The 144,179-nt window shown below is 40.6% G+C and overlaps 7 protein-coding genes across 13 annotated transcripts; 5 read left to right on the top strand and 2 right to left on the bottom strand.

Moving 5' to 3' along the window:
* Nucleotides 1–11,450: 11,450 nt before the first annotated feature.
* paqr7b (progestin and adipoQ receptor family member VII, b) lies at nt 11,451–19,756 on the bottom strand. The gene is made up of 2 exons (XM_068323491.1): nt 19,593–19,756; nt 11,451–14,870 (listed from the first exon to the last, which is right to left on the bottom strand). The coding sequence occupies exon 2, from the start codon at nt 14,862–14,864 to the stop codon at nt 13,806–13,808; it is 1,059 nt and encodes a 352-aa protein (XP_068179592.1). The 5' UTR covers nt 14,865–14,870; nt 19,593–19,756; the 3' UTR covers nt 11,451–13,805.
* Nucleotides 19,757–24,774: 5,018 nt separating this feature from the next.
* On the bottom strand, nt 24,775–28,135 carry stmn1b (stathmin 1b). The gene is made up of 5 exons (XM_068323972.1): nt 28,063–28,135; nt 27,010–27,052; nt 26,202–26,374; nt 25,238–25,429; nt 24,775–25,148 (listed from the first exon to the last, which is right to left on the bottom strand). Exons 2-5 carry the CDS (start codon nt 27,023–27,025, stop codon nt 25,098–25,100), a joined length of 432 nt encoding a protein of 143 aa, XP_068180073.1. The 5' UTR covers nt 27,026–27,052; nt 28,063–28,135; the 3' UTR covers nt 24,775–25,097.
* Nucleotides 28,136–31,150: 3,015 nt separating this feature from the next.
* serinc2l (serine incorporator 2, like) lies at nt 31,151–38,142 on the top strand. Its single transcript, XM_068323368.1, has 10 exons — nt 31,151–31,267; nt 31,880–32,041; nt 32,979–33,166; nt 33,638–33,717; nt 33,876–34,013; nt 34,104–34,273; nt 34,769–34,859; nt 35,581–35,731; nt 35,811–36,020; nt 36,370–38,142. Exons 1-10 carry the CDS (start codon nt 31,229–31,231, stop codon nt 36,506–36,508), a joined length of 1,368 nt encoding a protein of 455 aa, XP_068179469.1. The 5' UTR covers nt 31,151–31,228; the 3' UTR covers nt 36,509–38,142.
* A 3,230-nt stretch (nt 38,143–41,372) lies between these two features.
* Nucleotides 41,373–84,570, top strand: LOC137600982 (transcription factor HIVEP3). Its single transcript, XM_068322927.1, has 9 exons — nt 41,373–42,412; nt 71,884–74,227; nt 74,512–74,804; nt 75,079–77,049; nt 77,703–77,848; nt 81,506–81,681; nt 81,820–81,921; nt 82,915–83,576; nt 83,734–84,570. The coding sequence occupies exons 2-9, from the start codon at nt 72,235–72,237 to the stop codon at nt 84,385–84,387; spliced, it is 5,997 nt and encodes a 1,998-aa protein (XP_068179028.1). The 5' UTR covers nt 41,373–42,412; nt 71,884–72,234; the 3' UTR covers nt 84,388–84,570.
* A 5,303-nt stretch (nt 84,571–89,873) lies between these two features.
* Nucleotides 89,874–92,405, top strand: LOC137602010 (endothelin-2). Its single transcript, XM_068324530.1, has 5 exons — nt 89,874–90,144; nt 90,616–90,772; nt 90,976–91,086; nt 91,750–91,815; nt 91,898–92,405. The coding sequence occupies exons 1-5, from the start codon at nt 90,045–90,047 to the stop codon at nt 91,971–91,973; spliced, it is 510 nt and encodes a 169-aa protein (XP_068180631.1). The 5' UTR covers nt 89,874–90,044; the 3' UTR covers nt 91,974–92,405.
* A 12,963-nt stretch (nt 92,406–105,368) lies between these two features.
* Nucleotides 105,369–130,486, top strand: phactr4b (phosphatase and actin regulator 4b). Of its 7 annotated transcripts, none has more exons than XM_068323885.1 (16): nt 105,369–105,384; nt 110,500–110,609; nt 110,977–111,021; nt 116,821–116,985; nt 117,237–117,317; nt 117,739–118,251; nt 120,628–120,957; nt 122,523–122,654; nt 124,200–124,725; nt 125,698–125,996; nt 126,122–126,320; nt 126,507–126,562; nt 126,932–126,993; nt 127,076–127,213; nt 127,911–127,987; nt 128,437–130,485. In XM_068323885.1, the coding sequence occupies exons 3-16, from the start codon at nt 111,009–111,011 to the stop codon at nt 128,450–128,452; spliced, it is 2,607 nt and encodes an 868-aa protein (XP_068179986.1). In that variant the 5' UTR covers nt 105,369–105,384; nt 110,500–110,609; nt 110,977–111,008; the 3' UTR covers nt 128,453–130,485. The 7 variants fall into 7 exon arrangements, with proteins under 7 accessions (XP_068179986.1, XP_068179985.1, XP_068179984.1 ...); XM_068323884.1 differs by lacking the exon at nt 105,369–105,384 and adding an exon at nt 106,310–106,437; XM_068323883.1 differs by lacking the exon at nt 105,369–105,384 and having other exon boundaries at nt 109,419–110,609.
* Nucleotides 130,487–131,498: 1,012 nt separating this feature from the next.
* Nucleotides 131,499–142,540, top strand: rcc1 (regulator of chromosome condensation 1). The gene is made up of 10 exons (XM_068323888.1): nt 131,499–131,611; nt 132,383–132,478; nt 132,926–133,113; nt 133,220–133,396; nt 139,710–139,806; nt 139,872–139,994; nt 140,100–140,240; nt 140,629–140,748; nt 141,010–141,162; nt 141,813–142,540. Exons 2-10 carry the CDS (start codon nt 132,400–132,402, stop codon nt 141,986–141,988), a joined length of 1,254 nt encoding a protein of 417 aa, XP_068179989.1. The 5' UTR covers nt 131,499–131,611; nt 132,383–132,399; the 3' UTR covers nt 141,989–142,540.
* Nucleotides 142,541–144,179: the final 1,639 nt, after the last annotated feature.

Below are 144,179 nucleotides of genomic sequence, written 5' to 3'. Positions count from 1 at the left end.
GTGTTGATTCACAGAGCCAGGAGATCCACACCAAAGCGATTGCCTCCACCTATTCCTTGTTTTCTGAGACACTTCTATTTAGATTTTGTCAAGATACACTCATCACATTAAAAGCATTGTTTCAGAATGATGGGCATGGAAGTTCTCTTTTTATACATCTTCACAGCCCTTTTAGTATACTCCTTACTCACCTCAACAGATAAGAAAACTGATGTGTTTCATGTACGAAGTGACTGAAGGTTTTGATTAATGTACTCCAGTTTATAAAGTCAGATTTTTCCCATCTATTATTATACGGGTTTGAATTGAGAAACAAATATGGATCATGCACAACACCACCTTTGGCTCCAAGATTCCCCATTACTGACTGATTGTTTACTTCAGGGAGATGATGCTTTACACTGATGCTCATTAAGGTCTTTATACAAATAGCGTCTTCTTGTCACAGTGATTCAGAGCATTCAGGAAAAACAAGCACATCTAAACAATAAATTACTGTAATTTAACTAGAAACATGGACTGAAATATCTATATAGTAAAATATAGATTTTCATCTTTTACATTTACATTTGACATCTCTTTAATATCACTAAGTATTTATTATCACTTTATAAACAAATAACTTCATAAAAATATCCCTGGTACAATGTACAGTTGGTTTATTGTACATTCTAAAGCCATTTAAACCACATGTGAACAAATTAATGACAGATAAAGAAGATAAAGTTTTTGTTTATCCCGTGATGAACAAAGAGTTGCCTTTGAATGCATTCATAATACATACCATGGCATCGTCTTTCATTCTCTACCTACCTTACAAATGTAGGTGCAGTGTTCTTTCTTCTGTTTGCTTCCTATATTATCAGCAGCAGGTAGCCTCAAAGGGTTGATCAGAGATGCAGTGAAAAAAAGCTGATAAAAATACAGTACATTATTTTATTATTTTTATAGGTTTGTTTAGGGTTGTTTATCTGTCTGTTTGTGTTTTGCAAGACCACAAAAAAACAACAACATACATTTGAAGTGATTTGAATGAAGTGGACGGTTCATTGTTTCCACTTTTCAGAACTACAAAATTTTCATCCGGAGAGACATTAGCTTTCAAATGAGCGTGATGCATTTTTTATTTGGAGCCATGGTGACAGACAGGATTAGGATTGATCATATTAGAGGGAGAGAATAGGGAGGACCTTTCGGGAACCATTTCAGTTTCATGAAATGGCTTGTGCATGTGTAGAGAGGGGGATGAGGAGGATGGCATTGCCAGTGAAGATGAGATGAAGTGGATCAAAAGAGAAGGCTTACAGGTGAACTGAAGGAAGACAGGGTGACATAGAAATGGACGACCTGTCGGGGGACCCCTATCAGAAAAATCTGGATTTGAAAGAACATCCAGCTAAAGAGTTCTTACCACTCTCTACATCATTGCGAGAACCTTGAGGGCAGCCATGGGCCATGGCAAAGGAATGGACTCTGCTGAGTTTCTGGTGTTGAAGGTATGCAGAGTAAAAGCTTCACAAGAGTGCACATGACAGCAACATGCTCTCTTTTAATTGAAGTAGATCTTCTTTTTTTTCTTTAGCATTGAGGTCTTGTTTGTGTAGCTGCAAGTGAGGATAAGACCAGTGCAACTGAACCAGATTTTCTCCAGTGGATGCACAACTTCTCTCAAAAACCAAACTCCCACCAGATCCTCAACTGTTGCTGAATGAGCCGATTTATCGTGCAGAATGGATATGGGAGAGGGTTGCCAGTTTCAAGAAGCTCTCAGGCCTCCTGCTTATTGAAGAGTGTGTATTCAGCAACACTGAGTAAATATACCATCCAACACCAGTTTGCTTTCTCATCTCTGTACCTCCACAAAATTCAATTTAATCATGTCTGTACTAATCCTTGGTGGGGATGTAATCCCTGAAAAAGTGGCAACAATAATGGCTCCATCCAATTGCTTAATCCAAGAATTACATTCTGAGTTACAACGGAAAATAGACAACCCTGAGTATCTAATGTACATCCTTCCATCAGCCTTTTCTAAGATTCACTCTGAGAAGGAAGGTATTTTCCCATCCCCATCATAAAACAGCTTTTCATTACAGATTATTTAAAGGTAATTTAACTAGTGATAATACAGAACTTCAAAATGGGTTTTCATTTTCCTTAATAAGCATATTTGTGTTTGAAATCTGTATCCGGCACTGCAGGTGTATAGATAATTGAAGATTGTGTATAAAGGAACAGAGATCAGCAGAAACAGCATATAGATATGCCTCAACAAAAGAATCCAGAGCCATCTGGAGTCTTTTGAGAAAACTCTGTGGGAGAGAGGAGAAGGAGGAGGAAGAGGAGGAGGGGACTCTTTGTCAGGTGATCCTCAGAACTGGAACATAAAGATTCTTCTGTAGGCACAATGAAAATAGGGGGAAAGACATACTGTAATCATCAGTTTCATATTACTTTAAATCAGCCATATAGGTGATGCTGATTGTGTTCCCTATATCAGACATTCTAACTGTATATAGTTGGTATGATAATAGGGTGGACGGTTAGAATGAAAGATATAAAAACTCTTCACTAGGTAGAGGAAATAATGAAATACTTGTTCCATATTGTCAATAATATCAACAAAAAATTGTTTAATTTGGTATTTGATAAGTTTCTGTTAAATATGAAACTACTGGCAGCATGTTCACAGACTCCATCAGTCCCCTTCTCATGAGCAAGTTATCTAAGGAATGCCTCAAGGGTTTTTTCAATAAACATTCACTTGGACTCAAGTATGAAATGATTTTTAAAAAACTTTGAAATTACAAATATATGATACACATTTATATCCAAAGTGTCTGCGGGATTTTTCTGTGATTTCAGTTTTCTGCACCTTCATATCTGGTCAGTATTCAGCACCATAACTCAGAAAAGGACAGATTGTGACCATATATCCTATTTGATTGGATAATGGCTTTGCTCTAACCTCAGGTACCTACAGTGAAACTAGTAACAGCATACAAGTGGAGCTGTGCTGTTGGGTTGAAGATGTGCATGATGCACGTATGATTTGACTTTTCATGCTTCTTGGCATTCAGTTCAGTTCACTTCATTGGCTAGAAACATGAGCACATACACAAAAATTCATTCTGCTTTTTGTTCAACTCAAAGTCAAACACTATACACACAGCAGAACAAGCCAAACATATTTATCCTGTGTCTCCTCAAGCTGAGCGATGTGCTCTGTCCTTTCCTGAAGAGGGTTTCAGTGTGAGTCAAGTCAATTCTGTTGCTGTGATTTGGAGGAATGGTACTTGTACGTGATTGTATTCACTTCCTGTACTTAGGTGACCTTTTGGTCCTCAAGTTGGTTGGTCCTGCTATGTAGCATGTTTGTCAATAGATATCATTCTAATGGTTGTAACTCACTAAAAGTTATTTTTATTACCCCTTATAAAATTCTCAAAATAAATCTGCATAGACATGGGTGACAGCTGCAGCCATTCAACACCACTTACATGGCAACTGTTAGTTTCACTCACATCTCTTCCCTGTTTTGTTGGCCTTCCATTGAATTTTAATTTTCTCCATTAAAGTCTCTGCAAGAAAGCAAATACGTGAATAAGAAGTAATCTGTTAATTATCCAATTACAGTCCTCTATTTTGAATTGCAATGTGGAATTTTAAGTTTAAAAACTAAAAAAATCATTGCAGCCTCTTCTGTTTTGTCATGAACTGTCTCCAAATATCTTTTGATTTAGTTTACATAGTATGAACTTAGGCCACAGATAAAATACTGCACTGTTAGTGCTATAGCCAAATCAGATTATGTAGAAAGAGTAAGAGCAAAGAAACCACTGAAGAAGCACAAAGCACTGGCTGTCACCCAGCAAATAAAGGTTATTCAAACAATACATGCACAAAACAAAATGTATCTGTCTCCAATATGCACTAGAACATGCATGCTGTGAGGAAAGGACATCATCCAGACTTCTTTCCCACTCTCTGGTTATCATAGTGTAGTGTTTGGAGTCTGTAACCTGTCTGTGAACATGGAGGTTAAGGGGCAGGGGAGGGAATTCATTATCCTTGAACAGCTATGGGATTTGGCAAGTGAGGAAGACCTAGAGCATATGTGTTTTCTGCTCACCTCCCCCAGCCTCGAGTATCTCCTCGAGCAGCTCATGATGAATAGGCCCGATCAGCGAGTGAGCTGATTGGTGAGGCAAGTAGCAACGAGGCCCCCACAGAGATGAAGAGGAGGTAAGAAGCATCTTTTTTAGAGCCAGCTAAATCTATTAATCTGTCTGTTGTGAATTCTGACAGTGCTCTGGAACAAGTGCTACCACATATATTCATGCCAGGCAGAAGAATGTTAGTGAGAATATGAACGTTCAGGTTGATTCTTTTATTTTACTTGATGGGGAGTTTTACATTAGACAATATAATGAGTAAGAATAATCTAACCTTTACCAAAGACAGTGACACACCCACAGAGTAACATGGCAATACATTCATTCATATTCATTTGAAGTCAACCATTGATTTCTCTGCAGCCCTCTTCATCTACCATATTATCTATATTTCATGATTATATTTCTTTTAGCTCTCATCGCTCTACCACAGTGGATTCTGCTCAACAATGCAGTGGGAACATTGTTACATTAGCATTTGTGAGAGAAGTACAATAAAATTTTGAGTCGCTGAATGTGATTCCAGGACACAATGCCATTCAATACAGTACAGAGAGCAACATAGAAGAGGAGGGCTGAGTGGCACATATAGTACAACAAAGTCTCTGACTACGTTGAAAAAAGTCATTTGAAATTAATTTTCTGACTTGAATCTGAGTACAGAGAAAATTCAGCATTATCACAAACTTTATTTTATTTGTTAGACGTTCCCTGAGGACGTTGTGAAGCCGGAACCATTAGGGCTTTGAAAACTCTTTCAAGATCGAAAAGATTAGTTAGCTAAATTGGAAAATACACTCTTCATTCGCTGCCTTGGTGAGAGTGAAATGAGAAGGTTGATAACACTCATGTTAAATGAAGTTGGAGTTAGGTGATTGTTATCTTAGGTAGGCTTAACTTAGCTCAGCTTGTTTGAACTTACATAAGTTCAGCACACTTTTTTTAAAGCAGTAAACTACCGTGTCTTTAACACAGGGCAAGAAGACGTCTTCGCATGCACTTGAGGTCGTATATTGTTTCTTCAATGTCACAATCATATGGATTCAGGCTGACTGATGTCAGACTGATGGCCCCTTTATGATAGAATGTGACACCATGTCAAGTCTGTCGCTATGGTGATGTATCATTTGCATGGATGAACTGAATAAAACAATTTTAATTATCTAATTTCAAGTATTTTATGTCATTATTCTAGTAACACGTAGCTATATATAAAAAAGAATCTTATTGTTAATATTCTACTCCAATTGTGAATTTTTTGTCCTTCACACCATTGGATCACTCATTTGTTTCCATCGGCATGTTAAATGGAACCCCAAAAACAAAATTATCAGGGTTGTGTTGTCCTGATAGCTCTGTTTTGTCCTTGTGAGGGAGTGTTGGAAAGTCTGAATCTGTGGTGAAGGACAGAAAAAGATCAGACATTTTAATTTTTGACATGGATGCTAGGTTTTGTTTTTTGCTAGCTTTACACAGTTTTACGTTCTGCTCCTCTAACATGAATCATAAATCCTCTAACATAAATCTATGTTAATGTAGCTTAACCCAACTCAAACTATAAAAATCTATTTGCTGTTTTTCATTTGATGCACTCTTTCCCTGCTGCGAACAAAACTAGAACATGCTATTTTTATAGTTCAGCCGTGTGTGGGTTTAAGTTGAGATTAAATAATAAGTCCCTTTTTAAGCATCACACCCCTGGTACCCCAGTTCACCTGTTTTGCAATACATGTCTGTTTTTTGTTGTTCTGTATCTGTCAATGGGGTTTAAAAACTAAATACGACATGCACTTATGGAGGAGAAAACCATCACAACTCACTCAGTGATATCACGACCTCCACTCATCAATCTACATTCAGCATTAACAGAACAGAGGTAAGATTCATTAGTTAACAACATAATGCAGTTTCAGGCCTACTGGACAGAAATTAGTTCCACAAAGGAAAGAGGTACCCATGACGTTTTCCAGATTAATATGTGCAATAGCGGAATATTTCACCAGCACCAGCATCAAACCTCTCTCACAGTCTTTACGGTTTCTTTGAACTTATTTTCAACTCACACAAAAAGAAGTAGGTTATCCAACCTGTATGTATACTGGTGGAGTTTAAACATTGCTAAATGTTACCTGACTTTATTTTTCTTTTGGAGCCACTGAGCAATTTAGAGCTTCTGCACAACATAGAGACAAAACACATATTTTCAATAGACTACAAAATGAGATCCTAGTGGCAAAGCATTTGACTGTCCTGCTGGTTAATATGTACTAACTGAGTATTATGAATACACTACAGGAGGACAAGAATTACCTTTTCCATTTTGGTTTATTTCTAATAACACATTATACTGCATGTGATTACACTGCTCATAAAAAAGTGATTTTCCCAACGTTTCTCACCACATAATAACAAAAGCCAGATACAAGACCTTATGAACATACCACAATAACAAAGGATGAAGGAGCAAAAATAACTGGTAGTACATAAGCAGATAATAAAAAAACAAGGGAAGGTGAAAAAAGTTGGCTGTCTGTCACCCTGCAAAAAGAGAAGGTAGTTTAATAAAGATGAACAAAGCCATTCCATCTAGCACGACAGACCTGTAATTACAAAACATGATAGGAGACCAGGGCAACCAATATTACTTCAGCAATCTTGATACAAATCATACAAAGCATTTGAAAAGGACTAAGGAGGAGTGTTGGTTTTGCAGCACTGCTCACTGCTCAGAAAGAGAAAGCAAGGCAGAGGGAGGAGGGGTAATGGAACAGCTCTGGACAAACATTTATACTGGAAGCAACTAATAAATAGAGTATAGCAAGCAGTCTATAGAAGCAGTTATCTTTTCCATTTGATTTAAGACTGTCCTATCTTATTTGGAATTATATCCCAGGTAGAGCCTCCCACACACAGCCTGCTTCTTCCTTAAATTCAGCATAGCCTTTGAACTTCCACCCAGGTAGGGTGTAAATGTTATGCATGTGTTTGTGTGCAAGAGACAGTTCGCTTGTCTTGACGTGACAGTTATCTTATATGGAAGTCACCCCTAGTCATCGCAAGCAAAGCAACATTATGTAAACTCACAAGGCATATATAGGACCAAACCCCCATGTACACACATAGAGCTAATATAAATGTGCATGCATAAACCATATGTGCCACCCACAAGGCCACAGCATGAGCAATATGCTGTTGCAAATATTGTTCCCAAAGGAATGTCAGTGCATTCAACTTGATCTTGTAATATTATTTGTTGTCTGTAAAGCAAGTGTTTGCATGAATTATTAACTTTTGTGTATTTTCAATGGTTGTCTGATTCAACAAAGAAAAAATGACACACAGTATGTTGATTAGTAGTTTATGTTATAATGAATATTCTGATTAGTTACAGCAGCAGATCATTACTCTGAATAAAATGCATTCATATTTGTGTAAAAAAATCTCTTTATTTTAATTGGATGTGTGTTTGTGAAACAGTGCCGTGATAGATTGATCGAAGGGAAAAAAAATAATGTATATATATAGTGTGTGTGTGTGTGTATATATGTATGTATATATATATGTGTGTATATATGTGTATATGTGTATGTATATATATATATATATATATATATATATATATATATATATATATACACACACTAACACGTTTAAGAGGAGGTACGGATCATTTGTGCCCCCTAATGGAAAAACTCATTCTTAAAAAGATCCATTTTCATGACTCATGTACGTATTTCTTCTCACTTACTGAAGTGTTTGTCCCAAAGAACTCCAGGATGGTTCAAGTTTCCCCCGGCTAAAGACTGTTCACAGCTTGTTGTGAAAGGAAAATAACTGCCTTCTTATCAGTATATAACTACTTTATTGTACAGAACAGAGGGGACATAATGGTTTACATTAGCTAACAGCACTAAAGAAATGCTGTGATTTTTAGTCATATTTGTTCAACCATTAAAAATCACAGTATGACATTTTCAATTTAACATTAATAATTGATTATCCAGTGACAAGATAACAATTAATCGGCTATTTAATGACTATTTGATGGTGATTGCAGTGAACAAGTGATGAACTGGAGCCTTGGATATAGCTTCTTGTGATGCTCTTCCATTCCTGCTATGGCAGCCTCTCATCAGCAGCAACGCCCTTATTACTTGCTGTTGTTTTGAAGAGTCTTTTACACCGTTTGCCTTCAGAAAACACTCGCCTCATTCTCTAGGCAGGTCTTCAGACAGTTTCCTTACAAATGAGTCAATCCTGTCAACATGTTGAAGCTTTACATCTGCGGTCCAACTGGAACTGTCAAGCCAAACCAAGGCTGCCCTCTCGTGGCCAAGACAAATAATTGCAACTACAATTGTACAACTAACCAATCAAATGTCAGTGTTGAGGTGTTAAAATAATCTGTATACATTTTTTTATAAATAGGGTTGACACCCTGAATTTTAAATGAATTTTATTGGAAAGATTTCAGTAGAAACCCAAAAATTGGGGTGTATTGCGGTTTGTGATGTCTGAGCAATTTCAGAGTATTTTTCTGTGTACTATATCTTATTCCCTGTAGAGAAATTATTTTTCCAGGCTTTTATAAATCCACACATATAGGTACAGGCTCAAGCACACACACATACACACATAGGGGCATGTACTGTAAGCAAGTACAGTGGTACCTCTACTTTCGAAATTAATTGGTTCCGGAAGAAATTAAGTAAGTAGAAAATTACGTAAGTAGAGACGCGTTTTCCATGTAAATGCTGTAATCCATTCCAAGCCCACAAAAATTCCGACATAAATGTTTTATAAAGCATAAAAATGCGTCAGAACATGTGACAAATACATGTTACGATTAAATTATTACACAATAAATGAGAGTTGTGCATAACATAAAAAACTAAGAATAAAGAATAATAATGACGGTCGTTTACCTTTTAACAGACGTCCTCATTGTTATTTGCCCTCTTTGGTTCATGCGTTCCTATCTCACAATGCCGAACAACAGAGTGAATTCCAGTCCTCCTTTTGAACTTCTCCAACCACCCACGCAATGCCTTAAACTCCTTAAACTTCCTTTTGTTTTAATAACATGGCGATTGTAGATTTTTGGCCATATTCTTTGGCGAGATCAACCAAACGCATCCGTTTCTCATGCTCTTCTATTATCTTTTGCTTTGTTTGTACGGACAAGAAAACTCTTTTCTTCATCTTTTCTTTTCCTCTTTTCTCCGTCACTTTCTTGGGGTCCATAGCGAATAACTACTCAAAGAGTTATTATATTTGCGCAAGAGTATCAGACTACCTCACGGGTCGAGTGCCGAATGCCGAGACACTCCATAAGCACCTTAGCCAATGGGATGCCAGGAAGATACGTAATAGGTAATAGCCAACGGCAGAGCAGCTATGAGAAAGTTGTGTTCAGGAACCTGTGGGAGATTCGAGTATCAGCCGATACTGTGTTTTTATTCGAGTATCAGGCGATACTGTGTTTTTACATTACGTAAGTCGAAATTTCTTTCGTAAGTAGAGGTAATATTTTCCTGGTGAGAAATTTCGTAAGTAGAAAATTTCGAAAGTAGAGACATTCGTAAGTAGAGTTATCACTGTACTGTAAATTAGGAGTGTATGATGAGTGACAGCCAGCCACATGGCTGCCCAATGAGCAAATTGTGGAGCTCGGTGAACTAGCACCTCTCCAACTATCAGTTCACACTCCATGTTGTTGGTCTTGAACTTACAACCCTCTGGTCCCCAAGCCAAGACCTAGTGCTACTGCTAAGCTACTAAGCTACTGCTTCCCCCTTCATTTTATCAGTTTAACATTAGAGGAATTGTGTGTGTGTGTGTGTGTGTGTGTGTGTGTGTGTGTGTGTGTGTGTGTGTGTGTGTGTGTGTGTGTGTGTGTGTGTGTGTGTGTGTGTGTGTGTGTGTTCATGCGTGTGCGCGTGTGCGCATGCATGCGTGAGTGTGAGTGTGTGTGACTGTCCAATGTATTTTTTATAATGTTTTTTTTTCTGTGCGTTTGGATATTTTCCAAACTCGGACTCCTACCCAGCTCCCAGACTGGCCCGCCTCTTGCCTTTCACCTCATCACCTGTACCTTCTGCCTACTTTTTTAACTTCAGACCTGTGTTTTTTCTCCCTCAGTCTGTCCAGACATCAAACTATCCAGAAACTGTCTCCTCCACCAATGCTAAAGAGGACAATGATCTTGTCCTCTTTCGTCCATGGCTATTCTTGGCTGAATCCTCATTTGTGCTGCAGTTACATAAGGGGAAATTGCAGTGAATACCAGTGTCCTGCACAGTACATTCAGGAAATTGCAGATGTCATCAATTTGAAGTTAACTTGGGGGTAAATTATAAACTGAATTCAGAGAACCTGCTTTCTTTTATTTAACTCCATCTTTTATTGAATGAACACTGTCAAAATTGTTTGAAGATTGTAAATTTTGGGATGTAAAAATTATTATAATAAAGCCCCTGTAGGCATCTCCAGTTAAAAATGAGCCAACCTTGTATCTTCTCACACAACTCTTACAGCATCTACAAATAAAGCAAATATTTACAAGTTCATAAAAAGTCATAGTTCTAAATTTAAAAAAGTCATAGTTCTAAATTAAAACCATATACAGTATTTAAAAGCATCAACGTAAGGAAGCAAAGAGGGACTGTAATTATTAGAATCTGGGAAACTGAAAACCTAAATTGTGAAGAAAAAAACCCCCACTATTGAATAAATAAGCAATCATAACACTTTTTGTGTACATTCCTTTTTTGATATTGCATTCCACATTCTACATTTAGAATTTTTTATTCAATTTACCTTCTCATTCACAAAGATTGTATGACTGAAAGATGCTCAATGGGAAGAGTGCTGATTGAATACACTCAAAATTCACTTTGATGTCTGGCTGACGACCATCAAATTTGATAAAGCAGTTTTCAGATAAGGAATTAGACTTCTTGATTAATGAAATTACCAAATGAGATTGAGAATTTTTCTTTTTTTTTATAGGAAACATTTTAGTCTAATATTCTTCTGGTTAAGTTCATCTAAAGTCCAGTCTTTGAAAATGAATGAAAAAGGTTCACTTCAAACTACATAAATCCACCATTTCCAATACGATATACAGTTCAGTGATGTAAATTCCGGTTCAGCGTCCACAGGTGGTTTAATTTCAGTTTTCAGCAGTTCACAACTCTTACATTATTATGGTCTTCCATCACTTTCCTATGGTCTTTATGTGGAAAAAAACAAAACAGGAGAAGTTTAGGTTACTGTAAGATTTTATTTTCATAAATACCACAGATATTAGAACAGTAAATCACAACTATTTTTTAGAGGCAGAAAACATTCTGGTCCCCTCACCCTGCTTTCATTGGAGCAGCACTGGGTGGCAACATTTTACAGAGAAATTCATCTGTACTCCAGTTTAGTTCAGGAGAAACTTAAGGTTTAACTGTTATGCAATATGAGCAATCTGTGACAGAGGATCTATGGTGCAAATTTAGCAAAAAATATTTTTGACTTAAAGGAGCTTCATCCCTGAACAAAGCAGGATTCCTCCATCACAGATTATTGTTAGATTTCATGTGCAAAGATCAGTCTTGTGCCTCAGTCTCTTAATATCTTACCATGCACAAATAAAGGGGGCGACTTCTTCCTCTTTCAACATCAAACTAGAATTACCACATTTTCAGCTGACACTTCCATGCATGTAAATACAGCCGGCGTTGTCTGCTACAGTATTTACAGGAACAACTGTCTGTAATGTTGAAGTAGGCTGTTAAAAGGTTCGTTTTTAGGGATTAACCAACAGTAAAATATCTGCAGTCAGGTCAAGACATCATTTAAAGTCAACTTGTCATTTCTGCCATTCTGTCTGTAAGTTCATCTATCAGTAGTACCATCACTGAGGCAATAACTGATTCATTGGCACATTAAACACCATAATGAACACAGAGCACTATAATGAATACAGATCATTTCTGACATTAAAGATTTTGTGAGACCACGATTTGAGCAACATTAGCAGTGAGCCATGTCAGCGTGATATTTCTTATACCACAAGTCATCAGACAACACTGAAAAAAAACAAAGACGCCTCAGTTTAACAATGAAGCTGTGTGAAATGAAGTATTCATAGTCATTAAGTCTGACAAGCAAGAGGATGCTGAACACAATACAGACCCTACGAGGGTGCAAAAAAAGGAATGTGCAGTAGTCCATCAGTGAAAAGAAGGATTCAACTCTAAATACTACAAGAGGGTGGAAAATGGGCTGCAAATGAATTTCTAAAATACAGCTTATTTACAAGGTAAGATAAGAGTGCAAGGCTAAGCTTTCATAGACATTCACATACTTAACATCCACAGTATACCAAAAGACATGCGTAGAGGCACATACATATTCATCATACAAAAACATATCAAAAGCAGAACTGCAGTCAGACACGGCTTTTGTGAGTCAAATTCACAATTGAAACAATGTGTACAAAAGCACTGACATCATGGGAGGTGGAAAGGCAAAAGCTAATGTTTCAGCCCTTTGAATAAAAACAGTTTAACATTATAACAACAGAGACATCAGTAATCTTTCATTCATCTCTGAACCAATATTGAGTGCCAGCCTCATTTCTAATATAATTGAACAGAATTTTTTCACCCAAAGAAAATAATTTCTTTTTAAAGGAGGCATTTGGTTTTCAAATTAAAGATCTCAACCTCCTCATAAGCTGTGAGTGTTACCGCCTTGATGAATGATAATAATAATAATAATAATAATAATATCACTGAAGATAGTGACAGAAGTAAAATAACAGTGAAGGAATATCAAGGCCTCAAATTCAAATTGGATTGGCATTGGTATCTAACAGCAATATACAAATATTATGTGAATTAATGTTTAAAAAAGCAGTGCTTACAAGGTTTGAAACTTTTGAATTTGGCATAAAGAAAGAAGCTGTATTTTTCATTATACAACGGTACAACGAAATTACAAGGTTAGATGGAGAGTTGGTCCTGAGCCGCTGCACCCTGGGTGCGCTTGCTACAACAGGCCAACATAACCTAGGGTTCCTTAGATGCATGTTTCTGTGATGATGGAGGAAACCCGGAGAGAACATGCAAACTCTACATAGAAAGGCAGGGTTGAGAATGCTGGGGTTTGACCCCATCACCTTCTTGCTGTCAGGCAACAGTTATGACAGCTGTGAGGCAACGTTTACATGTCAGATTGTTTTCTATATAATCAGGTAAAGGGCATCTTCAAAACTTGTTTCTTAAGGTCTTTGTAGACTTTGAATGTTATTCTTGTATAAGGTCAAAACACAATATTTCTCAAGATTTATTTACGAGAGACTATCAAATGATATCTGAAAACAACCTTATAAACAAGGGGTCAAGCTATAAGGATTTGGTACAGTGTTTAAATACTAAGTATACATTTACAGAGCAATTATAAGGTTCTGTTTTCCTTATTTTTGTCATGAATACCCTTAAATGCACTAACCAGTGTAGTTTGGCAGATCACATAGGGAGGAAATAAACCTAATTCATTATCATCAAGGAATAATATTAAATGACAAAAAAACTGAAATGTCACTACACAGTGAAATTAATCAGTTTTCAAACGTTATTCGTTCTTCTCCTGAAGAGAGGCACGAACACGTTGGCGCACACAAAAAGCAGTGAGAGCGCTGCAGCAGGCAGTGAAGATGAAGAGTGCAACGGCATCGTGTGCGAGATCGCCGTGAAGACCCTCGTACATGGGACGGCGCTCCATGAAGTCAGTTCGCAGCGCTTCGATCTGTGTCAGGGTGCACACCACCAAGAACACGTGAAAGAACTGGTGGCCCTGCCCGATGAAGTCACACTTCCCGGGAAAAAAGCTCTCTGGGTGAGGGCAGCAGAAGAAGTAGGCGCCAATTAAGAAGAACAGCACATGGTAGAAATGGTACACCACGACCAGGTCGGAGCAGCCTTCCTGGTAGCAGCTGTAGATGCGGTGAACCACAGGGCTGATGTCTAAGCAATAAGCCAAGGCTGAGGGCACCACCTGGAAGAGCTTGTGGGCCACCTTGGGCAGCTCAGGACTGGCATACTTGCCATAGCAGCATCCAAAGCAAGTCAGCCAGGCTAAGAATGCTGCAGCCGGTAAAAAGAGGCCTTGGACTCTCGTGTGCCATGTTTTCTCTATGGCATAGTAGTAATGTGCCAGGGCACTGGCATACTGATAGACAGCAACTCCCACATAGTCAAGGAAGTAGAAGGTGTAGTAAGAGATCTCCGACTTGGCAGACAGGAGATGAGCCAGAGCACTGAAGGAGAGGTAGGTGAAGGCAGCAAGGAGAACGATGAAGAGGGGCTGAGAATGAGGGTCTCGCAAAAAATCCACTGTCTCTGAGATCTCCTGCCACTTCACCAAAATGATGAAAGCGGCCAGCAGATGGGTCCACACATTGAGGGTCTCATTGTGCCTTTGGAAGAGGGTGAGAAAGTAGTAACGCCAGCTTTGGTCCGGCTGTCTGTACCCAGTGCGGATGTGGAGTTCGCGGAACACGGGGGGAACATCAGACACCTTTACAGTGCATGGTAGCGTGGGGAAGGCAGACTCCAGAAGCTGAGGGATCTGACGCAGCTGCTGCACATTGATGAACAGCCGACCGATCTGCTCCATGACCACCGTCGCCATGGCAAACTGTAGGCCAGAGGATGAAGAAAAAACATTAATAGCCTGTTGGTCAATTTTTTTGCATCACTGTCTCTGTGTGAAAACCTCTACCCTTTAATTGGACAGGCTGTCCACCAAGAACAAAAGCATAAAAATGCCCAAAAAGATTTCTGCTCTGGTATTCCTACAGAAGGCATGGCTGGTCCACACTTCACACACTTCCCCCAGAAGCAAAAAGCTACTTTTGTCCTAAATGACCATAATAATCCACAATAAACATAGAACTTTAAGGTAACTCAGTTAGTTAGAACTAACGAAGACTCTTGGATGAGCAGTGGAATGTCTTCGGTCTCTAAAGGGAACTCAAACAACTCATGTATTCACTGGTCTCCACACACACTCAGGCGCTGAACGATCCATGTCCACCAGTTACTTTGAACTCTATTCATCTGCTATTTGGTTGTAATCAGTGAGTGTACATTGGGTTTCTGTGCAACATAATTTATAGTTTCACAGCAAACATAGCAGTGGACATAGTCGAGTGAAATAGTCGAGCTGCAGGAGAACAATATCAAATAAGGAAAACTGTCTCCAAACATATCAGCCTATAACATCTTCCTGCTGAATACTAAGGAAACTGGAAAGGATTTAACTTTTCTTGACTCTTGTCTCCTCATTGTCCAGCCAGTGTCAGTGGCGAAGTGAACTCAATGTGATAGAAGTATGACAGGAGATTTCAAATTATTGGAAGAGGATTAACTAAGAACACATTTCTACAGACATAACCCACTGTATCCTGTATTTTTTTACTACAATATAAATCATTTTTATAAAGATCCTACAGTCAGTTTTCTTCCCCAATACCTAGTTTTATTTCAGAAAAAAACCTACTCCTGTAGCTGGAAGAAGTGATGATGTTGGATTTATGGCTCACAAAACCAAAGCAATAAACCATAGAAAAAATGGCTTTGAGGGACTCATAGAGGTGAACTGTGGTGTTGTGTGGTTGTGTGAGTTTCCTACATTTGTCGTTTGATCCATTTCAATCACAAAAATTGTGATTTTTCATTTAAAATAAAATATCCTGATATTTTGATACTCAACTCATCTTAAAGGGTTTTATTGTGTTTGTTGCTTTTTGTTGACCATGTGATCAGCATGAAGCTCCCAAGCTTTTAATTTACTCTACAATATTAAAAAAAACATTTTAAAGGGCTGAAGCGCTTGACTTCAAGTGCAATAAAGCTTGAACCTTTGCCTTACCCATAGTATCAAATTCCACTAATGAGGCGCTCCTCTCAAATCTCAGCACTAGTGATTGGGAAGGGAAGACTGCTTCCTGAGAACTGTCAAATACAACACTGAGTCGATAGTCGAGGAAGTGGAAGGTAGAAATTAGATACATTTTTATGTAAAACAAAATGAAAATTGTTTTTGCAACAAGTTGGTGTTAACATTTGGTCATGTAAATTCTACAATTGAGTTTGGACATGGCACTTGAAAAGGAAGAGGAAAATGGGTAGTAAAAATAGGAGGAGCCAGACACGTAAAATATAGTAGGCTCCATGGACAGAAATTCTGTTTTTAATTTCATGGTCTCCTCATCAATCCCCTGGTGACATTTCTCTAGCTACCAGTTTACACTCAGCACATCTGAATAGCATGCTCATCCTGCTTTAGCTAAGGCTACAAGTCCGAAATCTTGAAGCATCAAAAATTTGATAATGAAAAGAGAATTCTTAGGATTTCTGTAGTTCATCTAGCCAACATAAACTTGAGGAGGAGAAAAAACAAAAGACTCGAGAACAATGTTCCCTCTAGGCGCAATTGCTCGCATGCAATTGTGCACAAGAAAATTTGTGCCACGCACAAAATGAAATTCAATACAAACGTATTAAGTGATATCAAATATTAGACCTAATCCAATTAATTAGAACAATACTATTGTTTTCTGTTTTGCATGTAACTCAGCGAGTGACAGGTGTCCAGCCAATGATACGATAAGATTCACTGACGCTACGCAGCCAATAACAGCATTGACGGTCCTGCATGTATGCCCTGCTATACGCGCCACGCAGGTTAGTTGACGACTGCAAACGGGCAGCGACACATTCACTCACCAAGCCAAAGTAAAAAAGAAATGCTGTTCTTTTAAGATGGAATGGCTGTCGGACTAAATGCAAATAGAAGAAGAAGCTGTGAAACTGGGTGAGATTTTTTCTTTGTGAATAAGTTTAAAGCAAGAAGCAGACGAAGCCATAAACCTCAACAAAGTCTACAACCACGTGAAAAATAAGATAAAATATAAGTCAGATTTGTGCAACATTCTAGTAAAATTTATTAAGATTTAAGTATTTATGGATATTAATCATTAAATGCTGATACTACTAGATAAATTGTGGGTAGTAGAAATGCTAATAAAAAAAGAGTGAGTAGATATTTACAAAGAGTTACAGGCATTTACACTGTATCACAAGCAACACCACACGTCATTGAGCAAAATGTGAATGCTTTAATGTTAACAAAATGTATGTGTCATTTCTTCCAGAACAGGACCCTAAGCCACACCACGACTGGACCTCACCTATAGGCCAGAGAAGCTCTACTCCCATGGCCAAAGCATGATCTTCACATATAACGTACTACAGATCTACACACTACACAAGAACAAAATTTTTGTCTTTTTCTTTTCAAGTGGGCAAAATCACTTACATTAAAAATAAATGAAAATTGCTGATATAATTAGATTCTTTTAATAAGCCGTGTTACTTGTTCTGATACAAGGATTTGAACAAGTGTGATACTTTTGTGTGCACATCTGAAGTTGCTTAAAGTGGTCTACAGTGTGCTAAGGATGTTTTTGTGTTTGCCCAGACATACGAAAAACTACAGGGACCATTGCTTGAGAAAAACAGTGATGAGCTTCATAATTCCTGCAGCTCAAAGCATCTCAACATTTCTGCTCACTTGACCTACATTTCAGAAGAAGCTAAACTGTGGTTGCTGCTGCAGTTACTATATGAAGACATACTTGTGCCAATTGCAATTATCTTGTATAATACCTGGAATGAAATAGAAATAGCATATTTTCCTCCCTCTTTCCATGTCTTTCACTGCGCATTATGATGCTTCTATAACAGGTAAGTGGTGTTAATAAATTTGGGAGTTCATGTGATTCAAAAGCAAACATGATTCATTAGACCAGAACATTTTTTGTTGACACCAACCAATAGAGACCAGAAACACTCAACAAGTCCCACGGTTTTGGAGATGTGCCCAACTAGTTGTCTAGCTATCACAATTTAGCCCAAAGTATTTCAGACTTTCAGAGTTGTTGGATTAACATTTTTCCTGCTACCAACACAACAAATTCAAGTGTTTAATGTGCCTAACACACCCCACCCACACACTCCCCCCACTGACAGGTGCCACTATGACCAGAAAATTAACCCTCTTCACATGCCAGCAGTTAGAATGTTATGGCTGATCTGTTTAGGTATCAGGTACCAGAGCCCTATACAGTACATTCAGGAATACAATATCACAACCCTGGAAAATGAGGCACAGAGGACCAATGGTGGTATAGAGATGAGCTGATCCCTGATAGGAAATGGCAAATAATTGATATTTACGATACTTCAGCAGTAGCACTTCACAGAAATTAATAAATTTCCAATTTCAGATTATGGATATAGCAAAGAATTTCAGTTCATCCTGGCAACATTCAATGTCTGTCCAAGTGTGATGGCTACCTGACAGGCGTTATATATCACTCAATTAACTCGATTTTGAAAATAATAACTTCATTTCAACCACAGGCTCCTTAAAATGATTACACACACTGAAAAGTTCTTTGATATAATTTATATTTCCTATTCGTTTTTGCACATGAGAAAATTAGAAAAATCTTTAAAAGCAAGTATAATGCACTCAAATTGAATGAATGCGTTCCTGTGCTTTAATTGTTGTTCATTATTGTTTATAATAAACACGTTTTCCTGTTTTTCATCCTGGACTTTATTTTATTGGTTCTTCCTCTTCACATTTAATTAAAAATTTTGTGATATTTAATAATCAGTGATTTTCACTAAAAGACTAGATTACAGACAACATAGATGACATTCTCTAACGGATGTTTTGTCATACTCGTTCGGACTTAAAAATAAACAGGAAGTTGTTGACCACACCCCTTACGTGAGCCGATTAATGACGTTTAACAGGTCTCAATAGGTTTGATCAGGAATGATCGATGGACAGAAATCAGCGGGTCGAGATGCTGAGCAGTCAGAGCCATAAATGAGAGCGGATGCGCGTTACGTAACACAACACCATCCGATGTCCACACCCTCAATCCCCAGCGAAGGGTCGCAATCCTTAAGAATATTTAGATTTAAAGACAAATACTCGACTATTCAGTTTTGGGGGAAAAAAATATTTTCAAACCGGATGAATTAGACACGATCATCCACGGCTATGCTGCAGCAAAGCTGCACCTCATCACTCTGAATTCGAGAACCGCTGTACGAAATCAATTTGCATTCACATTTCCCTTGAGCCTCTCGTAAATATTCAAGTTCCAGACAAACCTCTTCTGTTTTCCGGTTGGTGATAATTTGACAAAAAGACCTCTTCGCGTTAACGAACGATGACACTGGCTTCGCGAGGTGCATCCGGACATATTTCACGCAGAGAAAATTTTGAGAAAATATCCAGATCAGTTGAGAGGATATTAAAAAAAAATGGTCATACCTGTTGATGGTAGGATCACTGTTCAGTCTTTAGTTTGGCAGTCAATGAACGATTCAACATGTAAAAGAAAACAAACAGGCCTAACATTGTTTAATGGGGCGAACGGAGAACTGACGGGCAGACATAGAACAGCGCCCAGCGGATCTCTCAAGCGCCTCTGTGGGGAGGATGTGCAGCTTTGACAGGCAAGCTCTTCCAGCCTCTCAGCACACACGTTCTTCGGTCCTTTCTAGCCCGCCCACAATATTTTGACCAATAACAGCTACAGACTGTCTGATCGCCCCACCCACCCTCTACCGCTGTCAGACTCCGTTCTTTTGGTTTTTGACCCATTAACTGTCCCATAGTTGACCTTATTTATCAAACTATTAAACCTGTGTCGATATGCCCTGGCCTACATTAAAGTAATTTATAGAAGTCCTGTTTACTTTTAAATTATATTTTTAAATTAAATTATCTTCTTCTTTTCCTTTCGGCTTTTCCCTTCAGGGGTCGCCACAGCGGATCAATTTCCTCCATCTAGCCCTGTCCTTTGAATCCTCTTCTCTCACACCAACTACCTTCATGTCTTCCCTCATTACATCCATAAACCTCCTCTTTGGTCTTCCTCTAGGCCTCCTGCCTGACAGTTCAAAACTCAGCATCCTTCTACCAATATATTCACTATCTCTCCTCTGGACATGTCCAAACCATCTCAGTCTGGCCTCTCTGACTTTATCTCCAAAACCTCTAACATGTGCTGTCCCTCTGATGTACTCATTCCTGATCCTATCCTTCCTGGTCACTCCCAAAGAGAACCTCAGCATCTTCATCTCTGCTACCTCCAGCTCTGTCTCCTGTCTTTTCTTCAGTGACACTGTCTCTAGACCAAACAACATCGCTGGTCTCACCACAGTTTTGTACACCTGTCCTTTCATTTTAGCTGAAACTCTTCTATCACACATCACTCCTGACACTTTCCTCCACCCGTTCCATCCTGCCTGGACACGCTTCTTCACCTCTTTTCCACACTCTCCATTGCTCTGGACTGTTGAGCCTAAGTACTTAAAATCCTCCACCTTCTTGATCTCTTCTCCCTGTAACCTCACTCTTCCACTTGGGTTCCTCTCATTCACACACATGTACTCTGTCTTACTGCGGCTAACCTTCATTCCTCTCCTTTCCAGGACAAACCTCCACTTCTCTAGCTTCTCCTCCACCTGTTCCCTGCTCTCACTACAGATCACAATGTCATTTTTAAATTAAATTATACAGTAAAAATATAAATACTGTAGGTCTGTTGGAATAATGGTGGCAGCAGTTGTTCTGTCCACCAAACTCTCCCACCAGACTGGTGAATGGTCACTGCTCCCCAACAATGACTCAACACTAGTGGTATTTAGCCAGAAAAACAAAAGACTTGATCCTAGTGAAGGACCAAGAATAACATTCAATACCCAGAGGACTGCAGTGGAGACCACCGACAAACGATTAAAAACTTTTAATAACAATAAGTAATCATTCGAGGCAAGTTGACCTTACACTGGTTTTGTGCTGAACAGATTACATCAACTAATGTCTCTAGAAGAGAGTTCTGAATTGACCTGCTATGAGCCCTGAGCTAAACCCTGTTGAAAACTTGTTGGTCTGGATGAATGCCATAGTTTGATCATCCTCCATATACATTAACCCCAGGCAGCCCACAGGACAACATCTGGAGGTCCCATGAGGAACAGGTTTACAACTTGAATCAGTTCTGATGGTGGACACACTAATTACCAGTTATTCAAAATGTTATAAACTTGTCGAGAGTCACTTGAGAGATGCACACGTTCTGTATTAACAACTGAATATGACAGATTTGACTGCTTGGCGTCTCTGTGTCTTAGCACCTCCTCCAGTGCACAACAAACAATAAAGGTTATTTTCATGCATTACATACCGTACATTTTACATGTCAGTGTTCAAATAAGTGCTGTTAAATCTCTTGATTTATGGCTTATATTGAAATGATAATGCCATTGCCATAGTCACTCTATTAATCTGGGTTCACATGTTTTTGAATACCATAGTCCTACTCCCCAGTGGCACATAATGACACAGCTCAGAAAAATTTAAGAAAACTTCACCATTACAGTATAACTTCAAACCAGTTAGACATCAGGAATATTAACATGTAAATCTAGGAAGCACGAGTGATTGTGAATCAACTGCACCTGCTTTAATGCAAATGAAAGCGACATCAGGTGCAATGAAAAGACAGAAAAACAACCTCTAAACACAGAGTAGTTTTGCATGTGATGGTCACAGAAAGTTGGTCACTATTTGTAGCATGAGGTAATACATGCAGCCCAGTCAGTAGCCCAACTCCACCAGGATGCCAGATCCACATGCATGGTTTCAAGGTTTGATGTGTCTCCCAGCTTAGTTTCAAGAGTCTGGAGGAGATACCAGGACTCTGATTGTAAAATGAGGAGAACTGGACAGGGCCATAGAAGGGCATCAACCGTAGAACACTGCCATAGCTCTACAAAATGATGTTTTGAAGGCTACTGGTTAGTATTTGACTAACTAAACTGTCAGAAACAGCCTCCAGCCTCTAACAGGACCTGTTCTGTCTGCCACATAGACTTCCATGCCACAGCCAGCAGTACGCTGAGTGCTATTAAATACCGGGATGAAATCATGCGATTACCATCACCTCATGGGCCCTGAGTTCCTCCTGGTATTATTATGTATTAACATGATAGCATTCACACAGTGGTTCCACTTGTGGGTTGTTGTTTTTTTAATTTTTGTTGGATTTTTGAAACCAGCCTTCAATGGATTAAGGATTTTGGTTTCCACTGACCAATGTCGTGTGATTTTGTTCTCAACAAAATACGCAATATACAACAGAATAGAATTTTAGCTTGAAAAAAATGTTTAGCAAATGTCTGATGTGTGATTTAAATGATCCCTTCATTTTCTGAGTGGTGTATTCACCTCCATGCATGTTGGTGTGTGCAGATTGTTAGAAAAAAAAATTAAGTTGATGTTGAAGTGTATTTCCAGCTCTGCACCACCACTTTCAGCACACAGAATTTAGAAAAAAATAACTGAATGCAAAACCTGTCATTACAGATTAGTGGAACACACTGCCATCTTTTCATGCACATGGCTTTAAAGCTTCGAATTAAATAATAGCTTGTACATTCTTAACACAGGCAACACTCTTTTGTGAGTGTGTGGCTTCCAAAGAGTCAAAATCATACTGGATCTGACCAGGATAATCAACTTCCCATGAACTGTGGTCATATATTATGGTGTGTTCCTCTCGTTCAGTCACAAGTTCTTCTTTGTTAGATCCAGGGTCTCCAAAAGGTCTTCATTGTTTCCTGAAAACATTTTAATTAGATAATTCCAACAAAGATTTGCCTCTGGCAACACTGACAATATTGAACAATCTATATCTTAACTAAAATGTCATAGGGTAGTGTCAAACGAAGCTGAAATCATGATTTGTGGATTAGTGCCAACAGTCAAACAATGTTAAGGAGCTACACTGCACAAACCCCATACAGGAGCAGGACAAGGTCTTGGACTGGAGCAAGTCTTTGTGTCCTGTTTCGTCAAATATCGTTGCATTCTGGGACAAACAGCTTTCTGGCCCAATGAAACCAGCAGTCTTCTCCTAATGCGTAACAAAGAAGGGATTGTGAAGCTGTGTTTGTGTGTGTGTGTGTGTGTGTGTGTGTGTGTGTGTGTGTGTGTGTGTGTGTGTGTGTGTGTGTGTGTGTGTGTGTGTGTGTGTGTGTGTGTGTGTGTGTGTGTGTGTGTGTGTGTGTGTGTGTGGCGATACAGACTCCTCTAAAATAAACAATGTGTAAATTACATGTTATGCTTGGCACGCTTGCTATTTTGAGCAAAAAGTATTACATCAACAAGGAACAATGTAAGCATCAGTGGACAACAGGGACTGAGATAAGGGATCATTTGTTGGACAAGTTTGCTTTCTCTAAAGAAACTGTTTGGATTTTTACTGAAGCTAGGCAAAATGGTTGACTGACCGTGGGTGCAGCCACAAAGAAATAATTTGTTCTGCTTTGCACATCATGGGCCTTAGGTCACTCAGTAGTGTAAATGGCTGAATTCCAAATGTCTAAATTCTCATTCTTCTAGTGATACAAGATCTCAACTCATCAAATTAAATAAGACTATAGATTAAATGATCAGTTATCATAATTTAATAAGTGGATAGCCCATGAAATTACAGTGCACCCTCGTTCCTTGCGATTAATGTGTTCCAGGAACCACACGTGAATAAAAAATTCTGCAATACAGCAATGAACTATTTTTCTTATTATTTAGGGTCATTTAAACGTTTATGAACCCTCCTCATACTGATATTAAACCACCTTCTATATATATTACCGTTTCCCACACTCTTATTGACTGTTTAAAGCACTTTTGTCTCACAGAAGTGCGCTGCGTCTCAAGACTCATGGAATGTAGTGCTCTTCCGGATGCCAGCCAATAGAATGCGTGTACAGTATCATGTGACTGCCTACCGAAAATGCGCAATGAGCTGGAGTTTCAAGTGTTGATGCGCAAATGCGTGTACCGTTTTTACGAAACTCACAATTTACTCCAGTACTGATTCTAAACTTGTACTTACCTAAATATTTCCATTTTAAGTAACTTTATAAGTCTTGCCCACGACGTCTCTCAGGAATATGTTGCACTTTTTATATTAGTAAACTATTGTGACAGCTTTATTATCTCTTAACATTAATAATCAGTCAAAGCAGTTAATTCAAAAGTGTTACCACACCATTAATTTGATTTTGCTCACAGGAGAGCAGAAGCATGCCAAATATGTACAGGAGTGTACATCATAGAACTTTCCAAACAGCAGACTTGACCATTGTGTTTGCTAATGAACATTTTCTATACTTTTCTTTAGTCAGATCTGCTTTCAGGTGCATCCAGTAAACATTTTAGGTTGTCCTTCAGGGTTTGTTGGGAGGACCAGTCACCTCATTCGGCCCTAAGGTGTCAGCATTACAGGGTATTAGTGCCTAGCGTATCGTGTGTCACATGACCACACTATATTTATTTAAACATTAATTAAAATTATGTCGATCTTCAAAAATGATAAATTAATCTTCAACATTCATGAAATGGACTGAACACACATCACAACAAAACAATTTAAGTCTGGATATAGTTTAATGTCCAATGTTTTTAACTTGTTCCAGCATTATGTTATCAAACAACACGGAATAATACTTGCAAACAATATCATGTATAAAATGCATCTCAATGGAAAAAATAGGTACAGCAATACTAAACTAAGTAGAACTCATTCACAAGAAATCTACGAGGTATGATAAACTAAGTCCACACAGAAATTGTTGATATATAACAAGCAGTAATAGAACAGCAAAATCAGAGCAAACAAGAAGCAATCGCTGGAACCATGGAAATGTCAGTTGAAATTGTACATCTTATCTTTGGAGATGTAACCTGTTTTCTGAGTTAAATCTACCTTTCTTTCATTGACTCTCTCCTCTTTGCTTCTTCAATCTTCTTGTCCTGTTGGTGATTAATTAAAAACAATAATCAGCGTGTCGTAGTTTTCTTGATTCAACATTAAACATGAGGACATATCATTAGGAACTCACCCTTGCTCTGAATTTGTCAGTCAGAGCTTCCATCTGTGCAGAGTGCTTCTCCTTGTACGCCTCCATTTTCTGATTGAGTTTCTCTTCTGTCATCTTACTGAAGTTGTTGCTTTGGTCAGCTGCCTTCTGAATGACCTCTTTCGCATGCTCTCGTTTCTCAGCGAGCTGTTTCTGCACTTCTGCCCCCTGACTCTGACAAAATGACAAAAGTGAGCATTCACAGTAAGAACATGAATCCAAAGTTGACAGGCCAACTGAAAAAGTAAAAACATTATCCATCTGCCCTGATGCTTTAGATGTTTTACTGCTCCAACATACCAGAAATGAAGATCAAATCATTGTTATGATTCTAAGAAACTTAATATAAAGTTGGTAATTTGAATCAGGGAAATGTTTGAATCATGCAGGGCAGAGAAAGGATGAACAATATGTTTACGGTGTTGATCAGGGTTAAATATTCTGATGCAGTCTACCCCATCTTTGATCATCCAACACTCTGTATTGTCTGTTTTGAGACAATCTGAGGATACCCTGAAGTAAGGTTGGTGTTAAAGTAGCAGGATGAGGTTTGTTCAAATTTTGAATCTTGAAGTTAATTTCTCCCAGCTGAAAGCATCAGTTAAAACTTCTGCTCAACGATTCCTCTATTTGGTTTTAAGTTACAGCATGGATGGATATGTTATGAAGTTTTAAAGTTTAAACTAACTTTGTTGCCGTCGTGGGAATGTTAGACCACAATGCCAGCCGAGGAATTTTGTTTTATTTTCACAAATGGAAAAACAGATTTCAGGGGATAATGAAGAAAAAATAATAACACTGTAATCTCACGTTTGCTGTCAAATAATGAAGTTATTCAAGGTTCCATTCCATTTAGTGTAGTGGAGCCTTCAACATAAGGTGGCACACAAATCAACCTTGACTTTGTGTTTACTCTTCTAATTAGAGGATGGCAAAAGGTCTACACCTTGCGCTTCTCCTCTGCAGCATCCAGTTTCTTCTTGATGTCACTCAGTGATGTTGTCTTTCTCCTCATAGGGGATAATGGGATATCGCCTTTGGTATCACAGGCTGGGGGACTCAGGATGACCTCAAATGCTTGTCCCAACGGGCTTTTGTTCAACTCCCTCACTTGAATTTCTGTAAAAAAGGACATTATTGATGCTGGATATCACATGTGATGGTAGAAATAGGACAAATTCTGTGATCCTGTCAGGTCAAATTTTAAGATCACAACACCGAAATGTTTAGCCCAATTTAATCCAATATTTTCCATTTTACTTAATGACAATGTCAATCAAATAATTGGATTATTAGAAGCATGCTCTTAAATTCATTATCAAACCAGTTTCCTAACATCTTCTGATTAGTACCATGTTAGAGACCTGAGGAGATTAATAATAATAACCCCTATAATAATAATAATAATAATAATAATAATAATAATAATAACCCCTACTCCATGCTTCATTTCCGATTTTGAATGAAGAGAAGACTACTTCTGCAATAAAATACATATAAGACTTCTTTGGAGTCACAGTACATACTACTTCTGAGTCATACCGTTACCAGTCATACCAGTCATGCTGGACTTGAAGAGCAGTCTACTTTCACTAGACTGGAATTTAAAAGCTTAAAAAAAAAGTTTAAAAAACATTTCTAGCCTGATAGCAAACAACCAAGCACTGTAAATAAATAGACTTGCTTGTTTGCAATTTGAAGCTGATTAGTAGATTAGAATCAACAAACACAGGATATACATAATTTTCACTTACCATTGTAGTTTTCCATTTTAGCCAAATGATTGCCTCTTCAGTACTAAAAGAAAACATAAAAAGAGATTATCAAGTGTTTATTATTTGAAGTTATATATTTGTTTCAAAGAATGCTGGGATGGCTTCACATTGTGGGGCATGTAGGAGCTTATGTTTTGATAGATCATTGGTCAAGCATGCAAGCCTGCCTCAAAAAGAAACATTACTTCCCCTTCTGGTAAGATTAGCACACTGTAATCAAAAACAGGATGGGCATATTTATGCAGGAGGAAAGCCTGATTCCTTCATCAAATGTAAGCATGTGCTCATGAAGGTCATACATGTGGATGCAATTACCCACACTCACATCATGAAATAGACAATCAGTGTATATCGTATTGTTGATTATTATGCTTTTTTAATCTTACATAATCTGTTTCAAGTACAATGTAATGGTAGCAGTGGCAGCGTGTAAAAATCTCAGGAAAGCGACACGAGTTATTGACCAGTAATTTCATATCATATATATATATATATATATATATATATATATATATATATATATATATATATATATATATAAAAACTATGTATTATATAGTATATACAAAATATATATACATGCATACACACACACACAGTATATACTGTACATATACATATTTTTTCACAAGGTCGTGCAGAACGACAAAAGTTCCCTACTCAAAAAGGAATTTAGCTGCATTAGTGGAACACACTGCCATCTTTCCATGCACATGGTTATATAAACACGACAGAAAACAAAGCTTTAAAGCTTCAAAGCTTCAAAAATAACTTTGCCTTCACAATGAAACAACACCGTAATGCTGGACGCCTCTCATACAGTCCGAATGAATTTTAAAATGTTTCTCCCCTCATGTACATCGGAACGACCAAGGCAGCAACATCAACTGAGTCTCTGAAATATCTCCCACTGACTGGACCAGAGCAGGTGTATTGAACCTGTCGTGTCAATATCGACCTTTCTCTCCATTTCTACTTGGTAATTGGTCAGAAAGTCTTCTTATACATTTGCATAAAACCCATTGTTCTCACCGTCAAGTGCCTCCACTATGAAAACGACCCTCCGCTGAGCTCTTCTTCCCCGCTTTGTCTGGGTACCTCCGGCGCTTCGCGCCATAATCCAACACAGTTCAACGTCATCACCTTTCTTTACCTTCATTGGTCCAAATTCACCAATCATGACGGACTAAAACGAAAACACACGGTGTGCAGTGTTCAGGAGAAGGGGGGCGGGGCGGGGCGGGGTGTGTAGCGTTCGGCGGGGGGCTGGGGGCGGGGGACGGGGGCGGGGTCAAAATCTATCAGACCACTGAAGTGTCAACACTGACTGTTTTCTGATGAAATCCAGCCTTGAACTTCTGGCTGCTGGCAAACAACAGTTACACCTGTTGTGTTTTGGACGCATAACTTAAACTCTACAGGAAACTAAAGGGCCCGACCCGAGTCTGCACTGGGTCTTACCGTGAAAACAGTAGCCTCAATACGGCAAATGTGTACTCAGACTTGGGGATCATGGTGCAACAAGAATTTTTTTAATGTAGTACTACTGTATATTGACAATAGTTAAATATTACTATGTATTATATAGTATATACAAAATATATATACATGGTGCATATATATATGGTTGTGGTTGTGTCTGAGATGGCTTCCAAAACTTCCAAAACCAAAAAAAAAAAAGTTTTTGATAAAGCAGTGCATCCATCAATCCCCCTGTTGAAAAAAATGCTAGGTCTTTAAACCTCAGTTGTTTCTTTGTGCCAAAGCATTTGTTTCTTTGTTTTGGTTATTACTGCATCTTGCAACATAATTGGCTGTGGGAAACCTGTTACGGGTCTAAGGTAAATACTTTTGATTTTTGTGTGTGCGGGAACGGGGAGGGGGCACACAAGAACACTGGAAATGTTTTCAGACAGCTATTTCCATTCATTTGTTTAGCGTTCAACTACTTTCTCTTACAGAAATCCAAGAAACACAAACCCTAAGGTACATATTCAATTTTCAAAACAAAGGTGAAAGCCTCCTCCATCCAGAAAAGACAGAACAAGAACTATTAATACTGTAGACCACGTTGACACCTGTTGTGCAGGTGAATAGATGGTTTGACGAGACTTCAATCGACAAATAACGGCCCATGTAGTTTATAGCAGAGAAGCCAAAGATCCCATTTCTGGGACTGTAAGTGAGGGAAACGGTTGGCTTCAGAGTCTCCATTTAACATAAACAACAAAGTTTAACCAAATATTCACACAGTCGGGTCATTATTCTTTAAAGTTCATAAATGTATGTATAAAATCTATTTTGACCAAAACAAGTTTTATCCTTTTTGTCGCTATCCTTTGAGACAGAAAATTAGGATTTTATTGTGAAATGCTTGTGCAGCTGCTGCCAAGCTGAGGACTCAGAATAGAGTCGGAAAACATTCAATTGTGAGACTCGTGTAAGTTTACCAACAAGCCACGATTGAAAATTGACGCAAGTGACGGTCCGATAACGGTCAGAAAGAAAGATCTTCCCCCAAGACTAAAAACTTTATTAAAAGTGAATAAAACCAACAACACAAACACCAATGGACCCATCAGAGGCCTGTACCATAAAGCTGGATTACGGCTTAGCGAGATAAGTTCAGGCTTAACCCTGGCTTTTCGGTACCAAAAAGGTGGCTTACTTTCAGGCTACGTTGTCATGGTAACCTATGCTGAACACCTAACCTGCTCCGGAGCAGGATAGATGGATAGATGGATAGATAGATTAAATTTATTGATCCCAAACTGGGAAATTCCCCTGATGTTAATTGTTTAGTTTGCCTGAAAATAAATCACTGAATTACCTTCTTCTTGTGTTGTAATTTTTCCACCTCAAGTTTGAGTTTTCTCATTTTCAGTTCTTTATATTCAATATCCAGTTTCTTTGCGGCAATGTCTAGTTCAAGTTTTCTTTTGTACAGCATTCTCACACTGTCAGCTCCGACCTGAAACAAATTAAATGCATTTTACAGTTGCTTCATGATATAAGCATTCCTGCTTTTAATGGCTGGCTTTAAAATAATGCCAATGTCACACTGACTATCCCCATTACATTGAAGTTAATTACATCTAGCGACTGTCTCCTGCTGGACTGATTGGAGGTGGAGGCCACAGACTCGGGGTCTGGAGGATTTCCCTCTTCCTGTGACATATACAGTACATCATAGCAGCATAGCGAGCATTGAGGACACCAGTTAGTCCAATGTGCAGACCACCACCATTAGTGAGACATGAAAGATAGCATCAGCACACACTGGATCTATGTTAAAACAGGGTGAATGACATATAACTGTTAATTATAGACTACAGTGTACCAGCAATGGTTTTTCTGAGTCTGCAGACAATGTCTCCTCCTCATCCATGGCCTCCAGCTGAGTACAACTCCCCCAAATCTATGATCAGCAACCACAGATGACACATGTAAATGTATGTGACAGGTTGACTTCACTATTACCTCTGCATAGGACAGTGTTTGTGTAGGTGGGGGCAGCAGCGTGAGAGTATGAGTCTCACTATAAACTGTTGAGAAAATAAATGTTACACTCCCACAGTAAAAATATTGGATAATTGAGAACCCACGCAGACACGGGGGAGAGCATTCGAACTTCGCACAGAGCGGGACTCGAACCCACATCCGCCGTGTTGTGAGGCGAGCGCTAACCACTGCGCCACCGTGCCGCCCCCAATATACGGTACATATACATATACATATATATACTGTATAAACTGTGTGTGTGTGTGTGTGTGTGTGTGTGTGTGTGTGTGTGTGTGTGTGTGTGTATATATATATATATATATATATATATATATATATATATATATATATATATATATATATATATATATATATATATATATATATATATATATATATATATATATATATATATATATATATATATATATATATATATATATATATATATATATATATATATATATATATATTTTGACCGAAACAAGTTTTTTTTTTTGTCGTTATCCTTTTTTTGGGACAAAAAAAAAAAGGATTTTATTGTGAAATGCTTGTCATTTCAATCGGATGTAAAAAGTTTTATTTTGTAAAATAGACAAAACAACTTCCGTTCATTATAGTCGTTTGACAGTGCTACGAAAGTCCACAGTATTACTAGACGGTCCTCTAGGATTCATTTTAGCATTTCATCACCAACATGGGGGCTTGTTTGGCCTTGTGTTCTTTAGCTAGCTGTGTAAGTATCTATTCTTAATATGAATGTTTGTTAAGATACTAGAGAAAGCTGTTAACTACGTTATTGTTTTTGTCCTAACGATGCGGGCTAAACTACTGGATTGCTAACATCATTTAATCTAATCGATTTACTGTCAAAAACTAATCAGTTGTCTTAATAATGTTGTATGTGATACCAACTAACGTTACAATTTTAAAGGTACTGTAAATGGTTTTGTAATCTCCTAAAACAGCCAGTCTAGTAGTGAGGTGGAGGTGGAGTGTTTACTTTACTCGTAGTGAACATTTCGCCAACACCAGAGGCCCTGAACGTCTTGACTGGCCTGGATAACGACCCGGGGTAGATCCTGTTTGTGTAATTATCACTTAGAATTTGAGTCAGATTTGTTGCTGATGCTTGTCCACTTAGATTTGGCATTGGAAATTATCACGATAAAGAATTCTACCAGTCCAGCATGTCGTTTAGACTAGACCCAATCTACAATTCTCAGTCCACTAAAGCTTTTGGCCATGTTTATTCGACTGTTGTAGAATTTATAAAACTCCAAAACTGTCCTTAAGCATTTTTTTCCCCCTCACTGCATCACTTTGTTTTTCTAACCATCACTCACAGGCATCCTGTCTGTGTGGATCAGCACCTTGTCTTCTGTGTGGCTGCTGTCCTTCCTCCAACAACTCCACCGTCACACGGCTGGTTTTCTCCTTCTTTCTGCTGCTGGGGACATTGGTGTCTGTCATCATGATCCTCCCTGGAATGGAGATGGAGCTCCGTAAAGTGAGATTGCTCTCTGTAGCTCCTCAAACGTACTGCATGTTTATTGTTCCAGTTTCTGTATTTCATGTGCCTCTACGGCAACACATTGTGTCGGGTGTTTTTGCCAAACATACAGGAATCACTGTGTATGTTTGACACATCGTGTCAATTCGTGATGACACGCCCCCTTAGCCATCACTGGCTGCAGGTGATCAGGCTACATCGATTAGCCTACCTGTGTTACAGGGGATTTTGCGCACTCAGTAGTTGATTTATGCCTGTCATGATGTTACGTCATCTGATTGCTTTCTTAATAATTTAATTCATAGTAACTATGTTCAGCAAAAAAAGAAAGTGGTCGGACGAATATGTGCAACGTGAATTTTACACCAGTAAAACATATACAGTGTTTTCCGCACCTAAAAGCCTTTACTTTTCTCAATTTCTTATAATCCAATGTGCCTTATGAAAAAAGTTTTAAAATAGACCATTCATTAAAAATGAGTTCTCAGATGCGTTTTATAATCCAGTGCGCTTTATAATCCAGTGTGCCTTATGTATGAAATAATTTTTTTTTTAAAAAAGGCCATTCATTGAAGGTGCGCCTTATAATCCAGTGCGCCTTATAGTGCGGAAAATACTGTGCTTATGTCTTAAATTTGGGGGGGGGGGGGTTCTTTTACTAAAGAAAGGTTCGGTGAGTGAGCATATGAAACCGGCAGGGTTCTGTACCTCCAACAAGGTTAAGAACCACTGCTCTATTGGTTACTTGAACTTGAAGCAAAAAGTAGGTCTATTAAAAGATTCAAAGATTGTTCACTTGTTGAGTGCCGTCATCACTCACTATACGACTTGTGTTTTGCTGATATTAGTCATTCTTCCATAAAGTTTCATTTCTTGATCCCTTAAACATGATGTGTATATTTACTGCAGTTATGTGTTCTCTGACTTTCTGTAGATCCCAGGATTTTGCAAGGGAGGAGCCTCCGTGTTTGGTATCGACAACCAAGTTAACTGTGACGTCATTGTGGGCTTCAAGTCTGTGTATCGTATGTGCTTCGCCATGACCTGCTTCTTTTTTCTGTTCTTTGCCATCATGATTGGTGTTCGTAGCAGCAAAGACCCACGTGCAGCTATTCAAAATGGGTGCGTGTTATTTGGAATTGTATGTGAATGCATGTATTTAAGAAGGAACAGGTCAGTTTTCCTTGTTTTACTGTCTGTACTTTCTTTGCTAATGGAGCACTGAAAAATTCACGAGAGTTTAGTAAGAGAGAAACCTGTTTTACAAATAATTCCATTATATTTGAATTTCTTGAAAATATGCATAAAAATTTACAGAGGTTTATCCTGAATTTAGTTTTCAAATTAGAGATAAAGGAAGGCTATGTGAACTGTGATTGGGCATTAAATTGTTTTGTTTTTTCACATAATACCAGTATTAATACAATACTCACAATATTATTATAATGTTATTAATATGTATTTTTTTTATTTTTTACATAAAAGGAACAGTAAATTTCCAAACCACTGTTTCTATGTTGGGTTTTTTAATCTTTGAAAGCAGCTATACTGTAATTTCGCAGAAGGTGATTTTGGTAATTGTTTATTTTTCAGGTTCTGGTTCTTTAAGTTTCTGATCCTGGTTGGAATTACAGTTGGAGCTTTTTTCATCCCCGATGGAACATTTCACACTGGTACTAACACGGTGGAATTGCAAATAAATAATATCCTTTTCTTGAGCAGACACTGACTTTAACTTTGTGATTCAGAGACTCAAGAAATAAGGAATGACTTTACCTGACTGGTTTTAGGAAACTCTTCTCAGCTGTGTTTGTTTCCTTTCCTTTCATAGTGTGGTTTTACTTCGGAGCTGTGGGATCCTTTATCTTCATTCTAATCCAACTTATTCTTCTCATCGACTTTGCCTACTCTTGGAATAAGATATGGGTGGAAAATGCTGAAAATAGTGACAACAAGTGCTGGTTTGCAGGTATATGAATATGTTAAATAAGGCTGCTGTGGTATTGAGGTCACAATAATATATATGTTTCATGTTAAATGTATGTTCTTGTATTTTCAGGCCTTCTGACTTTCACCTTCCTCTATTATGCACTGGCCATTGCGGCTGTGGTTCTTTTCTACGTTTACTACACACAGCCTGATGACTGCACAGAACACAAGGTCTTCATCAGCCTCAACCTTATCTTCTGCATCATTGTCTCCATTGTCTCCATCCTGCCCAAGATTCAGGTAGAAACCCTCGTCCTTATTGATATGTAATCTTTGTTTTGTTTTGGCTTTCATACAATTTTTTTCAAAACAAACCCAACATTTTAAAAGGTTGTTCCAAGTTTGGTAAATAGGGCAACTGAACTAGAAAAATAAAACGGGGTGTTTTTTTAATTTTTAGATCATTGATGCTCACAGAAGAAATGATCAAAAGAAAAGATTCAGTGCTTTCTTGCCCAGTTGCAGCAGAAGGCCTTGCAATAAAAATGGATTGTTGTGTATTTATGTTAACACTGGGGCACGAGGCGTGAATTTGTTATGGCACAAAAACTTTTTCTTATGTGTTTGAGTTTTGAGGAAACCATACCAAACCAAACACATAAAACCAGTCAGATGGGACTGGTTTTACATCCAGTCCCATCTGAGTTTTTAATAGACATTTCATTTTCAGCTTCTTAGAATTTTTGGTTGCAACATTTGGACAGGTAATTTAATGTACGTATTTTTTTGTTGCAGAGAACACAGCCCTACTCTGGTTTGCTCCAGGCTTCACTCATCTCTCTCTACACCATGTATGTCACTTGGTCTGCCATGACCAACAATCCAAGTGAGTCCTTGCCATCCTTCTGGTCCGTAGATTAATTGATACTTCCTTGCTTACTTACTTTCTTATAAGTATAAAGATACAATTTTTTCCAATATATGTGTTTCCTGCAGTATTTTGATCACACTTGTGAGATTCTACGATATACTTTAAGATTCTTTTCCCCAAATGAAGGACAAAAGATGAGTGTGTGCCGCAACAGACATACATTTAGGACATACATTTAAGCACGCATTGGGGATTGTTCTTTTTCAGTTGCATCGTTAATTTATGAATTTATTTTATATATTTTACTGTATATTATTATATAGTTACTACTTTATTAATTCTCTGTCTTATTTTCATGTGTAACTAAAAACTATAATAAGCCGTGCCAGATAACGTCAGACCAACCAGATTCACTGAAAGGCTTCAAACTACAGAACACGTAGGAACAGAAAGATTGCACCATCATCAGTACATTTGCAGGAGGGAGGGAACACCACACAAAAGCTTGCCATCGCTGGTGGTTAAATGTGTCTGGAAGCACTCTTGAGTAAATTTTGCCTCTATGAAAACATGATATGTTTGCGAAACAGAGCAAATTGAAGCAGAGGCTTACAGTTTCAGAAAAGGAAAATTAATATTGTGGTAGGTCTCCACATAAAAATTAATTTATGGGCAACCCTGAATGTAGTTGCAAACAGAATAATTAAATGTCTCTGTGTGTGCTCTGATGTTTCAGATCGAAAGTGTAACCCCAGCCTGTTGAGTCTCGTGTCAAACGTCAGCACCACTCCTTCATCTATTGATGGCACCCTTGAAACAGTACAGTGGTGGGATGCTCAAGGCATTGTTGGTTTGATCATTTTTCTCTTCTGCACCCTTTATGCCAGGTAGATACAGCAGTGGAAAACAATCCATTTAATGTTCTGCTTTATTTTACGTCAGTAAAACTGTATTTCTCTTCTCTAGTATCCGTTCATCAAGTCATACTCAGGTAAACAAGCTCATGCAGACGGAGGAGGGCGGTGGAACAGTTGGAGAGAGTGTGGTGGGAGAGGATGGAGTACGCAGAGCCGTAGACAATGAGGAGGATGGAGTCACTTACAACTACTCCTTTTTCCACTTCCATCTCTGTCTGGCTTCTCTTTACATTATGATGACTCTGACCAACTGGTACCAGTAAGTAATATATATAGTTAAATATGAAATAGACATGTGGCGTGATCCAGGGTGTGAGCCCACTGGTTTAATGAAACTGGCAGGATTAAACACAATTCTTCAGATATGTCAATGATTTTGACGTTTTTGAAGTCAACGTGTAATGCTTTAAAGTACCACCAGAGGGCGTCTCACTTCAGCTGAACGCTATCAAATCTGTGAACACAAGTTTCTGTGAAATTTCCTCAAATCAGCTGACCTTTTTCTAATCATTCATTAACCATATGTGAAAAGTATCAGTTTAAACTCCAGCATATGACCTGTAATGAGTTACTTACATGAAATATCTCCCATGTCTGTCATTCCTCAGACCAGACACTGCCACCCAGGCCATGCTAAGCAGCATGCCAGCTGTGTGGGTGAAGATGACCTCCAGCTGGCTGGGCCTTGGGCTCTACCTTTGGACTCTTGTTGCCCCTGTCATCTTTCCAGAAAGGGATTTCAGCTGAGCACAACCTCTCTTTAAACTGGTTTTCTGCCTTGTGAACTAGGCCAAAAAAGGGTATAATGAAGGAAATACATTTAATAACTTTTTGTTTCTGACATTTGGTGACTGCAGTTATTGTGTTTATGGTGTTTTACTCCTCTCGCTGTGATAAATACTAGTTATTTTGACATGGATTATTTTTAGTCTGATAGTGGTTTTGTCTTCGGGGAGTTATTTTCTTTTATAGGGGACTACCTTCAGCCTGCTGTGGCTATGATATGATCTTAGGAACTCCAGTCACGTTTCGCTGGATTTTTCTTGCCGGACTATCGCAAAAAAAATTAACAACATGGCACTTTCCCAATACCTCAGATATTGCAGTTGCAGAATCCCCTTTGAAATGTCTGTGATGTCAGACTTCTCTGATTGGCTGGGTCTGGAATCCCCCTGATTAGCTGAACTGTTTTGGTGCTGGGGGCAAGGAGGAGATCCCTCCTCGTGAGCCCCAGAGTGAGGTTAGTGTGAGAGTTAGATAAGACAAACATGACGCACCCGAGAGATCATAACAAGGCTTGCATATGGCTGCTAGGCTGTATGCCAATCATTACATCTTTTATCCAGAGAGTCCTATTGGACGACCAGTCTGATCAGAGCTCTTTCTTATCTACTCTGACTGATGATAATGTATCTCTGATGCTGTGTCTCTCCATGTCTGACTGTGTTTGGCCTTGTACCAAACGATTTATACCTGTATAGTTATGTGTGTGTGCAACAGGGAGACATGCGTGGTTAACCATATGTGAAATAGAACATGAAAATCCACACTGCCTTTTCACTCACACATGCCATGATTCCCAGAATGTTTCAAAGTGTTGAGTTAACAAGATTTTATTGCTGCAGTTTACAAAACAGGACATTTCACAAATAATTTTTAATAAATGGTACTGATTTCCACAGTATTTTGATGGTTGTAATGGTGGTACAGTATGTTATGCCTTGTGCATTGTGATTTCAATATAAATATGAATGAGTATAAGCAGACAAAAATATTTTGGATCTGTGAGAAAGTTTGTGCAATCCTGAAAAAAAGTTATCCTTTGCATCTTTCCTCTGTCTCTGGCTGCAAAAAAGTATGTACATGAAGATTTCCAAGTCTCAATTTTTTATTATCTCTAGCCAAGATACGATGTTTTCAACTGCATTGTTTATGTTGTTTGTTAACTAGTTGGCAGGGTTACCAAAAATTTACTCATCAAATCTGGTGGGGGTTAGGTGTGTTCCAAACAAGAAGCAGATCCTAAATCCACCCTACCAGAGAGATGTGTAAGATTATTTGGGCTTTGTAGTCATGGTTCTACTGACTTATATTAGATTTCAATTAATTTTATTTAACAACTTTTCAAAAGAATTGTACATTATAACCAGAGGTCATTTTTTCAAATATTTCAACAGTTATTAAGTGCCTTTTTGTGGTATTGCATTTCAAAATGTCTTTAATTCTGACATAAAAGTCATTCTGCTTTTAATGGCGTGCATCCTGCTTATTGCATGCTGTATAGCATACGCCCAAGACTGGAATTAATATTGTATCTAATGTATAAACACTGCTTTTAATAAAGAAGGAAAACAGTTACTCACTCTGCCTGGATTGAGCCTCACTGATCCGTACGTTAAGATGTGTAAAAACAAAACGTTTGGTAAATTAAGTTTGTATTACAGCTTTGATTCCATTTTAGCCTTGATAGAGCTACAGCAATTTCTAATGAGCTAATTACGCTAACATTCCAGAATGTGGTTGAGTGGAGGTCTACATAACTTCATAACAACTTCGCTCTCTGGCACTCCAGTGTCTGTATATTAGATGAATTGCAGAGGTACCAGAGTTGGGGGAGATGAGTAGGAGCTATTGAAGCACTTCTGCATGTTCTGGTCTCATTATTTATAGATGACACTTCAAATCAAGCAAACCATGTGCTTGACAGTGTAACCCCTTCTCTGTGATACTCTGCCACGTCCCCGGCTGTTGTCCGTGTTTGCTTTTCAAACAGAACTGTTTCTTAACACTTGTGTGAGTAACGACACATTCACATTTCCCCTCTGTTAAATGTTTGCTCTGCTAGTTGTTTTTCCTGAAATTAAATTGCACTCACATAACTTTGTCCATCTAGTCATTAATAGTCATAACTGCAAATTGAAGCAATAAATATGAACCTTGCCCTTATGCTGCTGTAGAGACAGAACAGTGTGCCAGCGTCCCTCGACTCAGCTGTGTTATTTCCTTCTCGCCTGGTTGGCAGACGGAACTTGTTAGTTTTGGCTACCACAGCCACTCAGTCCAGTTGGCACTGTCTGGAACTGTTCAAGGCCTCCTGTCTGCTTCCACTCTCCATAAATGCCATCCTTCTCTCAGACGATCCAAGAGGACGCTGCACCGATCGATTATGTCACAGTTTAGCTGTGAGAGTGAATTCCCATTTCCATTACATGCAGCACAGGAAACAAGGACTTCCCCTGACCCTGCAGGGAGGATGTCACCACACAATTGTAAACATGAGGTGACAACTATAACACAATAAAGGGGAAAAACTTCTGGTTCTTAAAAAGAGTTCAGTCTGGGGGCAAAAACTTAAAATTCCATCAGATGTGAGGAGGTGCATGATGGTGTAGACATGGGAATGGAAACCTCACAGTGTGTGTAAGCAATTCCAATAGTATAATGAACAGACGTAAGTTGTAAAAAAGGTTACAGGAAGGAAAACATGAAAAATTTAGAATTAAAACCTGCAGCATCAGAGGACTGCTGCAGCTTATATTCATATTAGTGCTAAAAATGATAATTATGTAGTGAGTTGTGGTTTCTCAAGATTTCAATGAAAGACAAAACGGGGGCAAAATCTAAAAAAAAAAATGTAATGGAAACATGTTTGTTGTGTTTTCAGTGCAAAAAGCGGTAGGCCTTGTCATTACTGTACAAACTCACAGTGATCCTGCACTGGACATGTCCCAAAGCTCCTATCAGCGGGCCTCACACGTGCTTTCAGTTGTCTCACTTTAATTGCTCCAGTCAGTCTTAATCTAATCTCAATCATGACTTTAAAGTAGCACCTCCTTATTTTGAGTTTACCTTTATTTTGTTGTTTTTATTTTTACCTTCTGCATTTGGTATGAAAACACTAGACTGGGCTTCATGAAGCTGAGGAGCCCTAAGTACTCCTCTTTTACGCCCCTGTCTGAGTGCAGCCGGCCCCATCTGAGGACACTTTATAGAAAAGCATTCATTCCCCTGTTGTGATCAGGTGTGAAGGTGAACTTGGATTTTCTCTTGTGGCACTTCAAGACACTCCTATTTTGGCCAGTAGCTCAAGTCTCATAAATTCAAACCTTCTTTCCTCTGTAATCGACAGATGCAATTTGTCATAGTAATGAGAGATAAGAGGCTATACTGGGCTTATGATGAAGAACTTACTGTTACTCGGCAGCCATGCTAGTAAGGCATCCTGGGATTTAATTACAGGTTTAGTTGAGCAATGGTTATCACTTACAGTGACCTTAATCTCCCACTCTCTTTTCCAACATTAGTTTAGAGATGCCAGCTTTATTATAAAATATCTGTGAAAAGAAGGTTATAAGTGGTCCTACGCTGATATCAATGACCATATTCCTGTGAGAGGATGGTGCACCCTTGACCTCCTTTTTGACAGAAAGGTATGAAATGCCAGTCTGAGTCGTAACTGGGTTTTAAGAGTGGGATCCAGCCCTATTAAATTATGTGCAGCATGCAGGGGAAGCTAATTGAGTTAAGCCCTGCTGGCATACTGCATCTGCACTACAAACATTTACCCAACATTAAGCCCCAATTAGGCTTTTCAGGATGGGACACTTGTTGCAGGATGATGGGAAGTGAAGATTGTGATGCTTGTCTTGGCATTGTTTATTTGCAGAGAGCAAAATATGTGTTCACACTACACTGCTGTTCATACTGCACTAGTTTGTTCACACTGCAATTAAAAGAAAGACAATTTAGAGACTTTTTTATTTTTTATTTTATTATTGTCTTGACTGTTTTCATTTATCTTTGAATGTAAAGTGTATCTGAGAGAATAAAATCTGATTTGATTTTGGCATTTTTCCATATATCAAATTTGCAGCCTCATGTCTCCTACACGTGTCCTACATGTTGCTGCAACCCCTGCTGGATAATGAATTCACACTGATGCAAGTGTGCTCAGTGACAGAAAAGCCACATGAATTCTGATATGACCATCCACCACGTCAGTGGGAAGTAAGCATGTATCAGATTTCAGACCGCATTAGCAGATGGAAATTTATCAGGGTTGAAAATATCAGATTCAAATTTATTTGTGCCAATCACACTACCCTGGAAAAAACAAAAAAAAAAACCTGTGTTCAGAAATCCGGTATTGGACAGGTTTGCATTTAGAGTCAGCAAAGTAAAGTCTCATTGTTTGGTTCCTGTAATAAGAAAAGCCATATAAATTCCACCCTGACTGTGCTCATGCAGGTCACATGACCACAAATCTTGACTCTGGTCCTAAATACAAAAAACAATCCCAATGAAATTTTAAAAACATCAGATATGTAAAGCACTAAAACAAAAACAAAAATCAGAAATGCTTCACCTTACCCTGTGATCCAATGGTCCTGACAAGTAAAAACACATGTGTGTGAAGAAATATGATTTGGGCCCCTTTTAAACAATTTGACCTGCATGTTCCTAATAAACTTGATATTTTTCTCATTCACTTCCAACGTGTCTCCCTCTGATCACTATGTTGTAAATTTGAAGTCTGAAAGTGTGTGTGTGTGTGTGTGTGTGTGTGTGTGTGTGTGTGTGTGTGTGTGTGTGTGCGTGTGTGTGTGTGTGTGTCTGCGTGCGCGCGCGTGGTGGAGTGACTAGTGCGCATGCTCGGCTCAGAGAATCGTCTAATGCAGTTATATAACAGTCAGTACAGCCGTCTGCTGAGGGCCGAGTGTGAGCCCAGCTCGTTACATAAGCCTGTCAGTCATATTGCTGCCGTGCGGGGCGCTCACGCACGGATCCCCGCTCCTCTTCCTTTGTCTGTCACTTCCTCCCACTGTCTCCCACGGCTCTCTGCTGGCACACCTGTCCACACTTGACCTTCCCCCGGCTCCTTTACTGCGGAGTTGCTCTAAGACTCAGAGATGCGGATGTAAACGCAGACACAGAAGCCCTAGTCTGGCGTGGCTGTCATCGGCCGTCACGTTTATTTGTGATTGTTTTTTGCATAATGACTGAAAGCAGTGACGTCACCTATCCGTCCAGGTATTGATGTTATCTGTACGTATGAAGCGCTTGGGAGTCAAACATGGCCATCAGATCATCAGGACGCAGCGTCCAAAGTGTTGACAGAGCGGATCATTATCCAGATGTGTGCGTGGCGGAGGGAGACGCGTCTGTGATGAGACTGCAACAGATCCGTGGTTACCTAAATCGGCCTCCCTGAACTCTCGTTAAACTGCGGGAGGATGCCTCCCTAATTATCATTAATAGCATTAACCAGGAACTAGTCCTTCCAGCCAATGGCTGTCTGCAGCAGCTCCTGATTATTCAGGAGGCGGCGCGGACGCTCCAGCCCACTGGTGGATCCTGAGAGGGAGGCGGTGCCCAGCGGAGCCGCCGTGCGAGGTGGTGCGGAGCTGCGGAGTGCGTTTTTTTTTTTGCGTCGGGCGAGATGTTGTTTTGTTGTGGGGATCAGCTGAACGTGGCATTGGCGTCGAGTCTGACTCAACACCGGGAAGCACCCCGAGCCTCTCCGGCTCTCCTCACGCAGGAACGCGGCCACCGAGAGCAGCTCTACCCGACGCGTCGCAATCCAGGAAATGCGGACTTGTGCCCCCTTTACCGCTGGATAAATGGCTGCAACAAGCGCGCTGCGTCCAACTGGTAAATATTAACGCTGGTGCTGGTGTGTGACTTCGTGTCGGTGACGTCGCAGTGACTGTCACGTCGGAGCGGTGATGGGCTGTAAAGTTGAACGAAGGATCCGATCCGTGTCACATCGTCACGGATTTTCGTTTCCTCGTGTCTGATCGTGAAAGATTTGTGGGTGGAAAATGGGAGTTGTTCGCCTTCACGGAGAAGTCTGTTCAAAAGAATTGTGCTCCAAAACTACGGTGGCGCGCATCGGCGTTGGCTGGAGTGGTGTCGGGGGGCGCTGCACACCTCCAGCTGACACCATATGCTTCATCATGTGGGCTCTTACCCCCCCCAGTCACCCCCGTCTGTCCTCCGTAACGCACCGTCTGACAGCAGCGGCTGGGCGGGCGGACACAAGTTGGGTTTTCCCGGCCAGGCCTGTGACTTTAGCAGACGGTCACCGGGCTTCACCTCTCTGGGGAGATTGTTGGAGGATGACGTCATGCATTCACTCTGACGCGATCCGCTGTGACAGTAAACTAAAAATGAATTAAATTAAGACATTTCACAGTTTAGGCCACTTAATCAGTCACATCCAGCCTAGTCTTTACCAAATAAATGTGTTTTACGCGCACGCACACACGCACCTACTCTTGTCTCTCCCGCCGTCTCTCTCGATCCATGTCTGTGTCCCTTTGCTTGGGTAACATTTATAGGAGTAAGCAGTCCAAATGAGCTTAAATGGAATCTTAATGATTGCTTGAATAATTTTAATAATCACGCATTTGTCGGTGTGTCCTCCCGTCTTATTATTTAGTCAAGTTTTAGTTCTCAGAAAAGAAGTTTTGACATGAGTCATTGCTTTGTCACTTCGTGTCAGTTATACGAGGCTTCTTCCTCTCTGCAGATGACATCAGTAGCTGTGGGTGTCTTAAAGGTAGAACCAGCTTAGAATCACCTCTTTGTATCAGTAGTGTCTCCGTGCAAACACCCACAATCCAGAGAGATGTAGGGGGGGGGGGGACAATACCTGCAACAATGCTGCAGTGTCCTTCCCCTCCCTCTGGGTCCATACTCTAACTTACAGCACAGAAATACAGTAATGTGTCAGACCATAGTTGTGAAGGGACATGAGTGGAGAGAGGCCAATATCCGATTATTTCGTACTGAATCAGCACTAAGTGGTGGCCTTCCAGGGCTCCACTCTGGAATGGATCAAGACCACTTGTGTTGACTGAAGAAAGGCTGGAGCTCAGCAGGCACCCAAAGAGAGTGCTGCTGCATTTCATTACAAATATCTTACATTGTTAAGCATCTGATTGTCGTTAAAAAAAAATTAAAAAAAATCCAGGCTCAGTGGATTACTGCTCTTTATGGCTTGTACATTGGGTTACAACTTGTCAGTTAATTTGATATTTTTACACCATTGTACCTTGGCTGAAATGTTTGAAGGTGGCTTGTAAAGAATAATTTCTATGTTTTTAAAGTTGGAAGTGAATGAGCTATTATCAATAGGGCAATGGAACCTGTTTGCATGCCAGTCAACAGTATAGCAGTGCCTGTCCATCACAACAAAGCACTGGTGAGCTAAAATCATAGTAGGAGACTTACACGTTTTTTCTGAATAGATTTTAAAAAAATGTATCTATGTGTCAGCGTCGACTGGGTTCAGAGGAAGAAATGGAGACTAAGAGCAAATTTCACAAGGTTTAAACCAGGGATGGGAAAATTTCAGCCCGCGGTCTATCTACGACCCACTAGGCTTTGTAGTCTGGCCCATCAAAGTTGTTTAAATGATTTAATTAATTTTATGAAAAAATTGTAGTTGTAAAATAGTTTTTACAATAACAATAATTTCTACTTGTAATTTACATTAACAATACAACTAAACACTCCACCCATCTGCACCTCAGCTGCCCGCCTGTTAACTTATAGAACTCTGTGTGGCCCACCAGTCAAACAGTTTGACCACCTCTGGTTCAAACTGTCACGTTTAGAATGGTGAAATGTGGCTGAGCCTTCTTCTGCCAGTGCTTGGCTTCTCCTAGTGATGGGCTAGCTTTTTCCGACAGATGTTGGAACTGCCCTACATTTTCCTTCTTTTTTTTTTTAAAAGTAGTTCCACACCAGACATTTGAACATACGTAATATGTTTCCATTGTCGGCTTGGTGGCGGAAAGGCTGTGGTAGTAATAGAATCTTGTTCTTCTTTATTGGTAGTGGTTGCAAAGAGCCTATAGTCTTATCATTTCTGTATTAATGTTTTTTTTAAGAATCATGTAATAACCATTTAAATATTACAAAATCAATGCCCGTCTTTGCATCAGAGCTGGACGTGGAGAAATCACCTCTTCCCTGTAATCTTTATCTTTATTGGAGATGAGTGACAGATCCTGATTTCCATCAGCTACATATTTTCTAATATTTTGTTTCCTCAACAGACCTATTACTTTAGAAACACACTCTTCATAAAATTTGGAGATCAATCTCTACCCCAGCTACAAATTCATATAGGTTACAAACTTTACGTTTTTGTTCTGTTGTGCTAATTTTACATGAACAAGCTTAGAATACCCCTTGATTAGCTGTCAGTGAGCAATGCTAATTCAATTTTTAAAGGATTTGCTAAACATGGCCAGAGTGTGACCATACACAACTGACAATAGACCAACACCTAACAGAAGGCTGTGTTGTTTGACAACACTGAACCAAGGTGTTTTACCTCAGTTGGCTCTTGCATGCCTGGACTGAATCATGTAATCGGAGTGCAAGCGTTGCTCAGGGTTCGCTAAGATAGACAAAATGTACTAATAGCAGCTAAGGCAGCTGACATTAACATAGGCTATAAAAATGAGCAAAATAATTGCTCCTTCGAGTAGGAGCCAGTTTTACCAAAATGATTGACAAATTGATGAAGTTGTGGTGTCTGTCTTGTTGGTCCCCCATGCCTGTACACTTCAAATTGCTTTTATTATGCCTTCACAGTTCTAGGTTTGTTCACCTAGTCTTGCCCAAAGCAGATTTTTCAATTATTTTTCTGAAAAACATCTCTTACATGAGGCTTAAAATTGTATATGTATTAAGTCACAACTTGATTGTACAGATTGATGTTATATTTATAATCTGTATTGTATGGAGCTTGCCACCTTCCAGAAGAATGCTATGTGCTGGGCTGAATGTTTTCATGGGAACTGTGAGTGTACGGTGGTGTGTCTGGGCTTGCGCTAGCCATTTTTATTTTTAGCAAAAAAAGTCTAAAACTCACAACTTTTTTGGACTCGCGGAAATCCCCGAGCAATAACATAAGAAAACAATAGCATGCGTCTATTCCCACATGCCAACGGGAATAGCCGAAGTGACCCGAATGCTCCCGATCATTAAATATGCACTCGGGTCATGACCGCCTCTCGCCCAATAAAAAAAAACAGGATTCTTTTTTTACAAAGAATCCTGTACGACAAGGCAAGGACAATCGATCGAAAGAAAATGAGAATAGAGTGTTTTGTAGTAGATTTTGCGTTAAACTTCTAATTGAACAATAAATGGTGAATGCTGAGAGGGGTTAGGAGTGGTGACAGACCGATCAGAAGGTAAATGAAAGATATTATCAATACTTTTTTGTAGGGGTGTCACTTTAACGTGTTAATTATATCAATTAATTACGCTGCAAATTAACGTGCTATAAAAATTAACGCAATTAATCGTGAGTGGCAAGTCAATGCGCAAGCATTTTAAATTTGGTCCATTGAGGGACCCGTAGGCTGCAGCGGCACGTCACCTCGTACCTGCGCCACTAATCAAAAGCGGGGTGACTGACAACAGATGGACGCGACACAGGAGAGCGAGGCAAGCCCACTCAGACCTTTGGGCGGAAAGTTTATTTATAAAAAGAACAAAGACGGAACTATCAACAAAAACGCAGTGATTCTGCGCTGCCAATCTGCGCTTTGGACTGACTCCGTCAGTCTGCCCCAGGGCAGCTGTGGCTACACACGTAGCTCACCATCACCAAGTATGAATGAGGAGTGAATGAATAATGGATCCGATGTAAAGCATCTTTGATTTTCCAGAAAAGCGCTATATAAATCTAATCCATTATTATTATTATTATTGTTATTATTATTTATACTTTTTGTAAAAGAGAATTTTCATATCACCGAAGCAGCTCCAGCCTAACGTATCATTTAAATCATGTCTACCGGTTGAGAAATCACGGAGCGCTTATAAATTGTATAAAGGAGTCAAAATGGTGCCAGAAATTCCTCAACTGCACACAGACGTGGAGGTGTGCTGCAGGGAAACACTGATTCACATCCTGTTTTTGGTCCGTGCTAAATTCATATTTCAGTGAAACCACACCAAGTTTCATTTAGAAGTTAAACAAGACCAGTCTGTTCAAGAGGTCCCAGAGTGCATCAAGGTTCAGGTGGCCATGTCCACACTTGTTTAGATGAACTACACCAACAGAGTTTGTTTTATAGCGCCAAAATCACAAGGCATGAACAGCTTGGCAGACTCTAGCTAGTTCTCAATATCACAGGGACTCACAAATCCATACACTACAGTAATGTGACAGTTCACAATCAAAAAACAATTTAGGCCTGCACATCATTTGTAAGGATTCATCTACATAGAGCCACAAACCACTGACATTTCCCAACAGGAGATGACCCGCGCCACCTCCTGAGCTTTAGCAACCATTCAGTAACATCATTGTCAGAAATTGAGTGAGCTAAATATATTGTACAGACTTCCAATTATGTACATTATATTTAGCTCACTGAATTTTGTATTTCGTTTACTGCACATACCTAGAGATGCAAACATTTGTTCTTTAGGTTCTGTAGAGGAAGCATTTGTGTGAGTCCTTCTATGAAAATACAGATTCATTCTTACTGAATTTTATAACCGTTACAGTCGTGCTAATTTTGGTAACTCAAATAATAAACAGTCCCAGCAAAGATAGGGAGTCACCAATATGGGTTAAGTATGAAATATATTAAACACTGTAAGGGTTTTTTGTTCAAAGTGTGTTTAAAAAGGGTGTTTGTCATTGTGGTTGTCTGTGGAGTGAATGCAAAGCTGTGACACTGGTTTTTTTTCTCTATACCTAAAAGAAGTCTCTTGGATGAGAGACAAAACGTCTTCACGAACTTTCTTAACATCCAGTGGATTGACTTAAACAGCTTTTGGATAACCATGACCTGGATGACTGAGAACCTACACAGACATATACCTAAAAGACCACTATGAGAATAGTTTCCTCTAAAAGGTATCAGTTGACAACATTTGTTATCCTTGCTGAGGTACTGATGACATAATTGTTAGGCTCAGACATAAAAAGTAAACACACACACACACACACACACACACAGTAAACACACTCCATGCAGTAAAAATTTTGATGACTTGTGGTCACAACATTTTCGTGTCCCTGCTGCTGGTCATTAATCCTGTTCTGTGAAACACCCAGAGAGAATAGACCCACTGTAGTCCCAGAAGACCAGAGAGAACCAGGAACAAGACCCTTCGTACACACACACACACACACACACACACACACACACACACACACACACACACACACACACACACACACACACACACACACACACACACACACACACACACACACACAAGGGGTTTTTTCTACATAAATTAAGCACAACTGTGTGCTGCAGAGCTTTTCAAATTTTGATGTGAAATGGGGCTGTGTCTTGTTAAGGGGGTACAGGCTGAAAGTAAGAGGGCACAGATTTATAAGAAAAAAAAAACACAGACATTGACACACAGCCAAAGACATAATGGAGACCCACCTGCCAACTGGCAAATTCACAAATCATAATAATTCAACTAGCCTTATAGTTTTATAGCATACTTTCAGTCTCGTAGTAATGTATTTGGTAATAGATCTGTTGTTGTGTGTGTATGTGTGTGTGTGTGTGTGTGTGTGTGTGTGTGTATGTGTGTGTGTGTGTGTGTGTGTGTGTGTGTGTGTGTGTGTGTGTGTGTGTGTGTGTGTGTGTGTTGTCGATCAGCGTCTGGCCCCACCTCAGCTTCTTGCCTTGGCCAGTGTGTTGGCTGCCCCTTCAAGTAGAGATAGAATTTCATGTGTTTGCCAGGGAACAAGAGTCTGTCCTGTATATGTGTTGGTGTGACTGCCTGGCCCACTCCCATGTGTGCCAACCAGCCCAGGTTATGTAATGATATATGTGAATAGTGTACAACCGGGGCAGGCAGCACAGGTTTTACAGGGAGATGTGTGTTACTCATTCAAACACTCCCTTCACAATAGTTACTCATTAACGACTGGAGTTGGTAACCAAGTGGAATGCTGAGGAACTTCCTGTTTGTAGTGGCAGTCTTCCCTCAAAATATGACACGAGTGTCACATGGAAACCACTCCAACCTCGCCTTAATGTGTCACTAGGACCAGATTTACGCTTTCTATTGTTCTCTTGTTATGATGTGTTGGTTTTTTTTGTTTGTATCAGCAGCGAGGACATTTTTGTGCAGGTGCTCACTCTCCACTGTGGCCAGTGTTGTGTAACTGTGATTGTGTGCTGTTGTGCTGCCTACCACAGGCTTGCTCAGGATGTCGTTGGTTAGGTTTGTTTAACTACGTAATGCTTGGGAGAGGCTGGAAAGAAAAATGTAGCGTATCTGGTATCATTGACTAGATTTTTACATGTGGCAAAAGAATTTATAGCTTTTCTGCAGGAGGTCTAGATCTCTGGTGAGGATTCTGTGTTGCATTGAAAGATTAGCAACACATGAGCACTTTGTGTGAATATTGATCTGTGATGCAGACAAGGTTTTATGTTACACAACTAGATATCTTTACCTCATTGTCCCCCTAGACCCCTCCTAGACCACACCCCTAGCCCACACACAACATGGGCATGGATCACAGTCTCCAGATGTCTGTTCAGTACACCACCCTGTGAAGTATTATAAGACAATGAGTCCAACTTCCTCTGAAATGTATTTCTCACTTTGACTTTGGTGACACTGGCGCCTTTTTCTCCCGTTCTTCCAGTTTCCCCCCAACTCCTCTCCTCTCCTCTCCTCTCCTCTCCTCTCCTCTCCTCTCCTCTCCTCTCCTCTCCTCTCCTCTCCTCTCCTCTCCTCTCCTCTCCTCTCCTCTCCTCTCCTCTCCTCTCCTCTCCTCTCCTCTCAAGTCTTTTGTCTCAAAGCATAAGACATCCCAGCAGTGACTGCAAGTGAGGATTGGAGGGGATTTCTGCTCTGTGGGAGGGTAATACGGCTTTTGGGGAAAATCCTTCCAACCTTGCCGTGGATCTGCCGAGCAAATCAAGGCAATGCTCCAGCCAAATCCTCCCTAGCCATGCTGATGTCCCTGAAGTGGAGCACTTTAAATAATCTGTGGACAACCTCCTCTCTTTGCACTCTTTGAAAACCATGAGAGTCTTTGGTAGAATGCTGGGTGTTTTGTCTGTCTTTCTCTTGGTGCTGTCAGTCTGTGGGATGCCATGCTTGACCCTCGAGGAACTCTCTTTCACCTGATGTGACTTCATGACCTGTGTTTGCTTGTGGGTTGCTTAGAGGCATATTCCTTTCTCATCATTTTGCACATGCATTGCTCTACTTGTATAATCGACAACCTAGCATTTAAAAACTATCTGAAAGGAGACATAAAAAAGAAGTTGGTCTGTATGGGTGCTGTGGGTTGCTCATATGCACGTCATTTGTTATTTACCGCATAGTCCCACTTGGCAAGCTTTAACCTGACATTGTCAGGTAAGGCCTTTATAAAACACATCTTATTTTAGATTATGTTAATTATGCAAGAGTGTGGTTGAATGCATCAACTCTGGAAGGTCATTTGCTCCTCCAGATTTTGGAAGGTCATGTCAGGTCAGAGCAGTTTCGGACCCTATGGATGCTGTGCTGGCATCATGTTTTAATTTGAAACTACGCTTAGATTCCTTCAGCTTATTTTCATTTGTCTTCAATTTGATGTGGGTTCAGGCTGCAAATTGCAGTGTATTTACACAAGATGTGTTTGTGTAGTGTGAAGGTATGCCTCCACATGTTTATATATATTCTGCAAGTGTTTAGGTTTATAATGTTTTTGCTGATGCCACCATATTTCAGCCCTTAAGCGAGGGCATCTGTTTCACCTAATTGAAGGTCAATATTTGCATGAGCATTCCTACAAACAACTTTCCCAGCTTAGTCCAGACAGAACACAAGCTACCACTGTACTTCAATAAAATAAGAGTGCCTGTCAAATTCTAGTTTAGCATTGCCAAACTCATCTCTCCACACTACTGTTCGTAGCACACTATTATTCCATGAGAGAAACCCTTGTTTTTTGTAACTTTTTGTTAGATTAAAAGAAATAGGTGCATTTTCCAAAATACAACATCTCTTTCTCTACGATGATGAGGAATGATCCTGAGAAACACTTAATCCACAATTCATAAAAATGTTTAAACATTTTGACATTTAACTATTTGACTGCATTTTTGCTAAAAGAGAGAGTGACTTTGAAAACAGCAACAGTGCAGGAAGAGAGGAAAGACTGATGCCCATTGTTTTAGCCTACATTTTTCAAATTAATGTCAGTGCCTCCAAACGACTTTGTTCTGGGGTTGAACTGATTATTAATCAATTAATCAGTTTGTAGAGTCATAGGACAAACATTTTGCAGTATTACCTTTTTAAATATTTATTGAATGAAAATATATTTTTAAAAATGCAGGTTGGAAGTGGTTGAATGGGCCCTCACAGTTCTGATCACTTTGGGACATTCAGGGCCTTGTCACCAGATACCAACCACTCAGCTCTCACAGCTGAGGTGTTTTGAAGAAATCATGTATTTAGAAGACTATTCTCGGCATCCACCTTTTTCACCATCAATTATTACAAAGGTCGTCATTTTAAATATTAGGTCTCCACTGATTTTGTATCAGTTATTGTCAGTCAGATGTGATTGGAAAAGTAGGAGTAATTAAAAATATAGCATTGAAGTGGGAGAAAAATTATTTGCTGCTCTGTCTTAAAAACATTACATTTTGCAGACCATGTTCAATACATGGTCTGCTTTCAAGAGTTCTGTTATGGTTTCACTTTTCCTGTACTGAACTTAATCTTAGATGTTATTTTAATGATTCTGTGTTTTTCATTTAAGAACAACGTTTCATCTAAGTATTGCAATGAGACAGACCTTTCCTTCAGAGTTCATCTACCAACCTGTTATTCTAACAAACGACATGACAGTAAGTGAATCACCTCAGCCAGGATCAAGTTCCACAAAGAGTTGGAGCTTTAGTGAAGCAATCTCTTGTCACTTTGCTTTCGCTGTCATGGGGGATTAACAGTAATAGATGAATGATGAGATGATGGTGTTGCTTGTGATTTGCCAGTTAGAGTGGTTATGGATGACTGTAAAAAGTGTGACTGTAAAAGTGAACATAAAATGAGAAACATGCATGTTGAGGCCTGCTTGTTTTTCCCTTTGGTTTTCAGCCATGAAAAAAGGTGTGGGGGACTCACTATTGCAATGAGGAAAAAGGTAGAATTGTGGAAATTAATTAATGAACATTAAAAAGTACAATCATTATAATGAACAAAGCTTTGCCTTTTGAAAGCCATGGTTGTATCTGTTTTTGAAAAAAAGAGGACTGATAAGTTATAGGAAACTGAGTTTGACATGTTGCACTGATTTTTCCTAAAAGTTGATCCTGGAACAACCTCCAATAGTCAGCAGTTTGTACCATGTTTGCACTAAGGCAGTTCCCCACCTCCTCTATTTTTCCTAGTTTCCTGTCAACACACTGCTGGGTAACAGCCTTGGCTTAGTCACTGCAGGATTTGATTTTTCATTAACACTCTGCAAACCTAATAGGCTTAAGGGCACCAGGCTTGTCCTGTGAGGATGGTTCTTTGGCACCAAGTGGTTCGTAGGCCAAGACTAGCAGTAAAGACAAGGAGATTTTGTTAGGGTGGGTACATGATGCTCCCAATGCATCTGTGGTTCCAGTGTGAATATTCCTTTCTGACACCCACACCAGTGCAAGACTAGCAGCTACACGTGACCAGAAAGGAGAGTACAGTAATAGTTTGGCACTCTCAACTTGTCTCTTTTTTATTTTCCTGAACCGTCTGTTTTTGTTGGTCTTGCCACTGTAGTGGTACCGGTATGCCAGTAGCTATCTGAGAATCGGATTAGGAGTCTCAGAGTGCAGTAGCTGCAGCAGCAGGGCTGGGTTCCCACTCACTGCTAGTAAGTAGGGTGTCCATTACGGTGGGAGTGCCTAAATTACATAGCAGAGGGAGATTGAGAGAAACCCCAGTGAGAGTTTTTTTGAGAGAGATTTGGGGAGTGGAGGGTGTAGAGTTTAGAAATCAATTAATCTCTTAATGGAAAGTGGGTCAGGCACACAGACAATTTGTCGCATGGGTACAGAAAAAAGATGCCCTGCGTGCAGTTACAGGACTTTACAATGATCTATATGGAGAAATATTTATCAAGATTTCAAATGTTGTCTCAACTATTTGAGCCAAATGGAAAAAAATTTTGTTTTGTTTTTTTCAGTAAGAAAGAATAATGCTTCTTTGTCAGTCTGTGAGAGGATGATTTCTCTAGTCTTGTGAGAGCAAGTTGTCCCTGTTGCTAAGCCAGCAACAGTCTTTCTTTCATTGGTCGTATCCGTGTGTTTTGACATGAATGATTGGTCATGTTATTACCAGTACTACAGATGCACAAGTCATAGGTTGGATGGAAACTTGGTGGTTTTGTAGTGGCTGCAAGGATGGAAAGAGTGCATGCTTTTTCTGGGACTGTTTGTCCAGATATTTTCGTCTTCTGTTGCTCAAGCAAAGCTGCGAAACTCTGAAACCACAGTTTGCTTTGCAGAGAGTGTCTCTGTGTTGTCCCATAGATCTATGTAATTCAGTGGTTATTACCTGCCAGTGGAACTCCAGTGTTATCAGATTATCCCCAGTGCAGTTTTTCACCATGAACGTTGTGTTTTCATTGTGTTCTACCTTTCATTGACCCAGTATATAAACATATTTTCAAACCTGTTATTTTGCTGTATGCATATTCTGGATTCAACATGTCAGTCAGTTCTCTTCATGGTAGCAAGATGTCTCTAAAACAGGCAATGTAGTACTGTACTTTCAGTTCTGTGAGCCATACTGACTTATCTGTGTTGTTGTTAATCCCTGTAACTCAACATCCCTGACTTCCCATCTGGTGCCATCATAAAATTGACGTTTTTGATTTTGAGTGACTGTTCAACTAATCAACTGCAGCAGAATTTTTAAAAAAAAGATTAGTATTTTGGTGTGAGTTTTACTACAGAATTTCATGTAACATACCGACTTTGTCCTCTGGTTACTGTCACTTTTTTAATCAGCATGATCTGTCTGTGTGTGAAGCATGAATCACCACACAGAGGAAGGTTTACTCATTGATCAGCTGCAAAAGGTGTTTAAGACCATTGGTCTGCTGAAAATAAAAACTGCACATATATGTTATGCAGTTTCCATAAGTAATACATTTTGTGACTCGTTTTTTTGGGAGTCAGGATATCTTGGTGGGGGATCGGGCTGCCCGTCCAAATGGCTGGTAGTGGAACATTGACATAACTGTTAACTTAACGTTACTTCTTTAAATGTATTAATGATCTATTCACATACTTTTACAGCTACCTTTACAATGGTACATTTGTAGTACTTTTTTACCCTTTCAACTCAGAGTTAATTTATCTTGATAAATTAACCCTGGAGGTGAGAACTGTCAGTTGTCATTTATTCGACTTGTACAAATGTGTGAAATGATGTCTCTTTCAACAACTCGCCTGTTGAGTCTTGCCAGGCCACAGTGAGCAGAGTGAAACCTGTGGGCTAACAAGACCCAGTCTGCCAAGACCTGCCACTTGAGATTTTTTGCTTGTTTATGTGACAGTTTGTTTAGGGAGTTGTCAGTTTCTGCATGGGTTTTTATATGTGTGCGGCTACTATGCACACATATTTTCATGTGACCAAAAAATCCAAAGTGTTGTCATTGAATCTGAAACAGTTTTTCTTTTAATGGTAATGGCTTTTCTTAGGACATTGCATTATTGTTTGGACCTATCAAAAACACAAAAATAACCATTTTTATATTTTTAAGCAAAACAGAAAAAGTGGTCAAACATTGAAGCATCTACTCAAACACCAGCTGTGCATTTGTTCTTTACTATACCTTAATGATGTTGTCGCATCTGATCAGATGAGGGTTTACATTGATGGTATGCACAGTTTGAGTTTTCCTACATTTAAAGCCAAAATACATCAACACTGAAAGTTTTGCTGGCCAGTCACCGTTCGAGATTTCCATGGTGTCTAGAGACTAGATGTTGGAACCTTCAAATATTACCATGGCAATGGGCTTTCAGCTTAACTCATTTGGCTGGTCCATCTGTAAAGCAGGTAATAAGCACTGGTTTGAAACCTTCATTTTATTATTCTGAATGAAAATAGAGTCCAACAAGTGTCCTTACTATATCTGTGCAAATGCTCATCCACAAATAATAACAGAACATTTTACAGTTATATTAAACCATGAACTGATATTGCAATTTTTTTTCAAATCTTCCAAATTAGAGAGAGTTTTTAGAAAATATAGTTTATTATAAAGATTTTAATGGTGGGGAAGAGTTGACTTGGTCCTGTCCAACAGTAACAGTCATTTTAAACAACACCAAAAAATGACATTTAACAATGCATTTGTGAATGACTTTTATGATCATATGCAATTTTTGATTGGTCTGCCTTATTGCAAATGAATACATTTATCAAGTCCCATGATGAGCTGTCATCTTATTCGGGGTGTATTCTTCCTTTTACTCGTAGCTACTGGGGATAGGAATTTTCCCCACTGTGTGACTAATAAAGATATTCTTATTTTTTGAGTGTGCAATGGGAAAAAGTGCACTGCATCTTTTTCGAAATAACCAACATAAATAAATGCTACAAACCTGTTGCAGAAAGGTGGGTCAGGTTAAGCTTTGGAGAAAGGTAGCCTAAAGTCGCGATGGCCAATCACAGAGCACAGCAACCCAACCAGCTGGTCAGCCTAATACTTGTTGGGTAACAGCTTGCTCGGTTTTTGTTTTGTTGCTTGGTGTAATATGCCACCATTAGTCTACAGCAGCAGAGGAAGAGAGACGCTCTGCTGTGGATGAAGAAAGCCTGTCAGGAGGAGTGGTTTTAGTAGCCTTTTAGTATACAGAAATCACTATCCAGTCTTAGTTCTTGGACAAAACGATCACTCAGTTATGTCCTCCCACATGACCATGCATCATCATGTCAACTACTGCAATACGTGATTTTCTGAAGGTGGCCTGACTCTGTCATGTTGGTGTATTCAGCTTATATGCCTTACAGTGATGCAAGCTGTGACTGCCTTCACTTTAACAATCATATGCAGAAGCCTGGACTTGAGTCACATTGGGTGATATTGTTTTTTGACCGTCCTGCACTGTCTCTTTGGGTATTACCCAATTACAACCAACAATGCGACCCATCTCTCTTATAATAGCCAGTGTGTCTCATCATACTTCCACATTGTTTGATACAAAGCCTCAGTTGAGCTCAAGTCTACCTGAGGTTACTGTCCATGCTATCTGGTGAGCTGGCCTGATTGACAGCTCTCCTGGCTAACACCCCCAGTAGGTAACATTCTCTGAGGTAACATAATGAGCTAATATGTGTGTATCCACTCTGTAAAGAGAAGCCAGTCAAGCCTGGCTTAGAGTGTGTTCAGAGGAGGTTCTTCAACCTGCATCAGATGACAAATCAGCTCTACATAACTGGGCAAGAACTAACAGGAAATCAATGTATCCAGCCACCTATCCTACATCAATACAGCACCTCGCTTTCTCACCATAATCCTGCTCACCCTGTAGTCTCTCTCTCTCTTTCTCTCCTGTCTTGTCTCTGTTTTTCTCTGCAGTATGCTTCTTTGAAAGCCACAGCATCTCTATTTTAAGGACATCTTTGTTTCACTGCTTTGTATGCAAGTGATCAGGCGAACATGCGCCTCTGATGAAGAGTGGGCTGGTGGGAGAGGAGCACGGAGAGATGGCGAGCTGGTTTTAGGAGTTGGGTTTCTTCTGACCAGATCATCATGAGGTGATGACAGTTGGATGAATGCGCTGCTAATGCCAATGATGCAGGTCATGTGACCTTTGGGATCATTTGCCTTCTAGATAAATTTGAATGATCTGAGCAATCAAGAGAGAAAGATTTCTATCTATAATGTGTGACATGTGCACACAAGGAAATTACCTGATTGAGAAACAGTGTTTGTGTGTGCACGCGTGTGTGTGTGTGTATGTGTGTATGTGTGTGTGTGTGTGCGCGCACCAAAATATTTGATTGTCTGTGGAACTAGATGGTGTTGCTGTGTGTGGTCTCTCCTAGTGGCCAGACCATGTTGCACCTCCCAGTAACAATTAGTACAGTCGTTAACACATTTCTGTCTGTCTGCTAGCACCGTATGAGCCAGCTGGTTTGCACCACCGTGGGTAATGTTGGTCATTAAGAGACATAAATGTTCCCCATACGTTCAAGTTTTTCATAAAATGGCATTTTTGTGATAGCGAAGAAGTCCTTCTCAAGCGAACACAAAGAGAGTGTCAAGAAAACTGAACGCCAGTTCATGATTAATTGTCTGCAGCTTTGTTGCTAAGCAACATACAGACATTGTTGCTCATCAGTAAAGGCTCATTTCTGTAGTGACTTGTTGACTCAACTTTTACTGTAAAGATAAGAATAGCAAGAAAATGTCCAATGCAATCAAATCTCCAGTGGATCCATTTGTACAAATGCATCAACTGCACACAAATACCCCCACAATCTATGGGGGTGACTGGACTTTTGCTGCTTATCAGGGGCAGGGCATGTTGCACTTGGGCTGTTTTCTGTATGTGTGTGTGTGTGTGTGTGTCTGTGTGTGTGTGTGTGTGTGTGTGTGTGTGTGTGTGTGTGTGTGTGTGTGTGTGCGTACATGCGTGTATGTGCTCATTGTCAGTTGTATTTATACGAACTGTTTATTCTCCACAAAGTACTCCTTTCAGTTATTCAGAGGAAGCAGGACAATGCCGCTGTTGATGTTGTCAGAAATTATGGTATGATTTAGTCTTCAGTTTTTATGTCTGTAGTCTGTTTTCGGGAGAATACCTTAAACTGTAGAGACTTTTTATGTTTCAACTGAAGCACGATTTTTAAGGTGGTTGTCTTGCCCAGCACATATCCATTACAAGTTTGACGAAGTCTTCTCATATACAGTTTATTAACCACCGTATTTGTGCCTTAATATTTCATTTTTATAAAAGTGGTTCAAAGCACACATCCAAAACAATATGCACAACTATAAACTCATCTGAGGAAGGAAGACTATGTCATACACTAGTACTTTTGTCATTGTGTTATGTGTGATTGTAATGGAATATATTATCAGATGATATGGGTTTCTGTGTTTGCTGGTTTTCCACAAGCCTTCATTTTACCGTCATTGTTCAAGCAGTTGATGCAAAAATGGTATTTCGATGTCTAGACCACTTAAAGAAAAACTATTTGCAGGACCAGACAGAGATTAGATATGTTATGTGTGAACAAAGCCATATATTGTATGTTCATGAGAAACAAATCAGCTCTAGTATATTTTTTTTCCATTTAAATTTGCATAAATTTAAATGGCAACAGTAACAGCAACAAAGTTACTGGCGCAGTAGATCGGTCATCCTTTTAATAATAGGAGGAATGTTGATATTGAAGTTGTTCCGGAATGGGCTGTAGTTATGAAAGCAGCAACAAAATCTTATAGTTACATGTTAAAAGGAACCTTTGGTGTAATTTATTGTTGACATGTCTTCTGTAGATTCAGCATTTTACAACTCCCCGTGCAAACATGCATGCATGCACACACACATACTCACTGATTTACTTAGAGAGTGTTTTAGCTGTACTTGCTTGTCACGTGTGATTGATGAGGAGTCTCACTCAGCCCCCAAGGTGCAGTCTCAAGAAATACATTCTGTAAACCACTGCCTCCCTAAAGCGAATGTGCACACAGTTTTTACATCCCGCTTCAAAGAGGTGATGTATTGTAATTGTCAGTGTTCGTGTGTTCGTTCATCCGTCCGTCCGTTCGTCAGTCCACCAAATATCTTTGCAACCATTGCAGATAGAAAGATAAAACAAAAAGCACATTGCTCGGGCGGTAAGGGGATGAAAATGAGTTGATGACCTTGACCTTGAGAAAACTAGGTCAAGGTCCAATTTCAACTTTTGTAAACTCAGGAACTGAATAAGATAGAAAGACGAGGGAGAAGATCAGTGTAAGACCATAAATCAAAGCTAGTGCTTTGATCTACCTATACACTAGCTTTGATCTATGGTCAAAGCTAGTGCATAGGTGGTTCTAGTTATTGTCAGACTGTCCCTTTCTCTCTCCAACACATGTGCCCACACATCTTCACACTCAGAGCAACGAGCATTGATAAAGTGATTTTGGTATTTGTGTTTGAAGGGTAGCTGACAAGGCATTGACATGACAGAAGAGCTGCTGTTTGCAGTCCTCTATTGCAGCAGGACAGACAGTGGGGGCACACAGTAAAAGACACTGTACACTGTAAACATATGCTGGCTGAATGCTCTTGTTTGTCACTGTGGGTTGTAATTACCTGGCTTTGAGGAAACTGATCAGAAGACTGCCCCTTTACGAAGTTTGGAGAAGAAGGGGGAATGGTGGCTATGTTGATGTATTCTGTGGTCTCGTCCTCATATTTGAACACACTTGGGCTGAACGTCCAGCTGTTGATTCGCAGTGTGTTTGTGTTTGTGAATACAGAACTGAAAGTGACAGCACCTCAGGCTCATAAATTCAAATTAGTCCAGTCACAGGTAACTGAGATGTTTAGAGAGTTACAGAGAGTGGCACCAGTTACAGCTACAGGACTAGGCTTGGGTTTGTTGTACAGTAGTGCCTTCACATGCGAGTGACTCAACAAACATGGATCGAGCTGTCGTCCGATCCATGTTTTTGTTTGACCACTAGTTAGCGGATTGACATGTCATTGGAAACTGGATCTCATTCATTCCAATGTTTTGTCTGCAGAGTAAAGACGTAGCTCATGTGTACTTCTGACTTGTACATTTCTTTTGATACTTTATCATTGTTTATGTAACTTATATATACAGTAAAGGAAGATTACACATGTCTATTATATGTTTTTTTCATAATTTAGGGGTTAGGGCTTTTTACAAGGTTGGAACAGGTTAAAATTATTTTAGTTACATTAAATGGGAAAAATTTGTATGAGTTTCTGTTACTGTAGTTTGACCTACAAGCTCAGTCAAAGAACAAATTAAACTCATATTCAAGGGAGGCACTCACTTTTGTTGTTTCAGAAAAAGTAGAGAGATTTAGTGACAAAAAACTTTTCTTGGTATTTAGATTTCTAATTGACATATTTGTGTATTAAGAAAATACAGTCTTAATTGCTTCATAAATACTCTAATCGTAATTCACCAAAAAAGCAACAAACAAAAAAATTGGTGGATTTCTTTCTCATTAGAATGACTTCTGTCGTTGTGTTGTGTCAGGGAGCCTCCAGCCACCTTAACTGAAAATTGAAGATGGCTAAGAGAGCAAATATGAAGCAGCCGACTGTTAATGATGGTACTGTGAGCAGCACGGGAGAATTTTCTTTTTTTGAGAGAAAAAGTTTATTGCTCGTTTATCGTTTACAGCTTTATGGGAGCTGGCCTCATAATAAACAAGGAGGTTAGTTGACTTTATATAATGTATTGCTTATCAATAGTTCAGGAATGGGAAAAACAAAAATACAATTAGAATGTTTTGCAATCTTGAAACTGATGACAAAATTGGTACACAGTAGCAGAAGAGAGGGAGTGTTTATAGATATAGAAAACAGACAGTCAAAGTAATCCTGCAAGGGTAAAAAAAACAGGAATGAAGGTGCAGTCATAGGATCAGATCTGCAATCAGATCACTTCTGCTGATAATACATAGTGGGGGCGGCAGTGGCTCAGCGGTAGAGCAGATGTCCTGTAGACAGATCGCCCCAACCATCGGCGGATCGAATCGAATCAGAATCCCAGGACATCTTCGGAGGGAGTGTGAGCTGATGATGGGAGGTGTCACCTCACCTCCAAGCCACTGCCGAGGCGCCCTTGAGCAAGGCGCCGTCCCCCTACAAGCTGCTCAGTTGGGGCGCGTTCCTGAAGCCGCTGCCCGTCACTCTGCCTCCCTATGTGTGATGTTTGATGAGTGTACTAACCGCTAAGTGCATGCTTACAGGCCCCCCTGTGTGCTGTGTTTCACGGGGCCTGTGTATACACTGATTGTCACAAAAAAACTAACACAAAGAACATGTAAAAAAATACCTGAGTGACTATGTAATTTCCCTGCGGGGATTGATAAAGTGTACTTCTTCTACATATCAATTTGCATTATCAATACAAGAATCCTCAACTCCATTAACAGGCCAGTTGTTAGCATGTCAGCAGTATGTTGGCAGTATTAAATCCGTTTATGTATCTGTGAAAATGTAAATGAAAATTTTATTGAAACCTTAATCCTAGTTGGTCACGTATTAGCTAGCAGCATTTATTAAGTTTATTAATGTTATGAAAGTTAAAGTTGGTCATGAACCAAAGTACTCAATAAATTGCCATGTTGATCAGATATAAGGAAAGTCAAGATATTCCAAAATGCGGACACTTAAATAGCTCAACACAAGCAAACAACTTCTGCTGTTTGGAACTTTTGTGTGATTTTCGCGAGTCCAAGAAAGTTGTAAGTTTTAGCCTTTTTTTCCTAAAAATAAGAACGCCACTGTGGCTACACAGGCTAAAAAAACCTTGTAGCCACTCTGGAATTTACTTCACCTATGGTACAGTGGCGATCGGCGAGCGCAAGCCCAGGAAGCAGTTTCTAAGTGTAAGAGAGTGGTGACATTACTTTATATCTTGACCTACATGAAAAAAACTTTCCTTTTTAACATCATCAGTGGAGCCACTCCCGTCACACCTATCAATGACCCCTGGCCGCTCTGCTCCATTTGCCAGACAGTGAGAAACAGCGCAATAACATTTTTGCTTGATGATTAAGTTCTTTGTGGTCTTTGACCTGTTCTCTGGGCTGATTCAGATTCATCTCTACATTTTCTGATGCAGAAGGGATGGAATGGCTACTCCCCACAGTCATAAAGATTCACTCCCCCAAGTTATAGATTAGCTGTCCCAAACATATTTCAGGCATTTCTAACTCTGTAGTATCTCAAATCTCAACTCAGTTTAAGTTCACCTTAACTGGCGGCATACTGTAGCCATTCACCACTTTACTGCAGTCTCAAGCCGCAAGAGGAGGATGTCATGTTAGGTGACATGAAAAAGACATCAAGTGTCAAGCTGTCAGTTTTTGCCTCAACATGTGATCATTCATCATAGACTAAGAACCAACCATGCATGCACGAATGGCTGTAGGGCAAACAGAAGCACAGATATCCTCTGCCTCAGCGTTAAGCAAAATGTTAGCAAAAAAAAATTTAAAAACAGGAATTATACAATTCATTTCAAAAAATTGAATAAAGAGATATTTCAACAGTTTTGTTGTTGTTTTTTTCCTCCCCAACTACACAGTACTGCTTCAGATTGAGCTACATTGGAATCACAGAAGGAGCACAGACAGGACTCAGAGCAACTTTCATTAACAGTTTTACAGAAAGTAAGATCAAGCTAATAACAACAGAGCTTGGAAGGACATTTTAACCAATTTCCCATTAACAGGGAGGATGCATTCTGGGGTTTTGCCAACAAGAGGCATGGCACATACCCATCAAATCTTCCAATAAATCTTAGTCAGAAGTCTCCAAACTGTCAAGGGTATCTGACTAGGAGTACCTAAAAATAGCCTGGTAGAATTTATACTAGTTTTTCCACATCCACAAAGACTATTGACCTAGACCTCCAAAAAATGCTCTGCACTGCTTCATTGTATTTTTGGTTAACATCAAATGTAAAAATTGCTCTGAAGCATCTGTTGTGCCGATGGGCAAGAAGAGGTTTACTTCAGCAACAGCTGATGGGATGTTGATTTAATTTTTAGCCTTCGGTTCATCGTTGGTAATATGTCCTAGTTTGTAACATAACCTTTGTGAGTTAAAGGAGCCAAAAAGTTGAGGTCTGGAAATAACCACAACAGTTTTTGTTGGCTTGTTTTCTTTTCTAATATAATTTTGTTGTTAAATATGTTACCTGAGTTTTTTTAACCAACTTTTTCAAGGGTTAGAACCAACTGATCTGTTACTGCTGCAGTGATAAGTGAATCATAGGAAAAACCACTGACCAAACCCAATTTTCACTACTACTACACACGCACGCACGCACACACACACACACACACACACACACACACACACACACACACACACACACACACACACACACACAACAACAACAATGTGCTATGGAGTTGTTATAAACATAGACAAATGCTCCTCATGATCTTTTTCACACTGGCATTGTTATAAAATGGGAAGAATAGGGACGCATGACCAAACATGTCAAATAAGATGCATTTGAACAGACTTTGGTAAGAAAACATGTACATTCATACAATTTTAATTTTCAAATAAACATTAACAGGTATCGTAACACTGAGCCACAGGGACTTTTATACACTTTGGTGGGCTCCCTCCTTAAATGCATTTGGTCTATGTCATAATAGCAGAAAAGAGGAGGGTCAGTTTACTGGAAGACCACACGTCTGAAATAATCTGCCCTCAGAATAGAGAGAACCTTTTGTGAATACTTCCAAATTTGCCTGTTTTACTGCCCATGTCTGCAGTTTATGGGGTGAAAGTCCCAAAATATGTTGTGTATGGTTGTCTGTAAATTCTCAAACCACTCATTTGGTCTAAATTATAGTCTTGGTGCCCCAAAACAACATGAAGTTTCTTTTAAGGATGGTGATTACATTTTAGGTGTTACTTACCTCTGTTTTGTATTGTATAGATTGGTGGGTCTCATATAGTACATGAAATTGCGTCACTTGACCATTTCACAGGGGGCCTCTTGTTTCCATTGCTGTAAACAGAAGCAGGATTGAAAAATGTGAGTGACTTGCTTTGGTACTAGTGGGTAGCACCAGGAAAACTTGCTTTTACACCTTCACAATTGTTGCACTTTCCATTTTGATCCCATCTTGGCAAATTATTGTCTTGTTGTTCCTTGCAGAACTATGGAAATCCCTTTTACTCTTTGGTCCCTAACCAGACTGCGTGTCTGCAGCCCAGTCTCCAGCCTTGTTAATCGTTACGTCTCCGTAGAGCAGCAGCTTTCCTGTCAATCATCACCACAGTGGTAGTTTTGTTCCTGGGCCTTTACCCCCCCCAACCTTCCCGTCAGAACCCCTTAGTCTGAGCAACAAAGGACAAAAGAATGACAGATGGGTGAAGGTCTCTCACAAGGAAATACAGTATAGAAGGTGTGTGCTATAGAGGCTGACAATGACCACATTCAGCTATATACAATGCAATGCCTTGGACTGCAAACCCTGCAACTTGTCAGAGGAGACTGGCGTCAGGCCGGCATGGCCTCCTACATACGTCAGCCAGCAGCCACTACGAGCCAGCGGTAATCACAAAGTCATGGAAGACACTCTATTGACTGGAACTACATAAAGAAAAGAAAGTCAAAAGAGAGAAGTAAAAATAAATGGGGGATGTGGACAGTTCAACAACAGGGAGAAACAAGAGAGGGAAACAAGAATGACCATGATCAGAGGTAAATAGAAACATCTTTTCCTTTTGACTCATCCCATCATCTACACCACGTGTTGCTGGGCCATGAGGATCCATGTTCCCTCTGCCTGACTCCTGATCAACCCAACCGTGCGCTCATCTTTTGCGTCTGCTAGTCGCTTTGTGAGTGTGTTTATTTTAGAATGTGACTCACACTTCCTGTGCTCTGCCAGTGAGGCAGTTCTATGGAACAGCAGGACCTCCTTTCATTCCCAATTCTCTTTCTCTTTCTCTTTCTCTGCCTCTCTCTCGCGTTGCATTGCTGATAGGCCGAGCCTGTGCTCTGCGTAATGTGGGGGTTTGCTTGAATGGATGCCATTCCGGAATTCATTTACAGATGCAGCACAGTGGCACTCTGGCTCAAAGACTTAAACGAGGCATGTTCATGCGTGCTCTGGGTTTGCCACTGGAGAAAGAAGACTGCTGTTTTATTTTTTTTTGCTTGTTCACCGCTATGGTTAGATAACATTGCTGATAAGAAGTCATAATTTCCCTCTAGGGTTTTGCAGTGCAGGGGAAAACCCAATGTCAGACCCATTTGTCATCCTACCTATCAGCAGTAGACTACTATTGGTGAATGTGGGCGAGACACAGCAGCAGATGCTTCTTCTCTTCTTCTTCTTTTCCTTTCGGCTTTTCCCTTCAGGGGTCGCCACAGCAAATCAGTTGCCTCCATCTAACCCTGTCTTCTGCATCCTCTTCTCTCACACCAACTACCTTCATGTACACTTTCCTCCTCTCTTTCTTCGACGAACAGTAGTCCAATTTCCAACGGCACCCCGTAGGTCAACAGCACCGATGGCGGTTGTTGTTAACCCGGGCCTAGACCGATCTGGTGTGGAAGTCATAGGTTTGGTTCGCATGTTTGATTTTGCAAAAGTTTTACGCCGGATGCCCTTCCTGACGCAACCCTCTGTATTTGTCCAGGCTTGGACCGGCACAATAAGACACTGGCTTGTGTCCTCTTGTGGCTACATTAGAGTAGCAGATGCTCCTGTCCTGAATCTACAGATGCTCGTTCTCAGTTTTCACGGTGGACGCTTCTTTTACGATTACAGAAAGAGTGATGACATTTCTATGAGATCTTACTCAGGCTACGGGAATAAGAGTCACTTTTAGTTGCTTCCGCATATTCTTCCTCCTCTTCCCTCTCCTTATGCATTTGTATAGTGTTCCCCCCCTCTGTCTCTGTGTTTCCATCACTCTTTTTTCCTCACCCCCAGCCTCTCCCTCTCTCGACAACACACCCACTCAAACAGTCATATCCGCTCTCAGTCTGTGGCTCTCCCTACATGTCTCACAGTGTCTATGAAGCGCCTCTGAGGGGAAGACCAGGCTGCTGTCAGGTAATCTTAACACTCTCTCTCTCTCTCTCTCTCTCTCTCTCTCTCTCTCTCTCTCTCTCTCTCTCTCTCTCTCTCTCTCTCTCTCTCTCTCTCTCTGTCTCTCTCTCTCTCTGTCTCTCTCTCTCCCTCTCTCTCTCTCCCTTTTTAAATCCTTCTCCTTCCTGTATTTTCTCCGTGCTCTCTAACTTGCTGGAATCCCAAATGTGTGACTTAACTATTTGAAGTGTTTTGTTGTCGCTGATTTGACATTTGGGTTCTTTATGATCTAGCAATTTAGCACCCAAAGGCCTATTTTTAAGCAAGATAATTTAACTTTTTGCACCTGTGAAAGTCAAATAAAAGGCTTTCTTTGTAGGTAATGTTCCACTTTGTTCCTAAGTTTTAGATTGTCAAAGACAGGCATTGCACTATTTGGGCATTAAATGTCATTAAAATGGAAGTGTTTCCCTTGTGGTACCTGATTCCTGCTGAATTCCTGAGAGGAAAACTCCCACTTGAAATTCATTCTTATTGTCCTTAGTTTATTGAAATTTTGTGGAATTTCTTTCATATCCGAATGGAGGATCTAGGGATAAGACCAATCTCCAATCACAGGTAAACCCATATGACATAGATTCTGGATCATAGTTAAATTTCCTAAACTGAAAACCAATGATATGATTTCCATCCCTGACGTTGCTGGCTGCAAATGAAGTGAAACTCTCCAACCTGCAATCCAATCCAAGTTGTGGTCAGTTTGGCTTTACATTTCATTAAATCAACAAAAGACTAGATTTTCCACTGGCAGTGTTATTATTGAACCTCTGTCTACGATTCAGCACGTTGAGGTGTGCATTATCCAGCTCTGCCATAACACTGTTTGATTTACAAGTATTGACCTTCAGTTCATAGGCTTGTGTTTAATCAAAGTGAACACTACATTGGTTGTGAACTGCCAGTCTTATCAAAGGCCTGTGAAATCCTTCTCTACACCCTCTCTCTTCAGAGGTACAGCCATGTTGATGCATCCCACTCAGCGCTGAGAGAGAGTTAGGGAAAGCTGTGGTATTTGGTGTTTTTCAGACGGTGTCTTCCTCAGCGTGTGGCTTTTATTGACAGTAGTGACTTCCGTTGGTTTGTGTGACTCTTGGTTTGATGCTCATTCTGGCATCTGGTTGTATGGACAGGGTTTCTTTTCCAGTCAAACAAAAAACAAAATTGTTTCTGTGGTTCTGTGATTGCCTAGTGGGACTCACTAAGATCTGGGGCAGGGTTTGATTGGCAGCTCAGCGTTTACTGGTGGTGGCAGGGAAAACACTGTGATTTCGTTTTCCATTTACCTTATACTTCAGGAATGCTGTAGAGGCTCTTGCGCATTATGAAATGTTCTATTGTTTGTAGATTCTGACTGTTGCAGCGTGACTGTCACAAACAAGAATGTGTGTATTTAACAGCTGCAAAATCAACCTGTTGACACTGAAAGAGGTTAGATGTCAAGGGTCATGCCAGCTTGGTAAAGCATGCAGAATTCAAGCACTTTCCCTCCTCACTTCCTGCTGTCAGTGCACGTATAGTCAGAAAGGATGCTGGGAGTTAAATTTAGACCTCCAGCTTCTTCTCCATCTGCCCGTTGCTCAGAGTGACTGGTTTCCATGGGAACCTGCACCAGGCTATTGCCAGGAAGAGAGAACGAAAGGGAGATGGTGTGTGTGTGTGTGTGTGTGTGTGTGTGTGTGTGTGTGTGTGTGTGTGTGTGTGTGTGTGTGTGTGTGTGTGTGTGTGTGTGTGTGTGTGTGTGTTTGTGTGCGTGCGTGCGTGCGTGCGTGCGTGCGTGTGTGTGTATGTGTATCTGTTTGGGGAGTAGGACATACTTTTTTTTTTAAACCACTTAAGAAGGTTTGCTTTTTTTGTCAGGGCACAAGGTAATTTCATGTTTACCCCATATTTGTATACATTTATTTTCCACTGCATGAGAATATCTGGTTCCTGATGAGCAAATGGATGCAGTCTGCCAGCTATGCTCTCCTGTGCTGCTCACTGAGCAGGAGTTGAGGGTAATACTGTATCTGTTTTATAGGGTTTAAAAGTGTGACTGATGGACTCAATACACACAGCAGAGATAACTGAAGGCGTGTGTGTGTGTGTGTGTGTGTGTGTGTGTGTGTGTGTGTGTGTGTGTGTGTGTGTGTGTGTGTGTGTGTGTGTGTGTGTGTGTGTGTGTGTGTGTGTGTGTGTGTGTGTGTGTGTGTGTGTGTGTGTGTGTGTACTATTATGTGTGTCAGGGCTCCCTCAGGTATCTGCATCAGTGCCTGTTTCTGCTGACAATGCTTACACACACATTTTTGCACACATTTCTCACTCATTCCCCTCTCCCCGAGGATCACTCATTAATCATATTTTAGGCACAGACACCAGCAGCTAGTTCATGCAAAACAAAACAGCATGAAACTGTTCTGTGATTATCATACAGTCTATCTTCACCCATTATCATGGGTGAAGATAGACTGGGGATTTGGAAGAGGGGGTAAAATTCTCACAAGTTTGATTCTTTGCAAACTGTTACTAATAGTTTGTGTTTTTTTATTACACATCATTCAAAATAGTGTAGAGTAAAACAGCTTCGTCAGTAACTTCCTGTTCATACCCAAGCCAAATAGAGCATGTTGAAACATCCTTAACAAACCATTATCAGTCACAATCTGTGTTTCTAATGCAATGCCTCATTATCTTCTTCATTCACTCAGAAAGTGATAGGTTCTAATGCTGCAGTACTGCATAAACCCATTTTGCATTTATTTATTGTGTTGTCATGGGTGCAGTAAATAGTAAAGTCATCTCTGAGGAATGAGGCTGCCTGGAAAGGAAACCTCTTGTCAAACAACAGGAGGATCAGTTCACTGGAATCAGGGTAGGACACCTTAGGGCACCATTTGCAGGTTTGGTAGATCTAAGTAAATGTAGTGCTGCTTGTGCTTTAGTTGCCATCGCTCTGGAATGTGGAGTACTATATTCCATATACGGACAGTGTGCACGTTTGGGTCTTTCTGGCAAAATCCTGAATTTGAGTTATCCTGCTCAGACCTGGGAGTGTAGACCGCCATGATTAATGTAAGGAATTCTCTCACAACCTTAAAACCTTTAATTGCGCTGTTTAAGGCTTGCATCAACAGCTTTGCCAGGGATCATAAAACTTAAACTCTGGAAAATCTCTGGATAATCAAGTCCATGATCAAAGGCATTCATCACACAGGAGGTGAGGCAGACAGAGTGCTTTCTCTCTTGTGCGGATTTTCTGTTTTCTGTATGTTATCCTTCTTCTACGTATCCAGATGGATGGAATTTCTGCCCAGTTCCCCCACATCTATTTAATGGGAATAACCAATGTCACATCTCCTCAAAATCCAGTAGATGACAGGCAATGAAATTTTAGTCTTGCTCTCAGGTAGCTTTAATGGTGCTTATTTCCTAACTACTCGATTCAGTCTGCTTATTATTTACATTTTAAGAAACATTAAAACTGAGGTAAATATCATTTCAATTTGCTCACTGATGTAGGTATCTTTTTCATAGCTACATAGACACATTTTCTAGTTTTCTGTATGGCTCAGGTGTGCAACAAGCAACATGCCTTTGTCAAAAATATGATGTTAATAATTTATCAGCACCATTCTCTCCCTAATCTACCTTATTTACTAGTAACTCCAAAAAGAAAATTGTTTGGATCAAGAGCTCAAGGCACAAAAAGTGGAATCTCGTATATAAGTCTTGATGAGTTGAAAGTCAGTCAGTCATCTTCAGATTACCACCACTGTATCCGCCGCAGTGGGTCACGGGGAGCCGGAGCCTATCTCGGCGGCATAGGGTGTGAGGCAGGGGACACTCCTGGCATGACGCCAGTGCACCGCGGTGAGTTGAAAGTTTTTTTGTTAAAACAAGAAACGGGGATTTTAATGGTGTTGATTTGGTTTGCCATACTGCCTAATTACTGTGTTGATGGCAAAAGGTTGCCATAATCAGAGTGTTGGTCTTCTTAACACTCTCAACAGAAAGACAGACCACAGCAGATGTTAGGGAACACGGAAGCATGGAGTTTTTGTCAAGTTGTTTCCAATAAGGAAAATGATTATCCTTCTTTTTTCTCCACTGTAAACTGGCTCTAATGAAGGCTGACTGTGCAGAGTGTTATTTTAGACACATGGAGAGAGCAAAAGTGTGACTCATTTTTAAAATCTGTCAGCGCTGCCTTGCCACCACTGGAACATGAAGCTGCGTTTTTCTGCTGGTCCTATTATTTCAGACACTGGATCACTGATTCAGTTGCTCCTCCTTTCTCTCTCACTTCTCATTTGCTCCTGTGCTTTGTCTTTCTCCTATTTCATATGCATATTTCTTATATCACACAAAATCTATGTATTTTCTCTCCAATGCTTCCTTTCAGTAACTGTATTTTCCCCACCAGTCTCTCTAGATAGTCTGTTCTACTGAGCATGGTCTTGTCTATCAGAGACGTTACACACTGTGTACACCACAGTACACCATCAAAAAGATCGACAGCTGACAGTGAGGTGAACATCCATGCCATCCTCCTTCAGTTAGCTCTGATCATCAATCTGACAGGCTGTTGGATGGAAAGTAGTGTCAATCCCTTCGATGGCGATTGATACTAACACAGAGGATTTCTGTTTTACCTTTTGTTTCAATGGTCAGTTAGACTTGATTCATTGTAAACACAACTCTGTGGCAGTGAGTATGTCAGAGATATTACAATAGATACATCTTGTTAAAATGTGCACCCTTTCTCAAGAGGCTTCCTGTCAGCAGCCTATCTTGGCCCCTCTTAAACACTGCACCCTGGTGGCTGTGTAGTTGCTAGTCAATGTGAAGGGCTTTGTCTGAAATTCAGCCACTGTCAGGTCACTTTATCCACCAGGAAACAGCACCTCTTTCTTTACCACCATCAGCTTTCGTGCCTGATAAAATAAGCATGTAATGTTTTTTTTGTTTTTTGTTTTTGTCATTTTCACTCCATTGACTCCTGACAATGTGGCCTCCTCTTTGGGGCGTGTTGTATGGATGTTGCCTTTTTCAAATATTTCTTTTTTGAATATAAAAGTTTTTAGTTTTATTTAAATGTTAATTAGATTCAGAAGTGTTTCTACAGTCTGTGGTTATGCACACATACCAGATGCCTATCTGCCCAGATCACTATGTCTTTTAATAGTGTTATAATAACAGTGACCAAACATTTCGAAATAGATTTATTGTAGGTGTGCCTCTGTATCTTGAATCACTGCAAATCTTCTACTTCAAAAGAGTTAAAGCAGGGAAGACATGCTGCCAAGGTAGTTAACTTACTCATGTTGTCATAACAATGACCTCAGTCAGCACAACACCAGTGAATGTAATCCAATAGTGTGATACATTGGGCAGTTTTAGGGAGTTAATGTTGTATGATTTTGGCGTTAGCACAACTTTCTGTCAGATGTCGTGGCAGGTGTGTCCCTGTACCACCTGCTGTTGTGATATTTCTGTTTTTATTGCAAAGTGAGGATGGAAAAAAAGAGACAGAATATTGCTACAGCACTAGATAGTCTTACATTCTGTCAAGTGTAAATGTAAAATATGCTAAATTGTTGTCATTGTTAAGAACAAAGTATGCATTAACATACCATACATAAATTGGACATGTTTTTGTAGTATTAATATGAGTAAGGACATAATAATCCTGATCTCTCTTGATGTGTAATGTTCCCTGCTATCGTGGGAAGTAGATTTATTATCTAGTTTCATCTTTCTGTTTTAGCAATACTCATCCTCCGCTTCCTTTCTTTGAAATATTGTAATCCATTCCTTTCCAATTCAGAGGTATTTGTGTTTATTACTTCAGTTCTTTCATTCATTTTTTGTATCCACATATCCTATGTAAACTCACTTGGAGAATTAAGCCTATCCCAGATTACCTTGAGCATGAGATAGGATACAACTTGGACAAGTTTCCAGTCGACTGCAGGTCACAAAGAAAGACAAAAACAAAAGTCACACTCAAATTAATGCCCACGGTTAAAAGTGCCAATTAACCTATAATTCGGGTTTTTAGTGGTGAGAGTAAGCCAGAGATCCCTCTTGAAGCCCAGACAGACACCAGGATGTTGCTAAAGATTGAAAACTGAAAAGCAAAAGGTGCTTGTTCGTACGAGGATTCAATTGTGTGAATGATTATTTGTGCTAAGAATCCCGACATGTAAAGAGTTTTTTTCCCCGAAGAAAATTGTGCCACATGTAGAAAAATACTTACTACCTTATCTTTTTCTTCTTTTTTCAGAGACATTTTGAGGCTGAATGGTCCACACTTCTCAAGATCAACAAAGTAGAGGCAGAGAAGACCTTGTGTGGGCTGTTGGAATGGCTAAGGCTGGACAGAAGCAGAGCAGCTTTAGACAAAGAGATGATTTATGTTTACCTGAATCAATGCATCTCCAGGGCACCCTTTAATGATGCCTCATTTGATTGTCTTGAATAACTATTGGCCCATACTAAAAAAGGCCAGCTGTTGTTATTTGCAATTTAGCCAGTTGGTGTTCCCTTGCCTCTGACCTCTCTGCTGCCATGCGGTTAGCCCCATGAGGCTCCAAGAGCCCTTCCTTGTGTGTCTTTAAGGCCTCCTCCTCACTCTATGGAGGCTGGGCCCAGCCATCCGGGTGATGGGGAGCGGCCTGGAAGGCAAGAGCAGCAGCATGTTATAGCTGAGACCTCAGCAGGATCTTGTCCACTTCAGCAGCCCCAGCAGCCTTCTAATTCTCGACCTGTACACAGAGCTTTGGGCCGCCTGCAAAATCGGCAACCAAAAAACACAGACCTACTTCGGATACAACAGCAGCAGGCTGTAGCATGGCAATGTTCAGACACTCCAGGTCCCTCAGGAGGCAGCTTCTTCTCTACTGTTTCCTCGTCAATGTCATCCCTCCCTTCTACGTCCTCAACTCGAAGTGAGCATGGTCAACGACTCCCATCTCAGTCCATCCAAGAGGCTCATGAAGGGATCAGCTCACCTAGAAAAGGGGAGAAGAAACCTCAAAAACCAGGGAAATATGTATGCACTTACTGTGGCCGACCATGTGCCAAGCCTAGTGTTCTTCAGAAACACATTCGCTCCCATACAGGAGAAAGACCCTACCCTTGTGTCCCTTGTGGTTTTTCTTTCAAAACCAAAAGCAACCTGTATAAGCATCGTAAATCCCATGCCCATCGCATTAAAGCAGGCCTGGCATCCAGTCGTGATGAACCCAGTTTGAGTGGACCAGAGGGCAGTGTTGTTGGAGAAGACCCTGAAGAACACACAGAAGGAGAAAGCACTGAGTCTGAAGAAGAGACTGGACAACACAGAAAATTCCCCTCTAAGGAGATGTTGGGCCAGCAGAGGAAAGGTGGTAAGGAACTGCTGGGAAGCTCAGAGGAGTCCCAGAGACCTGAAGACTCCCAGGCCATCAAGCAAAGACTGGCACTCAGGCTTAGTGAAAGGAAACGTGCCCCAATGACTTCTCCAGATGACCATCCCTCCTCCCTCTCCACCTCCACCTCATCCTCTTCCTTGGGCCCTGGCAGTAAGGGCAGCACAGAATCCGGCTATTTTTCTGGATCAGGCAGCACTGACTTGTCCCAAGTTAGCCCCCCTAGTGCCAGTGCCAAAACCTACGCAGAAATTATTCTCGGGAAATATGGACGGCTGGGAGGGCAGCAGCGCAGTCCCCATCCACAGCAGCCTCATTCTTCGCTTTCTACCACAGGAATGGAGGATAAGAGTATTCCCTTTGCTGTACCCAAAACCCAAGTAATAGAACACATTACCAAGCTTATTACTATCAATGAAGCAGTAGTGGACACCAGTGAGATTGACAGTGTAAAACCCAGACGCTCCTCTCTGTCCAGGAAAAGCAGTTTAGAGTCAATCAAATTTACAACCCCTAAAGAACCCTACACATTTGATCCAAAAGGAGAAGCCCCTGGCCCCAGTGGTTTAGGACTCCAAGATAATCCTGAGGCAGATCCAACAGGTACCCATGAGCTGCCAGCAGTACCTCTGCTCAGAAGCCAATCATTGCCATCACCTACCAGCCAAGGCGAGCCTCTTTCCTCTGGCACCATGTCCCCCAGAGGATACCGTCTCTGCCAGTCATTTGATGAGCAGCAAGCTGTTGTAGCAGAAATGCGGGTTTGTCATGCCCAGCGCATGCTGAGGCGACAGCCAGCCATAGAAGTTCCTCTAGGAGCTGAGCTACTGCTGGAGGAAGCCAGCCCCACCTCTTCAACTCCAAGCAGAGGTGCTGAACTAGCCAGACAACCCAAACAAAAACAGCAAACCCTATTTGAATGTGAACCTTGTGGGGCTCAATACCAACACAGTGAAGGTTATGAAGCCCACCAAAACATATGCCCAGGCCAGCAAACACTTCATAAGAGCACAGATTCAAGCAAAACCTGCAGGGAGGATCGCCCTCAAATGATGATCCACTATAAGTTCCGAGCACTAGCCATGGCAGTGAGAAAGAGGAGGAAAGAAGAAAGTCTGGAGGAAGATCCTCCCAGCCCTGGATCTGTACCTACATCAGACAATTCTGCGGGCTTCATCCCTGTGCTAAATAGACCAGAGCATAGCCAGGCCCTGTCAGGTTTGTGTTTGTATTTATAGAGTATCTAGTAAAATCACACAATTTTTCCTATGTCAGCAACAACCCAACAATCTTTTAATGTCTGTGAAATGTGAGTAGTTCATGAAAACTTAGTCAGAAGGGAACATCATTATCTTCATCAATGATATAAAGCAAATAGAGAAATTACCAAAGTTACACTGCACCGTAGACATAAGAAAGAAATGATTTTTTTTGTTGTCATTCAAAGCCGCAAACGAATACAAAGTAATTGTAGCTAATTTGTTTCTTTTGTTTATTACAAGGTGTTTCTCTACAGACTGAGCCCAAACAACAACAGCAGCAGCAGGACAGGAAGGGTGTGTCTGTCATCCAGCACACAAGCTCTTTTGAGAAGCAAGAGAATATATCCATGGAAAGTCAAGAACCAGACGTCCGAGAGAGTCAGCAAACACAGCAACCCCAGCCAAAACCATCACCCTCTACATCTCGCCTCATCCGCCAGCCAAACATCCAAGTGCCAGAGATCCTTGTTACTGTGGAACCTGATGCTGATATGCCATCCGTGTCACCACCAGTGACAGCATCCTCATCCAAGGTACATACAGTGACTATTTTAAGAAACTTTTGGCTATATATTTTTGGAAATTTTATCAAATTTGACTACCTTTGAGGATGGATTTCAGCTGTTTTTCATATAAAAGGGTCTTATATTACTAAATCTTTTAAATAAATGTAAACCATTGATTTAAAGGATTCAATTTTGATATCAATCTGTGTTTTCTCTTTAAACAACCAAGAAAATGTTTAGCAGGTTAGCAAAGTGTCTTCATGTTATGCACAATTTTAAATTGACTACCTATCTATCCTAGGAGGTCGAGAAAGTGGAGGAGTTCCAGTGGCCTCAACGTAGCCAGACGTTGGCCCAGCTCCCTGCAGAGAAGCTGCCACCAAAGAAGAAGAGACTCCGCCTGGCAGAGGCAGCCCAGTCCTCTGGGGAGTCAAGTTTTGAGTCTGTGTCTTTGCCTCGCAGCCCCAGTCAAGAGAGTAACATCTCCCACGCTTCAAGCCTTTCTGCTTCTTTTGATGACACAGCAAGATCAGAGTCAGCTGTCTGGGCTTCTAGCAGCCAAAGTTCCCAAATGTTGATGGTGCCAACTGTTCTCCATCAACACCACCAAAGCCACAAGGAGATGAGGCGCTCAGCCTCAGAGCAGGCTCCAACCAATCCCCAAAAAACAGAGCAAATCTCAGAGACAAGAAGTAAGTCCTTTGACTATGGGTCTCTGTCAAGTCAGCAGTCTGCATCTTCCTGGAAAGAGAGGAGAAAGTGTCTCCTTGTGAAGCATGCCACCTTAGGGGAAACTGAGCAAGAGGAAGGTTCGAGCATTAGTCAGATGTACAGACCAGAGAGTCCAAAGCCTGGGCCTTCCCGCACAATCCATCCTCCACTATACTCAACAGATGCAAGCCCCCAATTCAACCTGGAAGCCACAAGGAAAGCCTTGCAGCACTTACAACCACAAATCTTCTCGCCTTCCCAGGACATAGTCCCTTTGCATCCCAGAGGCCACCAGGGATTTTCCCAGTTACTCCCTGTTACCACAGCTTTCTCTGAAATATTGTCCACTCAAATTATGCACAGAGCTTTCCTGCATTCACAGACAGGATCTTCACCCATACAGATACACTCAGCACAAATTCACATGTCAGAACGGTTAGGAATACCATTCCATCAGCTTCCTGCTCTAGATCCTCTCCAGTTTTCATCCAGACCAAGAGTTGGTCAATCGCTAAACTTACCCTTTCCTCCAAGAGTTACTGCACACACTTCTTCTCCTTCTGCCACAGACAGCAGACCCGCCATCTCCTCTAGATCTTCTGCTCTTACCCATCAGTCACTTGTAACCTATGACCACCCACGTCCGGTAATCGCCACATGTCTGACACAGCTTACACCAGTAGTGTCCATTGTAGTACCAGTGCGCCTCCAGACACATTTACCTACATATGCTAGTGCCATGTACACCACCTTGTCCCAGATGTTGGGTTCCACATGCTCACAGGAACCCGTCTGTTGCACTGCAATGGTCAGTATGGGTCAGGTGGAGAGGGACAAGTTGCAAAGGTCTTATCTTAAGGTCCCCAACCCAGACATTAAGAGTATTCTTCCCCTTTCCTTGCCCAATGAGCTAGCCTCAGGATCTGGAGACTCGTATGGTCCACTCGGTGCTGGAGGAAGTAAACGCATGCTTTCACCTGCAGCCAGTTTAGAACTGAGCACAGAGGCCCAACGTCATCAAAAAAGGGTAAAAGAAGGGGAAGAGGAGCAAAAGCCAGCAGAGGAGGAGGACAAAGAAAAAGCCACTGGGAGAAAACTGAAAGAAAGTGAAAAGAAACATACAAAGAGGACAGAGATAGTAGTGGAGGGACAGCAGAGGCAAGTGCCCAAGTTACATAATCATGAGGAGAAGAGGGAAGAAACTTCATCTGAAAACATTAGTAAACAAAAGGAGGAGGTGTCACTTGTGAAAAATTGTGCTGGAAAATCAAGTACCCCTACATATCCCAGCCTTCATACCACAACCTCAGTGAACTGGTGCTACCTGAACTATGTCAAGCCCAACCCTTCTGTCCTGAGGGAACCACGCACCTCAGTTTATTCTACCTGGAGCATCAGCGCTCACAACCCAAACCTGCCGGGACTTAGTACGAAGGTAGCATTGTCTCTGTTGTGCTCCAAACAGAAGTACAGCTCAGAGACGTACACAATGGCCATGGCCCCAAACCAGGCTAAAAGCCAACTGGCCTCTGCCCCTAGCAGGATCCAACATGTGTCAGAGGTAAACATAAACTCAATATACAATCTCTAATTATTTAACTGAGAACCCTCTGATAATGATATTATTTAATGTGCTTGAATTGTCTCACAGGAGTTTTGTACATTAAAATCAGTTTTATGAATACGAATCAATGTTCACTGTTCATACGAAGCAGGTCAGGACTATTCGCTTTAATTATGACAGATCTAAGCACCTTGCGACAGCGATGGGGTGAAAGCTCATAGCAGACAAACTGTTTATGGCTGGCCGTCAGCCTTGAGCAGTTTGGTTGGGAGAGAGGTGCTGTATGAATTCTTCAACAGCTCAATTGGGAGTTTTGTGTGAAATCTGTTAAACTACCCCAATTAAGATTATGCTAGAGAATTGAGACTGAGATTCAAAACTAGCAAGATTTTACATTTACTTGTCTTCTATAGTCTGCTCCACATCTATGATTTAATGATGTATCAGTGGCTTGGTGAGATCACCCTTTATAACGTAAAGACCAGTTTTGAAAAAGTTTAAGCCTTTGTAGAAGCCTTTGTAGGAGGCTGTATCATTTTTTTCTCATTTTCGTTTTCTTTTCTGTTGTGCTAACTAAGCAGAGGGTAATTTCAAACAGTTCATGTTATTTTAAGTTGTTTTGAACATTTTTATGTGTGTCTTGAGTGTAGGTACACTCCATCACATCCAACACCCGCACTCAAGTACAAGATCAGCAGGAGCTTGAAAAGAAAGAGAGCAAAGACAAGAGAGAAGAGGAAGGACCGTCCTCCTCCAGACAGAGCGAGACTTCTCGCCTTCGAATCTTTGAAGGCGGGTAAGAACCACAAAAGATTCTAAGATTAATAAAAGACACCGCTTTTAATTCACTGTGTGTATTTGCAAATAATGACGCTGCCTCATTACCCTAGGTATCGTTCTTCTGTCCCGAAACAATGCCTGATGATAGCAAAAAAGAAACTATAGAGAGCCGAAAATAGTGCACAGAGAATTACAGGAACAGATGGGAGGCAGTGGAACCCAAAGGGACTTCATTTGTACCTACAGCCAAGCTTTTTCCTCTTACTGTTGGCATCTGTGTAAATATAGCTGTGTGTGTGTGTGTGTGTGTGTTTGTCTGTGTGTGTGTGTGTGTGTGTGTGTTTGAAAAGGTCTCTAAACACACACACACGTACAGTAGAGCAAGCTAGCATAAACTCTTTCACTTAACATGCAATGGGTCTCTTACTCATCAGGATCACAAACCATCCTCATTTTTCGAGCCACCAATGGAACAGGGGGGGGTTTGGTTATCAGTATGTTGCACAAAGATGCATTGGCATACCACTGTATCACCTCCTTGGTTATGGCCTCCTTTAGAGTCACCAAAGTTACATGAAAGACTTGGGCCCCGTCCACACGATGCCGGAAGTTTTTGAAAACGCAACTTCTTGAAAACGCTGGCCAAGGTTGATTTTTTTGAAAACGCTGGGTCTGCGTTGTCGTGTGGACGCTGTATCCGCAACTTTTTTTATCTGGGGGACATGTCCCTGGGACCAAAACTGCTGTGACCTCATGCATGTGACCCGAATCTTCATGTACAAACGGAGCTAAAACCAGCTATTTTCTGATGTATAACAGCTCCACGTCGAAGATGCATTGATAAACATGCTTTGCACTTAAATATTCGTCTGTTTCTTCATCTGTGTTTCATAAAGTATATATATGTATTTATTTATTCTTTCATTCATTCATTCACGTTCCTCGCCAAAGACGCTTACTCCAGTTCTGGGTCAGACCGGGACGCGCTGTCTGCTGGTGGGAGGTCCTGTGATGGAGGTCCTCCTCCAGGAGGAACGGCGTGAATTTCCACACGTCCCGGTCCTCTCTCCTATTGTTCTCGGAGTTGTTCTGTTATACACGTGTTGATAAATGCACTGATGCGTTTATGTGTGGATGGAGATTTTTATGAAAACGCCATCATGTGGACGCAAACCGTTTTCGATGCCGGGTAAAAAAAGTTGCGTTTTGAAAAAGTTCCGGTATCGTGTGGACAGGGCCTTGATCTGGAGGCTATCAGGGCCATAGTCCTGATTGTCATGTTTGTGTAATGGAAAATATTTGTGCAGTGATATGTAACGTTTGCATTTTACCTATGTGTGTGTGTGTGGGTGTGGGTGTGTGTGTGGGTGTGTGTGTGTGTCAACACTTATGAATTAAGTACTGCGTTTTCCCAGAACGTGCACGCAGATTGATTTGAAATGTTTCTACATAGGAGCATAATACTACAGTACTAGCCGGTCTTTATCATTTGCCACCACGCACTACACACAGAGCCCAGCCTGCAGTGTTTTATCTTCTAACTGATCGTTCCACTACAGCAGTTCATCCGCTAGTACTACTTAGATATGATTTTCTTATCATTTTTGCCACCTCTAATTTGTCCTCTGTGCCTGCCTCCCTGGTATCCTGCTGGATTTTGTCCCCACATGGAAATAAGCACAGCTAACAATAAACAATGCTTTACACCCTGTAAGAACTAGTTATCCCAATGTATTGGTGCCTTTTGTCAATACACTGAAACCGCAAGCAACCCTTATTTGTGAAATTACATCATACAGCTCGTTTACTTGCCACTCTCTCTAGAGATTATTAATATCGCATATCTGAAGAAACAGATATTACACCAAGGTAGCTTCATCCTCAGTTATATACATGTCTGTGCCTTCTTGGTAATAGTCCCTCATATATGAAATGAACTGTCTCATTCTGAATTTTGTGGAAACATGAAGTTTAATAGCTGTTACATGAGCAGTTAAAGCCTTGTTGATTTCACTTGAACCCCACTGCTAAAGCGGGGATAGCCATTCCTGTAGCTCTCAGGTTGGCAGCGTGTGTCAAAAGGATTAGTCCTATCAATCTCCTGCCTTTTTGCTATTATGTAGTTGTTGCTGCCTTTCAAATCAATGGCATTATAAATTGGTCACACCCTTACTGACACAATATTCTCTCTGCCGATCAGCCAGGCAACTAAAAGCTGCAGTCGAAGCAGAGCAGATTGTCAGTTGAGATTACAGAGAGACGTGCTGCTGATTTAATGCTCGATGTGAGAAGTGCAACTTCTGCCTTGTTTTTCCCAGGATGTGGGTGGGTATTTTTAGAAGTGGCAACAAATACATGGCAGTAAACAGTAGCCAGCTCCTGAATGAATACAAAATAATGCTACTATTGAGACCACTTTACCGCCGTGTAACAATTTGTTATGATTTTCTGCAGTTGCTGTTATACAACTGGGAGCTTCCATAGCCTGAATTTTTGTAGATGTACATATCCTGTAATTAATCCAACACAAAGTCAGCACACATTGGATATTTACAGTTCTGAATAGATTGAACATCCCTTCTTGAGTAGTGAAAGCAGAGGGAGCCGTTCATAGAGGACAATTCATATTCAGATGCAAAAAGTCTGTGGTCCACTGTATCCACAAATAGACTTTTGGTAAACATCAGGATTGTGTATAAACAATCTTTTATAGACAAGACCTAAATGTGTTGCATGACTTTTATATATAGTGTCTATTTTAGGTTGTGGGCACAGCCAGGCTTGCCTTCCCTCTCTTTAGTTGCTGCTGTTGTTGGCAGGGCCACCCAATGGCAGCAGAATAGCTGGTATTCTCTGTGTGCCTGGGGTATAGTGGAGGAAACAGCCAAGGGATTCAGTGTTGCTGGGGTTTTGGTGGGGCTTCCCCAACCCATCTCCATAAAGAAAGCCTTGTTTCCTGGTGCTCTTGTGTGTGTGTTTGGGTGTGTTTTTGGGTGCACATTTATGCATGTGCCTTTTGAGCTGACAAACCCTTGTGCGGAGTTATCATTTCGATGGGATCTGCACTAGTCAGTATTTTCATAAGAGCAATTGGTTAAAGGAGTTGTTTGTAGCAACAAAGTCACAGAGAATTATCACCAAGGTCAGCTCTACAGAGACTCCTTACTTTTGTTTTAGTTGTTCATTCAGCACTGTCCACTGTCATCAACTGTTTCCACATAGCTACGTTCAGTGGTTTCAAAGAAGCACTTTAAATGTGATGGATGCTTTCCGCACAGCACCAAATGATTTGCAGGCAAAGGTCGCAACTAGCTGGTGGACATTGAGTAGCATTTATAGGCTGAAAAGAAGTTAAATACATCCTTAAGAGTTGGCAGAGACCAAAATAGAGTAAAATCAATAGTATAGGACTTAATTTGACAACGCGGATAAAAACCGGACTCCAAATCCAAAATTTTCAAGCATTTTTAAAATGATCACTCTGATTCCCTGCCCAAAGTGAAATACTTGAAAGGTGTTCTGATGCTTTAAAGGTGTTCATTTATCAATCCTGATAAATACAGCTTTGAAGCTTGGAATGTGTGCATTCTGCAACTACACAACCTGTACCACATGTTCGGTGTGAAAGTAATCTTAATTATTCCTATGTTTGTTATTTCTTACTCTCCGTTAGGTATAAGTCAAATGAGGAGTATGTTTATGTGAGAGGTCGTGGAAGGGGCAAATACATCTGTGGAGAATGTGGTATACGCTGCAAGAAGCCGAGTATGCTGAAAAAGCATATCAGAACGCACACCGATGTCCGTCCATATGTTTGCAAACACTGCAACTTTGCCTTTAAAACCAAAGGTATGTGGACTGTTTATAAGTTACACCATTCACGTTGATATTCTCTCTGTTGTGTCACGTGTTGTTGAAATACTGAATCCTCACTTTTCCTCTGTAAGCCAGGGAAAATGCTAATGCGCTTTTCTTGTTCCTTCCTAGGAAACCTTACTAAACACATGAAGTCAAAGTCTCATGGGAAAAAGTGCCAAGCAATGGGAGTCTCCGAGTCATCAGTGGATGAGCCAGAGAGTGAGGAAACAGGTACTTCAGATGATTTCACAGATGCCTGCATATTTTCTACTTTTTGTACTTTTATTCATTTAGTTTAATCTTTCTTTAGACTGCCCAGTAGTGTGGTATAAGTCCTGTTGTGTCAGCGTTCTTCTCTTGTGTGTTTATTTATCTTGTCCTTATTTATGTGCATTTATGTCTGCTGTGCTGTCTGCGGAATGTGCGCATTCCAGAAATGTGTGAATATATGTGAGCAATGGATTTACTGAATGCAATTTCCTCCAGGATTAATAAAGTATCTGTCTGTCTGTCTATCTGTCTATCTATCTATCCATCTATCCATCTGTCTCTATCTGCTGTAGTTAAATATTGATACACAGCTGGATGAACTTCTGCCTGTGCAGCAGCCCAGTACTGACAGCTTATGCAACACCATGTTCTATTCTGCTCCCTTTGGTCGTGGATAAGAAATGTGAAAAAGTATATTTTAAATTATTGAAGAATGCAGAGAAGCTCACAGTTTCTTGCAGTTGCAGCTTGTCTGAGAAAAATACCTGAGATGTGTTGCTGGTGTATGACAGCACACATTCCACCTTTTTTTTTTTTTGTCTGTCTTTCAAAGCCACTAAGAAATCTCAAACCCAGCCGTCACACAGTCTCCTCCTCCTTCCCCTCCTGCGGCTTCCCTTGCTGTCTCTTTCTTGCTGACATATTACCAAGACACCAAGGATGTGCCATTTCAACAGTCTATCCTTTCATGCTGCTGTTGTGATAGTATTGAATAGAAGTGTGATATTCAATTAAATACCATTCTTTTCGTCCTCACTCAATTTATAACCTGGGAGATGGATGAAGACTAAAGAAACAATACACTATCCCAACCCTTTGTGCTTGTTCCTGAAAAATGTTCTGTTGATGAGTTCTTATGTTACTGTGACAATTTGTCTCAGTACTTTCTACATTCAGTACACACAGATATTGAAGAGACATTCTCTAAAGGATGTGTTTTTCTTCTGTCTGCAGAAACAGTAGGAAGCGATGAACGTGTGTCTGCCTCAGCAGAACAGGAGGAACATCAGTTTTCTGAGGTGGAGTCAGAGAATGATGATGATGATAATGATGACGATGAAGATGAGGAAGAGGAGTCTGCATCCCAGGATGACCCGCCATCCTCCTGTTCATCAGACACTCATCCATCAGGAAGGCATTCCAGCTGCAGTAGACATTCACAGGGCACTCCAGAACCCGAGCCCCCGGGGCCTGGTCCAAATCCCTGCCAAGAGCCCTCCCCTAGGGGAGTCTGGCCCAGCAGAAGAGCTGTCTCCCCAGGAAGCCGGCGAGGGCTGTTTTCTCGGCGGGCCTGGAAGGCGTCACCAAGAGCTTTCTCCCCCAGTAGTGAGAGCTGTTCCCCCAGCCGTAGCCTCTCCCCACGTCTTGAGTTATCCTCACCTCTCCACAGCCTCACCCCCAGGACAGAGCTGTCTTCCCCAAGCCAACATGTCTCACCGTCACCTGAGAGAGGACCTTCTCCCATCAGACCACTTTCTCCTCTTCGTCCCATTTCACCCAGCTGCTACCAGGCATCCCAAGTCCGGGCCCCTCTCTCGCCACTCAGGTTGCCACGCAGGACCCCTAGATACCTTCCATGGGAGAGTCCAGATACAACGGGTAGTCACGTCAAACTGGTGAGTCTACTTTTCCTAGTCACATATATTTATACCTGAAAACTTGACTTGAGAAAGAATCAACCATCAGCTTTCCTTGCACTTTCTCTCAACTATCTCAGTGAGTAGTCATGTAGTCTTCTCCAGTTTAATATTGATGTCATTACTCCCTCTGCAGGAGAAAAGTGGTACACTAGCAGAAGGGTCGACATCGCCAGAACCTAGTTTGTTTGCACCTGCTTTCCGTCTTTCCACATGTGAGGGTTATCCTGGCCAACAAACCACGGATATCATCTTCAGCCATCTTCCCATGCACTCCCAGCAAGCTAAGGTACCGTGTTTGATGATCCCCATTGGAGGGATCCAAATGGTACAGGCCAGACCCAGGTCCCACCCTACCACACCCTCTTCCCCCACGTCTCCTCCCGTGGAGGGGCTTTCACTGGCTAGGTTTGAATCTTACTGGGGCGGGACCCCCAGAACTCAAGGGCTTAGGACTCCTGGAGACCACTGGACAGAGCAACAGGCAGCAGGACCCAGCCAATCAGGGCAGTGTGATCTTAGCACAGCACTAACATGTTCCAAACTGAAGTTGGAGACCACAGACTCAAAGCAATATGGCAGCTCACATAGCTCCATCCACACCTATAGGTCTGAGATTGAGACTCCTGAACACAGCATCAGAGACAGCAGTTCAAGAGCACCGGTCAGTGTAACAGACCCCGTAGCCTCACCTGTCGTTGAACAGCAGCCGGAGGAGGAGCCAAAGTCTGGTGGTGATCAGGTGGAAGGAGGAGCTAAAGACTCAGCTACAACTGACCTGAGGATGTAAAGCTATCTACAGCGTGATGCACCCTGCATCCCAGTTTGCTTTATAGGTTGCTACACTAGTCTTGTTTTTTATTGCCATTTTTTTTACACTTTTCAATACTATAACTTAAATGTTTGCTTGGCAATATTCAGGTTTGTTATAAAAATGCACTTTTGTCTTTGAAATAAAGTAAAAAAAACAGTCTCTTTGTCTCTCTCTCTCTCTCTCTCTCTCGCTCTCTTTCTCTCTCTCTCTCTCTCCTCGCTCTGTGTATATATATATATATATATAAATATATGTATATGCATATGTGAGTGTATGTGTGTGTATATATATATACTGTATATATATATATATAATGCATACACAAACACAAACACACTTCCTTTATCTCTATGGATACTGGAAATCTTTGTCTGTTTAAATATATGTGAAATTATTATTAATAAATTTTTTAATGACCAAAAACTTTAATCAAAAATAATTCCATTTTTGCTTTTCCAAATTTGTCCAGTATTACGCAAATTGTTGTTACTTGTGCCTTTTCTGTCATGGTTTGTGTTTTGAGATGTATAATACAAACAGACGAAGAGAAGCTGTTAAATTTTCTACCTGCTTTTCTGTGTCATTAAGGAGGGTTAATATCTGGTGTTTTGACTGTATTTGTTCCTTTGCTTTAATGCCAGGGTAAAAGAAATAAAGTGGCATTATGAAGCTATTGAAGGAGCGACAGAAACATGTCGAAAGAATTGCACTGAAGCTCTATTTTTTATTACAAAAGACTTTAGATTAGAATATATCTCTGCACAGGGACGAACGATCCTTATTTATTATTTGATGATTATAATTTTAAGTTTTTTGTTTGTTTTTTGTTTTTTACTTGTTTAAAATTATATTTTTGTTACATCTGTGTGTCTTTTTCATGGTGTTTATGTGACTTGAAATGGTGACAGAGATGAGGGATTGCGTTTGGCTGGTACCGAAGGATTAAGTGCCCTGCAGATTTCACACAGCAAAATTTCTAGTCATTGGGAAATAAAAAATGCACCTTGTGGCTGTGCTTCTGTTCCATTTTGCCATGTGTACAGTATTGTTTTTTGCTCTAATAGAGTTTGTACTATAATTATTTTGAAAGACAGTGTGGGACATTAATGACAAAAATATTTGTTTACTATTTAAGTTTGTTGTGTTGTAAACCACAGTGGATCAATTTTCTACCAGAAATCAGTGAAGTTGGAATGTGAATAAAGAAAAGATTTTAAAAAAGATCAGAAACATCTATAAAAGGGTCCAGCTGATTAGATCAGAAGGAGTGTCATTTCTTTGTGGTACTTCTAATACATCACCAATCCCAAGTGTATCTCAACATGTTTTTATGCTCCAAGCAGATATGAAAAAAAAGGAAGTGCTCGTGACTAAAGTATGTGAAAGTGTGAAACGGCATTCTGATTGGGGTCAAGAGGATGAACACGCCTCTTAATGAAAAGTCACCTTATCTTATTTGAACCAACATTAACTTAAATTACGTCTTAAAAATTTTGAGTAACGGTTTCAGTGACTTACTTTTAGAGAGATCCTCCAAGTATAAGGAAGTTGCTTTTATTATTTCGACATTGGCTTGCCTTTTTTTTTCATTTTGCATCCTGGTGCAAGAAATGTGATTCATCAGGCTTAGCCATCTTTTTATATTGCTCCATGTTCCAGTTGTGATGTTCATGTGTCCAGTGTTGGAGTTTTCAACAGTACACAAGGGTCAGCATGGGTACCCTCGCTGCTCTGTGGCCATACAGCCTCATGCACAACAAACTGGTGAACTGTGTATTCTGAGTCTTTTCTATCAGATCTACTCTTAACTCCTTTACCATTTTTATCCACAGTAGCTTGTCTGTTGGATCAGAAGAAGGCCCAGATCATGGGCCAGTCATCTCCCCACTTTCATCAATGAGCTTGGGCCGCTTGTCAACCAGTCACTATTTCAATGCTTTTCGTTCCATGGACCATATTAGATATTTTTGACCACTTCAGACTAGGAACCTCATAGGAGCTGCAGTTTTGGAGATGCACTGACACAATCATGTGGCCATCACAATTGGCCTTGTCAAACTTGAATCAAATCTCATATGCTTGGCCATTTTTCATGCTTCTAACACATTAAAATTTGGTGTATACATATCCAGACACATAGATTCCCTCGGCCCTTTTTATTCAATAAAGATTAAACCAAAGGAAAATAAATATTATTTGTTTTTATTGTTTGAGCCAGGTATATAGGAAAGGGATGAATTGATGAAAAGTTGGACAGCGTGTAGGAATTCTTTTTCAAGAAAGATGATACCTTTGAGCGTACCTTACCTGACTATTTAAAATATTCCTGGCACATTCAACTCCTGAGTAGAAAACAATATAGCATTAAAAAAAACACATTCCCATAATACTACCACTCCCATACTGTAATATTTGCATTGCACAGTGAGAAGGGAGTGAATTGAGGCGGTAGGGTTGCTAATTAAAAATAAGCACCTGAGTCAAGGACAGAAGCTGCCGAAGACATTAAAATGTGTAATTCAGGAACTTTTACTTGCGTCTGACTTACTGACTTTAACTTGCTATCCATATTTCAGAGACAGGCCTGCTTATTGTAATGTGATGCCTGGGGTAATTGGGCACATCTGTGCTCCTGAGGGAACTGAACTTATAACCTGTGATGTAAGAATGCGTTGCAAAGTCTACACTGTTGTGATGCAGTGTGGCACTCTCAGCACTACGTCACACATTCCACAAATCTTTCTGGGAGAGGAAAACAATCTCCTGTTCCATCTTGAAGTCTTATAGATAATGCATTTAATGCTAGCATATCATGGACAGCTCTCATATGTCTTCATCTAAGAATAGTCGAGAAAAGAGTTAATGAAATGAAAATGATATGGCAGCAGAGTAATGTAATTCATCTCTTACATTTAACTTTAAGTCTATATTTCCTTAAATACACTTCACATGCCAAAAAAAATCCAACTTTAAAGCAGAAAAAAAATTGCTAGAATTCTTTACATCAGCCTATTCTCTTATTTCTTAATTAGAACGTGGGCAATCGTCCATCCATCTATCCATTTTTTTTATAGAAGACAACCCTAATCATCCCATCTACAGTCGCTTCTTAGTGAGCACTAATATTCTTTGAAATCAATTCAGTTGGCATTAGAGGATCTGCACTGAACTGGTTGAGCTCGTACTTATCTAATAGATCTCAGTTTGTTTGTTTACACAAAAGTTAGATATGGTTTTCTTCAGGGTTCAGTGCTTGGACCAATTTCATTCACACTTTGCATTCCTTTCCCCTTAGGTAACGTTATTAGAAAAGACCATAAAAAATGTCCACATGCTGATGACATGCAGCTATACCTGTTAGTTCAGTGAGACAAACCCAACCACTTGGGTTGAAACATGGATTAAGACAATTAATCTGGAAGTTATCTTTGATCAGGACCTTTCCATCAATTCCCACATAAAACAAATTTTTCAGGGCGTCAATCTTTCACCTTTGCAATATTTCCAAAATCTGGCACATATTAACCCAACAAGATGCAGAAAAGTTAGTCTATACCTTTGTTACTGCCAAGATGGATTACTGCAAGACATTTCTGTCAGGTTGCTCCAACAACTCTATGAAACATCTTCAAATGATTCAGGATGCAGACGCTCATTTTCCACCAGGAACCAGAGTAAGAGATTGCATTTCCCCTGTGCTAACATATCAGCACTGCGTCCTTGTTAAAGACTCAATAAAATTTAAAATACTTTTCACTTTTAAACCCTGAACAGCCAGGCCCCACTACACCTTGAAGAGCTCATCATGCCATATTGCCCTGGTAGATCTCTATGGTCCCAAAGTGCTCGTCTGCTTTTGGTTTTAAAAAATTCTAAAAGCAAACTGGAACCAAAGCTTTTAGTTTCTAAACTCTTGTAATGTGCCCTGATTTAGTTCATGTAGACTGAAGACTTTCATTTTTAATAAAGCCTAGGGTGAGATTTGTTGGGGACAGGACGCCTATAGTTTACATTACTGGTACTATATTTCAACGTGACCCAAATTGTCAGCAGTCATTTTGCATTCATTCCCTGCTCAAACATGTGGATAAAAGAAAGGCAACATTCTGTAGATGATGCGCCAACAGGAAAGCCGAAAAAAATCACATGAAGTTCAACATCAGAGCAAACTTCCCTCAGTCTTCTATTTTCTGAGTTATTTTCACGTGACATGAAATCTTAATCTATGGGATGTTAATGTTACACTTTACAGATCATTTGCATTACCCTAAATCATCTTGCAATGTTCACCTGAACGGCCCTTGTCCATGATCTGGAAGTCTAATAAGGCCATCTTCCATATTGTGGCTGGCCCAAAAAATTAAATGCCCCACGTCTTTTTAAATGTGTAATAAATGTGAATTAAATGTGAAACTGTTTGGACTTTGGGTTGATGGGGGCTACCAGTAACCTAAAAAAAAACTTAGGTTTGCTGATTGCCTGTTTTTTCATAATTTATTTATTTTATTGGATTTTGTATTTTTCTATTCAAAAATAAGCCTGATTAAGCCTATATTTAATACATTCAATAGCTATTCAATCATAGGCTTGGACTTCAGGAGAACCTCCCATAGCAAACTGAGCTCCTCCCTCTCCATATGTTAATTCTATAAAAATATGGCACTAACTTCTTTTCTCCCCCATAGTTGTTTGCTCTCTCCTTCTCTCTCCATCTGTCTCAGTCTGCAGGTCCTTCTGTCCATGTAGCTATAGAACCTGGACCTACCTGTTGCACATCAGCAGCACAACTCTTATCTTCACTACTAGCAATAGCATCTGTAGTTTTAGTATAGTAGCTCTCAAATCCATAGCTCCATCAGCAGCATCTTTCACATAGCGTGAACCACTGCATTCTGTATATTATGACTGTTAAAATGTTCTGTCTAATACTGTTAGCTCTATCTTGACGTTCTGTCTCTGTTCAAGGGTTCTGTCCATTAAAAGAACATTTTTCCTTGCCTCCATCACCAGTGTGCTTGCTTATGTGGACAGACAGCCAGACAGATATAGATAGATAGATAGATAGATAGATAGATAGATAGATAGATACATACATACATACATACATACATACATACATACATACATACATACATACATACATACATACATACATACATACATACATACATACATACATACATACATACATACTTCATTAATCCCAGAAGAAATTAAATAAATTAAATAGGTAACTTCAGACCATTTCTATGGAATTATCTAATCTTGCACATTAGATAATCACTCTATTCCTTCTTCGGACCTCATCTTACTGAGCCTCGTCCCCTCACATATTACTTCTAGCCAGTGCAAATAGACCTTCCATCTTCAAGGGCAAACTGCAGACATAAGTGTCCCTCAGCAGGTAATAACAATGTCACCAAGAGGCTGCAAAGCATCAGATATTCCAGGAATGTGTCACAGGTTCAAATCCCCTGGGGTTGTATGTCGTGGCTCCATGGCAAATAGCTGTGGGTGGAGCTATGACCATTACATGATGTGAGGGAGAGGAGAGGTACAGTTTAAAAGAGTGACACGGCTCAGACACCTACAGACCAACAGCAGCACTAGAACATACAACATAGAACAAGTGTATGGCTAATACAGAGCAGAGCGCCACCCGTCTGCTATCAGTTATGTCTCCTAACACCAGTCTTCTTTTTATCATCACTCTTTGTGCTTCTGTACAGGATGGTGAGTAATTTTTTTTGAATATATATTTAAAATAAATAAATTTCCACATCCTTATAGCAGCTTAAGTAACATCTTAATTATACTTAAGGAGAGAATGTATAAAAGTATATTGCCTTAACTTTATGTTTTAGTCACTGTCTGGACTCAGAATCTGGTTCAGTCACACTGATCAAATCATCAACAGCCATCTCTATATGATGGTGCATATGCAAGCTTTTGTAAGACCAGAAGACAATGCATGATAGGACCCATTTATAATGCCAACATTGTTCATTTTATGCCAATAAGAGTTTTTTTTACTGAAATTTTTAATGCAATTGTGTACTTGTAGAAAAGCTGAGGAGTTTGTCAGCTTTTTCATGGTCTCACAAATAAATTGTATTCATGATATATTAATGATATAACATAAGAGTATCAACTGATAGTTGGGAGTAAAGGTCTGTTACTGAGTGGCTCTTTGTCTTGATGTAGGTTTGGGTCTTCCTGTAGAGAGACAGCTGGAGGTGGAGGCCACTGACGGTGTCCCCCAACAGAGAGACAGGACCAAACGATGTGCCTGCAGCACCCCACTTGACTCTGAGTGCCACTATTTCTGCCATCTGGATATCATCTGGATCAATACGCCCAGGTGAGCATTAGAACACAGGAAAATAAGTTTGGTAACATATGCAGCGTGAAAGGAGAAGTCAATGCATTATCACAGGCTCCAGTAGTAACCGAATAAACACATGCAGCTGTTATCATTGCATAATTAAAGGCGTAGTGTCTGTATTGTATCAAAGAGCAAAGTCTTATCATCATGATGGCACCGTGTTTCTCTGTCCCCTGCAGTAGGACAACAATTTATGGTCTGGGCAGCGCTCTGTCTCGACACCGACGGGCCACTTCTCGCTGCGCTTGTATCAACACTAATGATCAAACCTGCACCAAATTTTGCACCAGGTGAGTCAATGTCTGAGCAGCTTTCAATCAAAGTTTCTGTTTGTCTATTTCTGTCGAAGGTCGCTTAGTTCGAGACAGCCAAGAACAAGGAGTGGTATGCTGAACACTCATTTTCATGCAACGCTATCATTAGTGTAAATGTGTTGTTACTGTGTTACATAAATACTGCTAGACAAGGGTGTGATCAGCAAATAATACAGCTAAGGCTTGAGGGAGCAGAATAATCTCTCATTGGTACACAAGGTTTATTTTTGGTTAAGTCTGAGACCGGAGGAGGGAAGTGTGTAGGAGTTTTGGAAGCAGTTACAAGAAAAGTTAGGAATATTTCCCGGAAATACCAAACAAATAATGTCACACCTTAGAACCTGGGGAAGACTGTGATTGTCATGTCAGGACAGGGAGCATCAAGTGTGACTGACAAGTCCTAGTACTGTAACTGCGATGATGGTGCGCTGTTTTCTCGTAAAATAATACATTTAGTGAGCTTGTAAAGATAAGGTTTTTAAGGTTATCAAGAAAATAAAAGAATGAAATGCTGAATGCTTTTATCTTGAAGTTGTTTAACTACTGCAATATCAATAAAACACTGAAAATGACAAACTGCCATGTCAGAGTGAGAATGAGTCTTTATTTCAAAGCCGTGTGGTTCTGTGTTTTGTGCAGCCCCAGAATCATGACTGAAAAAACATTTGCAGAGAGACATCATCTCAGCATACTCCGCATCTTCAGGTGAGCTTTAAAAAAACCTGTAAAAACACTTAACTCATACTTTGATAACGTTTTTAAATATCTGAATGATTTTATCCTTCAGAGCTGTAGCCAGTAATGCCAAGAGAGTTCTGGATGAAAATGTTTCAGACCAGATCCAAAGGAAGAATGCTCGCTAAAAGTATATCATCTGTTGAGGCATGGAGAGTGAGAGTAAGAGAGCAGCAAGCACCTGAACAAATGACACTCCTTTGATAGTGAGCAGTGAAACAAAGGGCCGCTGAAAGAGCTCCACAAAGATGTCTGTTTGTGCCTGGGGAAAGAGCATGGAAAACGTGACAGAGCTCTGCAAACATGTCATGAAGACAGATTTGGATGATCAGCACTGAGAAGAGCTGTAACAGAACGCGGGAGAACACTGTGGCCATGTTTGACTGTAAGAAAAGTTGTTTCTGGGTTGCTGTACAGACAGGCCAAGCCACCACTGACATATAATACAGGTAAAGAAACATGCAAACTGTATAAAAATTACAATTTATCACACGCAACATGTATTTAGTCAATATTTATTAAAATAAATGTATTTTGTTCCTGTAATGAATCAGCAGATTTTCATTTTACAACTTGACTTCAACCTTGGGGGAGGGGAAAAAATAAAAAAAATAGCATTTTCTGTCTCAAAAATTATGTACAAAATGTAAGAAAATAATTTAAAAATGATAAATCCTTCACCTCCCCATCTGTTTCATCTCTTATTGTCTATGAACTTCTTTGCTTGCTGTAAGAAAGTGCAGCATACAAATAAAGTGGTTACCAGAAAGCATGAAAGATAGTCTAAGGGAGAAATATTTCCTTGTATGACAAGCAAACACCTCTCTGATTTCAAAAGGAGGCCTCAGGTGGATGAAAGGTGCAGGAATGCGAGGCTCTCATCAATAATAAGTTCACTTGCTATTCAAAGGCAGAACCGCCTGTGTTATTATAAGGATCTGTGGAAAGAATGCGGGTATGGTAACTTTGTTGAGGGAGTGAGAAAGCTAAAAAAAAAAAATTAAAAAAAAAAAGCTGTCACCCCATTTTTCTGCTGGTACTGTACATATTGTCCATGTACACCTGAAAATGCAAGAAGTCACACAGGGGCTGAGGAAAGCAATCAAGTAACAATTAATCTGTCATCTAATCAGTAAAGCAATGGAAATCTGACCTGCTTCTGCTGTCTGATCAAATAAAGACTCAAGTAGCTTTAGGAAGAGGTTTTCCTGCTTTTGTTCGTCATGTTTCTTCTTGGGGTTTTTCAGGAGAAAGCCTCTTCAGTCTTTCAATGCAGGCTTGATAAACAAGATTACAAATGGGCCACTTGCTTCCACAGTAGAATCTTTGTTATTGCCAGGCCCATTTATGCAACTTTTATACATCTCACCTTTGCACTGTTGTTTAAAGGGAAAATTCACCCCATAATAAAAGACACAGGTAAATCTTTTAATCCTACCAATAAATTAAAATTTCAGTTGTAAAAATGCCTGCCTTCTCGTGAATGTAACTGAACCAAATGATACAAAAAAGTCTAAAATGATAAGTAGAGATACAATTAGGAGAAAAAAAATTGTAAAACTGTACTTCTAAAATGATAAACAATTGAAAAATCAGGCAATTAAATTATGCATTATTATTTATCAAAGGGTAAGTTTAGTTAGCTTTCATCAAAGTCAAATAAAAACAAATGTCTATACCAGAAAAGCAGCATACATTATATTTTAACATAAAATTGATGGAGTTCTGTGCCAGAAGTACAGGAAGTATTCTAACAGAGAACCGTACTCCTGTCTGACACCTACATCTTCTCTAGGTAATACACCATGGACACCTCACACAAACCCACACTAAAAACACAGAACTGTCCCTTTTCACTCAATAGTCTTGAGGCTCTGTCTTCTATCTCCTGTCAGTCAGTCAGTCATCTTCAGATTACCACTGCTATATCCGCCGCAGCGGGTCACGGGGAGCTGGAGCCTATCTCAGCGACATAGGGCGTGAGGCGGGGGACACTCCGGGCACGACGCCAGTACACCGCAGCTATCTCCTGTCTCTGTTATCTATTTGTCAGCCATGCTTCAGACATCCACAATAAAACCTATTTCTTTCACTTCCTCTTCCCCCTTTCTCTTCGTAATCTGATCAGAGGGGACATTTTCTGTCGGGTATGGTTGGTATCTGGGTATAAATACGTAGTGTTAATTTTTGCTCATAATCTGAGGTGACCTTACAGTGATGTGAAACACCATCCAGCTATGTTTCATATAAATTATATCTTTTGTGTATAATTACTTATCCATCCATTTATCTAGGCACTGCCAGGTCAGGTCAGGTTAGGTCAAGAAATCTTTATGGTCCCTGAATAAACAACATAACTCTTTATTTGAGGGAATTATTCAAAACACAATGATCAGTGAGATATGTGATTAGAGTACAACAGTACAGTTATACAGTATACGGTATGTAACCACAACAGTCCTAGCAGCTCATTAAAAAACCCAACAGCTGATGGGGCAAATAGCCAAAAGTGTCTGTTTGTTTTAGCCCTCCTGATTTAAGGAGACGGTCCCTGTTGGGAGGAGTCTCAACATTGCGTACAGAGGGTGCTGAGGATCTTGTAGGAGGACCTTTGCTTTCTAGCCGGCTCTGACTTTGAAAACAAGGCCAAGATCATTCAGTTCAAACCAAACTGACTTCCTGCAAAGGTAAACAATGTTTCCCAGTGTACTTTTGTGCACTAAGGGTATCAAACCAACAGATTGCAAAAGTTAAGATTGACTCAATAAAAAACGAATAACGCATTTTTAAAAGTCAAAAGTCAAACTTTCTTTTTTTGTCATTATACACACACAGAGGGTGAACGACGAAATGTCAAGGCCAGATGGATAATTGGTCCAAAGAGATTTGTCAAAATGAAATCTTATCAATTTTCTCAAGAAAAAGAGTCTCTGATTACTTTTTTACAGCTGGTAAACCTGTATATCTATAAGATTGGTTCTGTAAGTCATAGCCTTAAGTATTCATTAATGCTTGATATCACATGTGCACTGTTTGTTTAATTTTTCACATATTTAAATGGTTGTTTGTGTCCTAACCAACAAAAGAAGAAACATTTGCAATTTTTTTTGTGTTGATCCAGACAGCAACAAAAAATTTAAAGAAATCACAGGTCAGATCAAATCCTGAAAATCATGCTTATTAAGCAGGGCTTTAGGATAGGTAAGACATTTTAATTAGGTTTAGGTGGTGAGAGACTGTAAAACTATAATGATTATGTGAAAAACAGGCAAATACTTAATGATTAGCTGATGGGAAGTCATAATCTAACAGTACTATCACTGTGTCAGCTGGCCTTTTGACAAACCAGGTTGCCTTAGCAGCAGACCTCTCTCCATGGTGCTGGAGCAGGAGAGACTTTTGATTCACCACTCATTTAGTATATGGAAATGACTGGTTTCCAGTGAAGCTCAGAGCTCAGATTTTGCCTTTGGATGTGTTGTTTTTCTTCAAAATTCTAAGCGCTGTATGGATACTACTTACCACTACTGAATGAGCCATTTTAATAGCACTCTCACATGGACAGTCCTAATAGATTATACCCATACAAATGTGTTTAAAACATGTGTGCATAGAGCTTGGATTATATTCTTTTTAGATATTATTGAGTTTTCTGCTTGTGTGGAAACAAATGAATCTAACAAAAATCCCAATTTTGTAACATGTGCATGAACAGGTATATGAAAGGTTTTTAAATAATCTCTTCTGCTTCAACACTAAATTTTCAAATTTAAATCTTGAATTGCATGTCTGTGTTTAGTAAATTAGAGCAATAGATTGTTTCCACAGCAGACACATTGCTAATATAGAAGAAAAGGAAAACTTTCATTCACTGTTACTTTACAAACAAAGTTGTATCATTAATTATTGTCTTCCTTTTACATTAAGTTAGTACGCCATGAGAACATTAATTTTTATTTGTTTTTTATTTGTTTTTTATAATATAGCCGCAAGAGGACACAAGCCAGTGTCTTATTGTTCCGGTCCCAAGCCCAGATAAATACAGAGGGTTGTGTCAGGAAGGGCATCCGATGTAAAACTTCTCCAAAATCAAACATACGAATCAAACCTACGACATCCATACCAGATCGGTCGAGGCCTGGGTTAACAACGACCACCATCGGTGCTGTTGACCTACAGGGTCCCGGTGGAAATTGAACTACTGTTGGTCGAAGGAGAGGAGGAAAGTGTGCCAGTAGGAAGAGAGAGAAGAGGAACACCAAGAGTATAGGACTGACAGTAGGGACATTGAATGTTGGAACTATGACAGGAAAAGGCAGAGAGTTGGTTGACATGATGCGATACTGTAGCCAAACAGCATAGGATGGTGGTGTGTAGAATGACTCTGGTGGTGAGGAAGATGAAGAAGACAAAGACAAAGCAGAGGACAAAATGGTGGAAGCTAAAAATGACTTTTAGGAAGGAGTTAAGACAGGCTCTGGGTGGTCAGGAGGTGCTTCCAGATGACTGGACAACTACAGCTAATGTGATCAGGGAGACAGGTAGGAGAGTACTTGGTGTGTCATCTGGAAGGACAGTAGATAAGGAGACTTGGTGGTGGAATGAGGAGGTACAGGAGTGTATACAGAGAAAGAGGTTAGCTAAGAAGAAGTGGGACACTGAGAGGACTGAGGAGAGTAGACAGGAGTACAGGGGGATGCAGCGTAAGGTGACAGTAGAGGTAGCAAAGGCCAAACAACGGGCTTATGACGACTGGTATGCGAGGTTGGACAGTAAGGAGAGAGAGACTGATCTATACCGGTTGGCAAGACAGAGACAGAGATGGGAAGGACATGCAGCAGGTTAGGGTGATTAAGGATAGGGATGGACAGGTGTCAGTAGTGTGATGGGAAGATGGAAAGAGTACTTTGAAGAGTTGATGAATGAGGAAAAAGAGAGAAACAAGACTAGAACAAAGACTAGAAGAACAAAGACTAGAAGAGGTGACTGTTGTGGACCAGGATGTAGCAAAGATTAGTCAGGATGAAGTGAGGAGGGCACTGAAGAGGACGAAGAGTGGAAAGGCAGTCGGTCCTGATGATATACCTGTAGAGGTTTGGAAGTGTTTAGGAGAGGTGGCAGTAGAGTTTCTGACTGGGTTGTTCAACAGGATCTTAGATAGTGAGAAGATGCCTGAGGAATGGAGGAGAAGTGTGCTGGTGCCCATTTTTAAGAACAAGGGAGATGTGCAGAGTTGTGGCAACTGCAGAGGAATAAAGCTGACGAGCCATACAATGAAGTTATGGGAGAGAGTAGTGGAAGATACACTAAGGGTAGAAGTGAGCATTTGTGAGCAGCAGTATGGTTTCATGCCAAAAAAGAGTACTACAGATGCAGTATTTGCTTTGAGGATGTTGATAGAGAAGTACAGAGAAGGCCAGATGGAGCTGCATTGTGTTTTTGTAGATCTGGAGAAAGCTTATGACAGGGTGCCCAGAGAGGAACTGTGGTATTGTATGAGGAAGTCTGGAGTGGCAGAGAAGTATGTTAGAGCGGTGCAGGACATGTATGAGGACTGTAAGACAGTGGTGAGGTGTGCTGTGGGTGTGACAGAGGAGTTCAAGGTGGAGGTGGGACTGCATCAGGGATCAGCTCTGAGCCCCTTCTTGTTTGCTGTGGTGATGGACAGGCTGACAGACGAGGGAGAAGAGATCAAGAAGGTGGAGGATTTTAAGTACTTAGGGTCAACAGTCCAGAGCAATGGAGAGTGTGGAAAAGAGGTGAAGAAGCGTGTAAATGCAATTTTCTCCGGGATTATTAAAGTATCTATCTATCTATCTATCTATCTATCTATCTATCTATCTATCTATCTATCTATCTATCTATCTATCTATCTATCTATCTATCTATCTATCTATCTATCTATCTATCTATCTATCTATCTATCTATCTATCTATCTATCTATCTATCTATCTAAAGGCAGGATGGTATGGGTGGAGAAAAGTGTCAGGTGTGATGTGTGATAGAAGAGTCAGCAATGTTGTTTGGTCTAGAGACAGTGTAACTGAGGAAGAGACAGGAGGCAGAGCTGGAGGTAGCAGAGATGAAGATGCTGAGGTTCTCTCTGGGAGTGACCAGGAAGGATAGGATCAGGAATGAGTACATCAGAGGGACAGCACATGTTAGAGGTTTTGGAGATAAGGTCAGAGAGGCCAGACTGAGATGGTTTGGACATGTCCAGAGGAGAGATAGTGAATATATTGGTAGAAGGATGCTGAGTTCTGAACTGCCAGGCAGGAGGCCTAGAGGAAGACCAAAGAGGAGGTTTATGGATGTAGTGAAAGAGGACATGAAGGTAGTTGGTGTGAGAGAAGAGGATGCAGAAGACAGGGTTGGATGGAGGCAACTCATTCGATGTGGCAACCCCTGAAGAGAAAAGCTGAAAGGAAAAGAAGAAGATTCAAAATTCAATGTGAAATAAATACACTAACTAAACATCAGTGAGAACTGAAGTCCTCGCATCGAGACAGAATCTCCTGTTATCTTTTTCATCTGAGAGGCTTCTTTGAGGTAACGTATGCTGCCTTTTATTTTGTAGGAAATATGGTGTCTCACAGCAAACTACAACAACCTAATCATACAAGATCACCTGCATAGAATCAGAAGAGCACACATTTGTAAATCAGATGTCGTCCAAACACTGCAAAACTCATACATTTACTTTAGTATTCAATTGGGGGGGGGGGGGATGCTAGAAAGAACAACCTGCTTACATCAAATAATGGCTGCAGTTCTGTGGTTCTTAGCAGCTGTTTTGTTCCTCAGACAGTGGAAACATGCAGCTTGGGTATGAAGCTTGTTTTCAAAAGATATCCTGGATCACTATGGAGTGGCCATCACAGTAGTCTGATCTGAATCCCACAGAAAATCTCTGGTAGGACTTGAAGAAAGTTGCACTGCCTCCTTTTTCATATTTAGTTTTAAACAAACACATCCTTCATATATAGGCCTTACTGATTTAAAATCACTTCTATAACCTGTTTTTAAATGCTTTCTGTAATTTACTTTAAACCAGGGGTATCAAACTCATCTTCACCGAGGGCCATATCAGCATAACAGCTGTCCTCAAAGGGCCAGATGCAACTAATAAATGTAACTAAATGTAACTCATTGTAATGTAAAATAAATGTAAGTACACATTAAATAACTGAATTTATTACTTATTCGTGTTACAAACATTACAGTTGCACAGAAAAACTATGTTTGCTTGTTGCTGCTGTTATTACATAAATCCTTTTAATTTGTCAGGTTATGAAACCCACAGAACTCCATCAATCAAGGATCAGCTATCCAAGAGAATAAAGAAAAATAACATCAAACACAAACTCAAGGTCCCGGGGCCAAATGTCACGGGCCACATAAAATGATGTGATGGGCCACATTTGGCCCCCGGGCTTTGACTTTGATACATGTGCTCCAAACTCAGCATTGATTTTAATGGTGTAACAACTCTACTTTTGTCTCCTGTTCATTTCCAGTCAGAAACCATAATTTGAATGTTTTATCATTAGAAATGTCTGGAGCCTATTGAGTCATATTGAGTATCATTTATCTGCAACTTTTCCCAGCAGAGAATGAGGTTTTCTATTGAACAATCCTCACAGTGCAAGTGGTCAAATATTCCACAGCTGTTCCCCAAGAATGTGCAGTGAAGCAACAGCTCAGCATCTCAGCCACCCACGCACAGATACTGTTATACACAGGAACACAACTGTTGCTGCTGGCTTCCAATGGAGGGGGTTCCAAAAGGACTGACAGTGGGATCCTATAGTCAAAAAAAACATAAACTTAGCAAAAAACTGTGTCTTTTACCCTCTACTGTGCATTGCAATGATTCTTTACCACCAACGAACATGAGCATGTTGTTTTAAGTAGACCTAGACATCTGCCTGCTCACGTCAACATACTGTGAGACACTGTGTGGTACCTTGTTGTTTTTCAGCCTTGGCAGGAAAAGACTGACTTACATACCGTAGTTTAAAAGGGCAAAGTGCAAAGGTTCACCTTGAGAGATTCAGCTAGCCCAATTCTAGATAGTGAAGGAACTACCCCTATTAATCATTCGCTCAAGGAGGTGTCATGGAAGACATTGGCCACATTTCCCTCATCACTAGTGAGTCCACTGAAAATCCCTCAATCCCCAATCATTGATAAGTTTTTCATTTATATCAGTTTTACTCATAGAAACAAAACAGGTTTCAGCAATATTACTATGACAAAGCAAAATATTCAATGGTTTATTGAAGTGGTTGAAATTTTGTGGTATCATGTTGCTTACTTGATGGCAAGTTTTTGTTTTTTTCATGGAATAAATTTCAGACCAAATTTTCACAGCATTTTACAGGATTACAATGATTCATATGAATACAATCATAAATGTAAAGGCATTTAATTTTTTATAGTGATTTAAATACATAAATTACAGCTAAATAATATGTCACATTTTAACCTTTATATAAAACATGGCCATTGAGTTGTGTGCTGTTGAGACAGTGTTTTGTTAAATGTATAATACTCAAGCTTCATATCTGTTCAGGCCTTATCGCCTCAGAACATCAGTGTTATGGTTTCATCATGAAGGTGTTGTATTCATAATCATAAAACTAACTTACAAAGTTAGTAACATAAAATCAAAAAAACGTACAACAACTTATCTCAAATATTCAGGCAATAATGGATCACCAATCATGTAAATGAACCAGGAAAAATCTGGATATTCTGAACACGGGGGTTTTGTAGCTGTGCCTGCTCCTGTGTAATCTAAAAATATTATCACCTTCCATAATAATAAAAAAAAACCAAGAACAAAGGTTTATTGGTTTGGGTTTTTCCCTGAAAGATCGAAAGTGTTTCTTTGTTATTTTTACTAAAGCTCGAATTTTCCATCTAATGTATAAGTAATGTAATATAATGTATGTATGAGCTAATCTTGAATATAACGTGCATAACTTATAATTGTTATTGAACTGATGGTGATTTAAAGTAAAATTATTCTGTTGGTGGTGCTGTACGGTTTTGATCCCTGGAGTCAGCGGACTGGCTTGCTGTTACTATAACTGGCCACTAGATGGCAGAAGGCGGCACTGTGGCGCAGTGTGTATCGTTGTCGCCGCACAGCAAGGGGGCTCTGGATTCGAGTCCGCGTGGGTTCACTGTTTACCTACTGGCGTCGCATTCGGAGCACCCCCTGCCCCACGCCGGCCGGGATAGGCTCCAGCACCCCCGCGACCCGAGACAGCGGATGAAGTGGTTGAGAAGGTGAATGTGAATCAACTTTACATTCTGTGTGCAGAACATTTAGTGCACAATGCAGACACATTTTCAACGAGGGAAGTAATGGAATACAGTACAACACTTTCACTCACTATTGCACACAGACTCCATAGGAATCTCCATTCCATATGAGTCTGTCTGTCTGTCTGTCTGTCTGTCTGTCTGTCTGTCTGTCTGTCTGTCTGTCTGTCTGTCTGTCTGTCTGTCTTCCTGCCTGTCTGTCTCTTCAAGTAAGTGCAGCTGCAGATTAGAATACATGATCATGACTGATATGGTGATACTAATTATCAATGATGATATGTTCCCAGTGGTTAAATAGTCATTTAGGCTATTAGGGCATCAAAATTGCCCCACATAATGTATACCGCCCTACTCAGGTTATATACATTAAAGTGTCCTTATATTAAATATATTAGTGTATATTAGTGTGCATATTAGTGTCTTATAGTTATTGATCCATCGGTGTATAAACATTAACTCAATGTTGCAGGTAAGTGATAATAATTTTGTTAATTTTGCTGCGACGTTGTACAGCTTTGCCCAATAAAATCAGAGGTTTTTCTTTGTCAATTTGAAAGAATTTGAGATTATATACTGTTTGCTGTCATGGTCCAGGACTTGGATATTAGTCAGCTCGTAATGACACTAAATTCTGGAGCAATATGCTCCGGGCAATTTGTTTACTTTTATTCTTTATTTGGCTTATTAAATATTTAATTCGTCATTCGAGCTACCGTTGTGTTATAATAATGAATTATAGAGCGAGATTTATCAATACGTTTCATTGTACAAATTAATTTATGGATATAGACGTGTCAAGTTAACACATCTGTCGTGTTTAATTATCACTAGGATGCAAGGAACACTCCTCCACTCACAGTAAACCATTCCCTATCTGAAATCAATGCAGTGCAATGCCTGATGGGTAATGGAGTCTTCACAACACAAAGGAGAGCCGAGTTCGCTACGCCCACTGTGGAGCTGCAGCCTCCACCGAGAACTACCGGTACCAAGATGCTCAGGACAGTTTCTTCTTCTTTTCCTTTCGGCTTTTCCCTTCAGGGGTCGCCACAGCGAATCAATTTCCTCCATCTAGCCCTGTCCTTTGAATCCTCTTCTCTCACACCAACTACCTTCATGTCCTCTTTCACTACATCCATAAACCTCCTCTTTGGTCTTCCTCTAGGCCTCCTGCCTGGCAGTTCAAAACTCAGCATCCTTCTACCAATATATTCCCTATCTCTCCTCTGGACATGTCCAAACCATCTCAGTCTGGCCTCTCTGACTTTATCTCCAAGACCTCTAACATGTGCTGTCCCTCTGATGTACTCATTCCTGATCCTATCCTTCCTGGTCACTCCCAGAGAGAACCTCAGCATCTTCATCTCTGCTACCTCCAGCTCTTTCTCCTGTCTTTTCTTCAGTGACACTGTCTCTAGACCAAACAACATCGCTGGTCTCACCACAGTTTTGTACACCTTTCCTTTCATTTTAGCTGAAACTCTTCTATCACACATCACACCTGACACTTTCCTCCACCCGTTCCATCCTGCCTGGACACGCTTCTTCACCTCTTTTCCACACTCTCCATTGCTCTGGACTGTTGAGCCTAAGTACTTAAAATCCTCCACCTTCTTGATCTCTTCTCCCTCTAACCTCACTCTTCCACTTGGGTCCCTCTCATTCACACACATGTACTCTGTCTTACTGCGGCTAACCTTCATTCCTCTCCTTTCCAGGACAAACCTCCACTTCTCTAGCTTCTCCTCCACCTGTTCCCTGCTCTCACTACAGATCACAATGTCATCTGCAAACATCATAGTCCATGGAGATTCCTGTCTAACCTCGTCTGTCAGCCTGTCCATCACCATGGCAAACAAGAAGGGGCTCAGAGCTGATCCCTGATGCAGTCCCACCTCCACCTTGAACTCCTCTGTCACACCTACAGCACACCTCACCACTGTCTTACAGTCTTCATACATGTCCTGCACCGTTCTAACATACTTCTCTGCCACTCCAGACTTCCTCATACAATACCACAGTTCCTCTCTGGGCACCCTGTCATAAGCTTTCTCCAGATCTACAAAAACACAATGCAGCTCCCTCTGGCCTTCTCTGTACTTCTCTATCAACATCCTCAAAGCAAATACTGCATCTGTAGTACTCTTTTTTGGCATGAAACCATACTGCTGCTCACAAATGTTCACTTCTGCCCTTAGTCTAGCTTCCACTACTCTCTCCCATAACTTCATTGTATGGCTCATCAGCTTTATTCCTCTGTAGTTGCCACAACTCTGCACATCTCCCTTGTTCTTAAAAATGGGCACCAGCACACTTCTCCTCCATTCCTCAGGCATCTTCTCACTATCTAAGATCCTGTTGAACAACCCAGTCAGAAACTCTACCGCCACCTCTCCTAGACACTTCCATACCTCTACAGGTATATCATCAGGACCGACTGCCTTTCCACTCTTCATCCTCTTCAATGCCCTCCTCACTTCATCCTGACTAATCTTTGCTACTTCCTGGTCCACAACAGTCACCTCTTCTAGTCTTTGTTCCCTCTCATTTTCCACGTTCATCAACTCTTCAAAGTACTCTTTCCATCTTCCCATCACACTACTGGCACCTGTCAATAGACTTCCATCCCTATCCTTAATCACCCTAACCTGCTGCACGTCCTTCCCATCTCTATCTCTCTGTCTTGCCAACCGGTATAGATCAGTCTCTCCCTCCTTACTGTCCAACCTAGCATACAAGTCATCATAAGCTTCTTGTTTGGCCTTTGCTACCTCTACCTTCACCTTACGCTGCATCTCCCTGTACTCCTGTCTACTCTCCTCAGTCCTCTCAGTGTCCCACTTCCTCTTGGCTAACCTCTTTCTCTGTATACACTCCTGTACCTCCTCATTCCACCACCAAGTCTCCTTATCTACTTTCCTTCCAGATGACACACCAAGTACTCTCCTACCTGTCTCCCTGATCACATTAGCTGTAGTTGTCCAGTCATCTGGAAGCACCTCCTGACCACCCAGAGCCTGTCTAAACTCCTTCCTAAAAGTCATGCAACACTCTTCCTTTTTCAGCTTCCACCATTTCGTCTTCTGCTCTGCCTTTGCCCTCTTCATCTTCCTCACCACCAGAGTCATCCTACACACCACCATCCTATGCTGTTTGGCTACACTCTCACCTACCACTACTTTGCAGTCACTGATCTCTTTCAGGTTACACCGTCTACACAAGATGTAGTCTACCTGTGTGCTCCTACCGCCACTCTTATAAGTCACTCTATGTTCCTGCCTCTTCTGGAAGAAAGTATTCACTACAGCCATTTCCATCCTTTTTGCAAAGTCAACTACCATCTGTCCTTCTGCGTTCCTCTCCTGGATACCAAACCTGCCCATCACCTCCTCATCACCTCTGTTTCCTGCACCAACATGTCCATTGAAGTCTGCTCCAATGACAACTCTCTCACTTCTAGGCATGCTCTGCATCACTTCATCAAGGTCCGACCAGAATTTCTCCTTCTCCTCCAGCTCACATCCTACCTGTGGAGCATACCCGCTAACAACATTGAACATCACACCTTCTATTTCTAGCTTCAGACTCATCACTCTATCTGACACTCTTTTTACCTCCAGGACATTCCTAACAAACTCCTCCTTCAAGATAATTCCTACTCCGTTTCTCTTCCCATCTACACCATGATAGAACAACTTGAACCCTGCTCCTAAACTTCTAGCCTTGCTACCTTTCCACCTGGTCTCCTGGACACACAGTATGTCTACCTTTCTTCTCTGCATCATGTCAACCAACTCTCTACCTTTTCCTGTCATAGTTCCAACATTCAACGTCCCTACTCTTAGTCCTATACTCTTGGTGTTCCTCTTCTCTTTCTTCGTGCGAACGCACTTTCCTCCTCTCCTTCTTCGACCAACAGTAATCCAATTTCCACCGGCGCCCTGTAGGTCAACAGCGCCGATGGCGGTCGTTGTTAACCCGGGCCTCGACCGATCCGGTATGGAAGTCATAGGTTTGATTCGCATATTTGATTTGGCAAAAGTTTTACGCCGGATGCCCTTCCTGACGCAACCCTCTGTATTTATCCGGGCTTGGGACCGGCACAATAAGACACTGGCTTGTGTCCTCTTGCGGCTACATTATGCTCAGGACAGTTTCCGGTGCGTAAAGTGTTGGGATCTGCATCTGGAAGAGGAGAAAGTGAGGTATGGAAGTGACACATTCGCTCTTTTAGACTGGTTTTAATGAGAGATACAGAGGAAGAGGTTGACACGTCTAATGTGAAGTCTGTGTTTCTTGGAGAGCAAGAAAGCCTCAGCGGTTAAGTTTTGTGGGAAGATTTCTTTGTAGCCATCAACTGAAGTTGGATCCAACTTCGTCGATACAACGGTAGCCGGTAGCACTGACAAATTGCATGTTTGAAACAGTTCCGGTGGAAACATTCTAGTTTTATGCATTACCTGAGTCTTAAAGGGTAATGTTTTAGTCCTTCACTGTAACTGAACTCACTGACGCCGTTTCACCTTCTGAAACTCCATTTTCTGCACAGTCGTCCATGCACAACAAAGGATGCGTGAGATGTTCCGAATATGTACGTGCCCAAATGTGGATTCGGATGACGGTCAGTGGGCTGAACCTTCATGTGCACCGCGTAATTTCAACACGATGCGTGCCGATGCATACATTCCCGCAGACGCCTTTTGTCTTTGTCTGCAGACATTAGAATAATGTTAATTAATCTGAAAATGGTCAATATCGATTGTAGCCACATATTGTGAGAATGTGATCACACAAAATCCCGATTAAAAGTAATATTTATCCTAATTATGGAAACGGTGTCTCCATATCACGCTTAACAGGTGGACAAATGGATTTTGCTTCAATCTATATCTTCATGTGCCTGCGGAAAGAAGGCACATACGATATCATGCTACGATATCATGAAAGTTACACTCATAACTTTTCACCTTAGATGTCGTAGAATTTATTTGTATTTTTGTGCAATTAATCTCAAAACTCATCAATTGATGCTATTTTTCTTTAACTTTATTTTGAAAGCGGTATCCGGAAGTTGTCGTAGCTGCGGCGGATGGCTCGAGCCTTTCACTCGTCAGCATCTCGAGTTCACTGGCGCGAGATCCGCTAACGCAGGCACGCAGTTTGGTATAGAAACAGGGACACTTTTTCTCTTGCTGCGGGGATTTACGTCTGTTTTATTTTTGATGCATTTCAGAGGATAGACCGCGTAAACCTCTCAGGTAATTTAAAATTTGCATCATGAAAGAAACATTCAAAGTATTAATCTAATCACGGCAGTACAACTAGAAATCAGCATCTAATTAGAACACGGTTGTTCCGGCAAAGATGGAAGACGTGTTACACCTGCTAGTACATTTTTCCAGTCGCTAATTGGGGAGAAGGTAGCCTACCAAATCTTTTTTTAAATTATATTTTTTCGTTCTATTATTGACCAAGAAGAAGGTCTATTTTTTTCCATCTGGGACATGAAATATTGAAGTAACACAACGTTACAGTATTTCAGATAAGTTTCAGTTCGAAAAATAGGGTAAGGCAGTTACTGTCAGAAGAGATAAATGTGTGTGTGTGTGTGTGTGTGTGTGTGTGTGTGTGTGTGTGTGTGTGTTTACTATTGCATTAATGTGTATTGTATATATTTAGAATGTCACCAATTTATAAATGTCCCCATTTAATCCAGTTACAGTAACATGCCTTTTGCTCTGGTTTCATCTGATGTTGGCGTTATCCCGAAGTTAATGCATTCTTCCCAGAAAAAAATGCTGCCTCATGTCTTCTCTTTGAGCTCTTTCCACTTCCTACTGGAAGGCCTCATTGCTGTAATGGACTGTTAAGAGGAAACCAAGATGTTTAAGATGTCAGCTGGGTATGATTGATTGGGTTAGACCACAGATTAGTGTGGTATATGACTGAGATTCCTCTCGCACTCTAAGCTAAATGTCTCTCCTCTGCCCTCACTCTTCTTCAGGCGTCAGCTAAAGCGAGAAGCAGTTGGTTGTATGAAGAACCATAGCATAGGAAGACGCTTGATGCCAAGTGATGGTGTCCTGCAGTGTAGAATGTAAGCAGGTTGATTCACACCATCAAATAGAAGTTTAGCAAAGGCAAGGAACAGTTTAGTTCCTTACAAAGTGGGCCATCGGTCCCTGTGGTGAGTGATGCTTTTCTGGGGCAGGCTTGGTGGTGACGCTCACCTGGCCCGGATTAGGAACAGACACCCTCGTCCATCCAGTTTGGAGAGGTGTGTGGAAACTGCTGATCGGACGCAGACTGCAGAAAGGGCCCAGGCTCAGAGACTACAAGGGTTATACTGATTTTCTCGGACTTTTGTTTCTTCACATTTGTCTTGTAGACTGTGAGTATGCTTCAGTTTTCTCCACTTGACTGAGGCTTTGCTTGATCAGTTGTAAAGTGAGTAGTTTGTTAGGATGTCACAATTAGACAAATGTGTTGATGGGGTATACGAGTTCCCTCCTTGGATTTAGCATTTTTTGAACACACTGCTATTTAAAGAAGGTATAACTCCACCAGCTGCTGTCGTTTCCACTCCCTTCGTAATTGAATCACTGAGAGAAGAGTGCGGTATTTGGGGTGTGTGTGCTCCATAGAAGATGATATAGTTGTGACTTCTTGTCCATCTTTAACAGCTACTTCCACATACCTGATTGATGGCTTCTTTTCCTGTGGGACGGAAACTGGAGGGTGTAATCTCAGCTGTTCTTCTGGGGTAAACCTATCATCCATGAAGAAGAGGATGCAGGTTTGATATAATGTTTCCAGAAAAGGTGGTTGATTCTGATTATATAGATTAGTAGACAAAATTATAGTGTGAGTAGTGATTAATGTGGCGGGGTAGTATTTTGACTAATTTATTCACCCCTGTTGGAATATTTATCAGCCAGTGTTTGTGTCATAAATTAGTTGTGTGCCTCATGTCCTCTTCAATCTGTTTACTGATCATTGTGAAATTACTGTGGCTGTGAGAGGTTTCAGCAAAATATCTTAAATGATGTTGACTTGCAGAAGACTTGCCTGTTTTCAAGAGATTCAGCACTTCCAAAACGATATACTGTGAGCAAGGAGAGGGTTAAGAACTCAGAAAGGAAGTGGGCCATCATCATCGCTTTTTTATGGATATGTTCTGAGAACGGCTGTCAGTGTGACAGTTGCAGTGAATCAGTAATACTTGACCGGAATTTTATTTGCTCATGCCACTTTATTTTTTTTTGTGGACTGTCATTGCTGTACCTGGCGTGCAGTGATACATGACTTTGTTATGCAAACAGAAAACCATAATGCTCACAAATTATGTCTCTACCTGTCACAGCCTCAAATCTGCTCCTACCTAAAAACACCAGAGATATTCCTCCTCAGTAGTGCTCGGGTTCTCTGTTTGGTTTTTGTGTATGTATGAATGCAAGAAAATGACTAAATTGTATACCCACCGGCTGTACTATTGACTATTTTATGTTTGTTTGGGTGGCATTTCTCAGACTTCTTGTTTTGTTAGAGAAGTTCACATTTGAAGCTGCCACTAAACTGGCTTGGAAGAGGAACAGAGAAGTCCAACACAATAATATCTTTGTATTAGTGGGCAACTACTTCCTGAGTCTACACGTCTAATTTGTGCCTAATAGCTTAACATTGATCATCAATTACATTAACAGTATTGTCATCACAGTAGACAGGTATTTTACTGGAAGGTAAGATGATCCTTCTTAGACAATCAGGAGGATCACTTGGCTCTGGAATTCATTGAGAGGAGCTAAAAGATATAGTGGTGAAACCTAAGGTTTGGGGTTTGAGTCGTGTACTGTTTTCACCGACTGAAATTCGTACAACAAGCATTTTATTCACATGTTTTGCTTTTAGTTTCTTATTTAAAAAGATGTTTGTGCTTCTTTTTATTTATATCCACTAAAGCTGTGACCTCCAAAGTACTGAGTAATTTTATAAAAAATAAGCACAATTTGAAGTTCAGATTGTAGCAATGCTTTTAGGTTTGACTGCAGGCAATGACTTTTCTTTTACATTTTCTTTTCAAAATCTAAAAATGTAGGTGCTGCTTATTTTGTTTTTTTTGTTTTTTTAAATAAAAACAAAATAATATAACTGGCAAATGCACATAGGAATCTCCTTGAACCACTCTACATTAGAATGAAGAATGAAAGTGTATTCTCTCATTCATGAATATGGAACCAGAAAATATTTTCAAATAACAGTTTCAGGCAGGAGTGTTTGCAAATAATGATTATTTTTAATATCAATTAATCTGGTAAGGCAAGGTAAGCTCTTCAAATTCTATTTTTCTTCTTGAATTTATTTGATTGCCCCTGCAGTGAAAAAATACCTTCTATGCCTTTGACCCATAGATATACTTTTTCCAACCAACAGATAATTTAGTTTCTTCTAATGTATAACAAAGAAAGGCATACAATTTTCACTTTTTACAAACCTGAACTGCAAAAACAGTCAGTTGTCTTTGCTGACTTCTAATCAGGGATCTTTTACTGATGTTTTTATTCAACATTTCTAAAATTGTAAAGCTTATTTGTTTTTTAAGATTTTTTAACTAGCTCAGTCAGCCAGAATTATCCGTCATAAATATTTTAGAGACAGCAATTTGATTTTTTTTTAATGTGTGATAACAAGGCCCTGTTGGAACCAGTGGTCCTAGAGGCTGATTGTGTTCTGTGAAATTTTAACACCACCATATGGGTGACATAACAGAAACCAGTTTGTGCTGCAGTCATCCAGTTTTGTAACATTGTCTTCTTAGATAATGTTCTGCTGCAGTTTTGTGTCTTTAGACACTCTGGACCTTTTGTCTGTTTTAAAGGCTATTTTTTGTCTTTTTGTCTGCTTTTTACTATCCTCCAAAGACAGCATGGTTCTAATAGATCAGCTCATGTTGGCTACGCTAAAAATAAATAGCAACATGTTGTTCCCGTGGCTCTGACACCTATACACAGTGCTGCGGCTTCAGGTACTGCGTGAGTGCTGAACTAAAAATCGTGTTTTATCCCTGAAGCACAGTATGTAAAATGGCGCCTTTGCAGTGATGGATAGAGACTGATAACGGTTACAAAGCTTGTCTTCATGCGATGTTTTAGGCATTAATTTTATTTTGTAGTTTGTTCCATCAACAGTACATTCCTAAATGTGGGTCATAAAACTGTAGGTGCTGCTTATTGGACCCTCTCTGGGTCTTAGTATTCCTTGTAGTGGTGATGCATGCACCTTCACGACTTTGTATTTATGATCTTTGGTTTTCTTTGTCTGAGGGGGTAAGATGGGTGATACTGCCATCATTAGCATGCTGGAGACCTGAAATAATACTGCTCAGCAGCTGAGGACCTCGACCACCACCATCCCATCCATGACTTTCAGTAGTGTACGTATAAACTTTTTTTAGATTTTGACAAATCCAAAATTACTGATGCTAAAGTCACTCATATCCTAAAGTCATTAGTGTCTTATCTTCAGTCTTTTAATGGAACTAGCTGAAGGAAGGAAGTACATTTAATTAGATTTTTAAGTGAAGGACTTGAAAGTGCTCAGGTCTGAGCAGATCTTTCAGATATTTAATAATGAGAACATTCTTCAGGGCTTTTAAGGAAACATTTTGGACTAATCTCCTCTTTAAGATCCAAGGCCTCCATTTGAAGGGAAATCAAACCATTGCTTTTACTTCACTGGTTTAACTTGATGGGTTGCCTCATGTCTGAAATGGATTTTAATACCAAACTGTTGTTTTTCAGGAATCATCGATTGGTGTGCCTCAAACTCTGTAATGGAAAATCGTGGTGAGTACTAAGTTAGCCACTATGGTTAGTTAAGTGCAGTGTTAATGCTGTGAAGAAAGCTGTGGGTGCAATCATCTCATGGTGAATTCCCTGTGTTTATGGAGCCTGTCTAGTTTCTGCTTTTTTCTGAGCCAATCTCAGATCCAGGATTACATCTTCTAAAGTAAACCACACGGCCTGGTCAAGGATCAGTTTCCCTCCAGAACTTGTCTTTTCAGGGTCTTCTCTGGTTGTGTGTGTGTGTGTGTGTGTGTGTGTGTGTGTGTGTGTGTGTGTGTGTGTGTGTGGGGGTGTGTGTGTGTGTGTGTGTGTGCACGCGCACATCTGTATCAGTAGTTGCGATATTGAGCTTTCCCTCCCTTCTAAACCCAACACTGTACAGCAAAAGGAGGAATTGTTCTGGTTGTACTAATTTCACTACCACCTGTGACTCTTGGTAACAGTTCCCCTTTTTAAACAAAGTTAAAAATGTATGATAACCCATGTGATCCCTGTTGACTAATATTTCTTTGACTACTTCATAACAAAAGGCATGCATAGTTGTCTTCATTATAAAACACAAGTGTTTGATTTCTATTACAGGAACAGTTTAACATTGTTGGGACCATCTTGTTTCCATCTGTTTCCAGTGTTTGCAGTATGCTCAGCTAACAAAACCAGGCTAGCTCTGTCGCTAGCATTGAGGTAGTTCTGGTTGTACTATGCAACTGTTGTCTGGGAAGCCAATGACCACATGTTCTGAACTATTGTTGTCTTTACTCTCTTCATTCCCTTTGATGCTCATATTCAGTTACGTTTTTAACTTCCTGTTGAGCAAGCAGTGGACAGCAGATAAGTGGTTAAAACATGTCCTTACATAAAAACATGTACCACATGACAATATTTTAAAAATTGCCACTAAGAATGAGATTGGCAGTAGGAACACAGAACTTTATGGCACCATTCACAGGGCGTGTTGGACTTGGCTGTATGTGTGTACCTGCTTCGGTCTGCTTGCCTGCTGAAGTTGCCTGGCCCAGTCTGTTATCCAGGTCAGGCCAACAGGTTCTGCGCTCATGTGGATTGGCTCGGCTTTTTTGGAGGCCGGCCCGTTGTAGAGGCTGTATGTGGGGCACAAAGAAAGAAAAGGAGCGCCGTCACACACTCCAGCTCTCCATCTTTAGAAACAGCTCAAGAAGCAGCCAAACTCTTAAAACTGTGATCTGTCCATGCATGGTGACACAGCTTTAATTCTCTGGATTCCTCTGAGTACCATAGGACTAGGCTAAAGACGCACAAACCTCAGAAGGAATGAGAGTACCAATTCAGAGATCAGTCCGTTCGCCCTGTTCTGTCTGGCATACAATCTTTTTTTGCTATTGCGTCCATGTTATAGCGCAAACGTGGCAGCAATACTTGGCAAACATGTTTCAAAGGCATGCTAATGCCTCTACAACTATTCAAATTGTGATAAGAGACTATGGGATCTATTGAAATGGTGCCTCAAGAGAGATGAGCAGCATGATAAACACCTTCTGAAAAGTAGTGTCAACTTAATTTTAGAAACGGTGGCATAGGTGTGATAAACACATCCTCCTCTTTGGTAGATTGTCTTGCAAGGAGTCACTCCTTCTTTAACAAGTTCACTCTCATAGTAGCAGCTGTAATTATGCTGTTTTCTATTGCTCATGATGCAGTATTTAACATATCTCCTGACAGAGGATTAACAGTATTACCATTTGTCTTATGCTCCCTGCTCCATACGTCATCAGTCTGCTCAGATTTTTGCTTGTTAGTTTACACACATACCTAATTTTCTGCTGGCTGATGTAGCCAGTGTCTGTATGACTGTTCTCTGTTCAGTTATCTCAGCATTGCAGTGGAAATACTGACACCAGTGTGTCATGCAACTACCTGCCTTCAGAGCTTAGCTGAGATTTTAGATGTCAGTTTTATGTGTTGGGTTGGTATTTAGTCTGGTTTAGTCATTTTTCTCTTGATACCCACTGTAACAACTTGACATACATTATATTGTACATTAATTGTGTGATTCGCACACTGCAACCACAACATACAAAACTCGTTCTTCTCCCAGGAATGGTAGGCATCTTTCAGCGAATGCTGACCTGTGCCATGAGCCAAGGAGGGAGGGGTAGAGGGAGTCCAACTACTGAAGGGAGGGCAGGTCTTAAGGATAGTGTGAGAGGGAAGGATGGGGGCAGCACTGAACTGAACGGTTAAGAGGAAGGTCAAGACAAGAGCAACAAAAATCAAGAAAAGAACTGAGATCGTGGAGACCAGAGGACTTGGGACCTATGAGAGCGGGCGTAGCTGTTGATCTATGTAGAGGAGTGTTGGTGTCTCTGAGGCACAGCAGGTAGGAGCCCCTCTGGGGCTGGATCATGGGACAGAGCCTTCATGTGGAGACTTCATCTCAGCACCCACAACAACACAGCTATGATGGTGAGTTTCATGTCTCACTCAAGCAACTACTGCTCAATATCGTTTGTCAATAGCAACACATGCAACATCAACTTAATGTTCTGTAGTTTTTCAATGAATGAAAACACAGAGGAGAGATAATGGTTGGAGTTTGTATGATTGACTTTGCTCAGTTTTGTTCCTTTGGCACTGGATTAGTCCCAGCTGCTGTTTAGACCTGTGCATCTGTTGTGTAGACATATTTTCTTATGTTAGACTTAGGGCTCAGCTATAAATTGTCTTTTTGGCTTTCACAATTAGGTTTCAAATTGCAGCCTGATTTTTGGGTATGCAAGATTCCACAAGCACACAGGGTGATTATAACATCTTTTGAGCTGTCATTTAAGAAGATTATATTAATAATCTAGCCTGACAAGAATTAGTGGTAACAAGGATTGTAGTATTTCCCAACCACTGCACCCCATCTAAGGGTGTTTGTTATGTAAGTTATCAGGTTGGCTGAAGGCTTTTTCCAAACAACGATCCCCTTTGACCACATGTTCATCTGACCAGGCCTACCGTGACTAATTGAATCATGAGGTTAGAGGAAAATCAGGCCTCTTTGGGAGACGTATGAAATGTAGGGTAGTGTGGCTTGAAGATTGGGGTACTTCTTAGAAACACATGTGTATACATACACACACACACCAACTCACACACTCACACTCAAACAACGTCACACACCCCCATGTTTCCTGACTGGTATGCCTTATCTTGGCAGGGTTCCCTGATTGTAGGGCATGACTGTACCATTTCAGATTCTAGCCTTGTCTTACATGGAAATTTGTTTATATCATCATCTATATCAGCCAGAAGATTAGTTTGTTTCCTGTCACTGTTGTGTGTATTGCATCACTGTGTGTTTCCTTTAGCGATACAGTGGACTGTTATTGAGTGCAACGGGAAGAGGTTGTCTTTGTTCTCACTCACAGAATCAGGGTGGAGTGTCGTTTCCTCCTTGTGTTTCCAGCCCCCAACTCCTGTATTCTTTCTCTCTATGTTCTGCTCTTTTTTACCCTTTACTCTCGTTCCCAGACCACACAGCTGGAGTGCCATCACACACCAGACTTTTTCTCACTGCAGTTAAAACAGTGACATTTTGGAGAGTTTTTCTTAGTATGAGGGAAAATTTATGTTGAATGGATTCCATAGCTCCCTTGAACTCGATTCTTGTCTTGATTTGGATGTACTGAACCTATTTTTTAAAAACTTTTTGGGATTTTCCTGTTGGATTGAAATCTTTTTGTTGGAGTCCCTATACGGTCATCGTTTTGGATTGTGTAGGCCTGGAGAAGGCAGCTCTTACCCCGCCTCACCCTGCTTTAACTATATGTAGTCAGAGGCTCCTGACATCACGATCTACTGTTTGACATCCATGCTTCTTCTGGATGTCATAGCAGCTAGTCTGGATCCTTGGTTTTTTTAATTGCTGAAATAAGATGGATTTACATGGTGCAGACATGTCCCTTGAACCTATAACCTTTCAGCTATAATATCCAAAATCTAGATTTGCTTTGTGTCGTTCTCTGTTGGGATATACAATACATGACAATCCTCCCTGCTTCCAAATGGAATGCTGTTTTACATCTCGCCACCATGGAAGCTGGACACTTAATACCTCTGTTCCTGGTAACTGGTGTCTACTTGTTGAAATTGCATTGCTCAGTATGTAGTGATATTAACAATAACATAACCAGGCTTTGAAAGCATCTGTGTCAAATCCTACCCTGCATCAGTACTGCAGTAGACATGTGGAGTATTGATTAAGAATTCTGTCCTTCATCCGCAACAACAATTTTCCTGTGCCGGCAACCATTTACCACACAAATGTCCCTCTGCAGGATACTGAAACCCTGCCAGCTCCAGGGGTGCTGGTGACAGCACCCCTATCACCAGCACCCCAACGAAAAGAATTAGTGTTAGTAATTATCTTGTTACTCTTTTTGTTGGATTGCTAGGGACATGTCATTAGTACTTTGGATATTTTAGGAGAGAATATTGTTTCGGGAACCAGACTACAAAGCGTTGTTATTTTGAGACATCCTGTATGTAAGGCTGTAGGTTTTGACAGACATATTTCTCTCCACTGACATCTTCTTGAAACAGCTAATATTTGAAGCTCTCTGAGCTCATTGCCCTGTTGTGTGTCAATCACTTGACCTACAGTACTTACCATTATGGCAAGAAGCCATTAAATTAAGTACTTTGAGAGTTGATGGCATTCACATCTTGATTGTTCGACTGTATGTGCTGTGACTGACTTCTCTGCTGCTACTCTCCTCTCTACTCTCCATCAGTGTTAGAGCTGGTATCCCTTGTCGAAGCAGTGAGAGCTAAACATTTCATGAGGTGTGAGCACTTGATAATGAAAGATTTGAGTCAAATGTCTGCGTCAGACCTCTTGTTAACTGCGGCTAAGTGGAGGAATCCATGGCTGCTCAGCATCAAGCTGCTGAGACACAACAGTTGCCCAGAACTAACAGCTTAAGATACAAATGGCCATAACCATCAAAGCTAGAGTTCAGAGTAGGATAGTCCTCTCTGATGGTCCTGTGTGTTTTTTACAACCCGCAAAGCGGTGATGTATTATAATTGTCAGTGTTTGTGTATTCGTCTGCCTGTCCATCCGTCCACCAAATATCTTCACAACCATTGCAAATGGAAAGATGAAACAAAAAGCACATTACTCGGGCGGCAAAGGGGATGAAAATGAGATAATGGCCTTGACCTTGAGAAAACTAGGTCAAGGTCAAACTTCAACTTTTGTACTCTCAGAAACCGGATAAGATATGAGGGAGAAGGCCAGTGTATGACCGTGCTTTGATCTATGGTCTTACATGGATCAAAGCACTAGCTTTGATCTATGGTCTTCACATGGATCAAAGCACTAGCTTTGATCTATGGTCTTCACATGGATCAAAGCACTAGCTTTGATCTATCCTCAGATATTTTCTATCCTAATATTTTGCACATATCTCAGAAACTGGATAAGATGGAAAGACAAAACAAAATACCTTATTTTCAAGGAGGCAATGGGATGAAAATTAGATCACAACCTTGACCTTGAAAAACTAGGTCAGGGTCAAATTTTCAATTTTTTATACCTTTTTTTAATACCTTTTATACCTTTTTATCTCTGAAACCTCATGACAAATAGAATGCACCAGTTATATGTTGGATCATGGGTCTTTTATTAAATGACCCTGACCTATGAAAGTAGGCCAGGGTAAATTTTGAATTCAGGGATGTTGCAGGATGTTGCAGTCTCTGACTGCCTTGTTGTAAGTTGTTCTAAACAAAAGCTTTTGGACAGCTATCAAATTACAGCTTTTATTCTAGATGATGAAGCTGAGCAGCACCACAGCACAATGGTGGGAGAGGGTGGCAGCATGGGGGACTGCACCCAAAAGCGCAAGGGCAAGTTCTCTACTCTTGGAAAGATTTTCAAGCCGTGGAAGTGGCGGAAGAAGAAAAGCAGCGACAAATTCACGGAAACGTCAGAAGGTACGTAATGTGGCCTCATTGTGATTGTAGCGTGAGTGAACCTCCCTCCTTCCTCATTGGTCATATGCATGACTTTATGTGCTTATTCCTTTTGGTCTGTTCTCAGTGTACCCACAACAAAATAATAGTATTAACAAACCTGATAACTGAATTTGTGTAGTCATGAGTATGCTAGAGGTAACTCATGTTCCTTGTGAGGCTCTTGATAAAAAAAGATTTGTGTGTAATGGAATTTCTGTTGTCTGTGGCAGAGCTGGAGAGGAAGATGTCAACGAGACGTACGCGACAGGAGCTTATAGAGCAGGGAGTGCTGAAGGAGGATCCAGACAATGGTAGGAGTGCTTTCATGATTCATCTGATCTCACTAACAGACACTGCTTCTATATGACAGCATTGATCCTGAAGCTATCACAGCCACACACAGACAGCATATTGAAGTCATCAGTCGTCCTCTAGTGGGTGTCTGAAATGTAAAATGGGGTAAAGTTACCGTCACTTCACTGTTTTTCAAAGTAATTTAATCTCTTTTTAAAATGACCAGAGCTGAGGCATCAAGGAACAAATTTTTGCCCAGTAGCAAAATAATTTTGAGAGGGGTGTGTGTGGCTGTAATATAGTCCCTTCTGTTGCTGAAGCTGACTTATTAAACCTGCAGCTGCCCCATCGCCACACCAACAAATACAGACTCTTCCTACAGGACTAGTTGTGTGTTCACCAATGACTTTGTCAAATTTACAACTGTTCCAAATGCAGATTCTGATGCTCAAAATTTAAAGGAACCCTGTGTGAAGAACGGCCACATGCTGCCTGTGAGCACTGGGGTTGGAAGTGGTGGAGGAGTCATCAGTGGCAACAGGAGCAGCAGGAGCCCATGCAACCAGAGCAAACCCCCCTTAGAGTCTGACTTCAGGATCAACCCAACCTGGCTCCCCCAGCCAGATGACCGCAAGGTCCGCTCCCCCTCAGATGGGGAACGGCGGGGAGCTTTGAGCTCCAGAGCCATGGGACTGTTTGAAGAGGGGTGGAAGGGGGGAGGAACTGGATCACGTGCACTTGCTGAAGCTGAGTGGAAGCCCACCACAATCTGGCAGGGCCAGATGGAGGAGGGAAGACGAGGACCTCAACTTCACCCAGAAGATGGGCAGAAGAGGCCTTGGCTGCAGAAAGCCCCATCAGAGGATGGGAGGAGGAGTCGGCCTGTAGACGCAGACTGGAAACCCACACTTGCCCGACATGCATCTGCTGAGGAAGGACGGGCCTGCAGAGGTGAATCTCTCCTGGTATTTTTCCCCCAGCTATCTGAGATCATCCACCAGCATCCACCATGCGTTACGAAAAGCTTTTTTCGTAACGCATGTTTGTCTGGCTGCAATTGACATTTTAACTCATTGTCAGCTACTGATTATTTTCTGGCATTGATTGCTACAGATAGTGTTGGCTATCATTTAATGGTTATTGCTATTTTTAATATGAAATGTTCCTCTATTTTTTTCACATGTAGAAGGTTATCTGCACGCACCCTGCTATTCTTAAACAAACATTACATTAACAAACTATTTACAGCATAAAAATGGATGGACAGGGGTGATGTTTTAGCCAATAGCATCTGCTCTAGGCATGACAGAATATAGTAATTTATATATGCCTTGGTCCAAAAACTGAGCTGGCTAGACAGGGTTTGTGGCATGCACCCTGACCCTGACCCCCCCACCTAAATTTCATTTCACGACATCTAGAGTGCAAATATCAGATCAATTAAAGAGTGTGAGAATCAGATTAAATGCTGCGGTGCACATTGTTCTCTCTCTCTCTCCTTATTCGCTACCTGTCCCTTCATCCCTGACTGCTCACTTATTGCTTCTGACAAAGTTTATTAAAAATCAGTTGTACACTCTGCATTACAAATTCCATTGAAGTTTGACTTTGGATTGATGAACTTGATGTCGGTTGGAGAGCTTGTCAACAATGCATGCGACTCATTTAGCATCATGACAGCCGGATAATGTGAGCGATCACACAGGAGCTAATTTTCAGTAGATGTCTGGACACGAATGCCATTAAACTACCAGCACTCTAATAGTTAACTCAGATACTTATCTGAGTAGCAGTGGACTCAGCTGCCTGTCAGCTTTGTTAATACCATTTTAGAACAACTGTGATGAGCAAAATGTTTTGTTGAGGACAAGATGACTCATTCTGTCCAGTCCGACACACAAACGGCAACACTAGAGATCACATAAGATTGTTGGTGATATTGGTTTCACAAAATTGTTGCAGCATTGGGGTCAATTAAAATAACTCTTCCTTTTCACACATCATGGAGAGCACCATTTTATTATGTCTGAAGAATTCCTACACTTTATTGGGTAGAGGGTATAATTTCATTTTCAGCACACTTGGGAGCAGGACCTAAGATTCATGAGGGAGGAACGTAAATACCAAAGGGTGTTTACGTGTTCTATGTTGATCTACTTCGTTGTGTAGTCAACGTAAATGTCCTTGCAACGTAGCAGCCCTTCATGTTTGTTTTTCTCACTGTGAGAAAGTTCTAGATAAAGTGTTTCTTCACATCTTGATGTCGATCAGACATGTGTGATGAGGGTCTGATGGACAGGTGATTCGTTAGTAGATGTGTTTCTTTTCACTTCGTCTTGCTGTCATTTCTCTTAGGTGCCCCCACTTTTAGACAGGCTCTTGTGGGCTCCCAGGGGCTCTGCTCCAGCTTCACTTCTTATTCAGGAACACGTGGAAATAGTTTGTCCTCTCTTCTCCTCTACTGATAAATTTAGCACAATCATTGTACCCATTATTTCCCTTTTAATGCTATCTGTCACTTTTTGTGATAGTTGGTGAGGTGACAACAAATTGTTTTTACTGAAAAATGGTACTTTGAGAATTGGTGTCTGAATGTTTTTAGATTCCAGTTGATCTGTTATCCAAACAGTATCTGAAACATGAACCTCTTTTATTTTGGTTCTGTTGGGTACCTATACACAAAAGTAAAGAAGCCAATACAGCACTACTGTCCGAAAAAAGATTATCAGCAGATTTGCTGGTCACCAGATTTTTAAAATTTTTTTTTGCAGTTTTGTTTGTCTCCTTTCTCCTCACCTGGTGTTTTCCATTTTTTCTTTCTTTCTCCGATGCTGCTTTTTTCTTCCTCTCCCACACTGTTTCTATCTTTGTCACATATCTTGCTTTCTGTCCTCCTTTCTCTCCCTCTCTGTCTCTCCCTCCTCGCTGTTCTTCTTGCTCACTTCCTTCTTTTCTCTTTGGTTGCATGATCCCTGTCAGTGATAAAAGATTGTCTGAAAATAAATAGAACTACACCTTTTGAGGAATGGTGTGGAAGCGGAATTGTGGGGGCTGCTAAGGGGTGGGGTGTGTGTAGGGAGTTGAGCTTTTGTTAGTAATTGCAGCTGCCGACTCTGTCTTTGAGCTGATCCCTAGATATTGCAATTCCCAAACAAGTGTGATGAGAGAGAGTGCCTAGATTGGTGAAGCAGCAGACGATGTCTATTTTAAATCTTGAAAAAAGATATTTTATAATTTATCACTTGAAATAAAAGCAGTTTCGAAATGTCCGCCATGTATAATATTGTAATTGTCTTGTAACATTTCTGAATTGTATCGTGTTTTCAGAGTCAGACAGCTATTTTGTCTCAGACCAGGAAGCCCTGTGTGAACCTCTGCCATCTAAACAGTCTGTTGTGCCTCCAAAATGGCTGGTGACCTCCCCCCCTGACCCTGTAAACAAAGGCCAACACCATACAACATCCAACCACCCCACAACGCAGTACCCCTCTCCCTCTACCTCCTCGACTGTGGTGTGTAAACCCATCCGGTCCGTCTCTTCAGTGGGTGCGTCCGCTCAGCAGTCATCTGTGGCTCTAAGCTCCACATCTCAGGGCACCAAGCAGCCCCCTCTGCCTCCACCCAAGCCTGTGAACAGGAGCAATGCTGCCATGCTGGGTAAGTTCTCCTGAATAGTGGCTTTTTCTGTTAACAAGTGATGGAGGGAATCAACATGATCACATACAGTTCACTCCACATCAACAGGCACAGACATACTGTACACTCAGATGTCTGTTCAGTTTGCATTTGGTTTCCCCCTGGCAAGTATAACACTTACATTTGTGAATCGGTACACGGATGATGTCAAAGCCACACACATGCCAACACACACACATACTCTGATGGCAATGCTGCTATCTAAACAACTTCAGAAGTTTTTCCTCAGCTAATTACATATTACGGCTGGCCTACTGCAGCTGTAGCTTTACTCCAGTGATTTACAGACTGAAGGGAATGGGGTTCTTGTTGCTGCTGTGTAGCAATGATGGTTGACAGTTTGATTAACTATATTTTGTCAACAGACCTGATGATTTTTGGTCATTTGCAATGCCATTAGTTCTATCATCAATGTTTAATTATGCAGAGTTTGTAGGTTATGATATTGTCCGTTACCCATTTGGATAACTGGACATTGCCCCAGATGACCTACCAAAAGACACTTTTGCATGCCATCTGTTGGAGAGAACAGAAGACGCAACCAGGCAATGCTCGCTCCAGTAGATATCGGTCTTGATTTGTGTGCACTGGCCTCCACATCTAAGCCACATCATTACTTTTTTACTACCTTAAGTAAATTCAACCTCATAGCAGTCTTTTCTTGCTGTGTTTTTTGTAGTAATACGAGCATACTGATGAGCATCAACTTTTTAGGTCAATGGCTAAAACATGAATTAACCTTTTTAGATTTACCTAATGATGTTGGAGAAAGGTCACATTCACAACCTGTCAGCTTCAGATAGCGTAGTGTAAAGTAGGGCTCTTTTTTGGGGGGACTTTTAACTTATGCTGAGATCACATCACTGCTTAAAGTTACTTTCACAGCCCTCTCTGTGAAAAAGGAACCAGTCTGCAAACTGCTGTCACAATCAATCCCACTCAAAACTCCACACCATCTGACAGGCTTGTTGTTGTCCTGGTTATCTGTGAATTGGAAAAAAAACATCCAGTCAATATATGAAGTTATGAAACGTTAACTTTTAAATTGACTTTTTGACATTTTGGCAAAAGTTACTTTACTTCCATCTCATATCTTTGTTATGTTTGACGATGCAGCCTGGAGACAGCTTAGTTTTACTTTTTAATGCATAGAACAAATGAGAGCTGCTGTGGTAAGAAGAGCTGTTAAATGTTTTAAGTGACGATTGGACCGCACCAAATGATTTGGTTTCATTTGCTGGACTAACATAATCTTTGTATTTGAAGCTTCATACTTGACAGACATGAATCTGGTATCAGTCTCCTAATCAAAACTTTCCAAGTGATCACATTTAAGCTGATGTGGGATTTTTCCATTTTGCAAGGAAGAGTGTGGTTGATCTTTTAAGTAACAGAATCATGAGGAAGTTGGTCAAAAACACCACTCCCACACAGCACACACTGTCTCTACTAGAACATAGAACAGCAGCACCATGTACCTACATTTATTACAGTCCAGCTGAAGGCCTCCGTCTCCTCCCTGTCAGTCTCTGCCCTGCAGGGGGGAGAGAACGCTCAGCTTCCGCTCTACTGGTCCTGCTGGAAGCGAGAGTGCGACTACGATGTGTACCTATCGCTGCCCGTCTACCTGTGTCGGCGGGCTGGAGGCCTGCGGTCAGGTAAAAGGATGTCCCATGGTGTCTCTGTTGCCAGGATGCCTTGTCCAGGATATCCCTGCAGCATCCGCATTCTTGATCACGTTGTGTCCTTTTTAGCTGCCAATATATTTCCCTCTATCCTTTTAACTTGACTGGCCTTGACTGCTCTTCTTTGGATGTGGTACATAATGAGCTGAAAATATGTTCCTCTGTTCAAGTGACCGGTAGAATGGTTTTAATGCTGTGTTTGGCATGAGGAAGAGGGGAGCCTGTATTCTGTTCCAGCTGTGGCCTGCAATGCATCAAATGACGTTTATGTCACTGCTCTACACAGCCTCTGCTCAATTGTGATGTATGGACGATGGGTGGAGACAACAATGCAGCGGCAAAAGGGCTTGAACTGCAGTAGACTAATCTGAATTATCAGTCTAGTCTACTTCATGTTTATGAAGTCTAGCATCACCGATTGCTTCTTTTGCGTTAGGAGCACTGCCTATGGCTTTTAACTTGGATGCATCTTTGAAGCACACTTTTAACATTCTATCATAAATGTACAGATGTGCATGTAATAACTGGCTTTGCATTTGTGCCGTTTATGAGCTTCTTGCACTTAAAACAATATTTGGTTGCACCTTTATAATGTGAAGGGTTGTGCAAAAGCATGTAGGCTTCATGTATATTTATTGTTGGCTATGTTCACTCTGCAGGGACACAATTTATTTTGTATTTGTGGTTCTCTCAAATCTTTTTGCTTGCACTGTTAAAAGTTATTAATGTGACAGATTAGGAAAAGGTTATTGCCAGTTTGTTCCCAAAATTGGAATACTTTTTGCGAGCATTATTTTTTCCGCTTTTTTGCATTTTGTTAATTCTAGTGTAGTGATGGGCCATCAGCTTTTTTGGACAATGGTAAGAAGGTTAAAACATAATCTAAGCAATGTAAAACAATCCGGCACCCCCAAGTTGTTATTTTCCTTCCCATTTGACTGTATTCACCATTGCTGTCAAAACACTAACATGGGTATGGCCAGTGAGAGAAAATCAACATGAATTCTGAAGTGACTGTTCACACTGTAGCCATACAGAAATCAGATACGAATCTGATTTAGGACCAAATATAAAAGGGGTCCAAATCAGGTTAGAAAATATAATACTGTAGTCCATGTAATTTGTGCTGTTCACACTGTTGTGAAATAGCACATCTGAGTCACGGGTGAGCAGAAAATAATCAGCTTTTGGTTAGTTTTTCCTGCAGGGTGAACAAAGCCTCTGTGAACCAGTGCTCATGCTGCACACTGGTTAATTAGGGCAGTGTATGCATTCATTTAATCATACTCCTGTGATATGAGACGATGTATGTAGTGATGTTCAGTCAGATATCCAATCCCACACTTCTACTGTATATTCGGTCTGTGTATTTCTGCCATGTTGGGCATATCATACATATAGAGCTGATGCATATACATACATGTCACATCGGCGAACTAGGTGGAAAATAAAAATTTGTTAGCACCCAGAGGCCTAAGCTGTATCTTTCTCATGTGGGTCTATCATTTCCGTTTGCAGGTGACTTCACTCATGCCAGTGGCGGCACCAGTATTGTGCCGGCCAAACCCTCTCCACCGATGCCTCCGAAGAGGACCACGCCCGTCACCAAACGCAGTACGGAGGACTCTTCATTGTCAAGCCATCTCATAAACCCCAAACCAGCCCCCCCAAATGATCACAGCAAAGTGTGCTTTCAGCTGCCTCCCCCTCCTTCCTCCCCTCCCTTACCAACACACATACCACCCTCTCCTCCCCGTCAGCACATTAAAACCCACCACCTCCACCATCAGCACACCTACCCCCATCCACTGCCCCAACCCATACCGATGCTATTTGACCCACCAAGCCCCACGAATGAGACACCTCAACGTCCTGCTCCTGTGCCGCTCCATATCATGATCCAGCGAGCCCTATCCAGCCCAGGCCCGGCCCAGCCGCACCCGGATGGATCACAGCGTGCCCATACGCTGCTTTTTGAAACCCCTCCAGACTTCCAAGGAGATCGGGGTCGTCCCCTCCCTGTCAGTATCCAGCCATTAAAACTGTGAGTTTTTGAATGCATAATGATGACATTAATTTTGTAACTCTAGAAGTGCACCCAGACACTGCATTCGCCTGCCGAAACATACAGTCCACTCTTTGAAAGTGTAAACCTGCAAATGCAAATGCTGCATGGGTTGATCAACTTCCACAGTCACAAGTATCTTGAATACAGTATGCTAAAACGCGATTGTAGCTGACAATTGTGATATCACATCACTTATGTGGGGGCAGCAGCAGTTCAGTCCACAAAGAATTGGCTGTTTCAAAGTATTGGTATGGATTGTGAACTGGTAGCTGGAGAGATGCCTGTTCAACTCCTGAGCACTGCTGAAGTGCCCATGAGAAAGGCACCAAACCCCACAAGCTGCTCACATGACGTTGCTATATGACTACATCACTTTGCCATCCCTCCACTAATTACATACTAATAGACCGTGTGTGTGTGCGTGTGTGCGTGTGCGTGCGTGTACTGTAAAAAGTGTAAAGAATCTCCCCAGTGGGGTTTAATAAAGTTAAGTAAATTTTAAATCTTATGACTCACTACAAATGTGTGATGGCTTGTTTCTGTATTTGCCATGACTGTATTTTCTTCCGTTTTAATATTGCATCTATACATTAAACTTTCATTTATGACATGAAGTCCCAGCCAATAGCAAACTACACAGTGAGGAAAACATAATAATTTAAAAATGTGGCAAGCGGGTTACATCACCATCTTCATTTCTGTCTGTTCCGTGCACAATTTTTAAGCGTTGCACACTTTGTACTTCATCCCATTTATAGCTGAAACAGCCATGATTACTATAAACCTAGTTGAGTGTATTCTTTACCTTAAGTAAGAAGTCGAATACAGAAATTTTTATAATGTTTACTTGTTGCTCAAGTACAAAGGCTACTTCTGAATTCATCACTTAAAAGCCAACAAACTGCATTTGGCTTTTTTGAATCCATAATTCTTGTCTATTTTCACCAGCTCTGAAGATGATTACTCAGAGGAAGAAGATGAAGAGGAGGAAGATGATGAAGAAGTAGAGGAGTATGATGGGGAGATCCCCCAACCAGAGCTGGAGCCACGGAGTCGAAGATGCTTGGTTGGTGATGCCGGTGTTTGTGTCGGACCAGGAGGCAACAGCATTGAGGAAGAAGAAAACGAGGAGGGAGAGGATGAGGGAGGAGACAATGACTTGCATGGCGAGGACAGCGACTCAGATGGCCCTGTACTTTATAAAGACGAAGAATCTGATGAAGATGAGGATGATGAGCCCCCACAGAGTAAAACATACTGTATTTGATGAAAAAAAAATTGCAATTTTATTCATCATGTTTAATGTCAAGAATTTCATTTGAGTGTTACCCAGCTTTATATGTGACCGTATCTCTGCTTGGCTCATGTTCAGGTGCATTGGCTGCCAGGGTTAAGAGGAAAGACACCCTGGCTCTGAAGCTGAGCAGCCGTCCTTGTGCCTCAGACAGAGATCGGATCAGCCAGGATAGGGGCAGAAGAGAGGAGCAGCCTCTAGGACAGACAGGCCTCACCTGGCAGAGCAGGGAGCAGTGGGAGGCCATCCGCACACAAATCGGCACTGCACTCACGAGGTAAAGACAGACATCATCATACGTACACTTTAATCATTTGTGCTCTTTAAAGGGACAATAGTTAATTTGCATTTCTGAAAGAAATTGGTAAATTGTTTATTAGATATTTGACCTACTTTCTATTCGAATGATAGAACTAAGTGATGAGACTATAAAAATAGTCCTCTTGTCTTTTTTCCATTTTAGGCGACTAAGCCAGAGGCCCACCGCTGAGGAGCTTGAGCAGAGGAACATCCTTCAGCGTCAGTGTCCAGTCTTTATTTCCTTATCACATTAGTTAACTAGTAATGAGTTTTTTAGTTAACTAGTAGAGTTTTTAATGGTTTCACAAAAAAACCACGGTTTTATTTTGCATCTTTATTTTCGTGGGCTTTCAGCAAACACCAAGTCTGACTAATAATTTGTCTGTGCCTTATTTTGCCTAAAGTCACATGAACAATCACATCTTATGCATACAGTAATAGTAAGGATTGACTTCAATCATGAATCACTCTTCAGATGTCTAATTTTGGAAACTACTTTTAGTCTTTTGGGCTCCTTAAGCCTGCTTTCACAGAGAATCTAAATAAAGTTCTGATATTTTTTTCATCTTTTTCTTTCTTATATTTCAGCCAAAAATCAGGCTGACAGACAGGCTGAAGTCAGAGAAATTAAGCGAAGACTTACCAGGAAGGTGAGGCAGCACATCCACAACAGACATCTGCGTGTTTTGATTTATCTACAGAATGATAAACTGACATAAATCTTTATCATAGCTGAGTCAAAGACCAACAGTCGCAGAACTGCAAGCAAGAAAAATTCTGCGGTTCCATGAGTATGTTGAAGTCACAGATGCTCAAGACTATGATCGACGAGCAGACAAGCCGTGGACCAAGTTGACTCCTGCTGACAAGGTCTTCACTCAGTTTTTCCTCTCCTACTAGCACTTACAGAACCCAATTAAAGGAGCCAACCATTCTCCTGTATTGTCTTTCATGTTTCTTGAGTATCAAGTTGAATATTTACAGTGCCTTGCGAAAGTATTGGCCCCCCACAAGAACTTCTTTGACATTTTGCCACATTTCAGACTTCAAACTTATAGATAACAAACTGAAAATATTTTTCAAGAATCAACAACATGTGAGACACAATCGTGAAGTGGAACCAAATTTATTCAACATTTAAATTGTGTTTACAAATAAAAAACTGAAAAGTAGGATGTGCAAATGTGAGCAAATGACACACAGGTGCACTCTGTCATTGCTGTCATTTAGGTAAACATTGGATCATTCAGAAGTTATCAAAGAACTTCTGGAGTCAGTCGGCTGAGCTGAGAGAACAGGGGGCCAGTATTTTTGCACATCCTACTTTTCAGTTTTTTATTTGTAAACACAATATAAAATGTTGTATAAATTTGGTTCCACTTCACGATTGTGTCTCCCATGTTGTGGATTCTTGAAAAATATTTTCAGTTTGTTATCTTTAAGTTTGAAGCCTGAAAGGTGGCAAAATGTCAAAAAGTTCTTGTGGGGGGCCAATACTTTCACAAGGCACTGTAGCTTAGCATTCAAATTTTAGCTTACAATCTCTCTCTCCTGTTGTTTTGTACAGGCGGCCATTCGGAAGGAGCTCAATGATTATAAAAGCACTGAAATGGAGGTTCATGAAGAAAGCAGAATCTACACAAGGTATAACTTTTATCCGTTGAATCTTCACACTCTGATTGTTTATATGTCTAGGACTGACTAGGTGGTGCTTTGTTACCATAGTAACAGAGAAGGGAGTTTAATGCCACTGAAAAAACATTACTTCAGGCATATTTTTGACATTTGATGGCTGTCAGTCTTAAATGTGGCGACAATGACAGTGTTTTTCCTGTTATTGTTTCTCAATAAGAAACCACACTTCACACTTGAAACACGAAGTGCTAATGCTGTGATTTAGTGCTGTGATTTAGTGCTGTGCTTAATGCTGTGTTCCTCCCAGTACTTGTGTATGAATGTATTTTGAATTTAATAAAATTTATAGAATTGTAATTACATTGTGCAAATGTAATACATGACTTAGTAAAAAAAATGCAGATATAATTAACATGAAATGCTTTTTGAGTCTTACGCACTTTCTTTGCTTCCTTTAGGTTTCATCGGCCTTAGGTGTCCTTCCTCTTCAAGGATAATGAAGCACTTAAGCTCTCAGTGGCTGGATGCTGCTCCCTATGCAGACAGATGACCTTTTTGTGTGTGTCAAATGTAATGTATCAGGAAAAGCTGGAAACTGACTCAGAGCAAGAATGCTTCTCACTTGCCGTCCATCAGCTTCCCACTACAATGCTTTCACTAAACTGAGGTGGCGGTGACGACAACGTGCTGTATTTCTCCCAGGAGATGGGGGAACCACGTGCCAATGAAGTAGTAAAGTAAAAGAGGGCTACTCTCAGTCAGCTGTTGTATGGTACCCGTCAGGGATCTAGTTATAACCTTTAATGTGGACTCATTCTGTGTTGCCTTTTTTCTTCTTTCCTGTATGGAATTCATCTTATTAATGTAATAACATAAAATAACAGTAATAATAATTACAACAATAACCTACTGTATATTCCACACAGTAATAATAGATAAGAGACAAGTGGTTGTGGTGAGAGTGAGCTAGAGGATGAAGGTATTCTGTTATAGAATTTGGCATCTCTGGGATATTATATATGTTTTCTATAAATTGTGTACAGACTGAAATTGTTACACCTTAGTATGAAACTTGGAAACATATAATTATAAAACATTCTGTAATTCACAAGATATTTTATATTGTAATTTTGATCACATGAATAGTGACAGGTTTTATTTGAGCCTTTTTTTGGCTTACTTGTATTTATGGTTGTGACGTAAGGTGGCAGTTAAAGTGTCTAGAGGTAGAAAAATGGTGAAAGTTGGGAGGCTGTTTTTTTGTTGTTGTTGTTGTTATGTGTGCCAAGGAAATGTAACCAATCCCTAAAGGATTATAGGATACTGGTTTTCATGTCACTAATTTCTGCAATCTACTGCATGAGCCAATACAGAGTCCAGGGTCACTGGGTCTGGACAGTTTCTTTTCATCTATATGTTAATCTTTTTGTACTTCCTTTTAATGATCAAACATGCAATGCATTCTGTAGCCACTTTAATTAAGGTCATGCTAGATGTGTTAATACTAACGAGTTAAATGTAAGACATATTTTGAGCGTAGATCAGGGAATTATCCAAAAAGTAGAAAATGAATAAACGGTCAACAGGGAGTCATTTTGGCTGAAGCCTTTTGAAGTTGCGGAAATGTTTTATCTTGTATTGTTTGGCCAGTTGTAGCTTGCAGGGTTCTCTATGCTGTGTGAAGGTCATAAGTTAACTGATGTTTGTGTATATCTTGTCTTCCTTTCAGTTGAAAAGAGATTTTAAATATAAAGTATCATAGGTTGATATTTTTTTAAACTCAGAATATGATAAAATGTTCTAAAATAGGAATATGAATGCGTACATTTGTTAACTTTTAATTGAATGTGCAATTGTTTGAACTGACAGGTTTAATTTGTCAAATCTGAAACTAATTAAAAAGCTTACAACTTCTCGAATAATCTGCGCGATTCTGTGCTACTGCTCTAAAATCAACAGACCTTATCTACAGATTGTGTCTGGAGATTTTTTGGGACATTTTTACTTTGGAGTTCTGAATTACAATAATGGGGCGACAGAGACACCTGGTGGTACAGTTGGTAATGTGATTCTCTAAATCTGATGGGCTTGGATGGATTGAGCGAAATGAAATCGAGAATCATAGTATTCAATATTATGATTCTACATCTATTCGGTTTAATGCAGGATATTTAGTTAACCGAGGCGAAACGTTATAAGGTGATGTAAGTGAAAAAGTTGTATTGTTGCAACGGGAGAATAAAGACCAACATTGACAAAAATTACTTGTGTAGGTTCTCAGTTATCCAGGTCTTGGTTATCCAAAGCTGTTTATATCAATCCACAAGAAAGTTTCTTGAAGAAACTTTCAAGAAACTTTCTTAAAGTCCAGTAGATTGATTTAAACAGCTTCGCCTGACGAAAATTGTATATATCTTTTAAATTGTAAAATACAAATAGAAATTAGATTTAACAAATCATTAAGACCTCCAACACACATCAAGCTGCTGCACACGGCGCCTATTGGATGATGATTCAAACGAAAAATATAATGAAAGATTGTCCAGAATTAATAAAATGTTTACTGAGTTTCCTTTCAATTTTCTTCCCATTCAGCATAGCATCTCCACTGCTTCACACAAAAAAAGAAAACGTTTTATATCAAAATTTTAGATAAAACCTGATTTTTTACATATAGTTTATGTAGTTTAATGCTAACTATGGTGTTAACATTAAATTAACACCATGTTTTATTACAAGTGTTCTGAATGGTATGAATTCTAAGATGCAATCTGAACATTTTCAATGAATGACCCTAGAATGTGATGACAGTCATTTTCTTTTGCACCTTGTCCTTTGAGTTACGTCACAGCGGGATTTAGACAGCAGGGAACCTCTGCCACAGAATTAACACACACACACACAGGTCACTTAAAGTCTTAAATTCATCATTTGGCAGTGTGAGGCATCCCGGGGAATCTATTCTTACGGGTGGATTCGAAATCAGAGACATCTATGAGGTACAGTCCAGCCACTTCTTGCATAGTGAGGCGAGGTACTGTAAACAAGGAAGTACAGGTACAGTACTGTACTTCAAAAAAAAAAAAAGGTACTGCCTTTTTTACACTTTGGCTTGAGTTTACTTCTACACCACTTTATCTAGTTGACAACCATCGCTGATTATAGATCAATACATAACATCTGTGTTGCGATTTATATCATATAATTTAGAATAAATGAAATAAAAATATATAAAATATAAAAAAAAAATATATGTATATAATATAATATCTATCTATCTGCCTATCTATCTATCTATCTATCTATCTGCCTATCTGCCTATCTGCCTATCTATCTGCCTATCTATCTGCCTATCTATCTGCCTATCTATCTGCCTATCTATCTGCCTATCTATCTGCCTATCTATCTGCCTATGACTGGCCCAATGTCCGTGATATTTTTTAATTGTAACCAATCAGAGTGTCTCTTACTGCCCTACCGCCGGGACCAACGGATTCAACCAGTGCTGCTAGCCAATCAGAGCACAGTAGACGCGGTCATGCTTTAACCCTACTAGGATTTGTAATTTAGCAACCGGGAACCAGTTTGTCCACATTCACTCTCAAACCAACTGCAATCCCTCATCATTTTCAGGTCAGTAACTTCACTTCGCCTGAGTTTCGCTCTCAACTCAATATTTGAACATTGAGTTCAGTTCTAGTTTAAAAACTCGTGCTTTTCTAGTTCAATAATTCCGTGAAATACTACAGCCTGCAGGAAGTTAGCAAACAACATGAGCTACACTTGTAGGCTGGGCAGCTACAATCCGCCGGGTACTCGCAGCTCACATTCCTTCAGTATTGGTTTGTGGATGAATGAGTCACATTTATTTTTGCCTGAGAAGTGAACTGAAGTTCGGAAATATTTATAGAACTGTCGTAACCTAAACGTAGGTATCTGAATGTTAGCAAGAACACGTGCGGTGTCATGGTTAATGTTAGCTCAGATGGCTCTGGTCTGCACCAGACGTCAAGCATTGGGAGCAGAAGTGTGTCATTGAACGGGGAGCTGATGGCTGAGGAGGACTCCAGCTTCAACTCTCCGTGTTTGAGCGATTTTGTTGGGAGACTGAAGCTCATCTTTCGGTGGAGCCAAAGAAACTGAGCCCAGCTGTTAAACACAAATGCGTTTTGTAAGAAGTGTCTTAATGGAAATACTAACACTGCTCATGACATTCATACCTCAGAACTGAAGCACACATCATCCAAGATCTTCATTTGGAAGACCATAGAGGAGCTTTTATTATGTGTTGTGAGCTTTACAGCTGCATCTGTAATTTTGATAAGTAATTATAATGAACAACCACCAATAGAGCTCACAGTTTACCCAAGGTACGTTATGTAAATCTTGTTTTTATTGTCCCAGTTCTTAATTAAGGTGTCATGCCTGCTAAAAAGACTGCCATCAAGAGGAAGTCGAAGTCTATTCCGCAGGATGTGAAAGGCCTTAAGAAAGTAAAAGGTAAATCATCAACTTTTTCAGAAACTAAAATGTTGTTAACAAACCAGAACAGGCTAGACCGACTAACACTGGTAACAATAATTTTGTGCTTTGTATTATCTTCCTTAACTTGCAGTGGCAAACAAAAAAATCTTGGCTCAATTTATCTGCTTTATTGGATTGTTACAATATGAGACTTCAGCTGTTTATTAATAGATTTGCTTGTTTCTGGTGTGTCTGGTCATGATGGCATGCAATGTTAAAAGTGATTTAATGTTCATTTAATTTTTCACTATTGGAAAATAAGAATGAATAGATTACCCTGTTCATTTCAGTCCAAGGCAAATGAGGATTTAGTCTTTACTTGGGGTTTTTTAAGCAAACTGAGTATAATAAACATTGCCTAATGTGTTTAATATTTGTGATGCAATCTCATCTAGTAAATATAAGATTGTGTCCCTGCATTAGTTTTCCACAAGAGTCATGGCAAGGAACCAGGACAGGTTCTTGTTTTGGGCCAGGGTGATGTTGGCCAGCTGGGTCAAGGTGAAGATGTCATGCAGAGGAAGAAGCCATCTCTTGTGTCACTACCAGAGAAAATTGTGCAAGTGACAGCTGGAGGCATGCACACAGTGTGTCTCAGTGACACTGGAAATGTAAGAAACCATCTTTCTTTTTTCTTATACATGAATAATTTAAATTTTGCAAAGGTTCTGGTATTTCCCAGCTGGACTCATGTAATTTTGTGTTTGTTTTCTGTAGGTCTACACATTTGGCTGTAATGACGAAGGAGCACTTGGACGGGATTTAACACTGGGGTCTGAGATGGTTCCTGGAAAGGTGGCATTAGATGAGAGGGTGGTCCAGGTGTCCGCAGGGGACAGCCACACAGCTGCACTCACAGATGATGGCTCTGTGTACATTTGGGGAAACTTCAGGGTCAGTTACTTACCATACTACCTACCCGTTACCACCTTAACTTGTGCTTGAAATTGTGTGACTGTTCCGTCTTTTCCTTTTGGCTTTTCCCACAGCGAATCAGTTGCCTCCATCTAACCCTGTCTTCTGCATCCTCCTCTCTCACACCAACTACCTTCATGTCCTCTTTCACTACATCCAAAAACCTCCTCTTTGGTCTTCCTCTAGGCCTCCTGCCAGGCAGTTCAAAACTCAGCATCCTTCTACCAATATATTCACTATCTCTCCTCTGGACATGTCCAAACTATCTCAGTCTGGCCTCTCTGATTTTATCTCCAAAACCTCTAACATGTGCTGTCCCTCTGATGTATTCAATCCTGATCCTATCCATCCTGGTCACTGCCAAAGAGAACCTCAGCATCTTCATCTCTGCTACCTCCAGCTCTGTCTCCTGTCTTTTCCTCAGTGACACTGTTTCTAGACCAAACAACATCGCTGGTCTCACCACAGTTTTGTACACCTTTCCTTTCATTTTAGCTGAAACTCTTCTATCACACATCACACCTGACACTTTCCTCCACCCGTTCCATCCTGCCTGTACACACTTCTTCACCTCTTTTCCACACTCCATTGCTCTGGACTGTTGAGCCTAAGTACTTAAAATCCTCCACCTTCTTGATCTCTTCTCCCTGTAACCTCACTCTTCCACTTGGGTCCCTCTCATTCACACACATGTACTCTGTCTTACTGCGGCTAACCTTCATTCCTCTTCTTTCCAGGACAAACCTCCACCTGTCTAGCTTCTCCTCCTCCTGTTCCCTGCTCTCACTACAGATCACAATGTCATCTACAAACATCATAGTCCATGGTGATTCCTGTCTAACCTCGTCTGTCAGCCTGTCCATCACCATAGCGAACAAGAAGGGGCTCAGAGCTGATCCCTGATGCAGTCCCACACCCACAGCACACCTCACCACTGTCTTACAGTCCTCATACATGTCCTGCACCGCTCTAACATACTTCTCTGTCACTCCAGACTTCCTCATACAATACCACAGTTCCTCTCCGGGCACCCTGTCATAAGCTTTCTCCAGATCTACAAAAACACAAGGCAGCTCCGTCTGGCCTTCTCTGTACTTCTCTATCAACATCCTCAAAGCAAAAACTGCATCTGAAGTACTCTTTTTTTTTTTTTTGGCATGAAACCATACTGCTGCTCACAAATGTTCACTTCTGCCCTTAGTCTAGCTTCAACTACTCTTTCCCATAACTTCATTGTATGGCTCATCAGCTTTATTCCTCTGTAGTTGCCACAACTCTGCACGTCTCCCTTGTTCTTAAAAATGGGCACCAGCACACTTCTCCATTCCTCAGGCATCTTCTCACGATCTAAGATCCTGTTGAACAACCCAGTCAGAAACTCTACTGCCACCTCTCCTAAACACTTCCAAACCTCTACAGGTATATCATCACGACCGACTGCCTTACCACTCTTCATCCCGTTTCATGCCCCGCCTCACTTCATCCTGACTAATCTTTGCTACTTCCTGGTCCACAACAATCACCTCTTCTAGTCTTTGTTCTCTCTTTTTCCTCATTCATCAACTCTTCAAAGTACTCTTTCTATCTTCCCATCACACTACTGGCACCTGTCAATAGACTTCCATCCCTATCCTTAATCACCCTAACCTGCTGCACGTCCTTCCCATCTCTGTCTCTCTGTCTTGCCAACCTGTATAGATCAGTCTCTCTCTCGTTACTGTCCAACCTCGCATACAAGTCATCATAAGCCCCTTGTTTGGCCTTTGCTACCTCTACTGTGACCTTACGCTGCATCTCCCTGTACTCCTGCCTACTCTCCTCAGTCCTCACAGTGTCCCACTTCTTCTTAGCTAACCTCTTTCTCTGTATACACTCCTGTACCTCCTCATTCCACCACCAAGTCTCCTTATCTACTTTCCTTCCAGATGACACACCAAGTACTCTCCTACCCGTCTCCCTGATCACATTAGCTGTAGTTGTCCAGTCATCTGGAAGCACCTCCTGACCACCCAGAGCCTGTCTTAACTCCTTCCTAAAAGTCATGCAACACTCTTCCTTTTTTAGTTTCCACCATTTTGTCCTCTGCTCTGTCTTTGTCTTCTTCATCTTCCTCACCACCAGAGTCATCCTACACACCACCATCCTATGCTGTTTGGCTACACTATCGCCTACCACTACTTTGCAGTCACTGATCTCCTTCAGATTACACCGTCTACACAAGATGTAGTCTACTTGTGTGCTCCTACCTCCACCCTTATAGGTCACTCTATGTTCCTGCCTCTTCTGGAAGAAAGTATTCACTATAGTCATTTCCATCCTTTTTGCAAAGTCAACCACTATCTGTCCTTCTGCGTTCCTCTCCTGGATACCAAACCTGCCCATCACCACCTCATCACCTCTGTTTCCTGCACCAACATGTCGATTGAAGTCTGCACCAATGACAAATCTCTTACTTCTAGGTATGCTCTGCATCACTTCATCCAAGTCCAACCAGAATTTCTCCTTCTCCTCCAGCTCACATCCTACCTGTGGAGCATACCCTCTAACAACATTGAACATCACACCTTCTATTTCTAGCTTCAGACTCATCACTCTATCTGACACTCATTTTACCTCCAGGACATTCCTAACAAACTCCTCCTTCAAGATAACTCCTAGCTCATTTCTCTTCCTATCTATAGATAGAACTTGAACACTGCTCCTAAACTTCTAGTCTTGCTACCTTTCCCTGGTCTCCCGGACACACAGTATGTCTACCTTCCTTTTCAGCATCATGTCAACCAACTCTCTACCTTTTCCTGTCATAGTTCCAACATTCAATGTCCCTACTCTCAGTCCTCTACTCTTGGCACTCCTCTTCTCTCTCTTCCTACAAACACACTTTCCTCCTGTCCTTCGGCCAACTGTAGTCCAATTTCCACCGGCACCCTGTAGGTGAACAGCACCGATGGTGGTCGTTGTTAACCCGGGCCTCGATCAATCCGGTATGGAAGTCAATAGGTTTGATTTGAATGTTTGATTTGCCGAAAGTTTTACGCCGGATGCCCTTCCTGACGCAACCCACTGTATTTATCCGGGCTTGGGACCGGCACAATAAGACAATGGCTTGTGTCCTCTTGTGTCTACATTAAATTGTGTGACCGTTTCTAGTTGTATTCTTCTTTTTTTAAAGTACTGTATATCCTCTCTACCCACAAGAGTTCCCATATAGAGGTCATAGACACAGTAATGTAGTTTAAAGATAATGTGACAAAAACATCAACATTGAAACAACATAGGTAAGAGGAGGATATCATTCTGCTGCCACCAGAAAAAGTTCTTTACCTTATAGGTGAAGTCTTCTATTTTCAGCAGTAGCTATTAAATCCAGTGTCACATAAGCCATGTTTAATCCATATTTGAACATTGTAAGGGGTTTATATTATTTTCCTTTTACAAAGCATCCTGTCACGATTACAATCTTGAACCTCCTGCTTGTTGCTTAATCTTTCAGTACATAGACCAAGACGTGTTGGCCTAGAGCTTTCCATCTCTGTTCAGCTTTTTTTCTATACTCCCTAGGAAAAGAAATAAATCTTAATCCACGTTTTTCAAACTCAAGTTATTCTATTAATGAAAGACTTCTTAGGTAATCTCACAAGTTATCAAGAGTTATAGTTTTCAGAAAGAACATGCTTTTGTGAGTTGGAAATAAATGCTTGTTCACTCGTGCCTTACAGATTCACACCAGATTTATTGCAAACCCTATTCCAACACACAGCATGTTTTCCTGCTGTAGCTTAACTGTGTCATTTCCTGTTCATACAAAAAGTTGTTTTTCCAAATTATTCATAATCAACCATCATTTTAGCAGCCTTCTCATTAATAATCAGTTTTGTGCTTTTCAGTTTTAACTCCCTTAGCTTAGCAGCTCGAAATGGTTTCTGTCTCAAACTCAATCTCCTTCTGTCTTCCACAGTTTATCAGATGTTCAATTGTATACGGTAAATGTTTGTTGCTGTAAATGTTGTTTATTTGCCATGTAAGCTGGAAACACATCTCCAAATCATTGACGGTGACTCGTTTGCAACTTCAGCTAGCCTGTTCTGTGACAGTCCCATGAGTTATTAGCTTGTAGAAGGTGTACGTGTGGGCGGGGCTGTCTGGTGTGGAGCACCTGGGCCCGGCGCTCTGAGGTTAAACCTTACCTTCAGACTTCAGTCGTGCTCTGCTTTCTGCCACCGCTCCTGCTGCTGACATGTTTTGTGTTCATCACCTTCAGCCAACACCATCCCACACATTATATAACATACAGTACGTGCCCATACAACTACCGACTACTAACTTACTGACAACCATACCTCGTGTTGCACTGTAGACATGTTTTGTAATTAACTTTCTTTTTATTCATTTCCAACTTTTTGTCTCGGCTGTAGAGCCAGGTCATGACATGCCCGCTGTAGCCTTGCAGACCTTAATAGTGTAGCTTCTCCATGCTTTCCACTGTAAGCTCCACAGCAGCTGGGAAACAAGGCTAGCAGTGTGTCTGTACAAAAGAGGGATGGCCATAAAAAGGGATCACAGATATATCACCCACAGATGATCTCCAACTAGGATCTGTGCCCTGGTCATCTGAGAAACGTGTTACCTAATGTACTTTATGTTTTGTTCCTGCATCACCTGGGTGATATATAATACTAGCCTAGCCTATCGCATAACCCCGGAGGGTCGTTGGGGCACCACCGACAACCCACGGTTGTCATCATACAGTCTTAAGAAATTGAACCTGGCGGCGCCCACTCCCCCTCCAGGTGGGATGCAGGATGCATTTTCATGTACCGCCACTGTATCCGCCATAGCGGGTCACAGGGAGCTGGAGCCTATCCCAGCTGGCGTAGGGCGTGAGGCGGGGGACACTCCGGCCATGACGCCAGTGCACCGTGGAGCCACATACAAAGACATACAAACACGCACACACACTCACTCCTACGGGCAATTTGGAACGGCCAATCACCCTGAAGCGCATGCTTTTGGAGGTGGGAGGAAGCCGGAGAACCCGGAGAGAACCCACGCAGACACGGGGAGAGCATGCGAACTCCACACAGAGCGGAACTCGAACCCGGACCCACCGTGTTGTGAGGCGACAGCGCTAACCACTGTGCCGCCCAGGATTATTACTATGGACCTCATTTTGAATTGATGAGGTTTTTTGATTCATATGCAAGATGAAGTTCTGGGAGAACTGCACAAGTCAGAGCATGATTTAATTTAGTTTACAGTCTTTGTGGGTTAGTCGTGATCACTAGATTACCAGTAAGAACAGTTCTTGTGTCTGGTGTGTGCAGTGAGTCAGCATTGCACTATGCAACAGGCAGAGGCATGTCTCTGCAGAAGGGTGTGGAAGAAGGTGTAGCATCAAAAAGAAGGGTTTCACTAGGATTTTTCTTCTGTTTGCTGTTTATTATTCCTAACATACCTTTACCTCATTAGAACTGCACATAAATTTTTAAATATTTCAATCGGAAAACGTTCAGTCACTCTGCTCTCTTGCATCAGCATCATTTCATTCATGCTGAATTTTTCTAGTAAAACCTATTCCATTTCTTATCTCTCACTCGGGTTGTTTCCCTTCAGTCTCTTCCTGTTCCTCCCTCTCCTCTTTGGTGTTGTCATGGACGTGTCCCCTCTGGTCAGCTGTTGATGATGATCAGGAGTGATTAATTCTAGTTCATTACACACATTATACAGAAGCTTGCTGCTGAGAGTGAAATGAATCCATTCTGTCATCCCAAAAGAGAAAAAAAAAATCTGAGCTCTCTTTGTAGGGAAATGGTTCAGATTCTGGGCCAGCTATACTTGTTTATACCTTTTTTGTAGTATATTATTAATATTTTAAATCTTTCTGAGCTCATTTCATTGCAGAGGTGTCTCTTTCCTCAGTCCTCTCTAATGGCCTCTGACAGTTTCTCTGAGCTTTTGAACTTTTTCTCATGTCCATCGTTTTCATCTCCATCTGTTTCGCGTGGCTGCATGATGAAATCTGACAGGCGTATCGTGTTACATGCAAGATGACAAAAACAGCTTCAGTTTGTAACCGACTGGAGAGAAATATAGACCATCAAACAGTGCATTGAACCTGTTAGATTACTCCTTGGTTTTTCATTATTAATACTCAGCAGCACACTGGTAATTATGTCTTTATTACCTCTGCTTGCCTCCAATGTTCCCCCCTGATTTCTGACGGCATAGAAATCATCTCATCAGTGAACTTTTACATACAGCACTAACTTAATACTCCGGTCTTGTTTTCCAGGATAATAATGGTGTCATTGGTCTGCTAGAGGGCTTAAAACCCTCCACCGTTCCAGTTAAAGTCCCACTGATGGAACCTGTTATGAAGATAGCATCAGGTAACGATCAGTCCTGTCTGGAGTCACATGTTGTATTTTGTACATGACACATTAACTTCTAACAGGTAACGACCACCTGGTGCTGCTCACTGTGGACGGAAATCTTTACTCGTCGGGTACTGGAGAGCAGGGGCAGCTGGGAAGAGTGCCCGAAGTCTTTTCAGACAGAGGTGCCAGGAGAGGCCTCGGTAAGTCGTTCAGCATCAACACTGATGACTGATTTCTGATTATATTGTCTGTTTTCATGCCTGAGTGGAATATGTGTTATAACCACAGTTGTGTTGTGGTTTCAGAGTGGTTATTGGTGCCTCAGCTGGTCCCAGTCAAAGGGAAGGTTCACTTCATCGATGCCTTCTGTGGCGCCTACTTCACCTTTGCTGTGTCAAAAGATGGGGATATTTATGGATTTGGCCTCAACAACTATCACCAGTTGGGTTCGTGTGGTACTTCTAATATGGTTGGTGTGAACAGATTTGTGTGATGATTTTAATCAGAGTGACAGCTGGACTCCAAACTGGATTGGTTTGCACCATCCATCCGTATTAAATTGTTATACACTGTAGTTCATATCCTGACATCAATTTTAACTTAGACTATTAAATTCTTATTATGTTAATGTCATTGTAAGTTTTTGTATAATGATACAATCGTGAACTCTGGAGTCTTGAAAATTAAATCTCAAATTCAATGAGACTCGTGATCACGTGAAGGTTTTGGCTTCATCTTCAACCTCCCTTCACACTCAGCTGTGCTTTCTATATTCTAACTTTAAATGAGGTGGCACTTTGTGGCCTTATTTGAAATATTTTACTGTCTGTTCAGGCCTTGATGACATAAAGCCCCATTTTTTCCCAATAAAATTGGAGAGATTCAAGAGGTTAACTGATTCCTGGATGGAATTCTCTGGAGGGCAGCATCACACCGTCTGCCTTGATGCTGAAGGTAAGCTCCAGTTTATGGTGAAGGCTCAATCTGGTTTTGCAGCGTGTGAAGTGTTGCTAAAATGCTGCGTAACCAGTGTGTTAGCAGCAGCTAACATTGCAGTTACCATTTAACATCATACTAATGTTATAAATCATTCTATAAATGTTGAAGTGCTCCAATGTTGATCTCAAGTGTATTTTAGAGACAATAACAATATAAATCTTTTAATTTTGACTAAGGGGATGATCAAGTATTCATGTGAGCCTGTTGATCTTTTAGGACAGGTGTATAGCCTGGGAAGAGCGGAGTATGGTCGTCTGGGTTTGGGCAAGGAAGCTGAAGAGACGAGTGAGCCCAGGCTTGTGAAGGGGATGGAGGCAGTCAGTAGTGTGGAATGTGGAGTTGCAGTCAGCTTTGCTGTCACCAGAGAAGGTGAGCTTTAGGATATAGGGATCTACTGCTGGGTCTGCTTAATAGGAGCGTTGTGTGACCTGCTGTTACGTTCGTCACACTAAAGAGAATGATGACTATCACAACGACTGTAAATACACACATTTGATGACTAAACACAACTGTAGTAACGATAATGACCATGCAGTCGGGATTTTAAGAGTGATTTAATCAATGATTAACATGTGTTCAAGTCCTTATGTTGTATAATTTTGCTTTGAAACTTTAAAAAAAAATCCTTTCACTCAATCTCATTTTGTCCTCTGTTCTGTCCGTGGTTTCAACAACTACATCAGATTTTAATTTGTATGAATTTACTTGGCATTTTAAAGATGTCCAGTAATGGTGTCACACTTGTACCACCTCCCCTCATCATGGAATAAATCGTGTGGTTTCAGGTCATAACCCTAACCCTATATTTTCAATGAGGGTGACCTGCTGACTCAGCTGGCGGATGCTGGCAGTACTTGGTGTCTGTTTACAGAATTTCTCTCATCAATGTGGATAGACATGTTATTGTAAAGCTGTCATAAACAGTTTTGCTCTTGGAGTTGCACACCTTCCAGAATCCTTACAGAATCAATGCCTTCCTCACACACACACACACACACACACGTCTGTGTTTCCTCCAGGGTCTCTGTATGCCTGGGGAATGGGCACCAACCTGCAGCTTGGCACGGGAGAGGAGGATGACGAGTGGAGCCCTGTGAAGATAACGGGGAAGCAGCTGGAGAACCGTGCAGTACTGATGGCGTCCAGTGGGGGGCAGCACACCGTGATTCTGACCAAGGACGATCAGGAGAGCTGATTTCCATCTGAGGCAGAGAAAGATGGGGAGCTGGGGGGGCTTTTTTGTTATTTCAGAGTGTGCCATAGATCACAATGCTGGTGTGTGGGCGTGGGGTAATCTGGGATATTTCTTGATCTGTGTTGAGGGAAAGGTGACATTCAGACCTTTTTTACTGGAAGACTTCTTTCTTGTCGTGGGAAAAATGTTCAAGGATGTCCGTAGATCACGACAAATGAAAGACTATTTTTTTAAAAGTAGTTTTTTGAGTTTTCTTTGAAATATTTTCCTTAAGTCAGTATGACCAATGTGTTTGATGTTTGAAAGTGTATCTATGGGGATTGGCGTAAAGGAAAGGCTTTTTAAAAAAATTCCATAACTGCTGCCTTTTTAAATATTTTTTTCCCTTCAAATCATTGATTTCATTTACCTTGGTTGAGACTGGACATGAGTTGAAATGTGACTACTGTTCCTTTTACCCTGGGCACACAAACTTCAATTTGTACATTTAGTAACACTTCATACTGTATACTACATTGCCTTTCCTGTCTGAAAATAAAGATTAAATTTTAAGTTTTTAAATGTTGTTTTATCCAGTGCTTACCGAAAATATTTTTAAATTGTTTCATTTAAAAGGACCAAAATTTAAAGTACAGGTAATCCTGTGCCATTTGCTGTCAGATTAAAAGCATCAATTTACAGTTCAGCCCTGCCGTGTCAATTACCACACGTGCTGCTAAATCTGACACGTTGCTTGCAAGCGGATGAAGGATTTGATTGTAGAAGGGATTGAATGGTGTCCTTCATTAGCATCCTGTCATGAAGGACCCAAGTGACAGAATTAAGTTGGTGCAATGTTTATCTGACCAATCAGAAGAATCATACTTGAATAATCCACGTAGGGAAATAATTTTTCCACAATATTTTTCACACACGAAGATATACAGGCCCAAGTACACACACACACACACATAAGGTGCCTGTACGCATGCAAGGGAGGGGATGATGGTAGAGCGGTGGGCAGCTGCATGGCATCAAATAAGTAATTTGTTGGGGGAGGATGCCTTGCTCAAGGACACCTCGGCAGAATTCAGGAGGTGAACTGGCACCTCTCAAATTAGCTGTTAAAATTATTAAAATTAGCGGACTGAGCTGCTGCCGCTCCAATGCTGAAACTTTTTTAACTCGAACCAGAAATCACACAAAATGCACCCTTAGACATTAAAGAGGAGCTGATTGACTATTTTATGTTGAGACATTATTTACTAGAGCTAGCTACACTGCTGTTACAGCCAAGTCCTTTCTCATTGTGCCACTGTACAGCTAATGTTAGGCACTTACAGCACAGTAAGATTTGCTTTGCAGACATAATATTTCAATTTAGTAGGCAGAGGCGTGGAAGAGAGGTTCAAAAACATTAAACATTAAGCATGAAGCACGTGCAGTGTAGCTGCTCAACACCCAGAGTGTACAGTATAGGTACAAAGCATTCCATGTTTGTGTCAGGAATGTAAATCAGAAACACTTATGGATTCACATGATCTAAACTAAAACATTCATCAAAGAAACACATCTGTCTGTTTTATGTGAAGTGAAATGTAAAGGGTCCACTCATCTTGTTCTTATCAGGCCACATTAAACAAATGATGACATTAAAATGGCACTCACATCTAAAGGCCTTGAAATGGCTTTGCAACACTGTTCCATAACAAAATTGTCCTGAAGGACACGCTTGAATTGAAGCCATTCATGACTTGTCAGGGCTGAAATAGTTTGTCAGGAGGAGCAGTGGTCGCTGTGCTGAACACATGGGCTTGGCTTCATTTTTTTGTTTTAATCTGAGGAATGATGTGAAATGTATAAGGTATGAATGCTTACATGCTTTTGATAAACATACTCAAACCACTGTGTCCTGTCACATTTGTAGCTCATGTATCATATTCTGTTGACATTTACAATATTAATAGTACTGTCAATATATTTCTTTTCTATGCCTTTAATAGAAAACAAATGAAGCTGAATCGATAAAACCTCATCTGTGCAGGTGCACCATGGGTAAATGGGAGCTGTTGAAAGCATCCACCTAAAACATTTGCACACAGCTTTCTTCATGCAGGCATATTCAAAATATCATCATGCTGCAAAACCTAAAAACTGTTTCCCCTGCTTTAAGAGAATATTCACAAAAGGACTGAGCAATAACAAGCGATGA

The sequence above is a fragment of the Antennarius striatus genome, chromosome 9 (genome assembly GCF_040054535.1).
Source record: "Antennarius striatus isolate MH-2024 chromosome 9, ASM4005453v1, whole genome shotgun sequence".
Taxonomy (NCBI): domain Eukaryota; kingdom Metazoa; phylum Chordata; class Actinopteri; order Lophiiformes; family Antennariidae; genus Antennarius; species Antennarius striatus.
The sequence above is the reverse complement of the archived record's forward strand: the minus strand, read 5'-3'. Positions and strand labels throughout refer to the sequence as shown.

Excerpts from the sequence above, each read along its gene's own strand:
- paqr7b (XM_068323491.1), bottom strand. The coding sequence starts at position 14,864 with ATGGCGACGGTGGTCATGGAGCAGATCGGTCGGCTGTTCATCAATGTG.
- stmn1b (XM_068323972.1), bottom strand. Across the intron at positions 25,430-26,201 it reads CTGCAGAGGAGAAGCGCAAG|AGTCAGGGGGCAGAAGTGCA; the intron begins GTGTAGACCTTT and ends TCATTTTGTCAG. Across the intron at positions 25,149-25,237 it reads CTGACAAATTCAGAGCAAGG|GACAAGAAGATTGAAGAAGC; the intron begins GTGAGTTCCTAA and ends AATCACCAACAG.
- serinc2l (XM_068323368.1), top strand. The coding sequence starts at position 31,229 with ATGGGGGCTTGTTTGGCCTTGTGTTCTTTAGCTAGCTGT. Across the intron at positions 32,042-32,978 it reads TGGAGATGGAGCTCCGTAAA|ATCCCAGGATTTTGCAAGGG; the intron begins GTGAGATTGCTC and ends GACTTTCTGTAG. Across the intron at positions 34,014-34,103 it reads CAACAAGTGCTGGTTTGCAG|GCCTTCTGACTTTCACCTTC; the intron begins GTATATGAATAT and ends TTGTATTTTCAG.
- LOC137600982 (XM_068322927.1), top strand. The coding sequence starts at position 72,235 with ATGGAGGCTGGGCCCAGCCATCCGGGTGATGGGGAGCGGCCTGGAAGG. Across the intron at positions 74,805-75,078 it reads TGACAGCATCCTCATCCAAG|GAGGTCGAGAAAGTGGAGGA; the intron begins GTACATACAGTG and ends TATCTATCCTAG. Across the intron at positions 81,682-81,819 it reads CTTTGCCTTTAAAACCAAAG|GAAACCTTACTAAACACATG; the intron begins GTATGTGGACTG and ends GTTCCTTCCTAG.
- LOC137602010 (XM_068324530.1), top strand. The coding sequence starts at position 90,045 with ATGGCTAATACAGAGCAGAGCGCCACCCGTCTGCTATCAGTTATGTCT. Across the intron at positions 90,145-90,615 it reads TTGTGCTTCTGTACAGGATG|GTTTGGGTCTTCCTGTAGAG; the intron begins GTGAGTAATTTT and ends GTCTTGATGTAG. Across the intron at positions 91,087-91,749 it reads TGCACCAAATTTTGCACCAG|CCCCAGAATCATGACTGAAA; the intron begins GTGAGTCAATGT and ends TGTTTTGTGCAG.
- phactr4b (XM_068323882.1), top strand. The coding sequence starts at position 113,403 with ATGGGACAGAGCCTTCATGTGGAGACTTCATCTCAGCACCCACAACAA. Across the intron at positions 122,655-124,199 it reads GGCTGGAGGCCTGCGGTCAG|GTGACTTCACTCATGCCAGT; the intron begins GTAAAAGGATGT and ends TTCCGTTTGCAG. Across the intron at positions 126,321-126,506 it reads ATCGGCACTGCACTCACGAG|GCGACTAAGCCAGAGGCCCA; the intron begins GTAAAGACAGAC and ends TTTCCATTTTAG.
- rcc1 (XM_068323888.1), top strand. The coding sequence starts at position 132,400 with ATGCCTGCTAAAAAGACTGCCATCAAGAGGAAGTCGAAGTCTATTCCG. Across the intron at positions 132,479-132,925 it reads AGGCCTTAAGAAAGTAAAAG|TTTTCCACAAGAGTCATGGC; the intron begins GTAAATCATCAA and ends TCCCTGCATTAG. Across the intron at positions 140,749-141,009 it reads CGTCTGCCTTGATGCTGAAG|GACAGGTGTATAGCCTGGGA; the intron begins GTAAGCTCCAGT and ends TTGATCTTTTAG.